Source organism: Nothobranchius furzeri, chromosome 1, assembly GCF_043380555.1.
Source record: "Nothobranchius furzeri strain GRZ-AD chromosome 1, NfurGRZ-RIMD1, whole genome shotgun sequence".
Classification (NCBI taxonomy): Eukaryota; Metazoa; Chordata; class Actinopteri; order Cyprinodontiformes; family Nothobranchiidae; genus Nothobranchius; species Nothobranchius furzeri.
Genome location: NC_091741.1, coordinates 8,660,240 through 8,799,242, shown reverse-complemented (window position 1 = coordinate 8,799,242; position 139,003 = coordinate 8,660,240).

The following is a 139,003-nucleotide window of genomic DNA, read 5'->3' as shown; positions in this document are numbered from 1 at the left end:
TGGAGGCGCTCAGTCAGACCCAGTGTTGACATGTGGCAAGACGCTCCTCGGGGCACGTCTTGCTTGGGCCTCTCTCCTGGAGGCCCTCTGTCAGACCCAGTGTTGACATGTGGCAAGACGCTCCTCGGGGCGCGTCTTGCTTGGGCTTCTCTCCTGGAGGCGCTCAGAAAGACCCAGTGTTGACATGTGACAAGACGCTCCTCGGGGCGCGTCTTGCTTTGGCCTCTCTCCTGGAGGCGCTCAGTCAGACCAAGTGCTGACATGTGGCAAGACGCTCCTCGGGCCGCGTGTTGCTTGGGCTTCTCTCCTGGAGGCCCTCAGTCAGACCCATTGTTGACATGTGGCAAGACGCTCCTCCCGGCGCATCCTGCTTGGGCCTCTCTCCTGGAGGCCCTCAGTAAGACCCATTGTTGACATGTGGCAAGACGCTCCTCGGGGCGCGTCTTGCTTGGGTCTCTCTCCTGGAGGCGCTCAGTCAGAACCATAGGTGACATGTGGCAAGACGCTCCTCGGGGCGTGTCTTGCTTGGGCCTCTCTCCTGGAGGCCCTCTGTCAGACCCAGTGTTGACATGTGGCAAGACGCTCCTCCCGGCGCATCCTGCTTGGGCCTCTTTCCTGGAGGCCCTCAGTAAGACCCATTGTTGACATGTGGCAAGACGCTCCTCGGGGCGCGTCTTGCTTGGGTCTCTCTCCTGGAGGCGCTCAGTCAGAACCATAGGTGACATGTGGCAAGACGCTCCTCGGGGCGTGTCTTGCTTGGGCCTCTCTCCTGGAGGCCCTCTGTCAGACCCAGTGTTGACATGTGGCAAGACGCTCCTCCCGGCGCATCCTGCTTGGGCCTCTCTCCTGGAGGCCCTCAGTAAGACCCATTGTTGACATGTGGCAAGACGCTCCTCGGGGCGCGTCTTGCTTGGGCCTCTCTCCAGAAGGCCCTCAATAAGACCCAGTGTTGACATGTGGCAAGACGCTCCTCGGGGCGCGTCTTGCTTGGGCCTCTCTCCTGGAGGCGCTCAGTCAGACCCAGTGTTGACACGTGGCAAGACGCTCCTCGGGGCGCGTCTTGTTTGGGCCTCTCTCCTGGAGGCGCTCAGTCAGACCGAGTGCTGACATGTGGAAAGACGCTCCTCGGGGCGCGTCTTGCTTGGGCTTCTCTCCTGGAGGCGCTCAGAAAGACCCAGTGTTGACATGTGACAAGACGCTCCTCGGGGCACGTCTTGCTTGGGCCTCTCTCCTGGAGGCGCTCAGTCAGACCCAGTGGTGACATGTGGCAAGACACTCCTCGGGGCGCGTCTTGCTTGGGCCTCTCTCCTGGAGGCCCTCTGTCAGACCCAGTGTTGGCATGTGGCAAGACGCTCCTCAGGGCGCGTCTTGGTTGGGCCTCTCTCCTGGAGGCGCTCAGTCAGACCCAGTGGTGACATGTGGCAAGACGCTCCTCGGGGCGCGTCTTGCTTGGGCCTCTCTCCTGGAGGCGCTCAGTCAGACTGAGTAGTGACATGTGGCCTGACGCTCCTCGGGGCGCGTCTTGCTTGGGCCTCTCTCCTGGAGGCGCTCAGTCAGACCCAGTGTTGACATGTGGCAAGACGCTCCACGGGGCGCGTCTTGCTTGGGCTTCTCTCCTGGAGGCCCTCAGTCAGACCCATTGTTGACATGTGGCAAGACGCTCCTCGGGGCACGTCTTGCTTGGACCTCTCTCCTGGAGGCGCTCAGTTAGACCGAGTAGTGACATGTCGCAAGACGCTCCTCGGGGCGCGTCTTGCTTGGGCCTCTCTCCTGGAGGCGCTCAGTCAGACCGAGTGCTGACATAAGGCAAGATGCTCCTCGGGGCGCATCTTGCTTGGGCCTCTCTCCAGGAGGCGCTCAGTCAGACCCAGTGGTGACATGTGGCAAGACGCTCCTCGGGGCGCATCTTGCTTGGGCCTCTCTCCTGGAGGCGCTCAGTCAGACCGAGTGCTGACATGTGGAAAGACGCTCCTCGGGGCGCGTCTTGCTTGGGCTTCTCTCCTGGAGGCGCTCAGAAAGACCCAGTGTTGACATGTGACAAGACGCTCCTCGGGGCACGTCTTGCTTGGGCCTCTCTCCTGGAGGCGCTCAGTCAGACCCAGTGGTGACATGTGGCAAGACACTCCTCGGGGCGCGTCTTGCTTGGGCCTCTCTCCTGGAGGCCCTCTGTCAGACCCAGTGTTGGCATGTGGCAAGACGCTCCTCAGGGCGCGTCTTGGTTGGGCCTCTCTCCTGGAGGCGCTCAGTCAGACCCAGTGGTGACATGTGGCAAGACGCTCCTCGGGGCGCGTATTGCTTGGGCCTCTCTCCTGGATGCCCTCTGTCAGACCGAGTGTTGACATGTGGCAAGACTCTCCTCGGGGCGCGTCTTGCTTGGGCTTCTCTCATGGAGGCCCTCAGTCAGACCCAGTGTTTACATGTGTCAAGACGCTCCTCGGGGCGTGTCTTGCTTAGGCCTCTCTCCTGGAGGCGCTCAGTCAGACCCAGTGATGACATGTGGCAAGACGCTCCTCGGGGCACGTCTTGCTTGGGCCTCTCTCCTGGAGGCGCTCAAACAGACCGAGTAGTGACATGTGGCAAGACGCTCCTCGGGGCGCGTCTTGCTGGGGCTTCTCTCAAGGAGGCACTCAGTCAGATCCAGTGTTGACATGTGGCAAGACGCTCCTCGGGGCGCGTCTTGCTTGGACCTCTCTCCCTGAGGCGCTCAGTCAGACCGAGTAGTGACATGTGGCAAGACGCTCCTCGGGGCGCGTCTTGCTTGGACCTCTCTCCCTGAGGCGCTCAGTCAGACCCAGTGTTGACATTTGGCAAGACACTCCTCGGGGCGCGTCTTGCTTGGGCCTCTCTCATGGAGGCCCTCTGTCAGACCCAGTGTTGACATGTGTCAAGACGCTCCTCTGGGGGCGTCTTGCTTTGGCCTCTCTCCTGGAGGCACTCAGTCAGACCGAGTGCTGACATGTGTCAAGACGCTCCTCGGGGCGTGTCTTGCTTGGGCCTCTCTCCTGGAGGCGCTCAGTCAGACCCAGTGTTGACATGTGGCAAGACGCTCCTCGGGGCACGTCTTGCTTGGGCCTCTCTCCTGGAGGCCCTCTGTCAGACCCAGTGTTGACATGTGGCAAGACGCTCCTCGGGGCGCGTCTTGCTTGGGCTTCTCTCCTGGAGGCGCTCAGAAAGACCCAGTGTTGACATGTGACAAGACGCTCCTCGGGGCGCGTCTTGCTTTGGCCTCTCTCCTGGAGGCGCTCAGTCAGACCAAGTGCTGACATGTGGCAAGACGCTCCTCGGGCCGCGTGTTGCTTGGGCTTCTCTCCTGGAGGCCCTCAGTCAGACCCATTGTTGACATGTGGCAAGACGCTCCTCCCGGCGCATCCTGCTTGGGCCTCTCTCCTGGAGGCCCTCAGTAAGACCCATTGTTGACATGTGGCAAGACGCTCCTCGGGGCGCGTCTTGCTTGGGTCTCTCTCCTGGAGGCGCTCAGTCAGAACCATAGGTGACATGTGGCAAGACGCTCCTCGGGGCGTGTCTTGCTTGGGCCTCTCTCCTGGAGGCCCTCTGTCAGACCCAGTGTTGACATGTGGCAAGACGCTCCTCCCGGCGCATCCTGCTTGGGCCTCTCTCCTGGAGGCCCTCAGTAAGACCCATTGTTGACATGTGGCAAGACGCTCCTCGGGCCGCGTGTTGCTTGGGCTTCTCTCCTGGAGGCCCTCAGTCAGACCCATTGTTGACATGTGGCAAGACGCTCCTCGGGGCGCGTCTTGCTTGGGTCTCTCTCCTGGAGGCGCTCAGTCAGAACCATAGGTGACATGTGGCAAGACGCTCCTCGGGGCGTGTCTTGCTTGGGCCTCTCTCCTGGAGGCCCTCTGTCAGACCCAGTGTTGACATGTGGCAAGACGCTCCTCCCGGCGCATCCTGCTTGGGCCTCTCTCCTGGAGGCCCTCAGTAAGACCCATTGTTGACATGTGGCAAGACGCTCCTCGGGGCGCGTCTTGCTTGGGCCTCTCTCCAGAAGGCCCTCAATAAGACCCAGTGTTGACATGTGGCAAGACGCTCCTCGGGGCGCGTCTTGCTTGGGCCTCTCTCCTGGAGGCGCTCAGTCAGACCCAGTGTTGACACGTGGCAAGACGCTCCTCGGGGCGCGTCTTGTTTGGGCCTCTCTCCTGGAGGCGCTCAGTCAGACCGAGTGCTGACATGTGGAAAGACGCTCCTCGGGGCGCGTCTTGCTTGGGCTTCTCTCCTGGAGGCGCTCAGAAAGACCCAGTGTTGACATGTGACAAGACGCTCCTCGGGGCACGTCTTGCTTGGGCCTCTCTCCTGGAGGCGCTCAGTCAGACCCAGTGGTGACATGTGGCAAGACACTCCTCGGGGCGCGTCTTGCTTGGGCCTCTCTCCTGGAGGCCCTCTGTCAGACCCAGTGTTGGCATGTGGCAAGACGCTCCTCAGGGCGCGTCTTGGTTGGGCCTCTCTCCTGGAGGCGCTCAGTCAGACCCAGTGGTGACATGTGGCAAGACGCTCCTCGGGGCGCGTCTTGCTTGGGCCTCTCTCCTGGAGGCGCTCAGTCAGACTGAGTAGTGACATGTGGCCTGACGCTCCTCGGGGCGCGTCTTGCTTGGGCCTCTCTCCTGGAGGCGCTCAGTCAGACCCAGTGTTGACATGTGGCAAGACGCTCCACGGGGCACGTCTTGCTTGGGCTTCTCTCCTGGAGGCCCTCAGTCAGACCCATTGTTGACATGTGGCAAGACGCTCCTCGGGGCACGTCTTGCTTGGACCTCTCTCCTGGAGGCGCTCAGTTAGACCGAGTAGTGACATGTCGCAAGACGCTCCTCGGGGCGCGTCTTGCTTGGGCCTCTCTCCTGGAGGCGCTCAGTCAGACCGAGTGCTGACATAAGGCAAGATGCTCCTCGGGGCGCATCTTGCTTGGGCCTCTCTCCAGGAGGCGCTCAGTCAGACCCAGTGGTGACATGTGGCAAGACGCTCCTCGGGGCGCATCTTGCTTGGGCCTCTCTCCTGGAGGCGCTCAGTCAGACCGAGTGCTGACATGTGGAAAGACGCTCCTCGGGGCGCGTCTTGCTTGGGCTTCTCTCCTGGAGGCGCTCAGAAAGACCCAGTGTTGACATGTGACAAGACGCTCCTCGGGGCACGTCTTGCTTGGGCCTCTCTCCTGGAGGCGCTCAGTCAGACCCAGTGGTGACATGTGGCAAGACACTCCTCGGGGCGCGTCTTGCTTGGGCCTCTCTCCTGGAGGCCCTCTGTCAGACCCAGTGTTGGCATGTGGCAAGACGCTCCTCAGGGCGCGTCTTGGTTGGGCCTCTCTCCTGGAGGCGCTCAGTCAGACCCAGTGGTGACATGTGGCAAGACGCTCCTCGGGGCGCGTATTGCTTGGGCCTCTCTCCTGGATGCCCTCTGTCAGACCGAGTGTTGACATGTGGCAAGACTCTCCTCGGGGCGCGTCTTGCTTGGGCTTCTCTCATGGAGGCCCTCAGTCAGACCCAGTGTTTACATGTGTCAAGACGCTCCTCGGGGCGTGTCTTGCTTAGGCCTCTCTCCTGGAGGCGCTCAGTCAGACCCAGTGATGACATGTGGCAAGACGCTCCTCGGGGCACGTCTTGCTTGGGCCTCTCTCCTGGAGGCGCTCAAACAGACCGAGTAGTGACATGTGGCAAGACGCTCCTCGGGGCGCGTCTTGCTGGGGCTTCTCTCAAGGAGGCACTCAGTCAGATCCAGTGTTGACATGTGGCAAGACGCTCCTCGGGGCGCGTCTTGCTTGGACCTCTCTCCCTGAGGCGCTCAGTCAGACCGAGTAGTGACATGTGGCAAGACGCTCCTCGGGGCGCGTCTTGCTTGGACCTCTCTCCCTGAGGCGCTCAGTCAGACCCAGTGTTGACATTTGGCAAGACACTCCTCGGGGCGCGTCTTGCTTGGGCCTCTCTCATGGAGGCCCTCTGTCAGACCCAGTGTTGACATGTGTCAAGACGCTCCTCTGGGGGCGTCTTGCTTTGGCCTCTCTCCTGGAGGCACTCAGTCAGACCGAGTGCTGACATGTGTCAAGACGCTCCTCGGGGCGTGTCTTGCTTGGGCCTCTCTCCTGGAGGCGCTCAGTCAGACCCAGTGTTGACATGTGGCAAGACGCTCCTCGGGGCACGTCTTGCTTGGGCCTCTCTCCTGGAGGCCCTCTGTCAGACCCAGTGTTGACATGTGGCAAGACGCTCCTCGGGGCGCGTCTTGCTTGGGCTTCTCTCCTGGAGGCGCTCAGAAAGACCCAGTGTTGACATGTGACAAGACGCTCCTCGGGGCGCGTCATGCTTTGGCCTCTCTCCTGGAGGCGCTCAGTCAGACCAAGTGCTGACATGTGGCAAGACGCTCCTCGGGCCGCGTGTTGCTTGGGCTTCTCTCCTGGAGGCCCTCAGTCAGACCCATTGTTGACATGTGGCAAGACGCTCCTCCCGGCGCATCCTGCTTGGGCCTCTCTCCTGGAGGCCCTCAGTAAGACCCATTGTTGACATGTGGCAAGACGCTCCTCGGGGCGCGTCTTGCTTGGGTCTCTCTCCTGGAGGCGCTCAGTCAGAACCATAGGTGACATGTGGCAAGACGCTCCTCGGGGCGTGTCTTGCTTGGGCCTCTCTCCTGGAGGCCCTCTGTCAGACCCAGTGTTGACATGTGGCAAGACGCTCCTCCCGGCGCATCCTGCTTGGGCCTCTTTCCTGGAGGCCCTCAGTAAGACCCATTGTTGACATGTGGCAAGACGCTCCTCGGGCCGCGTGTTGCTTGGGCTTCTCTCCTGGAGGCCCTCAGTCAGACCCATTGTTGACATGTGGCAAGACGCTCCTCGGGGCGCGTCTTGCTTGGGTCTCTCTCCTGGAGGCGCTCAGTCAGAACCATAGGTGACATGTGGCAAGACGCTCCTCGGGGCGTGTCTTGCTTGGGCCTCTCTCCTGGAGGCCCTCTGTCAGACCCAGTGTTGACATGTGTCAAGACGCTCCTCCCGGCGCATCCTGCTTGGGCCTCTCTCCTGGAGGCCCTCAGTAAGACCCATTGTTGACATGTGGCAAGACGCTCCTCGGGGCGCGTCTTGCTTGGGCCTCTCTCCAGAAGGCCCTCAATAAGACCCAGTGTTGACATGTGGCAAGACGCTCCTCGGGGCGCGTCTTGCTTGGGCCTCTCTCCTGGAGGCGCTCAGTCAGACCCAGTGTTGACACGTGGCAAGACGCTCCTCGGGGCGCGTCTTGTTTGGGCCTCTCTCCTGGAGGCGCTCAGTCAGACCGAGTGCTGACATGTGGAAAGACGCTCCTCGGGGCGCGTCTTGCTTGGGCTTCTCTCCTGGAGGCGCTCAGAAAGACCCAGTGTTGACATGTGACAAGACGCTCCTCGGGGCACGTCTTGCTTGGGCCTCTCTCCTGGAGGCGCTCAGTCAGACCCAGTGGTGACATGTGGCAAGACACTCCTCGGGGCGCGTCTTGCTTGGGCCTCTCTCCTGGAGGCCCTCTGTCAGACCCAGTGTTGGCATGTGGCAAGACGCTCCTCAGGGCGCGTCTTGGTTGGGCCTCTCTCCTGGAGGCGCTCAGTCAGACCCAGTGGTGACATGTGGCAAGACGCTCCTCGGGGCGCGTATTGCTTGGGCCTCTCTCCTGGATGCCCTCTGTCAGACCGAGTGTTGACATGTGGCAAGACTCTCCTCGGGGCGCGTCTTGCTTGGGCTTCTCTCATGGAGGCCCTCAGTCAGACCCAGTGTTTACATGTGTCAAGACGCTCCTCGGGGCGAGTCTTGCTTAGGCCTCTCTCCTGGAGGCGCTCAGTCAGACCCAGTGATGACATGTGGCAAGACGCTCCTCGGGGCACGTCTTGCTTGGGCCTCTCTCCTGGAGGAGCTCAAACAGACCGAGTAGTGACATGTGGCAAGACGCTCCTCGGGGCGCGTCTTGCTGGGGCTTCTCTCATGGAGGCACTCAGTCAGATCCAGTGTTGACATGTGGCAAGATGCTCCTCGGGGCGCGTCTTGCTTGGACCTCTCTCCCTGAGGCGCTCAGTCAGACCGAGTAGTGACATGTGGCAAGACGCTCCTCGGGGCGCGTCTTGCTTGGACCTCTCTCCCTGAGGCACTCAGTCAGACCCAGTGTTGACATTTGGCAAGACACTCCTCGGGGCGCGTCTTGCTTGGGCCTCTCTCATGGAGGCCCTCTGTCAGACCCAGTGTTGACATGTGTCAAGACGCTCCTCTGGGGGCGTCTTGCTTTGGCCTCTCTCCTGGAGGCACTCAGTCAGACCGAGTGCTGACATGTGTCAAGACGCTCCTCGGGGCGTGTCTTGCTTGGGCCTCTCTCCTGGAGGCGCTCAGTCAGACCCAGTGTTGACATGTGGCAAGACGCTCCTCGGGGCACGTCTTGCTTGGGCCTCTCTCCTGAAGGCGCTCAGTCAGAACCAGAGGTGACATGTGGCAAGACTCTCCTCGGGGCGCGTCTTGCTTGGGCCTCTCTCATGGAGGCCCTCTGTCAGACCCAGTGTTGACATGTGTCAAGACGCTCCTCGGGGCGCGTCTTGCTTTGGCCTCTCTCCTGGAGGCGCTCAGTCAGACCGAGTGCTGACATGTGGCAAGAAGCTCCTCGGGGCGCGTCTTGCTTGGGCTTCTCTCCTGGAGGCCCTCAGTAAGACCCATTGTTGACATGTGGCAAGACGCTCCTCGGGGCGTGGCTTGCTTGGGCCTCTCTCCTGGTGGCGCTCAGTCAGACTGAGTAGTGACATGTGGCCTGACGCTCCTCGGGGCGCGTGTTGCTTGGGCCTCTCTCCTGGAGGCGCTCAGTCAGACCAAGTGGTGACATGTGGCAAGACGCTCCTCGGGGCGCGTCTTGCTTGGGCCTCTCTCCAGAAGGCCCTCAATCAGACCCAGTGTTGACACGTGGCAAGACGCTCCTCGGGGCGCGTCTTGCTTGGGCCTCTCTCCTGGAGGCGCTCAGTCAGAATGAGTAGTGACAAGTGGTCTGACGCTCCTCGGGGTGCGTGTTGCTTGGGCCTCTCTCCTGGAGGCGCTCAGTCAGACCAAGTGGTGACATGTGGCAAGACACTTCTCGGGGCGCGTCTTGCTTGGGCCTCTCTCCTGGAGGCCCTCTGTCAGACCCAGTGTTGACATGTGGCAAGACGCTCCTCGGGGCGCGTCTTGCTTGGGCTTCTCTCCTGGAGGCGCTCAGAAAGACCCAGTGTTGACATGTGACAAGACGCTCCTCGGGGCGCGTCTTGCTTTGGCCTCTCTCCTGGAGGTGCTCAGTCAGACCAAGTGCTGACATGTGGCAAGACGCTCCTCGGGCCGCGTGTTGCTTGGGCTTCTCTCCTGGAGGCCCTCAGTCAGACCCATTGTTGACATGTGGCAAGACGCTCCTCGGGGCACGTCTTGCTTGGGCCTCTCTCCTGAAGGCACTCAGTCAGAACCAGAGGTGACATGTGGCAAGACGCTCCTCGGGGCGCGTCTTGCTTGGGCCTCTCTCCTGGAGGCCCTCTGTCAGACCCAGAGTTGACATGTGGCAAGACTCTCCTCGGGGCGCGTCTTGCTTGGGCCTCTCTCATGGAGGCCCTCTGTCAGACCCAGTGTTGACATGTGTCAAGACGCTCCTCGGGGCGCGTCTTGCTTTGGCCTCTCTCCTGGAGGCGCTCAGTCAGACCGAGTGCTGACATGTGGCAAGAAGCTCCTCGGGGCGTGTCTTGCTTGGGCTTCTCTCCTGGAGGCCCTCAGTAAGACCCATTGTTGACATGTGGCAACACGCTCCTCGGGGCGTGGCTTGCTTGGGCCTCTTTCCTGGAGGCGCTCAGTCAGACTGAGTAGTGACATGTGGCCTGACGCTCCTCGGGGCGCGTGTTGCTTGGGCCTCTCTCCTGGAGGCGCTCAGTCAGACCAAGTGGTGACATGTGGCAAGACGCTCCTCGGGGCGCGTCTTGCTTGGGCCTCTCTCCAGAAGGCCCTCAATCAGACCCAGTGTTGACACGTGGCAAGACGCTCCTCGGGGCGCGTCTTGCTTGGGCCTCTCTCCTGGAGGCGCTCAGTCAGAATGAGTAGTGACAAGTGGTCTGACGCTCCTCGGGGTGCGTGTTGCTTGGGCCTCTCTCCTGGAGGCGCTCAGTCAGACCAAGTGGTGACATGTGGCAAGACACTTCTCGGGGCGCGTCTTGCTTGGGCCTCTCTCCTGGAGGCCCTCTGTCAGACCCAGTGTTGACATGTGGCAAGACGCTCCTCGGGGCGCGTCTTGCTTGGGCTTCTCTCCTGGAGGCGCTCAGAAAGACCCAGTGTTGACATGTGACAAGACGCTCCTCGGGGCGCGTCTTGCTTTGGCCTCTCTCCTGGAGGCGCTCAGTCAGACCAAGTGCTGACATGTGGCAAGACGCTCCTCGGGCCGCGTGTTGCTTGGGCTTCTCTCCTGGAGGCCCTCAGTCAGACCCATTGTTGACATGTGGCAAGACGCTCCTCGGGGCGCGTCTTGCTTGGGTCTCTCTCCTGGAGGCGCTCAGTCAGAACCATAGGTGACATGTGGCAAGACGCTCCTCGGGGCGTGTCTTGCTTGGGCCTCTCTCCTGGAGGCCCTCTGTCAGACCCAGTGTTGACATGTGGCAAGACGCTCCTCCCGGCGCATCTTGCTTGGGCCTCTCTCCTGGAGGCCCTCAGTAAGACCCATTGTTGACATGTGGCAAGACGCTCCTCGGGGCGCGTCTTGCTTGGGCCTCTCTCCAGAAGGCCCTCAATAAGACCCAGTGTTGACATGTGGCAAGACGCTCCACGGGGCGCGTCTTGCTTGGGCCTCTCTCCTGGAGGCGCTCAGTCAGACCCAGTGTTGACATGTGGCAAGACACTCCTCGGGGCGCTTCTTGCTTGGGCCTCTCTCCTGGAGGCGCTCAGTCAGACCCAGTGTTGACATGTGGCAATACGCTCCACGGGGCGCGTCTTGCTTGGGCTTCTCTCCTGGAGGCCCTCAGTCAGACCCATTGTTGACATGTGGCAAGACGCTCCTCGGGGCACGTCTTGCTTGGGCCTCTCTCCTGGAGGCGCTCAGTCAGACCGAGTAGTGCCATGTGGCAAGACGCTCCTCGGGGCGCGTCTTGCTTGGGCCTCTCTCATGGAGGCCCTCTGTCAGACCCAGTGTTGACATGTGGCAAGACGCTCCTCGGGGCGCATCTTGCTTGGGCCTCTCTCCTGGAGGCGCTCAGTCAGAACCAGAGGTGACATGTGGCAAGACGCTCCTCGGGGTGCGTCTTGCTTGGGCCTCTCTCCTGGAGGCCCTCTGTCAGACCCAGTGTTGACATGTGGCAAAACGCTCCTCCGGGCGCATCTTGCTTGGGCCTCTCTCCTGGAGGCCCTCTGTCAGACCCAGTGATGGCATGTGGCAAGACGCTCCTCAGGGCGCGTCTTGGTTGGGCCTCTCTCCTGGAGGCGCTCAGTCAGACCCAGTGGTGACATGTGGCAAGACGCTCCTCGGGGCGCGTATTGCTTGGGCCTCTCTCCTGGATGCCCTCTGTCAGACCGAGTGTTGACATGTGGCAAGACTCTCCTCGGGGCGCGTCTTGCTTGGGCTTCTCTCATGGAGGCCCTCAGTCAGACCCTGTGTTTACATGTGTCAAGACGCTCCTCGGGGCGTGTCTTGCTTAGGCCTCTCTCCTGGAGGCGCTCAGTCAGACCCAGTGTTGACATGTGGCAAGACGCTCCTCGGGGCACGTCTTGCTTGGACCTCTCTCCTGGAGGCGCTCAAACAGACCGAGTAGTGACATGTGGCAAGACGCTCCTCGGGGCGCGTCTTGCTGGGGCTTCTCTCATGGAGGCACTCAGTCAGATCCAGTGTTGACATGTGGCAAGACGCTCCTCGGGGCACGTCTTGCTTGGACCTCTCTCCCTGAGGCGCTCAGTCAGACCGAGTAGTGACATTTGGCAAGACGCTCCTCGGGGCGCGTCTTGCTTGGACCTCTCTCCCTGAGGCGCTCAGTCAGACCCAGTGTTGACATTTGGCAAGACACTCCTCGGGGCGCGTCTTGCTTGGGCCTCTCTCATGGAGGCCCTCTGTCAGACCCAGTGTTGACATGTGTCAAGACGCTCCTCTGGGGGCGTCTTGCTTTGGCCTCTCTCCTGGAGGCACTCAGTCAGACCGAGTGCTGACATGTGTCAAGACGCTCCTCGGGGCGTGTCTTGCTTGGGCCTCTCTCCTGGAGGCGCTCAGTCAGACCCAGTGTTGACATGTGGCAAGACGCTCCTCGGGGCACGTCTTGCTTGGGCCTCTCTCCTGAAGGCGCTCAGTCAGAACCAGAGGTGACATGTGGCAAGACGCTCCTCGGGGCGCGTCTTGCTTGGGCCTATCTCATGGAGGCCCTCTGTCAGACCCAGTGCTGACATGTGTCAAGACGCTCCTCGGGGCGCGTCTTGCTTTGGCCTCTCTCCTGGAGGCGCTCAGTCAGACCGAGTGCTGACATGTGGCAAGAAGCTCCTCGGGGCGCGTCTTGCTTGGGCTTCTCTCCTGGAGGCCCTCAGTAAGACCCATTGTTGACATGTGGCAAGACGCTCCTCGGGGCGTGGCTTGCTTGGGCCTCTCTCCTGGAGGCGCTCAGTCAGACTGAGTAGTGACATGTGGCCTGACGCTCCTTGGGGCGCGTGTTGCTTGGGCCTCTCTCCTGGAGGCGCTCAGTCAGACCAAGTGGTGACATGTGGCAAGACGCTCCTCGGGGCGCGTCTTGCTTGGGCCTCTCTCCAGAAGGCCCTCAATCAGACCCAGTGTTGACACGTGGCAAGACGCTCCTCGGGGAGCGTCTTGCTTGGGCCTCTCTCCTGGAGGCGCTCAGTCAGAATGAGTAGTGACATGTGGTCTGACGCTCCTCGGGGTGCGTGTTGCTTGGGCCTCTCTCCTGGAGGCGCTCAGTCAGACCAAGTGGTGACATGTGGCAAGACACTTCTCGGGGCGCGTCTTGCTTGGGCCTCTCTCCTGGAGGCCCTCTGTCAGACCCAGTGTTGACATGTGGCAAGACGCTCCTCGGGGCGCGTCTTGCTTGGGCTTCTCTCCTGGAGGCGCTCAGAAAGACCCAGTGTTGACATGTGACAAGACGCTCCTCGGGGCGCGTCTTGCTTTGGCCTCTCTCCTGGAGGCGCTCAGTCAGACCAAGTGCTGACATGTGGCAAGACGCTCCTCGGGCCGCGTGTTGCTTGGGCTTCTCTCCTGGAGGCCCTCAGTCCGACCCATTGTTGACATGTGGCAAGACGCTCCTCGGGGCGCGTCTTGCTTGGGTCTCTCTCCTGGAGGCGCTCAGTCAGAACCATAGGTGACATGTGGCAAGACGCTCCTCGGGGCGTGTCTTGCTTGGGCCTCTCTCCTGGAGGCCCTCTGTCAGACCCAGTGTTGACATGTGGCAAGACGCTCCTCCCGGCGCATCTTGCTTGGGCCTCTCTCCTGGAGGCCCTCAGTAAGACCCATTGTTGACATGTGGCAAGACGCTCCTCGGGGCGCGTCTTGCTTGGGCCTCTCTCCAGAAGGCCCTCAATAAGACCCAGTGTTGACATGTGGCAAGACGCTCCACGGGGCGCGTCTTGCTTGGGCCTCTCTCCTGGAGGCGCTCAGTCAGACCCAGTGTTGACATGTGGCAATACGCTCCACGGGGCGCGTCTTGCTTGGGCTTCTCTCCTGGAGGCCCTCAGTCAGACCCATTGTTGACATGTGGCAAGACGCTCCTCGGGGCACGTCTTGCTTGGGCCTCTCTCCTGGAGGCGCTCAGTCAGACCGAGTAGTGCCATGTGGCAAGACGCTCCTCGGGGCGCGTCTTGCTTGGACCTCTCTCCTGGAGGCGCTCAGTTAGACCGAGTAGTGACATGTCGCAAGACGCTCCTCGGGGCGCGTCTTGCTTGGGCCTCTCTCATGGAGGCCCTCTGTCAGACCCAGTGTTGACATGTGGCAAGACGCTCCTCGGGGCGCATCTTGCTTGGGCCTCTCTCCTGGAGGCGCTCAGTCAGAACCAGAGGTGACATGTGGCAAGACGCTCCTCGGGGTGCGTCTTGCTTGGGCCTCTCTCCTGGAGGCCCTCTGTCAGACCCAGTGTTGACATGTGGCAAAACGCTCCTCCGGGCTGCATTTTGCTTGGGCCACTCTCCTGGAGGCCCTCTGTCAGACCCAGTGATGGCATGTGGCAAGACGCTCCTCAGGGCGCGTCTTGGTTGGGCCTCTCTCCTGGAGGCGCTCAGTCAGACCCAGTGGTGACATGTGGCAAGACGCTCCTCGGGGCGCGTATTGCTTGGGCCTCTCTCCTGGATGCCCTCTGTCAGACCGAGTGTTGACATGTGGCAAGACTCTCCTCGGGGCGCGTCTTGCTTGGGCTTCTCTCATGGAGGCCCTCAGTCAGACCCTGTGTTTACATGTGTCAAGACGCTCCTCGGGGCGTGTCTTGCTTAGGCCTCTCTCCTGGAGGCGCTCAGTCAGACCCAGTGTTGACATGTGGCAAGACGCTCCTCGGGGCACGTCTTGCTTGGACCTCTCTCCTGGAGGCGCTCAAACAGACCGAGTAGTGACATGTGGCAAGACGCTCCTCGGGGCGCGTCTTGCTGGGGCTTCTCTCATGGAGGCACTCAGTCAGATCCAGTGTTGACATGTGGCAAGACGCTCCTCGGGGCACGTCTTGCTTGGACCTCTCTCCCTGAGGCGCTCAGTCAGACCGAGTAGTGACATTTGGCAAGACGCTCCTCGGGGCGCGTCTTGCTTGGACCTCTCTCCCTGAGGCGCTCAGTCAGACCCAGTGTTGACATTTGGCAAGACACTCCTCGGGGCGCGTCTTGCTTGGGCCTCTCTCATGGAGGCCCTCTGTCAGACCCAGTGTTGACATGTGTCAAGACGCTCCTCTGGGGGCGTCTTGCTTTGGCCTCTCTCCTGGAGGCACTCAGTCAGACCGAGTGCTGACATGTGTCAAGACGCTCCTCGGGGCGTGTCTTGCTTGGGCCTCTCTCCTGGAGGCGCTCAGTCAGACCCAGTGTTGACATGTGGCAAGACGCTCCTCGGGGCACGTCTTGCTTGGGCCTCTCTCCTGAAGGCGCTCAGTCAGAACCAGAGGTGACATGTGGCAAGACGCTCCTCGGGGCGCGTCTTGCTTGGGCCTCTCTCCTGGAGGCCCTCTGTCAGACCCAGAGTTGACATGTGGCAAGACACTCCTCGGGGCGCGTCTTGCTTGGGCCTATCTCATGGAGGCCCTCTGTCAGACCCAGTGCTGACATGTGTCAAGACGCTCCTCGGGGCGCGTCTTGCTTTGGCCTCTCTCCTGGAGGCGCTCAGTCAGACCGAGTGCTGACATGTGGCAAGAAGCTCCTCGGGGCGCGTCTTGCTTGGGCTTCTCTCCTGGAGGCCCTCAGTAAGACCCATTGTTGACATGTGGCAAGACGCTCCTCGGGGCGTGGCTTGCTTGGGCCTCTCTCCTGGAGGCGCTCAGTCAGACTGAGTAGTGACATGTGGCCTGACGCTCCTTGGGGCGCGTGTTGCTTGGGCCTCTCTCCTGGAGGCGCTCAGTCAGACCAAGTGGTGACATGTGGCAAGACGCTCCTCGGGGCGCGTCTTGCTTGGGCCTCTCTCCAGAAGGCCCTCAATCAGACCCAGTGTTGACACGTGGCAAGACGCTCCTCGGGGAGCGTCTTGCTTGGGCCTCTCTCCTGGAGGCGCTCAGTCAGAATGAGTAGTGACATGTGGTCTGACGCTCCTCGGGGTGCGTGTTGCTTGGGCCTCTCTCCTGGAGGCGCTCAGTCAGACCAAGTGGTGACATGTGGCAAGACACTTCTCGGGGCGCGTCTTGCTTGGGCCTCTCTCCTGGAGGCCCTCTGTCAGACCCAGTGTTGACATGTGGCAAGACGCTCCTCGGGGCGCGTCTTGCTTGGGCTTCTCTCCTGGAGGCGCTCAGAAAGACCCAGTGTTGACATGTGACAAGACGCTCCTCGGGGCGCGTCTTGCTTTGGCCTCTCTCCTGGAGGCGCTCAGTCAGACCAAGTGCTGACATGTGGCAAGACGCTCCTCGGGCCGCGTGTTGCTTGGGCTTCTCTCCTGGAGGCCCTCAGTCAGACCCATTGTTGACATGTGGCAAGACGCTCCTCGGGGCGCGTCTTGCTTGGGTCTCTCTCCTGGAGGCGCTCAGTCAGAACCATAGGTGACATGTGGCAAGACGCTCCTCGGGGCGTGTCTTGCTTGGGCCTCTCTCCTGGAGGCCCTCTGTCAGACCCAGTGTTGACATGTGGCAAGACGCTCCTCCCGGCGCATCTTGCTTGGGCCTCTCTCCTGGAGGCCCTCAGTAAGACCCATTGTTGACATGTGGCAAGACGCTCCTCGGGGCGCGTCTTGCTTGGGCCTCTCTCCAGAAGGCCCTCAATAAGACCCAGTGTTGACATGTGGCAAGACGCTCCACGGGGCGCGTCTTGCTTGGGCCTCTCTCCTGGAGGCGCTCAGTCAGACCCAGTGTTGACATGTGGCAAGACGCTCCTCGGGGCGCTTCTTGCTTGGGCCTCTCTCCTGGAGGCGCTCAGTCAGACCCAGTGTTGACATGTGGCAATACGCTCCACGGGGCGCGTCTTGCTTGGGCTTCTCTCCTGGAGGCCCTCAGTCAGACCCATTGTTGACATGTGGCAAGACGCTCCTCGGGGCACGTCTTGCTTGGGCCTCTCTCCTGGAGGCGCTCAGTCAGACCGAGTAGTGCCATGTGGCAAGACGCTCCTCGGGGCGCGTCTTGCTTGGACCTCTCTCCTGGAGGCGCTCAGTTAGACCGAGTAGTGACATGTCGCAAGACGCTCCTCGGGGCGCGTCTTGCTTGGGCCTCTCTCATGGAGGCCCTCTGTCAGACCCAGTGTTGACATGTGGCAAGACGCTCCTCGGGGCGCATCTTGCTTGGGCCTCTCTCCTGGAGGCGCTCAGTCAGAACCAGAGGTGACATGTGGCAAGACGCTCCTCGGGGTGCGTCTTGCTTGGGCCTCTCTCCTGGAGGCCCTCTGTCAGACCCAGTGTTGACATGTGGCAAAACGCTCCTCCGGGCGCATCTTGCTTGGGCCTCTCTCCTGGAGGCCCTCTGTCGGACCCAGTGATGGCATGTGGCAAGACGCTCCTCAGGGCGCGTCTTGGTTGGGCCTCTCTCCTGGAGGCGCTCAGTCAGACCCAGTGGTGACATGTGGCAAGACGCTCCTCGGGGCGCGTATTGCTTGGGCCTCTCTCCTGGATGCCCTCTGTCAGACCGAGTGTTGACATGTGGCAAGACTCTCCTCGGGGCGCGTCTTGCTTGGGCTTCTCTCATGGAGGCCCTCAGTCAGACCCTGTGTTTACATGTGTCAAGACGCTCCTCGGGGCGTGTCTTGCTTAGGCCTCTCTCCTGGAGGCGCTCAGTCAGACCCAGTGTTGACATGTGGCAAGACGCTCCTCGGGGCACGTCTTGCTTGGACCTCTCTCCTGGAGGCGCTCAAACAGACCGAGTAGTGACATGTGGCAAGACGCTCCTCGGGGCGCGTCTTGCTGGGGCTTCTCTCATGGAGGCACTCAGTCAGATCCAGTGTTGACATGTGGCAAGACGCTCCTCGGGGCACGTCTTGCTTGGACCTCTCTCCCTGAGGCGCTCAGTCAGACCGAGTAGTGACATTTGGCAAGACGCTCCTCGGGGCGCGTCTTGCTTGGACCTCTCTCCCTGTGGCGCTCAGTCAGACCCAGTGTTGACATTTGGCAAGACACTCCTCGGGGCACGTCTTGCTTGGGCCTCTCTCATGGAGGCCCTCTGTCAGACCCAGTGTTGACATGTGTCAAGACGCTCCTCTGGGGGCGTCTTGCTTTGGCCTCTCTCCTGGAGGCACTCAGTCAGACCGAGTGCTGACATGTGTCAAGACGCTCCTCGGGGCGTGTCTTGCTTGGGCCTCTCTCCTGGAGGCGCTCAGTCAGACCCAGTGTTGACATGTGGCAAGACGCTCCTCGGGGCACGTCTTGCTTGGGCCTCTCTCCTGAAGGCGCTCAGTCAGAACCAGAGGTGACATGTGGCAAGACGCTCCTCGGGGCGCGTCTTGCTTGGGCCTCTCTCCTGGAGGCCCTCTGTCAGACCCAGAGTTGACATGTGGCAAGACACTCCTCGGGGCGCGTCTTGCTTGGGCCTATCTCATGGAGGCCCTCTGTCAGACCCAGTGCTGACATGTGTCAAGACGCTCCTCGGGGCGCGTCTTGCTTTGGCCTCTCTCCTGGAGGCGCTCAGTCAGACCGAGTGCTGACATGTGGCAAGAAGCTCCTCGGGGCGCGTCTTGCTTGGGCTTCTCTCCTGGAGGCCCTCAGTAAGACCCATTGTTGACATGTGGCAAGACGCTCCTCGGGGCGTGGCTTGCTTGGGCCTCTCTCCTGGAGGCGCTCAGTCAGACTGAGTAGTGACATGTGGCCTGACGCTCCTTGGGGCGCGTGTTGCTTGGGCCTCTCTCCTGGAGGCGCTCAGTCAGACCAAGTGGTGACATGTGGCAAGACGCTCCTCGGGGCGCGTCTTGCTTGGGCCTCTCTCCAGAAGGCCCTCAATCAGACCCAGTGTTGACACGTGGCAAGACGCTCCTCGGGGAGCGTCTTGCTTGGGCCTCTCTCCTGGAGGCGCTCAGTCAGAATGAGTAGTGACATGTGGTCTGACGCTCCTCGGGGTGCGTGTTGCTTGGGCCTCTCTCCTGGAGGCGCTCAGTCAGACCAAGTGGTGACATGTGGCAAGACACTTCTCGGGGCGCGTCTTGCTTGGGCCTCTCTCCTGGAGGCCCTCTGTCAGACCCAGTGTTGACATGTGGCAAGACACTCCTCGGGGCGCGTCTTGCTTGGGCCTCTCTCATGGAGGCCCTCTGTCAGACCCAGTGTTGACATGTGTCAAGACGCTCCTCGGGGTGCGTCTTGCTTTGGCCTCTCTCCTGGAGGCGCTCAGTTAGACCGAGTGCTGACATGTGGCAAGACGCTCCTCGGGCCGCGTGTTGCTTGGGCTTCTCTCCTGGAGGCCCTCAGTCAGACCCATTGTTGACATGTGGCAAGACGCTCCTCGGGGCGCGTCTTGCTTGGGCCTCTCTCCTGGAGGCGCTCAGTCAGACCGAGTGCTGACATGTGGCAAGACGCTCCTCGGGGCGCGTCTTGCTTGGGCTTCTCTCCTGGAGGCGCTCAGAAAGACCCAGTGTTGACATGTGACAAGACGCTCCTCGGGGCGCGTCTTGCTTTGGCCTCTCTCCTGGAGGCGCTCAGTCAGACCAAGTGCTGACATGTGGCAAGACGCTCCTCGGGCCGCGTGTTGCTTGGGCTTCTCTCCTGGAGGCCCTCGGTCAGACCCATTGTTGACATGTGGCAAGACGCTCCTCGGGGCGCGTCTTGCTTGGGTCTCTCTCCTGGAGGCGCTCAGTCAGAACCATAGGTGACATGTGGCAAGACGCTCCTCGGGGCGTGTCTTGCTTGGGCCTCTCTCCTGGAGGCCCTCTGTCAGACCCAGTGTTGACATGTGGCAAGACGCTCCTCCCGGCGCATCTTGCTTGGGCCTCTCTCCTGGAGGCCCTCAGTAAGACCCATTGTTGACAAGTGGCAAGACGCTCCTCGGGGCGCGTCTTGCTTGGGCCTCTCTCCAGAAGGCCCTCAATAAGACCCAGTGTTGACATGTGGCAAGACGCTCCACGGGGCGCGTCTTGCTTGGGCCTCTCTCCTGGAGGCGCTCAGTCAGACCCAGTGTTGACATGTGGCAAGACGCTCCTCGGGGCGCGTCTTGCTTGGGCCTCTCTCCTGGAGGCGCTCAGTCAGACCCAGTGTTGACATGTGGCAAGACGCTCCACGGGGCGCGTCTTGCTTGGGCTTCTCTCCTGGAGGCCCTCAGTCAGACCCATTGTTGACATGTGGCAAGACGCTCCTCGGGGCACGTCTTGCTTGGGCCTCTCTCCTGGAGGCGCTCAGTCAGACCGAGTAGTGACATCTGGCAAGACGCTCCTCGGGGCGCGTCTTGCTTGGACCTCTCTCCTGGAGGCGCTCAGTTAGACCGAGTAGTGACATGTCGCAAGACGCTCCTCGGGGCGCGTCTTGCTTGGGCCTCTCTCATGGAGGCGCTCAGTCAGAACCAGAGGTGACATGTGGCAAGACGCTCCTCGGGATGCGTCTTGCTTGGGCCTCTCTCCTGGAGGCCCTCTGTCAGACCCAGTGTTGACATGTGGCAAAACGCTCCTCCGGGCGCATCTTGCTTGGGCCTCTCTCCTGGAGGCCCTCTGTCAGACCCAGTGTTGGCATGTGGCAAGACGCTCCTCAGGGCGCGTCTTGGTTGGGCCTCTCTCCTGGAGGCGCTCAGTCAGACCCAGTGGTGACATGTGGCAAGACGCTCCTCGGGGCGCGTATTGCTTGGGCCTCTCTCCTGGATGCCCTCTGTCAGACCGAGTGTTGACATGTGGCAAGACTCTCCTCGGGGCGCGTCTTGCTTGGGCTTCTCTCATGGAGGCCCTCAGTCAGACCCAGTGTTTACATGTGTCAAGACGCTCCTCGGGGTGTGTCTTGCTTAGGCCTCTCTCCTGGAGGCGCTCAGTCAGACCCAGTGTTGACATGTGGCAAGACGCTCCTCGGGGCACGTCTTGCTTGGGCCTCTCTCCTGGAGGCGCTCAAACAGACCGAGTAGTGACATGTGGCAAGACGCTCCTCGGGGCGCGTCTTGCTGGGGCTTCTCTCATGGAGGCACTCAGTCAGATCCAGTGTTGACATGTGGCAAGACGCTCCTCGGGCCGCGTGTTGCTTGGGCTTCTCTCCTGGAGGCCCTCAGTCAGACCCATTGTTGACATGTGGCAAGACGCTCCTCGGGGCGCGTCTTGCTTGGGTCTCTCTCCTGGAGGCGCTCAGTCAGAACCATAGGTGACATGTGGCAAGACGCTCCTCGGGGCGTGTCTTGCTTGGGCCTCTCTCCTGGAGGCCCTCTGTCAGACCCAGTGTTGACATGTGGCAAGACGCTCCTCCCGGCGCATCTTGCTTGGGCCTCTCTCCTGGAGGCCCTCAGTAAGACCCATTGTTGACATGTGGCAAGACGCTCCTCGGGGCGCGTCTTGCTTGGGCCTCTCTCCAGAAGGCCCTCATTAAGACCCAGTGTTGACATGTGGCAAGACGCTCCACGGGGCGCGTCTTGCTTGGGCCTCTCTCCTGGAGGCGCTCAGTCAGACCCAGTGTTGACATGTGGCAAGACGCTCCTCGGGGCGCGTCTTGCTTGGGCCTCTCTCCTGGAGGCGCTCAGTCAGACCCAGTGTTGACATGTGGCAAGACGCTCCACGGGGCGCGTCTTGCTTGGGCTTCTCTCCTGGAGGCCCTCAGTCAGACCCATTGTTGACATGTGGCAAGACGCTCCTCGGGGCACGTCTTGCTTGGGCCTCTCTCCTGGAGGCGCTCAGTCAGACCGAGTAGTGACATCTGGCAAGACGCTCCTCGGGGCGCGTCTTGCTTGGACCTCTCTCCTGGAGGCGCTCAGTTAGACCGAGTAGTGACATGTCGCAAGATGCTCCTCGGGGCGTGTCTTGCTTGGGCCTCTCTCCTGGAGGCCCTCTGTCAGACCCAGTGTTGACATGTGGCAAGACGCTCCTCGGGGCGCATCTTGCTTGGGCCTCTCTCCTGGAGGCGCTCAGTCAGACCCAGTGTTGACATGTGGCAAGACGCTCCTCCGGGCGCATCTTGCTTGGGCCTCTCTCCTGGAGGCCCTCTGTCAGACCCAGTGTTGACATGTGGCAAAACGCTCCTACGGGCGCATCTTGCTTGGGTCTCTCTCCTGGAGGCCCTCTGTCAGACCCAGTGTTGGCATGTGGCAAGACGCTCCTCAGGGCGCGTCTTGGTTGGGTCTCTCTCCTGGAGGCGCTCAGTCAGACCCAGTGGTGACATGTGGCAAGACGCTCCTCGGGGCGCGTATTGCTTGGGCCTCTCTCCTGGATGCCCTCTGTCAGACCGAGTGTTGACATGTGGCAAGACTCTCCTCGGGGCGCGTCTTGCTTGAGCTTCTCTCATGGAGGCCCTCAGTCAGACCCAGTGTTTACATGTGTCAAGACGCTCCTCGGGGTGTGTCTTGCTTAGGCCTCTCTCCTGGAGGCGCTCAAACAGACCGAGTAGTGACATGTGGCAAGACGCTCCTCGGGGCGCGTCTTGCTGGGGCTTCTCTCATGGAGGCACTCAGTCAGATCCAGTGTTGACATGTGGCAAGACGCTCCTCGGGGCGCGTCTTGCTTGGACCTCTCTCCCTGAGGCGCTCAGTCAGACCGAGTAGTGACATGTGGCAAGACGCTCCTCGGGGCGCGTCTTGCTTGGACCTCTCTCCCTGAGGCGCTCAGTCAGACCCAGTGTTGACATTTGGCAAGACACTCCTCGGGGCGCGTCTTGCTTGGGCCTCTCTCATGGAGGCCCTCTGTCAGACCCAGTGTTGACATGTGTCAAGACGCTCCTCTGGGGGCGTCTTGCTTTGGCCTCTCTCCTGGAGGCACTCAGTCAGACCGAGTGCTGACATGTGTCAAGACGCTCCTCGGGGCGTGTCTTGCTTGAGCCTCTCTCCTGGAGGCGCTCAGTCAGACCCAGTGTTGACATGTGGCAAGACGCTCCTCGGGGCACGTCTTGCTTGGGCCTCTCTCCTGAAGGCGCTCAGTCAGAACCAGAGGTGACATGTGGCAAGACGCTCCTCGGGGCGCGTCTTGCTTGGGCCTTTATCCTGGAGGCCCTCTGTCAGACCCAGAGTTGACATGTGGCAAGACACTCCTCGGGGCGCGTCTTGCTTGGGCCTCTCTCATGGAGGCCCTCTGTAAGACCCAGTGTTGACATGTGTCAAGACGCTCCTCGGGGCGCGTCTTGCTTTGGCCTCTCTCCTGGAGGCGCTCAGTCAGACCGAGTGCTGACATGTTGCAAGAAGCTCCTCGGGGCGCGTCTTGCTTGGGCTTCTCTCCTGGAGGCCCTCAGTAAGACCCATTGTTGACATGTGGCAAGACGCTCCTCGGGGCGTGGCTTGCTTGGGCCTCTCTCCTGGAGGCGCTCAGTCAGACTGAGTAGTGACATGTGGCCTGACGCTCCTCGGGGCGCGTGTTGCTTGGGCCTCTCTCCTGGAGGCGCTCAGTCAGACCAAGTGGTGACATGTGGCAAGACGCTCCTCGGGGCGCGTCTTGCTTGGGCCTCTCTCCAGAAGGCCCTCAATCAGACCCAGTGTTGTCACGTGGCAAGACGCTCCTCGGGGCGCGTCTTGCTTGGGCCTCTCTCCTGGAGGCGCTCAGTCAGAATGAGTAGTGACATGTGGTCTGACGCTCCTCGGGGTGCGTGTTGCTTGGGCCTCTCTCCTGGAGGCGCTCAGTCAGACCAAGTGGTGACATGTGGCAAGACACTTCTCGGGGCGCGTCTTGCTTGGGCCTCTCTCCTGGAGGCCCTCTGTCAGACCCAGTGTTGACATGTGGCAAGACACTCCTCGGGGCGCGTCTTGCTTGGGCCTCTCTCATGGAGGCCCTCTGTCAGACCCAGTGTTGACATGTGTCAAGACGCTCCTCGGGGTGCGTCTTGCTTTGGCCTCTCTCCTGGAGGCGCTCAGTTAGACCGAGTGCTGACATGTGGCAAGACGCTCCTCGGGCCGCGTGTTGCTTGGGCTTCTCTCCTGGAGGCGCTCAGTCAGACCAAGTGCTGACATGTGGCAAGACACTCCTCGGGCCGCGTGTTGCTTGGGCTTCTCTCCTGGAGGCCCTCAGTCAGACCCATTGTTGACATGTGGCAAGACGCTCCTCGGGGCGCGTCTTGCTTGGGTCTCTCTCCTGGAGGCGCTCAGTCAGAACCAGAGGTGACATGTGGCAAGACGCTCCTCGGGGCGTGTCTTGCTTGGGCCTCTCTCCTGGAGGCCCTCTGTCAGACCCAGTGTTGACATGTGGCAAGACGCTCCTCCCGGCGCATCTTGCTTGGGCCTCTCTCCTGGAGGCCCTCAGTAAGACCCATTGTTGACATGTGGCAAGACGCTCCTCGGGACGCGTCTTGCTTGGGCCTCTCTCCAGAAGGCCCTCAATAAGACCCAGTGTTGACATGTGGCAAGACGCTCCACGGGGCGCGTCTTGCTTGGGCCTCTCTCCTGGAGGCGCTCAGTCAGACCCAGTGTTGACATGTGGCAAGACGCTCCTCGGGGCGCGTCTTGCTTGGGCCTCTCTCCTGGAGGCGCTCTGTCAGACCCAGTGTTGACATGTGGCAAGACGCTCCACATGGCGCATCTTGCTTGGGCTTCTCTCCTGGAGGCCCTCAGTCAGACCCATTGTTGACATGTGGCAAGACGCTCCTCGGGGCACGTCTTGCTTGGGCCTCTCTCCTGGAGGCGCTCAGTCAGACCGAGTAGAGACATGTGGCAAGACGCTCCTCGGGGCACGTCTTGCTTGGACCTCTCTCCTGGAGGCGCTCAGTCAGACCGAGTAGTGACATGTGGCAAGACGCTCCTCGGGGCGCGTCTTGCTTGGGCCTCTCTCATGGAGGCCCTCTGTCAGACCCAGTGTTGACATGTGGCAAGACGCTCCTCGGGGCGCATCTTGCTTGGGCCTCTCTCCTGGAGGCGCTCAGTCAGAACCAGAGGTGACATGTGGCAAGACGCTCCTCGGGGTGCGTCTTGCTTGGGCCTCTCTCCTGGAGGCCCTCTGTCAGACCCAGTGTTGACATGTGGCAAAACGCTCCTCCGGGCGCATCTTGCTTGGGCCTCTCTCCTGGAGGCCCTCAGTAAGACCCATTGTTGACATGTGGCAAGACGCTCCTCGGGGCGCATCTTGCTTGGGCCTCTCTCCTGGAGGCGCTCAGTTAGACCGAGTAGTGACATGTCGCAAGACGCTCCTCGGGGCGCGTCTTGCTTGGGCCTCTCTCCTGGAGGCGCTCAATCAGAACCAGAAGTGACATGTGGCAAGACGCTCCTCGGGGTGCGTCTTGCTTGGGCCTCTCTCCTGGAGGCCCTCTGTCAGACCCAGTGTTGACATGTGGCAAAACGCTCCTCCGGGCGCATCTTGCTTGGGCCTCTCTCCTGGAGGCCCTCTGTCAGACCCAGTGTTGGCATGTGGCAAGACGCTCCTCAGGGCGCGTCTTGGTTGGGCCTCTCTCCTGGAGGCGCTCAGTCAGACCCAGTGGTGACATGTGGCAAGACGCTCCTCGGGGCGCGTATTGCTTGGGCCTCTCTCCTGGATGCCCTCTGTCAGACCGAGTGTTGACATGTGGCAAGACTCTCCTCGGGGCGCGTCTTGCTTGGGCTTCTCTCATGGAGGCCCTCAGTCAGACCCAGTGTTTACATGTGTCAAGACGCTCCTCGGGGAGTGTCTTGCTTAGGCCTCTCTCCTGGAGGCGCTCAGTCAGACCCAGTGTTGACATGTGGCAAGACGCTCCTCGGGGCACGTCTTGCTTGGGCCTCTCTCCTGGAGGCGCTCAAACAGACCGAGTAGTGACATGTGGCAAGACGCTCCTCGGGGCGCGTCTTGCTGGGGCTTCTCTCATGGAGGCACTCAGTCAGATCCAGTGTCGACATGTGGCAAGACGCTCCTCGGGGCGCGTCTTGCTTGGACCTCTCTCCCTGAGGCGCTCAGTCAGACCGAGTAGTGACATGTGGCAAGACGCTCCTCGGGGCGCGTCTTGCTTGGACCTCTCTCCCTGAGGCGCTCAGTCAGACCCAGTGTTGACATTTGGCAAGACACTCCTCGGGGCGCGTCTTGCTTGGGCCTCTCTCATGGAGGCCCTCTGTCAGACCCAGTGTTGACATGTGTCAAGACGCTCCTCTGGGGGCGTCTTGCTTTGGCCTCTCTCCTGGAGGCACTCAGTCAGACCGAGTGCTGACATGTGTCAAGACGCTCCTCGGGGCGTGTCTTGCTTGGGCCTCTCTCCTGGAGGCGCTCAGTCAGACCCAGTGTTGACATGTGGCAAGACGCTCCTCGGGGCACGTCTTGCTTGGGCCTCTCTCCTGAAGGCGCTCAGTCAGAACCAGAGGTGACATGTGGCAAGACGCTCCTCGGGGCGCGTCTTGCTTGGGCCTCTCTCCTGGAGGCCCTCTGTCAGACCCAGAGTTGACATGTGGCAAGACACTCCTCGGGGCGCGTCTTGCTTGGGCCTCTGTCATGGAGGCCCTCTGTAAGACCCAGTGTTGACATGTGTCAAGACTCTCCTCGGGGCGCGTCTTGCTTTGGCCTCTCTCCTGGAGGCGCTCAGTCAGACCGAGTGCTGACATGTTGCAAGAAGCTCCTTGGGGCGCGTCTTGCTTGGGCTTCTCTCCTGGAGGCCCTCAGTAAGACCCATTGTTGACATGTGGCAAGACGCTCCTCGGGGCGTGGCTTGCTTGGGCCTCTCTCCTGGAGGCGCTCAGTCAGACTGAGTAGTGACATGTGGCCTGACGCTCCTCGGGGCGCGTGTTGCTTGGGCCTCTCTCCTGGAGGCGCTCAGTCAGACCAAGTGGTTACATGTGGCAAGACGCTCCTCGGGGCGCGTCTTGCTTGGGCCTCTCTCCAGAAGGCCCTCAATCAGACCCAGTGTTGACACGTGGCAAGACGCTCCTCGGGGCGCGTCTTGCTTGGGCCTCTCTCCTGGAGGCGCTCAGTCAGAATGAGTAGTGACATGTGGTCTGACGCTCCTCGGGGTGCGTGTTGCTTGGGCCTCTCTCCTGGAGACGCTCAGTCAGACCAAGTGGTGACATGTGGCAAGACACTTCTCGGGGCGCGTCTTGCTTGGGCCTCTCTCCTGGAGGCCCTCTGTCAGACCCAGTGTTGACATGTGGCAAGACACTCCTCGGGGCGCGTCTTGCTTGGGCCTCTCTCATGGAGGCCCTCTGTGAGACCCAGTGTTGACATGTGTCAAGACGCTCCTCGGGGTGCGTCTTGCTTTGGCCTCTCTCCTGGAGGCGCTCAGTTAGACCGAGTGCTGACATGTGGCAAGACGCTCCTCGGGCCGCGTGTTGCTTGGGCTTCTCTCCTGGAGGCCCTCAGTCAGACCCATTGTTGACATGTGGCAAGACGCTCCTCGGGGCGCGTCTTGCTTGGGTCTCTCTCCTGGAGGCGCTCAGTCAGAACCAGAGGTGACATGTGGCAAGACGCTCCTCGGGGCGTGTCTTGCTTGGGCCTCTCTCCTGGAGGCCCTCTGTCAGACCCAGTGTTGACATGTGGCAAGACGCTCCTCCCGGCGCATCTTGCTTGGGCCTCTCTCCTGGAGGCCCTCAGTAAGACCCATTGTTGACATGTGGCAAGACGCTCCTCGGGGCGCGTCTTGCTTGGGCCTCTCTCCAGAAGGCCCTCAATAAGACCCAGTGTTGACATGTGGCAAGACGCTCCACGGGGCGCGTCTTGCTTGGGCCTCTCTCCTGGAGGCGCTCAGTCAGACCCAGTGTTGACATGTGGCAGGACGCTCCTCGGGGCGCATCTTGCTTGGGCCTCTCTCCAGAAGGCCCTCAATCAGACCCAGTGTTGACATGTGGCAAGACGCTCCTCGGGGGCGCGTCTTGCTTGGGCCTCTCTCATGGAGGCGCTCAGTCAGACTGAGTAGTGACATGTGGCCTGACGCTCCTCGGGGCGCGTCTTGCTTGGGCCTCTCTCCTGGAGGCGCTCAGTCAGACCCAGTGTTGACATGTGGCAAGACGCTCCACGGGGCGCATCTTGTTTGGGCTTCTCTCCTGGAGGCCCTCAGTCAGACCCATTGTTGACATGTGGCAAGACGCTCCTCGGGGCACGTCTTGCTTGGGCCTCTCTCCTGGAGGCGCTCAGTCAGACCGAGTAGTGACATGTGGCAAGACGCTCCTCCCGGCGCATCTTGCTTGGGCCTCTCTCCTGGAGGCCCTCAGTAAGACCCATTGTTGACATGTGGCAAGACGCTCCTCGGGGCGCATCTTGCTTGGGCCTCTCTCCAGAAGGCCCTCAATCAGACCCAGTGTTGACATGTGGCAAGACGCTCCTCGCGGGCGCGTCTTGCTTGGGCCTCTCTCCTGGAGGCGCTCAGTCAGACTGAGTAGTGACATGTGGCCTGACGCTCCTCGGGGCGCGTCTTGCTTGGGCCTCTCTCCTGGAGGCGCTCAGTCAGACCCAGTGTTGACATGTGGCAAGACGCTCCACGGGGCGCATCTTGTTTGGGCTTCTCTCCTGGAGGCCCTCAGTCAGACCCATTGTTGACATGTGGCAAGACGCTCCTCGCGGCACGTCTTGCTTGGGCCTCTCTCCTGGAGGCGCTCAGTCAGACCGAGTAGTGACATGTGGCAAGACGCTCCTCGGGGCGTGTCTTGCTTAGGCCTCTCTCCTGGAGGCGCTCAGTCAGACCCAGTGTTGACATGTGGCAAGACGCTCCTCGGGACACGTCTTGCTTGGGCCTCTCTCCTGGAGGCGCTCAAACAGACCGAGTAGTGACTTGTGGCAAGACGCTCCTCGGGGCGCGTCTTGCTGGGGCTTCTCTCATGGAGGCACTCAGTCAGATCCAGTGTTGACATGTGGCAAGACGCTCCTCGGGGCGCGTCTTGCTTGGACCTCTCTCCCTGAGGCGCTCAGTCAGACCGAGTAGTGACATGTGGCAAGACGCTCCTCGGGGCGCGTCTTGCTTGGACCTCTCTCCCTTAGGCGCTCAGTCAGACCCAGTGTTGACATTTGGCAAGACACTCCTCGGGGCGTGTCTTGCTTGGGCCTCTCTCATGGAGGCTCTCTGTCAGACCCAGTGTTGACATGTGTCAAGACGCTCCTCTGGGGGCGTCTTGCTTTGGCCTCTCTCCTGGAGGCACTCAGTCAGACCGAGTGCTGACATGTGTCAAGACGCTCCTCGGGGCGTGTCTTGCTTGGGCCTCTCTCCTGGAGGCGCTCAGTCAGACCCAGTGTTGACATGTGGCAAGACGCTCCTCGGGGCACGTCTTGCTTGGGCCTCTCTCCTGAAGGCGCTCAGTCAGAACCAGAGGTGACATGTGGCAAGACGCTCCTTGGGGCGCGTCTTGCTTGGGCCTCTCTCCTGGAGGCCCTCTGTCAGACCCAGAGTTGACATGTGGCAAGACACTCCTCGGGGCGCGTCTTGCTTGGGCCTCTCTCATGGAGGCCCTCTGTCAGACCCAGTGTTGACATGTGTCAAGACGCTCCTCGGGGCGCGTCTTGCTTGGGCCTCTCTCCTGGAGGCGCTCAGTCAGACCGAGTGCTGACATGTGGCAAGAAGCTCCTCGGGGCGCGTCTTGCTTGGGCTTCTCTCCTGGAGGCCCTCAGTAAGACCCATTGTTGACATGTGGCAAGACGCTCCTCGGGGCGTGGCTTGCTTGGGCCTCTCTCCTGGAGGCGCTCAGTCAGACTGAGTAGTGACATGTGGCCTGACGCTCCTCGGGGCGCGTGTTGCTTGGGCCTCTCTCCTGGAGGCGCTCAGTCAGACCAAGTGGTGACATGTGGCAAGACGCTCCTCGGGGCGCGTCTTGCTTGGGCCTCTCTCCAGAAGGCCCTCAATCAGACCCAGTGTTGACACGTGGCAAGACGCTCCTCGGGGCGCGTCTTGCTTGGGCCTCTCTCCTGGAGGCGCTCAGTCAGAATGAGTAGTGACATGTGGTCTGACGCTCCTCGGGGTGCGTGTTGCTTGGGCCTCTCTCCTGGAGGCGCTCAGTCAGACCAAGTGGTGACATGTGGCAAGACACTTCTCGGGGCGCGTCTTGCTTGGGCCTCTCTCCTGGAGGCCCTCTGTCAGACCCAGTGTTGACATGTGGCAAGACACTCCTCGGGGCGCGTCTTGCTTGGGCCTCTCTCATGGAGGCCCTCTGTCAGACCCAGTGTTGACATGTGTCAAGACGCTCCTCGGGGTGCGTCTTGCTTTGGCCTCTCTCCTGGAGGCGCTCAGTTAGACCGAGTGCTGACATGTGGCAAGACGCTCCTCGGGCCGCGTGTTGCTTGGGCTTCTCTCCTGGAGGCGCTCAGTCAGACCAAGTGCTGACATGTGGCAAGACGCTCCTCGGGCCGCGTGTTGCTTGGGCTTCTCTCCTGGAGGCCCTCAGTCAGACCCATTGTTGACATGTGGCAAGACGCTCCTCGGGGCGCGTCTTGCTTGGGTCTCTCTCCTGGAGGCGCTCAGTCAGAACCATAGGTGACATGTGGCAAGACGCTCCTCGGGGCGTGTCTTGCTTGGGCCTCTCTCCTGGAGGCCCTCTGTCAGACCCAGTGTTGACATGTGGCAAGACGCTCCTCCCGGCGCATCTTGCTTGGGCCTCTCTCCTGGAGGCCCTCAGTAAGACCCATTGTTTACATGTGGCAAGACGCTCCTCGGGGCGCGTCTTGCTTGGGCTTCTCTCCTGGAGGCCCTCAGTCAGACCCATTGTTGACATGTGGCAAGACGCTCCTCGGGGCACGTCTTGCTTGGGCCTCTCTCCTGGAGGCGCTCAGTCAGACCCAGTGGTGACATGTGGCAAGACGCTCCTCGGGGCGCGTATTGCTTGGGCCTCTCTCCTGGATGCCCTCTGTCAGACCGAGTGTTGACATGTGGCAAGACTCTCCTCGGGGCGCGTCTTGCTTGGGCTTCTCTCATGGAGGCCCTCAGTCAGACCCAGTGTTGACATGTGGCAAGACGCTCCTCGGGGCACGTCTTGCTTGGGCCTCTCTCCTGGAGGCGCTCAAACAGACCGAGTAGTGACATGTGGCAAGACGCTCCTCGGGGCGCGTCTTGCTGGGGCTTCTCTCATGGAGGCACTCAGTCAGATCCAGTGTTGACATGTGGCAAGACGCTCCTCGGGGCGCGTCTTGCTTGGACCTCTCTCCCTGAGGCGCTCAGTCAGACCGAGTAGTGACATGTGGCAAGACGCTCCTCGGGGCGCGTCTTGCTTGGACCTCTCTCCCTGAGGCGCTCAGTCAGACCCAGTGTTGACATTTTGCAAGACACTCCTCGGGGCGCGTCTTGCTTGGGCCTCTCTCATGGTGGCCCTCTGTCAGACCCAGTGTTGACATGTGTCAGGACACTCCTCTAGGGGCATCTTGCTTTGGCCTCTCTCCTGGAGGCGCTCAGTCAGACCCAGTGTTGACATGTGGCAAGACGCTCCTCGGTGCACGTCTTGCTTGGGCCTCTCTCCTGAAGGCGCTCAGTCAGAACCAGAGGTGACATGTGGCAAGACGCTCCTCGGGGCGCGTCTTGCTTGGGCCTCTCTCCTGGAGGCCCTCTGTCAGACCCAGAGTTGACATGTGGCAAGACACTCCTCTGGGCGCGTCTTGCTTGGGCCTCTCTCATGGAGGCCCTCTGTAAGACCCAGTGTTGACATGTGTCAAGACGCTCCTCGGGGCGCGTCTTGCTTTGGCCTCTCTCCTGGAGGCGCTCAGTCAGACCGAGTGCTGACATGTTGCAAGAAGCACCTCGGGGCGCGTCTTGCTTGGGCTTCTCTCCTGGAGGCCCTCAGTAAGACCCATTGTTGACATGTGGCAAGACGCTCCTCGGGGCGTGGCTTGCTTGGGCCTCTCTCCTGGAGGCGCTCAGTCAGACTGAGTAGTGACATGTGGCCTGACGCTCCTCGGGGTGCGTGTTGCTTGGGCCTCTCTCCTGGAGGCGCTCAGTCAGACCAAGTGTTGACATGTGGCAAGACGCTCCTCGGGGCACGTCTTGCTTGGGCCTCTCTCCTGGAGGCGCTCAAACAGACCCAGTGTTGACATTTGGCAAGACACTCCTCGGGGCGTGTCTTGCTTGGGCCTCTCTCATGGAGGCCCTCTGTCAGACCCAGTGTTGACATGTGTCAAGACGCTCCTCTGGGGGCGTCTTGCTTTGGCCTCTCTCCTGGAGGCACTCAGTCAGACCGAGTGCTGACATGTGTCAAGACGCTCCTCGGGGCGTGTCTTGCTTGGGCCTCTCTCCTTGAGGCGCTCAGTCAGACCCAGTGTTGACATGTGGCAAGACGCTCCTCGGGGCACGTCTTGCTTGGGCCTCTCTCCTGAAGGTGCTCAGTCAGAACCAGAGGTGACATGTGGCAAGACGCTCCTCGGGGCGCGTCTTGCTTGGGCCTCTCTCCTGGAGGCCCTCTGTCAGACCCAGAGTTGACATGTGGCAAGACACTCCTCGGGGCGCTTCTTGCTTGGGCCTCTCTCATGGACGCCCTCTGTAAGACCCAGTGTTGACATGTGTCAAGACGCTCCTCGGGGCGCGTCTTGCTTTGGCCTCTCTCCTGGAGGCGCTCAGTCAGACCGAGTGCTGACATGTTGCAAGAAGCTCCTCGGGGCGCGTCTTGCTTGGGCCTCTCTCCTGGAGGCCCTCTGTCAGACCCAGTGTTGTTATGTGGCAAGACGCTCCTCCCGGCGCATCTTGCTTGGGCCTCTCTCCTGGAGGCCCTCTGTCAGACCCAGAGTTGACATGTGGCAAGACACTCCTCGGGGCGCGTCTTGCTTGGGCCTCTCTCATGGAGGCCCTCTGTCAGACCCAGTGTTGACATGTGTCAAGACGCTCCTCGGGGCGCGTCTTGCTTTGGCCTCTCTCCTGGAGGCGCTCAGTCAGACCGAGTGCTGACATGTGGCAAGAAGCTCCTCGGGGCGCGTCTTGCTTGGGCTTCTCTCCTGGAGGCCCTCAGTAAGACCCATTGTTGACATGTGGCCAGACGCTCCTCGGGGCGTGGCTTGCTTGGGCCTCTCTCCTGGAGGCGCTCAGTCAGACTGAGTAGTGACATGTGGCCTGACGCTCCTCGGGGCGTGTGTTGCTTGGGCCTCTCTCCTGGAGGCGCTCAGTCAGACCAAGTGGTGACATGTGGCAAGACGCTCCTCGGGGCGCGTCTTGCTTGGGCCTCTCTCCAGAAGGCCCTCAATCAGACCCAGTGTTGACACGTGGCAAGACGCTCCTCGGGGCGCGTCTTGCTTGGGCCTCTCTCCTGGAGGCGCTCAGTCAGAATGAGTAGTGACATGTGGTCTGACGCTCCTCGGGGTGCGTGTTGCTTGGGCCTCTCTCCTGGAGGCGCTCAGTCAGACCAAGTGGTGACATGTGGCAAGACACTTCTCGGGGCGCGTCTTGCTTGGGCCTCTCTCCTGGAGGCCCTCTGTCAGACCCAGTGTTGACATGTGGCAAGACACTCCTCGGGGCGCGTCTTGCTTGGGCCTCTCTCATGGAGGCCCTCTGTCAGACCCAGTGTTGACATGTGTCAAGACGCTCCTCGGGGTGCGTCTTGCTTTGGCTTCTCTCCTGGAGGCGCTCAGTTAGACCGAGTGCTGACATGTGGCAAGACGCTCCTCGGGCCGCGTGTTGCTTGGGCTTCTCTCCTGGAGGCGCTCAGTCAGACCAAGTGCTGACATGTGGCAAGACGCTCCTCGGGCCGCCTGTTGCTTGGGCTTCTCTCCTGGAGGCCCTCAGTCAGACCCATTGTTGACATGTGGCAAGACGCTCCTCGGGGCGCGTCTTGCTTGGGTCTCTCTCCTGGAGGCGCTCAGTCAGAACCAGAGGTGACATGTGGCAAGACGCTCCTCGGGGCGTGTCTTGCTTGGGCCTCTCTCCTGGAGGCCCTCTGTCAGACCCAGTGTTGACATGTGGCAAGACGCTTCTCCCGGCGCATCTTGCTTGGGCCTCTCTCCTGGAGGCCCTCAGTAAGACCCATTGTTGACATGTGGCAAGACGCTCCTCGGGGCGTGTCTTGCTTGGGCCTCTCTCCAGAAGGCCCTCAATAAGACCCAGTGTTGACATGTGGCAAGACGCTCCACGGGGCGCGTCTTGCTTGGGCCTCTCTCCTGGAGGCGCTCAGTCAGACCCAGTGTTGACATGTGGCAAGACGCTCCTCGGGGCGCGTCTTGCTTGGGCCTCTCTCCTGGAGGCGCTCAGTCAGACCCAGTGTTGACATGTGGCAAGACGCTCCACGGGGCGCGTCTTGCTTGGGCTTCTCTCCTGGAGGCCCTCAGTCAGACCCATTGTTGACATGTGGCAAGACGCTCCTCGGGGCACGTCTTGCTTGGGCCTCTCTCCTGGAGGCGCTCAGTCAGACCGAGTAGTGACATGTGGCAAGACGCTCCTCGGGGCGCGTCTTGCTTGGACCTCTCTCCTGGAGGCGCTCAGTTAGACCGAGTGTTGACATGTCGCAAGACGCTCCTCGGGGCGCGTCTTGCTTGGGCCTCTCTCATGGAGGCCCTCTGTCAGACCCAGTGTTGACATGTGGCAAGACGCTCCTCGGGGCGCATCTTGCTTGGGCCTCTCTCCTGGAGGCGCTCAGTCAGAACCAGAGGTGACATGTGGCAAGACGCTCCTCGGGGTGCGTCTTGCTTGGGCCTCTCTCCTGGAGGCCCTCTGTCAGACCCAGTGTTGACATGTGGCAAAACGCTCCTCCGGGCGCATCTTGCTTGGGCCTCTCTCCTGGAGGCCCTCAGTAAGACCCATTGTTGACATGTGGCAAGACGCTCCTCGGGGCGCATCTTGCTTGGGCCTCTCTCCAGAAGGCCCTCAATCAGACCCAGTGTTGACATGTGGCAAGACGCTCCTCGGGGGCGCGTCTTGCTTGGGCCTCTCTCCTGGAGGCGCTCAGTCAGACTGAGTAGTGACTTGTGGCCTGACGCTCCTCGGGGCACGTCTTGCTTGGGCCTCTCTCCAGGAGGCGCTCAGTCAGACCCAGTGGTGACATGTGGCAAGACGCTCCTCGGGGCGCATCTTGCTTGGGCCTCTCTCCTGGAGGCGCTCAGTCAGACCCAGTGTTGACACGTGGCAAGACGCTCCTCGGGGCACGTCTTGCTTGGGCCTCTCTCCTGGAGCCGCTCAGTCAGACCCAGTGTTGACATGTGGCAAGACACTCCTCGGGGCGCGTCTTGCTTGGGCCCCTCTCATGGAGGCCCTCTGTCAGACCCAGTGTTGACATGTGTCAAGACGCTCCTCGGGGCGCGTCTTGCTTTGGCCTCTCTCCTGGAGGCGCTCAGTCAGACCGGGTGCTGACATGTGGCAAGAAGCTCCTCGGGGCGCGTGTTGCTTGGGCTTCTCTCCTGGAGGCCCTCAGTAAGACCCATTGTTGACATGTGGCAAGACGCTCCTCGGGGCGCGTCTTGCTTGGGCATCTCTCCTGGAGGCGCTCAGTCAGACCGAGTGCTGACATGTGTAAAGACGCTCCTCTGGGCGCGTCTTGCTTGGGCTTCTCTCCTGGAGGCTTTCAGAAAGACCCAGTGTTGACATGTGACAAGACGCTCCTCGGGGCGCGTCTTGCTTGGGCCTCTCTCCTGGAGGCGCTCAGTCAGACCCAGTGGTGACATGTGGCAAGACACTCCTCGGGGCGCGTCTTGCTTGGGCCTCTCTCCTGGAGGCCCTCGGTCAGACCCAGTGATGGCATGTGGCAAGACGCTCCTCAGGGCGCGTCTTGGTTGGGCCTCGCTCCTGGAGGCGCTCAGTCAGACCCAGTGGTGACATGTGGCAAGACGCTCCTCGGGGCGCGTATTGCTTGGGCCTCTCTCCTGGATGCCCTCTGTCAGACCGAGTGTTGACATGTGGCAAGACTCTCCTCGGGGCGCGTCTTGCTTGGGCTTCTCTCATGGAGGCACTCAGTCAGACCCAGTGTTGACATGTGTCAAGACGCTCCTCGGGGCGTGTCTTGCTTGGGCCTCTCTCCTGGAGGCGCTCAGTCAGACCCAGTGTTGACATGTGGCAAGACGCTCCTCGGGGCGCGTCTTGCTTGGGCCTCTCTCCTGGAGGCGCTCAAACAGACCGAGTAGTGACATGTGGCAAGACGCTCCTCGGGGCGCGTCTTGCTTGGACCTCTCTCCCTGAGGCGCTCAGTCAGACCCAGTGTTGACATTTGGCAAGACACTCCTCGGGGCACGTCTTGCTTGGGCCTCTCTCATGGAGGCCCTCTGTCAGACCCAGTGTTGACATGTGTCAAGACGCTCCTCGGGGGGCGTCTTGCTTTGGCCTCTCTCCTGGAGGCGCTCAGTCAGACCGAGTGCTGACATTTGGCAAGAAGCTCCTCGGGGCGCGTCTTGCTTGGGCTTCTCTCCTGGAGGCCCTCAGTAAGAACCATTGTTGACATGTGGCAAGACGCTCCTCGGGGCGCGTCTTGCTTGGGCCTCTCTCCAGAAGGCCCTCAATCAGACCCAGTGTTGACACGTGGCAAGACGCTCCTCGGGGCGCGTCTTGCTTGGGCCTCTCTCCTGGAGGCACTCAGTCAGAATGAGTAGAGACATGTGGCCTGACGCTCCTCGGGGCGCGTGTTGCTTGGGCCTCTCTCCTGGAGGCGCTCTGTCAGACCAAGTGGTGACATGTGGCAAGACACTCCTCGGGGCGCTTCTTGCTTGGGCCTCTCTCCTGGAGGCCCTCTGTCAGACCCAGTGTTGACATGTGGCAAGACACTCCTCGGGGCGCGTCTTGCTTGGGCCTCTCTCATGGAGGCCCTCTGTCAGACCCAGTGTTGACATGTGTGAGGACGCTCCTCGGGACGCGTCTTGCTTTGGCCTCTTTCCTGGAGGCGCTCAGTCAGACCGAGTGCTGACATGTGGCAAGAAGCTCCTCGGGGCGCGTCTTGCTTGGGCTTCTCTCCTGGAGGACCTCAGTAAGACCCATTGTTGACATGTGGCAAGACGCTCCTCGGGGCGCGTCTTGCTTGGGCATCTTTCCTGGAGGAGCTCAGTCAGACTGAGTATTGACATGTAGCCTGACGCTCCTCGGGGCGCGTGTTGCTTGGGCCTCTCTCCTGGAGGCGCTCAGTCAGACCAAGTGGTGACATGTGGCAAGACACTCCTCGGGGCGCATCTTGCTTGGGCGTCTCTCATGGAGGCCCTCTGTCAGACCCAGTGTTGACATGTGTCAAGACGCTCCTCGGGGCGCGTCTTGCTTTGGCCTCTCTCCTGGAGGCGCTCAGTCAGACCGAGTGCTGACATGTGGCAAGACGCTCCTCGGGCCGCGTGTTGCTTGGGCTTCTCTCCTGGAGGCCCTCAGTCAGACCCATTGTTGACATGTGGCAAGACGCTCCTCGGGGCGCGTCTTGCTTGGGCCTCTCTCCTGGAGGCGCTCAGTCAGACCGAGTGCTGACATGTGGCAAGACGCTCCTCGGGGCACGTCTTGCTTGGGCTTCTCTCCTGGAGGCGCTCAGAAAGACCCAGTGTTGACATGTGTCAAGACGCTCCTCGGGGCGCGTCTTGCTTTGGCATCTCTCCTGGAGGCGCTCAGTCAGACCGGGTGCTGACATGTGGCAAGAAGCTCCTCGGGGCGCGTGTTGCTTGGGCTTCTCTCCTGGAGGCCCTCAGTAAGACCCATTGTTGACATGTGGCAAGACGCTCCTCGGGGCGCGTCTTGCTTGGGCCTCTCTCCAGAAGGCCCTCAATCAGACCCAGTGTTGACACGTGGCAAGACGCTCCTCGGGGCGCGTCTTGCTTGGGCCTCTCTCCTGGAGGCGCTCAGTCAGACCGAGTGCTGACATGTGGCAAGACGCTCCTCGGGGCACGTCTTGCTTGGGCTTCTCTCCTGGAGGCGCTCAGAAAGACCCAGTGTTGACATGTGACAAGACGCTCCTCGGGGCACGTCTTGCTTGGGCCTCTCTCCTGGAGGCGCTCAGTCAGAACCAGAGGTGACATGTGGCAAGACGTTCCTCGGGGCGCGTCTTGCTTGGGCCTCTCTCCTGGAGAACCTCTGTCATACCCAGTGTTGACATGTGGCAAGACGCTCCTCCGGGCGCATCTTGCTTGGGCCTCTCTCCTGGAGGCCCTCAGTCAGACCCATTGTTGACATGTGGCAAGACGCTCCTCGGGGCGCGTCTTGCTTGGGCCTCTCTCCTGGAGGCGCTCAGTCAGACCGAGTGCTGACATAAGGCAAGACGCTCCTCGGGGCGCGTCTTGCTGGGGCCTCTCTCCTGGAGGTGCTCAATCAGACCCAGTGGTGACACGTGGAAAGACGCTCCTCGGGGCGCGTCTTGCTTGGGCCTCTCTCCTGGAGGCGCTCAGTCAGACCCAGTGTTGACACGTGGCAAGACGCTCCTCGGGGCGCGTCTTGCTTGGGCCTCTCTCCTGGAGGCGCTCAGTCAGACTCAGTGTTGGCATGTGGCAAGACACTCCTCGGGGCGCGTCTTGGTTGGGCCTCTCTCCTGGAGGCGCTCATTCAGACCCAGTGGTGACATGTGGCAACTCATTCAGACCCAGTGGTGACATGTGGCAAGACGCTCCTCGGGGCGCTCATTGCTTGGGCCTCTCTCCTGAATGCCCTCTGTCAGACCGAGTGTTGACATGTGGCAAGACTCTCCTCGGGGCGCGTCTTGCTTGGGCTTCTCTCATGGAGGCCCTCAGTCCGACCCAGTGTTGACATGTGTCAAGACGCTCCTCGGGGCGTGTCTTGCTTGGGCCTCTCTCCTGGAGGCGCTCAGTCAGACCCAGTGTTGACATGTGGCAAGACGCTCCTCTGGGCGCGTCTTGCTTGGGCTTCTCTCCTGGAGGCCCTCAGTCAGACCCATTGTTGACATGTGGCAAGACGCTCCTCGGGGCACGTCTTGCTTGGGCCTCTCTCCTGGAGGCGCTCAGTCAGACCGAGTAGTGACATGTGGCAAGACGCTCCTCGGGGCGCGTCTTGCTTGGACTTCCCTCCTGGAGGCGCTCAGTCAGACCGAGTAGTGACATTTGGAAAGACGCTCCTCGGGGCGCGTCTTGCTTGGGCCTCTCTCCTGGAGGCGCTCAGTCAGACCGAGTGCTGATATAAGGCAAGACGCTCCTCGGGGCGCGTCTTGCTTGGGCCTCTCTCCTAGAGGCGCTCAGTCAGACCCAGTGTTGACACGTGGCAAGACGCTCCTCGGGGCGCGTCTTGCTTGGGCCTCTCTCATGGAGGCCCTCTGTCAGACCCAGTGTTGACATGTGTCAAGACGCTCCTCGGGGCGCGTCTTGCTTTGGCCTCTCTCCTGGAGGCGCTCAGTCAGACCGAGTGCTGACATGTGGCAAGAAGCTCCTCGGGGCGCGTGTTGCTTGGGCTTCTCTCCTGGAGGCCCTCAGTAAGACCCATTGTTGACATGTGGCAAGACGCTCCTCGGGGCGCGTCTAGCTTGGGCCTCTCTCCAGAAGGCCCTCAATCAGACCCAGTGTTGACACGTGGCAAGACGCTCCTCGGGGCGCGTCTTGCTTGGGCCTCTCTCCTGGAGGCGCTCTGTCAGACTGAGTAGTGACATGTGGCCTGACGCTCCTTTGGGCGCGTCTTGCTTGGGCCTCTCTCCTGGAGGCGCTCAGTCAGACCGAGTGCTGACATGTGGAAAGACGCTCCTCGGGGCGCGTCTTACTTGGGCCTCTCTCCTGGAGGCCGTCTGTCAGACCCAGTGTTGACATGTGGCAAGACGCTCCTCCGGGCGCATCTTGCTTGGGCCTCTCTCCTGGAGGCCCTCAGTCAGACCCAATGTTGACATGTGGCAAGACGCTCCTCAGGGCGCGCCTTGCTTGGGCCTTTCTCCTGGAGGCGCTCAGTCAGACCGAGTGCTGACATGTGGCAAGACGCTCCTCGGGGCGCGTCTTGCTTGGGCCTCTCTCCTGGAGGCGCTCAGTCAGACCCAGTGGTGACATGTGGCAAGACACTCCTCGGGGCGTGTCTTGCTTGGGCCTCTCTCCTGGAGGCGCTCAGTCAGAACCAGAGGTGACATGTGGCAAGACGCTCCTCGGGGCGTGTCTTGCTTGGGCCTCTCTCCTGGAGGCCCTCTGTCAGACCCAGTGTTGACATGTGGCAAGACGCTCCTCCGGGCGCATCATGCTTGGGCCTCTCTCCTGGAGGCCCTCAGTAAGACCCATTGTTGACATGTGGCAAGACGATCCTCGGGGCGCGTCTTGCTTGGGCCTCTCTCCAGAAGGCCCATAATAAGACCCAGTGTTGACATGTGGCAAGACACTCCTCGGGGCGCGTCTTGCTTGGGCCTCTCTCATGGAGGCCCTCTGTCAGACCCAGTGTTGACATGTGTCAAGACGCTCCTCGGGGCGCGTCTTGCTTGGGCCTCTCTCCTGGAGGCGCTCAGTCAGACCGAGTGCTGACATGTGGCAAGAAGCTCCTCGGGGCGCGTCTTGCTTGGGCTTCTCTCCTGGAGGCCCTCAGTAAGACCCATTGTTGACATGTGGCAAGACGCTCCTCGGGGCGTGGCTTGCTTGGGCCTCTCTCCTGGAGGCGCTCAGTCAGACTGAGTAGTGACATGTGGCCTGACGCTCCTCGGGGCGCGTGTTGCTTGGGCCTCTCTCCTGGAGGCGCTCAGTCAGACCAAGTGGTGACATGTGGCAAGACGCTCCTCGGGGCGCGTCTTGCTTGGGCCTCTCTCCAGAAGGCCCTCAATCAGACCCAGTGTTGACACGTGGCAAGACGCTCCTCGGGGCGCGTCTTGCTTGGGCCTCTCTCCTGGAGGCGCTCAGTCAGAATGAGTAGTGACATGTGGTCTGACGCTCCTCGGGGTGCGTGTTGCTTGGGCCTCTCTCCTGGAGGCGCTCAGTCAGACCAAGTGGTGACATGTGGCAAGACACTTCTCGGGGCGCGTCTTGCTTGGGCCTCTCTCCTGGAGGCCCTCTGTCAGACCCAGTGTTGACATGTGGCAAGACACTCCTCGGGGCGCGTCTTGCTTGGGCCTCTCTCATGGAGGCCCTCTGTCAGACCCAGTGTTGACATGTGTCAAGACGCTCCTCGGGGTGCGTCTTGCTTTGGCCTCTCTCCTGGAGGCGCTCAGTTAGACCGAGTGCTGACATGTGGCAAGACGCTCCTCGGGCCGCGTGTTGCTTGGGCTTCTCTCCTGGAGGCGCTCAGTCAGACCAAGTGCTGACATGTGGCAAGACGCTCCTCGGGCCGCGTGTTGCTTGGGCTTCTCTCCTGGAGGCCCTCAGTCAGACCCATTGTTGACATGTGGCAAGACGCTCCTCGGGGCGCGTCTTGCTTGGGTCTCTCTCCTGGAGGCGCTCAGTCAGAACCATAGGTGACATGTGGCAAGACGCTCCTCGGGGCGTGTCTTGCTTGGGCCTCTCTCCTGGAGGCCCTCTGTCAGACCCAGTGTTGACATGTGGCAAGACGCTCCTCCCGGCGCATCTTGCTTGGGCCTCTCTCCTGGAGGCCCTCAGTAAGACCCATTGTTTACATGTGGCAAGACGCTCCTCGGGGCGCGTCTTGCTTGGGCTTCTCTCCTGGAGGCCCTCAGTCAGACCCATTGTTGACATGTGGCAAGACGCTCCTCGGGGCACGTCTTGCTTGGGCCTCTCTCCTGGAGGCGCTCAGTCAGACCCAGTGGTGACATGTGGCAAGACGCTCCTCGGGGCGCGTATTGCTTGGGCCTCTCTCCTGGATGCCCTCTGTCAGACCGAGTGTTGACATGTGGCAAGACTCTCCTCGGGGCGCGTCTTGCTTGGGCTTCTCTCATGGAGGCCCTCAGTCAGACCCAGTGTTGACATGTGGCAAGACGCTCCTCGGGGCACGTCTTGCTTGGGCCTCTCTCCTGGAGGCGCTCAAACAGACCGAGTAGTGACATGTGGCAAGACGCTCCTCGGGGCGCGTCTTGCTGGGGCTTCTCTCATGGAGGCACTCAGTCAGATCCAGTGTTGACATGTGGCAAGACGCTCCTCGGGGCGCGTCTTGCTTGGACCTCTCTCCCTGAGGCGCTCAGTCAGACCGAGTAGTGACATGTGGCAAGACGCTCCTCGGGGCGCGTCTTGCTTGGACCTCTCTCCCTGAGGCGCTCAGTCAGACCCAGTGTTGACATTTTGCAAGACACTCCTCGGGGCGCGTCTTGCTTGGGCCTCTCTCATGGTGGCCCTCTGTCAGACCCAGTGTTGACATGTGTCAGGACACTCCTCTAGGGGCATCTTGCTTTGGCCTCTCTCCTGGAGGCGCTCAGTCAGACCCAGTGTTGACATGTGGCAAGACGCTCCTCGGTGCACGTCTTGCTTGGGCCTCTCTCCTGAAGGCGCTCAGTCAGAACCAGAGGTGACATGTGGCAAGACGCTCCTCGGGGCGCGTCTTGCTTGGGCCTCTCTCCTGGAGGCCCTCTGTCAGACCCAGAGTTGACATGTGGCAAGACACTCCTCTGGGCGCGTCTTGCTTGGGCCTCTCTCATGGAGGCCCTCTGTAAGACCCAGTGTTGACATGTGTCAAGACGCTCCTCGGGGCGCGTCTTGCTTTGGCCTCTCTCCTGGAGGCGCTCAGTCAGACCGAGTGCTGACATGTTGCAAGAAGCACCTCGGGGCGCGTCTTGCTTGGGCTTCTCTCCTGGAGGCCCTCAGTAAGACCCATTGTTGACATGTGGCAAGACGCTCCTCGGGGCGTGGCTTGCTTGGGCCTCTCTCCTGGAGGCGCTCAGTCAGACTGAGTAGTGACATGTGGCCTGACGCTCCTCGGGGTGCGTGTTGCTTGGGCCTCTCTCCTGGAGGCGCTCAGTCAGACCAAGTGTTGACATGTGGCAAGACGCTCCTCGGGGCACGTCTTGCTTGGGCCTCTCTCCTGGAGGCGCTCAAACAGACCCAGTGTTGACATTTGGCAAGACACTCCTCGGGGCGTGTCTTGCTTGGGCCTCTCTCATGGAGGCCCTCTGTCAGACCCAGTGTTGACATGTGTCAAGACGCTCCTCTGGGGGCGTCTTGCTTTGGCCTCTCTCCTGGAGGCACTCAGTCAGACCGAGTGCTGACATGTGTCAAGACGCTCCTCGGGGCGTGTCTTGCTTGGGCCTCTCTCCTTGAGGCGCTCAGTCAGACCCAGTGTTGACATGTGGCAAGACGCTCCTCGGGGCACGTCTTGCTTGGGCCTCTCTCCTGAAGGTGCTCAGTCAGAACCAGAGGTGACATGTGGCAAGACGCTCCTCGGGGCGCGTCTTGCTTGGGCCTCTCTCCTGGAGGCCCTCTGTCAGACCCAGAGTTGACATGTGGCAAGACACTCCTCGGGGCGCTTCTTGCTTGGGCCTCTCTCATGGACGCCCTCTGTAAGACCCAGTGTTGACATGTGTCAAGACGCTCCTCGGGGCGCGTCTTGCTTTGGCCTCTCTCCTGGAGGCGCTCAGTCAGACCGAGTGCTGACATGTTGCAAGAAGCTCCTCGGGGCGCGTCTTGCTTGGGCCTCTCTCCTGGAGGCCCTCTGTCAGACCCAGTGTTGTTATGTGGCAAGACGCTCCTCCCGGCGCATCTTGCTTGGGCCTCTCTCCTGGAGGCCCTCTGTCAGACCCAGAGTTGACATGTGGCAAGACACTCCTCGGGGCGCGTCTTGCTTGGGCCTCTCTCATGGAGGCCCTCTGTCAGACCCAGTGTTGACATGTGTCAAGACGCTCCTCGGGGCGCGTCTTGCTTTGGCCTCTCTCCTGGAGGCGCTCAGTCAGACCGAGTGCTGACATGTGGCAAGAAGCTCCTCGGGGCGCGTCTTGCTTGGGCTTCTCTCCTGGAGGCCCTCAGTAAGACCCATTGTTGACATGTGGCCAGACGCTCCTCGGGGCGTGGCTTGCTTGGGCCTCTCTCCTGGAGGCGCTCAGTCAGACTGAGTAGTGACATGTGGCCTGACGCTCCTCGGGGCGTGTGTTGCTTGGGCCTCTCTCCTGGAGGCGCTCAGTCAGACCAAGTGGTGACATGTGGCAAGACGCTCCTCGGGGCGCGTCTTGCTTGGGCCTCTCTCCAGAAGGCCCTCAATCAGACCCAGTGTTGACACGTGGCAAGACGCTCCTCGGGGCGCGTCTTGCTTGGGCCTCTCTCCTGGAGGCGCTCAGTCAGAATGAGTAGTGACATGTGGTCTGACGCTCCTCGGGGTGCGTGTTGCTTGGGCCTCTCTCCTGGAGGCGCTCAGTCAGACCAAGTGGTGACATGTGGCAAGACACTTCTCGGGGCGCGTCTTGCTTGGGCCTCTCTCCTGGAGGCCCTCTGTCAGACCCAGTGTTGACATGTGGCAAGACACTCCTCGGGGCGCGTCTTGCTTGGGCCTCTCTCATGGAGGCCCTCTGTCAGACCCAGTGTTGACATGTGTCAAGACGCTCCTCGGGGTGCGTCTTGCTTTGGCTTCTCTCCTGGAGGCGCTCAGTTAGACCGAGTGCTGACATGTGGCAAGACGCTCCTCGGGCCGCGTGTTGCTTGGGCTTCTCTCCTGGAGGCGCTCAGTCAGACCAAGTGCTGACATGTGGCAAGACGCTCCTCGGGCCGCCTGTTGCTTGGGCTTCTCTCCTGGAGGCCCTCAGTCAGACCCATTGTTGACATGTGGCAAGACGCTCCTCGGGGCGCGTCTTGCTTGGGTCTCTCTCCTGGAGGCGCTCAGTCAGAACCAGAGGTGACATGTGGCAAGACGCTCCTCGGGGCGTGTCTTGCTTGGGCCTCTCTCCTGGAGGCCCTCTGTCAGACCCAGTGTTGACATGTGGCAAGACGCTTCTCCCGGCGCATCTTGCTTGGGCCTCTCTCCTGGAGGCCCTCAGTAAGACCCATTGTTGACATGTGGCAAGACGCTCCTCGGGGCGTGTCTTGCTTGGGCCTCTCTCCAGAAGGCCCTCAATAAGACCCAGTGTTGACATGTGGCAAGACGCTCCACGGGGCGCGTCTTGCTTGGGCCTCTCTCCTGGAGGCGCTCAGTCAGACCCAGTGTTGACATGTGGCAAGACGCTCCTCGGGGCGCGTCTTGCTTGGGCCTCTCTCCTGGAGGCGCTCAGTCAGACCCAGTGTTGACATGTGGCAAGACGCTCCACGGGGCGCGTCTTGCTTGGGCTTCTCTCCTGGAGGCCCTCAGTCAGACCCATTGTTGACATGTGGCAAGACGCTCCTCGGGGCACGTCTTGCTTGGGCCTCTCTCCTGGAGGCGCTCAGTCAGACCGAGTAGTGACATGTGGCAAGACGCTCCTCGGGGCGCGTCTTGCTTGGACCTCTCTCCTGGAGGCGCTCAGTTAGACCGAGTGTTGACATGTCGCAAGACGCTCCTCGGGGCGCGTCTTGCTTGGGCCTCTCTCATGGAGGCCCTCTGTCAGACCCAGTGTTGACATGTGGCAAGACGCTCCTCGGGGCGCATCTTGCTTGGGCCTCTCTCCTGGAGGCGCTCAGTCAGAACCAGAGGTGACATGTGGCAAGACGCTCCTCGGGGTGCGTCTTGCTTGGGCCTCTCTCCTGGAGGCCCTCTGTCAGACCCAGTGTTGACATGTGGCAAAACGCTCCTCCGGGCGCATCTTGCTTGGGCCTCTCTCCTGGAGGCCCTCAGTAAGACCCATTGTTGACATGTGGCAAGACGCTCCTCGGGGCGCATCTTGCTTGGGCCTCTCTCCAGAAGGCCCTCAATCAGACCCAGTGTTGACATGTGGCAAGACGCTCCTCGGGGGCGCGTCTTGCTTGGGCCTCTCTCCTGGAGGCGCTCAGTCAGACTGAGTAGTGACTTGTGGCCTGACGCTCCTCGGGGCACGTCTTGCTTGGGCCTCTCTCCAGGAGGCGCTCAGTCAGACCCAGTGGTGACATGTGGCAAGACGCTCCTCGGGGCGCATCTTGCTTGGGCCTCTCTCCTGGAGGCGCTCAGTCAGACCCAGTGTTGACACGTGGCAAGACGCTCCTCGGGGCACGTCTTGCTTGGGCCTCTCTCCTGGAGCCGCTCAGTCAGACCCAGTGTTGACATGTGGCAAGACACTCCTCGGGGCGCGTCTTGCTTGGGCCCCTCTCATGGAGGCCCTCTGTCAGACCCAGTGTTGACATGTGTCAAGACGCTCCTCGGGGCGCGTCTTGCTTTGGCCTCTCTCCTGGAGGCGCTCAGTCAGACCGGGTGCTGACATGTGGCAAGAAGCTCCTCGGGGCGCGTGTTGCTTGGGCTTCTCTCCTGGAGGCCCTCAGTAAGACCCATTGTTGACATGTGGCAAGACGCTCCTCGGGGCGCGTCTTGCTTGGGCATCTCTCCTGGAGGCGCTCAGTCAGACCGAGTGCTGACATGTGTAAAGACGCTCCTCTGGGCGCGTCTTGCTTGGGCTTCTCTCCTGGAGGCTTTCAGAAAGACCCAGTGTTGACATGTGACAAGACGCTCCTCGGGGCGCGTCTTGCTTGGGCCTCTCTCCTGGAGGCGCTCAGTCAGACCCAGTGGTGACATGTGGCAAGACACTCCTCGGGGCGCGTCTTGCTTGGGCCTCTCTCCTGGAGGCCCTCGGTCAGACCCAGTGATGGCATGTGGCAAGACGCTCCTCAGGGCGCGTCTTGGTTGGGCCTCGCTCCTGGAGGCGCTCAGTCAGACCCAGTGGTGACATGTGGCAAGACGCTCCTCGGGGCGCGTATTGCTTGGGCCTCTCTCCTGGATGCCCTCTGTCAGACCGAGTGTTGACATGTGGCAAGACTCTCCTCGGGGCGCGTCTTGCTTGGGCTTCTCTCATGGAGGCACTCAGTCAGACCCAGTGTTGACATGTGTCAAGACGCTCCTCGGGGCGTGTCTTGCTTGGGCCTCTCTCCTGGAGGCGCTCAGTCAGACCCAGTGTTGACATGTGGCAAGACGCTCCTCGGGGCGCGTCTTGCTTGGGCCTCTCTCCTGGAGGCGCTCAAACAGACCGAGTAGTGACATGTGGCAAGACGCTCCTCGGGGCGCGTCTTGCTTGGACCTCTCTCCCTGAGGCGCTCAGTCAGACCCAGTGTTGACATTTGGCAAGACACTCCTCGGGGCACGTCTTGCTTGGGCCTCTCTCATGGAGGCCCTCTGTCAGACCCAGTGTTGACATGTGTCAAGACGCTCCTCGGGGGGCGTCTTGCTTTGGCCTCTCTCCTGGAGGCGCTCAGTCAGACCGAGTGCTGACATTTGGCAAGAAGCTCCTCGGGGCGCGTCTTGCTTGGGCTTCTCTCCTGGAGGCCCTCAGTAAGAACCATTGTTGACATGTGGCAAGACGCTCCTCGGGGCGCGTCTTGCTTGGGCCTCTCTCCAGAAGGCCCTCAATCAGACCCAGTGTTGACACGTGGCAAGACGCTCCTCGGGGCGCGTCTTGCTTGGGCCTCTCTCCTGGAGGCACTCAGTCAGAATGAGTAGAGACATGTGGCCTGACGCTCCTCGGGGCGCGTGTTGCTTGGGCCTCTCTCCTGGAGGCGCTCTGTCAGACCAAGTGGTGACATGTGGCAAGACACTCCTCGGGGCGCTTCTTGCTTGGGCCTCTCTCCTGGAGGCCCTCTGTCAGACCCAGTGTTGACATGTGGCAAGACACTCCTCGGGGCGCGTCTTGCTTGGGCCTCTCTCATGGAGGCCCTCTGTCAGACCCAGTGTTGACATGTGTGAGGACGCTCCTCGGGACGCGTCTTGCTTTGGCCTCTTTCCTGGAGGCGCTCAGTCAGACCGAGTGCTGACATGTGGCAAGAAGCTCCTCGGGGCGCGTCTTGCTTGGGCTTCTCTCCTGGAGGACCTCAGTAAGACCCATTGTTGACATGTGGCAAGACGCTCCTCGGGGCGCGTCTTGCTTGGGCATCTTTCCTGGAGGAGCTCAGTCAGACTGAGTATTGACATGTAGCCTGACGCTCCTCGGGGCGCGTGTTGCTTGGGCCTCTCTCCTGGAGGCGCTCAGTCAGACCAAGTGGTGACATGTGGCAAGACACTCCTCGGGGCGCATCTTGCTTGGGCGTCTCTCATGGAGGCCCTCTGTCAGACCCAGTGTTGACATGTGTCAAGACGCTCCTCGGGGCGCGTCTTGCTTTGGCCTCTCTCCTGGAGGCGCTCAGTCAGACCGAGTGCTGACATGTGGCAAGACGCTCCTCGGGCCGCGTGTTGCTTGGGCTTCTCTCCTGGAGGCCCTCAGTCAGACCCATTGTTGACATGTGGCAAGACGCTCCTCGGGGCGCGTCTTGCTTGGGCCTCTCTCCTGGAGGCGCTCAGTCAGACCGAGTGCTGACATGTGGCAAGACGCTCCTCGGGGCACGTCTTGCTTGGGCTTCTCTCCTGGAGGCGCTCAGAAAGACCCAGTGTTGACATGTGTCAAGACGCTCCTCGGGGCGCGTCTTGCTTTGGCATCTCTCCTGGAGGCGCTCAGTCAGACCGGGTGCTGACATGTGGCAAGAAGCTCCTCGGGGCGCGTGTTGCTTGGGCTTCTCTCCTGGAGGCCCTCAGTAAGACCCATTGTTGACATGTGGCAAGACGCTCCTCGGGGCGCGTCTTGCTTGGGCCTCTCTCCAGAAGGCCCTCAATCAGACCCAGTGTTGACACGTGGCAAGACGCTCCTCGGGGCGCGTCTTGCTTGGGCCTCTCTCCTGGAGGCGCTCAGTCAGACCGAGTGCTGACATGTGGCAAGACGCTCCTCGGGGCACGTCTTGCTTGGGCTTCTCTCCTGGAGGCGCTCAGAAAGACCCAGTGTTGACATGTGACAAGACGCTCCTCGGGGCACGTCTTGCTTGGGCCTCTCTCCTGGAGGCGCTCAGTCAGAACCAGAGGTGACATGTGGCAAGACGTTCCTCGGGGCGCGTCTTGCTTGGGCCTCTCTCCTGGAGAACCTCTGTCATACCCAGTGTTGACATGTGGCAAGACGCTCCTCCGGGCGCATCTTGCTTGGGCCTCTCTCCTGGAGGCCCTCAGTCAGACCCATTGTTGACATGTGGCAAGACGCTCCTCGGGGCGCGTCTTGCTTGGGCCTCTCTCCTGGAGGCGCTCAGTCAGACCGAGTGCTGACATAAGGCAAGACGCTCCTCGGGGCGCGTCTTGCTGGGGCCTCTCTCCTGGAGGTGCTCAATCAGACCCAGTGGTGACACGTGGAAAGACGCTCCTCGGGGCGCGTCTTGCTTGGGCCTCTCTCCTGGAGGCGCTCAGTCAGACCCAGTGTTGACACGTGGCAAGACGCTCCTCGGGGCGCGTCTTGCTTGGGCCTCTCTCCTGGAGGCGCTCAGTCAGACTCAGTGTTGGCATGTGGCAAGACACTCCTCGGGGCGCGTCTTGGTTGGGCCTCTCTCCTGGAGGCGCTCATTCAGACCCAGTGGTGACATGTGGCAACTCATTCAGACCCAGTGGTGACATGTGGCAAGACGCTCCTCGGGGCGCTCATTGCTTGGGCCTCTCTCCTGAATGCCCTCTGTCAGACCGAGTGTTGACATGTGGCAAGACTCTCCTCGGGGCGCGTCTTGCTTGGGCTTCTCTCATGGAGGCCCTCAGTCCGACCCAGTGTTGACATGTGTCAAGACGCTCCTCGGGGCGTGTCTTGCTTGGGCCTCTCTCCTGGAGGCGCTCAGTCAGACCCAGTGTTGACATGTGGCAAGACGCTCCTCTGGGCGCGTCTTGCTTGGGCTTCTCTCCTGGAGGCCCTCAGTCAGACCCATTGTTGACATGTGGCAAGACGCTCCTCGGGGCACGTCTTGCTTGGGCCTCTCTCCTGGAGGCGCTCAGTCAGACCGAGTAGTGACATGTGGCAAGACGCTCCTCGGGGCGCGTCTTGCTTGGACTTCCCTCCTGGAGGCGCTCAGTCAGACCGAGTAGTGACATTTGGAAAGACGCTCCTCGGGGCGCGTCTTGCTTGGGCCTCTCTCCTGGAGGCGCTCAGTCAGACCGAGTGCTGATATAAGGCAAGACGCTCCTCGGGGCGCGTCTTGCTTGGGCCTCTCTCCTAGAGGCGCTCAGTCAGACCCAGTAGTGACATGTGGCAAGATGCTCCTCGGGGCGCATCTTGCTTGGGCCTCTCTCCTGGAGGCGCTCAGTCAGACCCAGTGTTGACACGTGGCAAGACGCTCCTCGGGGCGCGTCTTGCTTGGGCCTCTCTCATGGAGGCCCTCTGTCAGACCCAGTGTTGACATGTGTCAAGACGCTCCTCGGGGCGCGTCTTGCTTTGGCCTCTCTCCTGGAGGCGCTCAGTCAGACCGAGTGCTGACATGTGGCAAGAAGCTCCTCGGGGCGCGTGTTGCTTGGGCTTCTCTCCTGGAGGCCCTCAGTAAGACCCATTGTTGACATGTGGCAAGACGCTCCTCGGGGCGCGTCTAGCTTGGGCCTCTCTCCAGAAGGCCCTCAATCAGACCCAGTGTTGACACGTGGCAAGACGCTCCTCGGGGCGCGTCTTGCTTGGGCCTCTCTCCTGGAGGCGCTCTGTCAGACTGAGTAGTGACATGTGGCCTGACGCTCCTTTGGGCGCGTCTTGCTTGGGCCTCTCTCCTGGAGGCGCTCAGTCAGACCGAGTGCTGACATGTGGAAAGACGCTCCTCGGGGCGCGTCTTACTTGGGCCTCTCTCCTGGAGGCCGTCTGTCAGACCCAGTGTTGACATGTGGCAAGACGCTCCTCCGGGCGCATCTTGCTTGGGCCTCTCTCCTGGAGGCCCTCAGTCAGACCCAATGTTGACATGTGGCAAGACGCTCCTCAGGGCGCGCCTTGCTTGGGCCTTTCTCCTGGAGGCGCTCAGTCAGACCGAGTGCTGACATGTGGCAAGACGCTCCTCGGGGCGCGTCTTGCTTGGGCCTCTCTCCTGGAGGCGCTCAGTCAGACCCAGTGGTGACATGTGGCAAGACACTCCTCGGGGCGTGTCTTGCTTGGGCCTCTCTCCTGGAGGCGCTCAGTCAGAACCAGAGGTGACATGTGGCAAGACGCTCCTCGGGGCGTGTCTTGCTTGGGCCTCTCTCCTGGAGGCCCTCTGTCAGACCCAGTGTTGACATGTGGCAAGACGCTCCTCCGGGCGCATCATGCTTGGGCCTCTCTCCTGGAGGCCCTCAGTAAGACCCATTGTTGACATGTGGCAAGACGATCCTCGGGGCGCGTCTTGCTTGGGCCTCTCTCCAGAAGGCCCATAATAAGACCCAGTGTTGACATGTGGCAAGACGCTCCACGGGGCGCGTCTTGCTTGGGCTTCTCTCCTGGAGGCCCTCAGTCAGACCCATTGTTGACATGTGGCAAGACGCTCCTCGGGGCGCGTCTTGCTTGGGCCTCTCTCCTTGAGGCGCTCAGTCAGACCCAGTGTTGACATGTGGCAAGACGCTCCACGGGGCGCGTCTTGCTTGGGCTTCTCTCCTGGAGGCCCTCAGTCAGACCCATTGTTGACATGTGGCAAGACGCTCCTCGGGGCACGTCTTGCTTGGGCCTCTCTCCTGGAGGCGCTCAGTCAGACCGAGTAGTGACATGTGGCAAGACGCTCCTCGGGGCGCGTCTTGCTTGGACCTCTCTCATGGAGGCCCTCTGTCAGACCCAGTGTTGACATGTGTCAAGACGCTCCTCGGGGCGCGTCTTGCTTTGGCCTCTCTCCTGGAGGCGCTCAGTCAGACCGGGTGCTGACATGTGGCAAGAAGCTCCTCGGGGCGCGTGTTGCATGGGCTTCTCTCCTGGAGGCCCTCAGTAAGACCCATTGTTGACATGTGGCAAGACGCTCCTCGGGGCGCGTCTTGCTTGGGCCTCTCTCCAGAAGGCCCTCAATCAGACCCAGTGTTGACACGTGGCAAGACGCTCCTCGGGGCGCGTCTTGCTTGGGCCTCTCTCCTGGAGGCGCTCAGTCAGACTGAGTAGTGACATGTGGCCTGATGCTCCTCGGGGCGCGTCTTGCTTGGGCCTCTCTCCTGGAAGCGCACAGTCAGACCGAGTGTTGACATGTGGCAAGACTCTCCTCGGGGCGCGTCTTGCTTGGGCTTCTCTCATGGAGGCCCTCAGTTAGACCCAGTGTTGACATGTGTCAAGACGCTCCTCGGGGCGTGTCTTGCTTGGGCCTCTCTCCTGGAGGCGCTCAGTCAGACCCAGTGTTGACATGTGGCAAGACGCTCCTCGGGGCGCGTCTTGCTTGGGCCTCTCTCCTGGAGGCGCTAAAACAGACCGAGTAGTGACATGTGGCAAGACGCTCCTCGGGGCGCGTCTTGCTGGGGCGTCTCTCATGGAGGCACTCAGTCAGATCCAGGGTTGACATGTGGCAAGACGCTCCTTGGGGCGCATCTTGCTTGGACCTCTCTCCCTGAGGCGCTCAGTCAGACCGAGTAGTGACATGTGGCAAGACGCTCCTCGGGGCGCGTCTTGTTTGGACCTCTCTCCCTGAGGCGCTCAGTCAGACCCATTGTTGACATTTGGCAAGACACTCCTCGGGGCGCGTCTTGCTTGGGCCTCTCTCATGGAGGCCCTCTGTCAGACCCAGTGTTGACATGTGGCCTGACTCTCCTCGAGGCGCGTGTTGCTTGGGCCTCTCTCCTGGAGGCGCTCAGTCAGACCAAGTGGTGACATGTGGCAAGACACTCCTCGGGGCGCGTCTTGCTTGGGCCTCTCTCCTGGAGGCCCTCTGTCAGACCCAGTGTTGACATGTGGCAAGACACTCCTCGGGGCGCGTCTTGCTTGGGCCTCTCTCATGGAGGCCCTCTGTCAGACCCAGTGTTGACATGTGTGAGGACGCTCCTCGGGGTGCGTCTTGCTTTGGCCTCTCTCCTGGAGGCGCTCAGTCAGACCGAGTGCTGACATGTGGCAAGAAGATCCTCGGGGCGCGTCTTGCTTGGGCTTCTCTCCTGGAGGCCCTCAGTAAGACCCATTGTTGACATGTGGCAAGACGCTCCTCGGGGCGCGTCTTGCTTGGGCATCTCTCCTGGAGGCGCTCGGTCAGACTGAGTAGTGACATGTGGCCTGACGCTCCTCGGGGCGCGTGTTGCTTGGGCCTCTCTCCTGGAGGCGCTCAGTCAGACCAAGTGGTGACATGTGGCAAGACACTTCTCGGGGCGCGTCTTGCTTGGGCCTCTCTCCTGGAGGCCCTCTGTCAGACCCAGTGTTGACATGTGGCAAGACACTCCTCGGGGCGCATCTTGCTTGGGCCTCTCTCATGGAGGCCCTCTGTCAGACCCAGTGTTGACATGTGTCAAGACGCTCCTCGGGGCGCGTCTTGCTTTGGCCTCTCTCCTGGAGGCGCTCAGTCAGACCGAGTGCTGACATGTGGCAAGACGCTCCTCGGGCCGCGTGTTGCTTGGGCTTCTCTCCTGGAGGCCCTCAGTCAAACCCATTGTTGACATGTGGCAAGACGCTCCTCGGGGCGCGTCTTGCTTGGGCCTCTCTCCTGGAGGCGCTCAGACAGACCCAGTGTTGACACGTGGCAAGACGCTCCTCGGGGCGCGTCTTGCTTGGGCCTCTCTCCTGGAGGCGCTCAGTCAGACTCAGTGTTGGCATGTGGCAAGACACTCCTCGGGGCGCGTCTTGGTTGGGCCTCTCTCCTGGAGGCGCTCATTCAGACCCAGTGGTGACATGTGGCAAGACGCTCCTCGGGGCGCTCATTGCTTGGGCCTCTCTCCTGAATGCCCTCTGTCAGACCGAGTGTTGACATGTGGCAAGACTCTCCTCGGGGCGCGTCTTGCTTGGGCTTCTCTCATGGAGGCCCTCAGTCCGACCCAGTGTTGACATGTGTCAAGACGCTCCTCGGGGCGTGTCTTGCTTGGGCCTCTCTCCTGGAGGCGCTCAGTCAGACCCAGTGTTGACATGTGGCAAGACGCTCCTCTGGGCGCGTCTTGCTTGGGCTTCTCTCCTGGAGGCCCTCAGTCAGACCCATTGTTGACATGTGGCAAGACGCTCCTCGGGGCACGTCTTGCTTGGGCCTCTCTCCTGGAGGCGCTCAGTCAGACCGAGTAGTGACATGTGGCAAGACGCTCCTCGGGGCGCGTCTTGCTTGGACTTCCCTCCTGGAGGCGCTCAGTCAGACCGAGTAGTGACATTTGGAAAGACGCTCCTCGGGGCGCGTCTTGCTTGGACTTCCCTCCTGGAGGCGCTCAGTCAGACCGAGTAGTGACATTTGGCAAGACGCTCCTCGGGGCGCGTCTTGCTTGGGCCTCTCTCCTGGAGGCGCTCAGTCAGACCGAGTGCTTACAAAAAGGCAAGACGCTCCTCGGGGCGCGTCTTGCTGGGGCCTCTCTCCTGGAGGTGCTCAATCAGACCCAGTGGTGACACGTGGCAAGGCGCTCCTCTGGGCGCGTCTTGCTTGGGCCTCTCTCCTGGAGGAGCTCAGTCAGACCCAGTGGTGACACGTGGCAAGACGCTCCTTGAGGCGCATCTTGCTTGGGCCTCTCTCCTGGAGGCGCTAAGTCAGACCCAGTGCTGACACGTGGCAAGACGCTCCTCGGGGCGCGTCTTGCTTGGGCCTCTCTCCTGGAGGCGCTCAGTCAGACAAAGTGTTGACATGTGGCAAGACACTCCTCGGGGCGTGTCTTGATTGGGCTTCTCTCATGGAGGCCCTCAGTAAGACCCATTGTTGACATGTGGAAAGAAGCTCCTCGGGGCGCGTCTTGCTTTGGCTTCTCTCCTGGAGGCCCTCAGTCAGACCCATTGTTGACATGTGGCAAGACGCTCCTCGGGGAGCGTATTGCTTGGGCCTCTCTCCTGGATGCCCTCTGTCAGACCCAGTGTTGACATGTGGCAAGACTCTCCTCGGGGCGCGTCTTGCTTGGGCTTCTCTCATGGAGGCCCTCAGTCAGACCCAGTGTTGACATGTGTCAAGACGCTCCTCGGGGCGTGTCTTGCTTGGGCTTCTCTCCTGGAGGCCCTCAGTCAGACCCATTGTTGACATGTGGCAAGACGCTCCTCGGGGCACGTCTTGCTTGGGCCTCTCTCCTAGAGGCGCTCAGTCAGACCGAGTAGTGATATGTGGCAAGACGCTCCTCGGGGCGCGTCTTGCTGGGGCCTCTCTCCTGGAGGCGCTCAGTCAGACCGAGTAGTGACATGTGATAAGACGCTCCTCGGGGTGCGTCTTGCTTGGGCCTCTCTCCTGGAGGCGCTCAATTAGACCCAGTGTTGACATGTGGCAAGACGCTCCTCGGGGCGCGTCTTGCTTGGGCTTCTCTCCTGGAGGCCGTCAGTCAGACCCATTGTTGACATGTGGCAAGAAGCTCCTCGGGGCGCTTCTTGCTTGGGCCTCTCTCCTGGAGGCGCTCAGTCAGACCGAGTGCTGACATGTGGCAAGACGCTCCTTGGGGCGCGTCTTGCTGGGGCCTCTCTCCTGGAGGCGCTCAGTCAGACCCAGTGTTGACATGTGGCCTGACGCTCCTCGGGGCGCGTCTTGCTTGGGCTTCTCTCCTGGAGGCCCTCAGTCAGACCCATTGTTGACATGTGGCAAGACGCTCCTCGGGGCATGTCTTGCTTGGGCCTCTCTCCTGGAGGCGCTCAGTCAGACCGAGTAGTGACATGTCGCAAGACGCTCCTCGGGGCGCGTCTTGCTTGGGCCTCTCTCCTGGAGGCGCTCAGTCAGACCGAGTGCTGGCATAAGGCAAGACGCTCCTCGGGGCGCGTCTTGCTTGGGCCTCTCTCCTGGAGGCGCTGAGTCAGACCCAGTGGTGACATGTGGCAAGACGCTCCTCGGGGCGCATCTTGCTTGGGCCTCTCTCCTGGAGGCGCTCAGTCAGACCCAGTGTTGACACGTGGCAAGACGCTCCTCGGGGCGCGTCTTGCTTGGGCCTCTCTCATGGAGGCCCTCTGTCAGACCCAGTGTTGACATGTGTCAAGACGCTCCTCGGGGCGCGTCTTGCTTTGGCCTCTCTCCTGGAGGCGCTCAGTCAGACCGAGTGCTGACATGTGGCAAGAAGCTCCTCGGGGCGCGTGTTGCTTGGGCTTCTCTCCTGGAGGCCCTCAATCAGACCCAGTGTTGACACGTGGCAAGACGCTCCTTGGCGGCGCGTCTTGCTTGGGCCTCTCTCCTGGAGGCGCTCAGTCAGACTGAGTAGTGACATGTGGCCTGACGCTCCTCGGGGCGCGTGTTGCTTGGGCCTCTCTCCTGGAGGCGCTCAGTCAGACCCATTGTGGACATGTTGCAAGACGCTCCTTTGGGCGCGTCTTGCTTGGGCCTCTCTCCTGGATGCCGTCTGTCAGACCCAGTGTTGACATGTGGCAAGACGCTCCTCCGGGCGCATCTTGCTTGGGCCTCTCTCCTGGAGGCCCTCAGTCAGACCCATTGTTGACATGTGGCAAGACGCTCCTCAGGGCGCGTCTTGCTTGGGCCTTTCTCCTGGAGGCGCTCAGTCAGACCGTGTGCGGACATGTGGCTAGACGCTCCTCGGGGCGCGTCTTGCTTGGGCCTCTCTCCTGGAGGCGTTCAGTCAGACTGAGTAGTGACATGTGGCCTGACGCTCCCCGGGGCGCGTCTTGCTTGGGCCTCTCTCCTGGAGGCGCTCAGTCAGAACCAGAGGTGACATGTGGCAAGACGCTCCTCGGGGCGCGTCTTGCTTGGGCCTCTCTCCTGGAGGCCCTCTGTCAGACCCAGTGTTGACATGTGGCAAGACGCTCCTCCGGGCGCATCTTGCTTGGGCCTCTCTCCTGGAGGCCCTCAGTCAGACACATTGTTGACATGTGGCAAGACGCTCCTCGGGGCGCGTCTTGCTTGGGCCTCTCTCCTGGAGGCGCTCAGTCAGACCCAGTGTTGACATGTGGCAAGACGCTCCTCGGGGCGCGTCTTGCTTGGGCCTCTCTCCTGGAGGCGCTCAGTCAGACCCAGTGTTGACATGTGGCAAGACGCTCCTCGGGGAGCGTTTTGCTTGGGCCTCTCTCCTGGAGGCGCTCAGTCAGACCCATTGTTGGCATGTGGCAAGACACTCCTCGGGGCGCGTCTTGGTTGGGCCTCTCTCCTGGAGGCGCTCATTCAGACCCATTGTTGACATGTGGCAAGACGCTCCTCGTGGCGCGTATTGCTTCAGCCTCTCTCCTGAATGCCCTCTGTCAGACCGAGTGTTGACATGTGGCAAGACTCTCCTCGGGGCGCGTCTTGCTTGGGCTTCTCTCATGGGGGCCCTCAGTCCGACCCAGTGTTGACATGTTTCAAGACGCTCCTCGGGGCGTGTCTTGCTTGGGCCTCTCTCCTGGAGGCGCTCAGTCAGACCCAGTGTTGACACGTGGCAAGACGCTCCTCGGGGCGCGTCTTGCTTGGGCCTCTCTCCTGGAGGCGCTCAGTCAGACCCAGTGTTGGCATGTGGCAAGACACTCCTCGGGGTGCGTCTTGGTTGGGCCTCTCTCCTGGAGGCGCTCATTCAGACCCAGTGGTGACATGTGGCAAGACGCTCCTCGGGGTACGTCTTGCTTGGGCCTCTCTCCTGGAGGCGCTCAGTCAGACCGAGTAGTGACATGTGGCAAGACGCTCCTCGGGGCGCGTCTTGCTGGGGCCTCTCTACTGGAGGTGCTCAATCAGACCCAGTGGCGACACGTGGCAAGACGCTCCTCTGGGCGCGTCTTGCTTGGGCCTCTCTCCTGGAGGAGCTCAGTCAGACCCAGTGGTGACATGTGGCAAGACACTCCTCGGGGCGCATCTTGCTTGGGCCTCTCTCCTGGAGGCGCTAAGTCAGACCCAGTGTTGACACGTGGCAAGACGCTCCTCGGGGCGTGTCTTGCTTGGGCCTCTCTCCTGGAGGTGCTCAGTCAGACAGTGTTGACATGTAGCAAGACACTCCTCGGGGCGCGTCTTGCTTGGGCTTCTCTCATGGAGGCCCTCAGTAAGACCCATTGTTGACATGTGGAAAGAAGCTCCTCGGGGCGCGTATTGCTTGGGCCTCTCTCCTGGATGCCCTCTGTCAGACCCAGTGTTGACATGTGGCAAGACTCTCCTCAGGGCACGTCTTGCTTGGACCTCTCTCCTGGAGGCGCTCAGTCAGTCCGAGTAGTGACATGTGGCAAGACGCTTCTCGGGGCGCGTCTTGCTTGGGCCTCTCTCCTGGAGGAGCTCAATTAGACCCAGTGTTGACATGTGGCAAGACGCTCCTCGGGGCGCGTCTTGCTTGGGCTTCTCTCCTGGAGGCCCTCAGTCAGACCCAGTGTTGACACGTGGCAAGACGCTCCTCGGGGCGCGTCTTGCTTGGGCCTCTCTCCTGGAGGCGCTCAGTCAGACCCAGTGTTGGCAAGTGGCAAGACACTCCTCGGGGCGCGTCTTGGTTGGGCCTCTCTCCTGGAGGCGCTCATTCAGACCCAGTGGTGACATGTGGCAAAACGCTCCTCGGGGCGCGTATTGCTTCGGCCTCTCTCCTGAATGCCCTCTGTCAGACCGAGTGTTGACATGTGGCAAGACTCTCCTCGGGGCGCGTCTTGCTTGGGCTTCTCTCATGGAGGCCCTCAGTCCGACCCAGTGTTGACATGTGTCAAGACGCTCCTCGGGGCGTGTCTTGCTTGGGCCTCTCTCCTGGAGGCGCTCAGTCAGACCCAGTGTTGACATGTGGCAAGACGCTCCTCTGGGTGCGTCTTGCTTTGGCTTCTCTCCTGGAGGCCCTCAGTCAGACCCATTGTTGACATGTGGCAAGACGCTCCTCGGGGCACGTCTTGCTTGGGCCTCTCTCCTGGAGGCGCTCAGTCAGACCGAGTAGTGACATGTGGCAAGACGCTTCTTGGGGCGCGTCTTGCTGGGGCCTCTCTACTGGAGGTGCTCAATCAGACCCAGTGGTGACACGTGGCAAGACGCTCCTCTGGGCGCGTCTTGCTTGGGCCTCTCTCCTGGAGGAGCTCAGTCAGACCCAGTGGTGACACGTGGCAAGACGCTCCCTGGGGCGCATCTTGCTTGGGCCTCTCTCCTGGAGGCGCTAAGTCAGACCCAGTGTTGACACGTGGCAAGACGCTCCTCGGGGCGCGTCTTGCTTGGGCCTCTCTCCTGGAGGTGCTCAGTCAGACACAGTGTTGACATGTGGCAAGACACTCCTCGGGGCGCGTCTTGCTTGGGTTTCTCTCATGGAGGCCCTCAGTAAGACCCATTGTTGACATGTGGAAAGAAGCTCCTCGGGGCGCGTATTGCTTGGGCCTCTCTCCTGGATGCCCTCTGTCAGACCCAGTGTTGACATGTGGCAAGACTCTCCTCGGGGCGTGTCTTGCTTGGGCCTCTCTCCTGGAGGCGCTCAGTCAGACCCAGTGTTGACATGTGGCAAGACGCTCCTCTGGGCGCGTCTTGCTTGGGCTTCTCTCCTGGAGGCCCTCAGTCAGACCCATTGTTGACATGTGGCAAGACGCTCCTCGGGGCACGTCTTGCTTGGGCCTCTCTCCTGGAGGCGCTCAGTCAGACCGAGTAGTGACATGTGGCAAGACGCTCCTCGGGGCGCGTCTTGCTGGGGCCTCTCTACTGGAGGTGCTCAATCAGACCCAGTGGCGACACGTGGCAAGACGCTCCTCTGGGCGCGTCTTGCTTGGGCCTCTCTCCTGGAGGAGCTCAGTCAGACCCAGTGGTGACATGTGGCAAGACACTCCTCGGGGCGCATCTTGCTTGGGCCTCTCTCCTGGAGGCGCTAAGTCAGACCCAGTGTTGACACGTGGCAAGACGCTCCTCGGGGCGTGTCTTGCTTGGGCCTCTCTCCTGGAGGTGCTCAGTCAGACAGTGTTGACATGTGGCAAGACACTCCTCGGGGCGCGTCTTGCTTGGGCTTCTCTCATGGAGGCCCTCAGTAAGACCCATTGTTGACATGTGGAAAGAAGCTCCTCGGGGCGCGTATTGCTTGGGCCTCTCTCCTGGATGCCCTCTGTCAGACCCAGTGTTGACATGTGGCAAGACTCTCCTCAGGGCACGTCTTGCTTGGACCTCTCTCCTGGAGGCGCTCAGTCAGTCCGAGTAGTGACATGTGGCAAGACGCTTCTCGGGGCGCGTCTTGCTTGGGCCTCTCTCCTGGAGGCGCTCAATTAGACCCAGTGTTGACATGTGGCAAGACGCTCCTCGGGGCGCGTCTTGCTTGGGCTTCTCTCCTGGAGGCCCTCAGTCAGACCCAGTGTTGACACGTGGCAAGACGCTCCTCGGGGCGCGTCTTGCTTGGGCCTCTCTCCTGGAGGCGCTCAGTCAGACCCAGTGTTGGCAAGTGGCAAGACACTCCTCGGGGCGCGTCTTGGTTGGGCCTCTCTCCTGGAGGCGCTCATTCAGACCCAGTGGTGACATGTGGCAAAACGCTCCTCGGGGCGCGTATTGCTTCGGCCTCTCTCCTGAATGCCCTCTGTCAGACCGAGTGTTGACATGTGGCAAGACTCTCCTCGGGGCGCGTCTTGCTTGGGCTTCTCTCATGGAGGCCCTCAGTCCGACCCAGTGTTGACATGTGTCAAGACGCTCCTCGGGGCGTGTCTTGCTTGGGCCTCTCTCCTGGAGGCGCTCAGTCAGACCCAGTGTTGACATGTGGCAAGACGCTCCTCTGGGTGCGTCTTGCTTTGGCTTCTCTCCTGGAGGCCCTCAGTCAGACCCATTGTTGACATGTGGCAAGACGCTCCTCGGGGCACGTCTTGCTTGGGCCTCTCTCCTGGAGGCGCTCAGTCAGACCGAGTAGTGACATGTGGCAAGACGCTTCTTGGGGCGCGTCTTGCTGGGGCCTCTCTACTGGAGGTGCTCAATCAGACCCAGTGGTGACACGTGGCAAGACGCTCCTCTGGGCGCGTCTTGCTTGGGCCTCTCTCCTGGAGGAGCTCAGTCAGACCCAGTGGTGACACGTGGCAAGACGCTCCCTGGGGCGCATCTTGCTTGGGCCTCTCTCCTGGAGGCGCTAAGTCAGACCCAGTGTTGACACGTGGCAAGACGCTCCTCGGGGCGCGTCTTGCTTGGGCCTCTCTCCTGGAGGTGCTCAGTCAGACACAGTGTTGACATGTGGCAAGACACTCCTCGGGGCGCGTCTTGCTTGGGTTTCTCTCATGGAGGCCCTCAGTAAGACCCATTGTTGACATGTGGAAAGAAGCTCCTCGGGGCGCGTATTGCTTGGGCCTCTCTCCTGGATGCCCTCTGTCAGACCCAGTGTTGACATGTGGCAAGACTCTCCTCGGGGCACGTCTTGCTTGGACCTCTCTCCTGGTGGCGCTCAGTCAGACCCAGAGGTGACATGTGGCAAGACGCTTCTCGGGGCGCGTCTTGCTTGGGCCTCTCTCCTGGAGGCGCGCAATTAGACCCAGTGTTGACATGTGGCAAGACGCTCCTCGGGGCGCGTCTTGCTTGGGCTTCTCTCCTGGAGGCCCTCAGTCAGACACATTGTTGACATGTGGCAAGACGCTCCTCGGGGCGCGTCTTTGCTGGGGCCTCTCTCCTGGAGGCGCTCAGTCAGACCCAGTGTTGACATGTGTCAAGACGCTCCTCGGGCGTTTCTTGCTTGCGCCTCTCTCCTGGTGGCGCTCAGTCAGACCCAGAGGTGACATGTGGCAAGACGCTCCTCAGGCCTCTCTCCTGGAGGCGCTCAGTCAGACCCAGTGTTGACATGTGGCAAGACCGTCCTCGGGGCGCTTCTTGCTTGGGCCTCTCTCCTGGAGGTGCTCAGTCAGACCCAGTGGTGACACGTGGCAAGACGCTCCTCTGGGCGCGTCTTGCTTGGGCCTCTCTCCTGGAGGAGCTCAGTCAAACCCAGTGGTGACACGTGGCAAGACGCTCCTCGGGGCGCATCTTGCTTGGGCCTCTCTCCTGGAGGCGCTAAGTCAGACCCATTGTTGACATGTGGCAAGACGCTCCTCGGGGCGCGTCTTTGCTGGGGCCTCTCTCCTGGAGGCGCTCAGTCAGACCCATTGTTGACATGTGGCAAGACGCTCCTCGGGGCGCGTCTTTGCTGGGGCCTCTCTCCTGGAGGCGCTCAGTCAGACCCAGTGTTGACATGTGTCAAGACGCTCCTCGGGCGTTTCTTGCTTGCGCCTCTCTCCTGGTGGCGCTCAGTCAGACCCAGAGGTGACATGTGGCAAGACGCTCCTCAGGCCTCTCTCCTGGAGGCGCTCAGTCAGACCCAGTGTTGACATGTGGCAAGACCGTCCTCGGGGCGCTTCTTGCTTGGGCCTCTCTCCTGGAGGTGCTCAGTCAGACCCAGTGGTGACACGTGGCAAGACGCTCCTCTGGGCGCGTCTTGCTTGGGCCTCTCTCCTGGAGGAGCTCAGTCAAACCCAGTGGTGACACGTGGCAAGACGCTCCTCGGGGCGCATCTTGCTTGGGCCTCTCTCCTGGAGGCGCTAAGTCAGACCCAGTGTTGACACGTGGCAAGACGCTCCTCGGGGCGCGTCTTGCTTGGGCCTCTCTCCTGGAGGTGCTCAGTCAGACACAGTGCTGACATGTGGCAAGACGCTCCTCGGGCCGCGTGTTGCTTGGGCTTCTCTCCTGGAGGCCCTCAGTCAGACCCATTGTTGACATGTGGCAAGACGCTCCTCGGGGCGCGTCTTGCTTGGGCCTCTCTCCTGGAGGCGCTCAGTCAGACCGAGTGCTGACATGTGGCAAGACGCTCCTCGGGGCACGTCTTGCATGGGCTTCTCTCCTGGAGGCGCTCAGAAAGACCCAGTGTTGACATGTGACAAGACGCTCCTCGGGGCACGTCTTGCTTGGGCCTCTCTCCTGGAGGCGCTCAGTCAGAACAAGAGGTGACATGTGGCAAGACGCTCTTCGGGGCACGTCTTGCTTGGGCCTCTCTCCTGGAGGCCCTCTGTCATACCCAGTGTTGACATGTGGCAAGACGCTCCTCCGGGCGCATCTTGCTTGGGCCTCTCTCCTGGAGGCCCTCAGTCAGACCCATTGTTGACATGGGGCAAGACGCTCCTCGGGGCGCGTCTTGCATGGGCCTCTCTCCTGGAGGCGCTCAGTCAGACCGAGTGCTTACATAAGGCAAGACGCTCCTCGGGGCGCGTCTTGCTGGGGCCTCTCTCCTGGAGGTGCTCAATCAGACCCAGTGGTGACACGTGGAAAGACGCTCCTCGGGGCGCGTCCTGCTTGGGCCTCTCTCCTGGAGGCGCTCAGTCAGACCCAGTGTTGACACGTGGCAAGACGCTCCTCGGGGCGCGTCTTGCTTGGGCCTCTCTCCTGGAGGGGCTCAGTCAGACTCAGTGTTGGCATGTGGCAAGACACTCCTCGGGGCGCGTCTTGGTTGGGCCTCTCTCCTGGAGGCGCTCATTCAGACCCAGTGGTGACATGTGGCAAGACGCTCCTCGGGGCGCGTCTTGCTTGGGCTTCTCTCATGGAGGCCCTCAGTCCGACCCAGTGTTGACATGTGTCAAGACGCTCCTCGGGGCGTGTCTTGCTTGGGCCTCTCTCCTGGAGGCGCTCAGTCAGACCCAGTGTTGACATGTGGCAAGACGCTCCTCTGGGCGCGTCTTGCTTGGGCTTCTCTCCTGGAGGCCCTCAGTCAGACCCATTGTTGACATGTGGCAAGACGCTCCTCGGGGCACGTCTTGCTTGGGCCTCTCTCCTGGAGGCGCTCAGTCAGACCGAGTAGTGACATGTGGCAAGACGCTCCTCGGGGCGCGTCTTGCTTGGACTTCCCTCCTGGAGGCGCTCAGTCAGACCGAGTAGTGACATTTGGCAAGACGCTCCTCGGGGCGCGTCTTGCTTGGGCCTCTCTCCTGGAGGCGCTCAGTCAGACCGAGTGCTGACATAAGGCAAGACGCTCCTCGGGGCGCGTCTTGCTGGGACCTCTCTCCTGGAGGTGCTCAATCAGACCCAGTGGTGACACGTGGCAAGACGCTCCTCTGGGCGCGTCTTGCTTGGGCCTCTCTCCTGGAGGAGCTCAGTCAGACCCAGTGGTGACACGTGGCAAGACGCTCCTCGAGGCGCATCTTGCTTGGGCCTCTCTCCTGGAGGCGCTAAGTCAGACCCAGTGCTGACACGTGGCAAGACGCTCCTCGGGGCGTGTCTTGCTTGGGCCTCTCTCCTGGAGGCGCTCAGTCAGACACAGTGTTGACATGTGGCAAGACACTCCTCGGGGCGCGTCTTGCTTGGGCTTCTCTCATGGAGGCCCTCAGTAAGACCCATTGTTGACATTTGGAAAGAAGCTCCTCGGGGCGCGTCTTGCTTTGGCTTCTCTCCTGGAGGCCCTCAGTCAGACCCATTGTTGACATGTGGCAAGACGCTCCTCGGGGCGCGTATTGCTTGGGCCTCTCTCCTGGATGCCCTCTGTCAGACCCAGAGTTGACATGTGGCAAGACTCTCCTCGGGGCGCGTCTTGCTTGGGCTTCTCTCATGGAGGCCCTCAGTCAGACCCAGTGTTGACATGTGTCAAGACGCTCCTCGGGGCGTGTCTTGCTTGGGCCTCTCTCCTGGAGGCGCTCAGTCAGACCGAGTGCTGACATGTGGCAAGACGCTCCTCGGGGCACGTCTTGCTTGGGCCTCTCTCCTGGAGGCGCTCAGTCAGACCGAGTAGTGACATGTGGCAAGACGCTCCTCGGGGCGCGTCTTGCTGGGGACTCTCTCCTGGAGGCGCTCAGTCAAACCCTGTGTTGACATGTGGCAAGACGCTCCTCGGGGCGCGTGTTGCTTGGGCCTCTCTCCTGGAGGCGCTCAATTAGACCCAGTGTTGACATGTGGCAAGACGCTCCTCGGGGCGCTTCTTGCTTGGGCATCTCTCCTGGAGGCGCTCAGTCAGACTGAGTGCTGACATGTGGCAAGACGCTCCTTGGGGCGCGTCTTGCTGGGGCCTCTCTCCTGGAGGCGCTCAGTCAGGCCCAGTGTTTACATGTGGCCTGACGCTCCTCGGGGCGCGTCTTGCTTGGGCTTCTCTCCTGGAGGACCTCAGTCAGACCCATTGTTGACATGTGGCAAGACGCTCCTCGGGGCACGTCTTGCTTGGGCCTCTCTCCTGGAGGCGCTCAGTCAGACCGAGTAGTGACATGTGGCAAGACGCTCCTCGGGGTGCGTTTTGCTTGGACCTCTCTCCTGGAGGCGCTCAGTTAGACCGAGTAGTGACATGTCGCAAGACGCTCCTCGGGGCGCGTCTTGCTTGGGCCTCTCTCCTGGAGGCGCTCAGTCAGACCGAGTGCTGATATAAGGCAAGACGCTCCTCGGGGCGCGTCTTGCTTGGGCCTCTCTCCTAGAGGCGCTCAGTCAGACCCAGTGGTGACATGTGGCAAGACGCTCCTCGGGGCGCATCTTGCTTGGGCCTCTCTCCTGGAGGCGCTCAGTCAGACCCAGTGTTGACACGTGGCAAGACGCTCCTCGGGGCGCGTCTTGCTTGGGCCTCTCTCATGGAGGCCCTCTGTCAGACCCAGTGTTGACATGTGTCAAGACACTCCTCGGGGAGCGTCTTGCTTTGGCCTCTCTCCTGGAGGCGCTCAGTCAGACCGAGTGCTGACATGTGGCAAGAAGCTCCTCGGGGCGCGTGTTGCTTGGGCTTCTCTCCTGGAGGCCCTCAGTAAGACCCATTTCTGACATGTGGCAAGACGCTCCTCGGGGCGCGTCTAGCTTGGGCCTCTCTCCAGAAGGCCCTCAATCAGACCCAGTGTTGACACGTGGCAAGACGCTCCTCGGGGCGCGTCTTGCTTGGGCCTCTCTCCTGGAGGCGCTCAGTCAGACTGAGTAGTGACATGTGGCCTGACGCTCCTTTGGGCGCGTCTTGCTTGGGCCTCTCTCCTGGAGGCGCTCAGTCAGACCGAGTGCTGACATGTGGAAAGACGCTCCTCGGGGCGTGTCTTACTTGGGCCTCTCTCCTGGAGGCCGTCTGTCAGACCCAGTGTTGACATGTGGCAAGACGCTCCTCCGGGCGCATCTTGCTTGGGCCTCTCTCCTGGAGGCCCTCAGTCAGACCCAATGTTGACATGTGGCAAGACGCTCCTCAGGGCGCGCCTTGCTTGGGCCTTTCTCCTGGAGGCGCTCAGTCAGACCGAGTGCTGACATGTGGCAAGACGCTCCTCGGGGCGCGTCTTGCTTGGGCCTCTCTCCTGGAGGCGCTCAGTCAGACCCAGTGGTGACATGTGGCAAGACACTCCTCGGGGCGTGTCTTGCTTGGGCCTCTCTCCTGGAGGCGCTCAGTCAGAACCAGTGTTGACATGTGGCAAGACGCTCCTCCGGGCGCATCATGCTTGGGCCTCTCTCCTGGAGGCCCTCAGTAAGACCCATTGTTGACATGTGGCAAGACGATCCTCGGGGCGCGTCTTGCTTGGGCTTCTCTCCTGGAGGCCCTCAGTCAGACCCATTGTTGACATGTGGCAAGACGCTCCTCGGGGCGCGTCTTGCTTGGGCCTCTCTCCTTGAGGCGCTCAGTCAGACCCAGTGTTGACATGTGGCAAGACTCTCCACGGGGCGCGTCTTGCTTGGGCTTCTCTCCTGGAGGCCCTCAGTCAGACCCAGTGTTGACATGTGGCAAGACGCTCCTCGGGGCGCGTCTTGCTTGGACCTCTCTCATGGAGGCCCTCTGTCAGACCCAGTGTTGACATGTGTCAAGACGCTCCTCGGGGCGCGTCTTGCTTTGGCCTCTCTCCTGGAGGCGCTCAGTCAGACCGGGTGCTGACATGTGGCAAGAAGCTCCTCGGGGTGCGTGTTGCTTGGGCTTCTCTCCTGGAGGCCCTCAGTAAGACCCATTGTTGACATGTGGCAAGACGCTCCTCGGGGCGCGTCTTGCTTGGGCCTCTCTCCAGAAGGCCCTCAATCAGACCCAGTGTTGACACGTGGCAAGACGCTCCTCGGGGCGCGTCTTGCTTGGGCCTCTCTCCTGGAGGCGCTCAGTCAGACTGAGTAGTGACATGTGGCCTGATGCTCCTCGGGGCGCGTCTTGCTTGGGCCTCTCTCCTGGAGGCGCACAGTCAGACCGAGTGTTGACATGTGGCAAGACTCTCCTCGGGGCGCGTCTTGCTTGGGCTTCTATCATGGAGGCCCTCAGTCAGACCCAGTGTTGACATGTGTCAAGACGCTCCTCGGGGCGTGTCTTGCTTGGGCCTCTCTCCTGGAGGCGCTCAGTCAGACCCAGTGTTGACATGTGGCAAGACACTCCTCGGGGCGCGTCTTGCTTGGGCCTCTCTCCTGGAGGCGCTCAGTCAGACTGAGTAGTGACATGTGGCCTGACGCTCCTCGGGGCGCGTGTTGCTTGGGCCTCTCTCCTGGAGGCGCTCAGTCAGACCCATTGTGGACATGTTGCAAGACGCTCCTTTGGGCGCGTCTTGCTTGGGCCTCTCTCCTGGAGGCGCTCAGTCAGACCAAGTGCTGACATGTGGAAAGACGCTCCTCGGGGCTCGTCTTGCTTGGGCCTCTCTCCTGGATGCCGTCTGTCAGACCCAGTGTTGACATGTGGCAAGACGCTCCTCCGGGCGCATCTTGCTTGGGCCTCTCTCCTGGAGGCCCTCAGTCAGACCCATTGTTGACATGTGGCAAGACGCTCCTCAGGGCGCGTCTTGCTTGGGCCTTTCTCCTGGAGGCGCTCAGTCAGACCGAGTGCGGACATGTGGCTAGACGCTCCTCGGGGCGCGTCTTGCTTGGGCCTCTCTCCTGGAGGCGTTCAGTCAGACTGAGTAGTGACATGTGGCCTGACGCTCCCCGGGGCGCGTCTTGCTTGGGCCTCACTCCTGGAGGCGCTCAGTCAGAACCAGAGGTGACATGTGGCAAGACGCTCCTCGGGGCGCGTCTTGCTTGGGCCTCTCTCCTGGAGGCCCTCTGTCAGACCCAGTGTTGACATGTGGCAAGACGCTCCTCCGGGCGCATCTTGCTTGGGCCTCTCTCCTGGAGGCCCTCAGTCAGACACATTGTTGACATGTGGCAAGACGCTCCTCGGGGCGCGTCTTGCTTGGGCCTCTCTCCTGGAGGCGCTCAGTCAGACCCAGTGTTGGCATGTGGCAAGACACTCCTCGGGGCGCGTCTTGGTTGGGCCTCTCTCCTGGAGGCGCTCATTCAGACCCATTGTTGACATGTGGCAATACGCTCCTCGTGGCGCGTATTGCTTCAGCCTCTCTCCTGAATGCCCTCTGTCAGACCGAGTGTTGACATGTGGCAAGACTCTCCTCGGGGCGCGTCTTGCTTGGGCTTCTCTCATGGAGGCCCTCAGTCCGACCCAGTGTTGACATGTGTCAAGACGCTCCTCGGGGCGTGTCTTGCTTGGGCCTCTCTCCTGGAGGCACTCAGTCAGACCCAGTGTTGACATGTGGCAAGACGCTCCTCTGGGCGCGTCTTGCTTGGGCTTCTCTCCTGGAGGCCCTCAGTCAGACCCATTGTTGACATGTGGCAAGACGCTCCTCGGGGCACGTCTTGCTTGGGCCTCTCTCCTGGAGGCGCTCAGTCAGACCGAGTAGTGACATGTGGCAAGACGCTCCTCGGGGCGCGTCTTGCTGGGGCCTCTCTACTGGAGGTGCTCAATCAGACCCAGTGGTGACACGTGGCAAGACGCTCCTCTGGGCGCGTTTTGCTTGGGCCTTTCTCCTGGAGGAGCTCAGTCAGACCCAGTGGTGACATGTGGCAAGACACTCCTCGGGGCGCATCTTGCTTTTGCCTCTCTCCTGGAGGCGCTAAGTCAGACCCAGTGTTGACACGTGGCAAGACGCTCCTCGGGGCGCGTCTTGCTTGGGCCTCTCTCCTGGAGGTGCTCAGTCAGACACAGTGTTGACATGTGGCAAGACACTCCTCGGGGCGCGTCTTGCTTGGGCTTCTCTCATGGAGGCCCTCAGTAAGACCCATTGTTGACATGTGGAAAGAAGCTCCTCGGGGCGCGTATTGCTTGGGCCTCTCTCCTGGATGCCCCTTGTCAGACCCAGTGTTGACATGTGGCAAGACTCTCCTCAGGGCACGTCTTGCTTGGACCTCTCTCCTGGAGGCGCTCAGTCAGTCCGAGTAGTGACATGTGGCAAGACGCTTCTCGGGGCGCGTCTTGCTTGGGCCTCTCTCCTGGAGGCGCTCAATTAGACCCAGTGTTGACATGTGGCAAGACGCTCCTCGGGGCGCGTCTTGCTTGGGCTTCTCTCCTGGAGGCCCTCAGTCAGACCCAGTGTTGACACGTGGCAAGACGCTCCTCGGGGCGCGTCTTGCTTGGGCCTCTCTCCTGGAGGCGCTCAGTCAGACCCAGTGTTGGCATGTGGCAAGACACTCCTCGGGGCGCGTCTTGGTTGGGCCTCTCTCCTGGAGGCGCTCATTCAGACCCAGTGGTGACATGTGGCAAGACGCTCCTCGGGGCGCATATTGCTTCGGCCTCTCTCCTGAATGCCCTCTGTCAGACCGAGTGTTGACATGTGGCAAGACTCTCCTCGGGGCGCGTCTTGCTTGGGCTTCTCTCATGGAGGCCCTCAGTCCGACCCATTGTTGACATGTGTCAAGACGCTCCTCGGGGCGTGTCTTGCTTGGGCCTCTCTCCTGGAGGCGCTCAGTCAGACCCAGTGTTGACATGTGGCAAGACGCTCCTCTGGGTGCGTCTTGCTTTGGCTTCTCTCCTGGAGGCCCTCAGTCAGACCCATTGTTGACATGTGGCAAGACGCTCCTCGGGGCACGTCTTGCTTGGGCCTCTCTCCTGGAGGCGCTCAGTCAGACCGAGTAGTGACATGTGGCAAGACGCTCCTTGGGGCGCGTCTTGCTGGGGCCTCTCTACTGGAGGTGCTCAATCAGACCCAGTGGTGACACGTGGCAAGACGCTCCTCTGGGCGCGTCTTGCTTGGGCCTCTCTCCTGGAGGAGCTCAGTCAGACCCAGTGGTGACACGTGGCAAGACGCTCCCTGGGGCGCATCTTGCTTGGGCCTCTCTCCTGGAGGCGCTAAGTCAGACCCAGTGTTGACACGTGGCAAGACGCTCCTCGGGGCGCGTCTTGCTTGGGCCTCTCTCCTGGAGGCGCTCAGTCAGACCGAGTGCTGACATAAGGCAAGACACTCCTCGGGGCGCGTCTTGCTGGGGCCTCTCTCCTGGAGGTGCTCAATCAGACCCAGTGGTGACACGTGGCAAGACGCTCCTCTGGGCGCGTCTTGCTTGGGCCTCTCTCCTGGAGGAGCTCAGTCAGACCCAGTGGTGACACGTTGCAAGACGCTCCTCGAGGCGCATCTTGCTTGGGCCTCTCTCCTGGAGGCGCTAAGTCAGACCCAGTGCTGACACGTGGCAAGACGCTCCTCGGGGCGTGTCTTGCTTGGGCCTCTCTCCTGGAGGCGCTCAGTCAGACACAGTGTTGACATGTGGCAAGACACTCCTCGGGGCGCGTCTTGCTTGGGCTTCTCTCATGGAGGCCCTCAGTAAGACCCATTGTTGACATTTGGAAAGAAGCTCCTCGGGGCGCGTCTTGCTTTGGCTTCTCTCCTGGAGGCCCTCAGTCAGACCCATTGTTGACATGTGGCAAGACGCTCCTCGGGGCGCGTATTGCTTGGGCCTCTCTCCTGGATGCCCTCTGTCAGACCCAGAGTTGACATGTGGCAAGACTCTCCTCGGGGCGCGTCTTGCTTGGGCTTCTCTCATGGAGGCCCTCAGTCAGACCCAGTGTTGACATGTGTCAAGACGCTCCTCGGGGCGTGTCTTGCTTGGGCCTCTCTCCTGGAGGCGCTCAGTCAGACCGAGTGCTGACATGTGGCAAGACGCTCCTCGGGGCACGTCTTGCTTGGGCCTCTCTCCTGGAGGCGCTCAGTCAGACCGAGTAGTGACATGTGGCAAGACGCTCCTCGGGGCGCGTCTTGCTGGGGACTCTCTCCTGGAGGCGCTCAGTCAAACCCTGTGTTGACATGTGGCAAGACGCTCCTCGGGGCGCGTGTTGCTTGGGCCTCTCTCCTGGAGGCGCTCAATTAGACCCAGTGTTGACATGTGGCAAGACGCTCCTCGGGGCGCTTCTTGCTTGGGCATCTCTCCTGGAGGCGCTCAGTCAGACTGAGTGCTGACATGTGGCAAGACGCTCCTTGGGGCGCGTCTTGCTGGGGCCTCTCTCCTGGAGGCGCTCAGTCAGGCCCAGTGTTTACATGTGGCCTGACGCTCCTCGGGGCGCGTCTTGCTTGGGCTTCTCTCCTGGAGGACCTCAGTCAGACCCATTGTTGACATGTGGCAAGACGCTCCTCGGGGCACGTCTTGCTTGGGCCTCTCTCCTGGAGGCGCTCAGTCAGACCGAGTAGTGACATGTGGCAAGACGCTCCTCGGGGTGTGTTTTGCTTGGACCTCTCTCCTGGAGGCGCTCAGTTAGACCGAGTAGTGACATGTCGCAAGACGCTCCTCGGGGCGCGTCTTGCTTGGGCCTCTCTCCTGGAGGCGCTCAGTCAGACCGAGTGCTGATATAAGGCAAGACGCTCCTCGGGGCGCGTCTTGCTTGGGCCTCTCTCCTAGAGGCGCTCAGTCAGACCCAGTGGTGACATGTGGCAAGACGCTCCTCGGGGCGCATCTTGCTTGGGCCTCTCTCCTGGAGGCGCTCAGTCAGACCCAGTGTTGACACGTGGCAAGACGCTCCTCGGGGCGCGTCTTGCTTGGGCCTCTCTCATGGAGGCCCTCTGTCAGACCCAGTGTTGACATGTGTCAAGACACTCCTCGGGGAGCGTCTTGCTTTGGCCTCTCTCCTGGAGGCGCTCAGTCAGACCGAGTGCTGACATGTGGCAAGAAGCTCCTCGGGGCGCGTGTTGCTTGGGCTTCTCTCCTGGAGGCCCTCAGTAAGACCCATTTCTGACATGTGGCAAGACGCTCCTCGGGGCGCGTCTAGCTTGGGCCTCTCTCCAGAAGGCCCTCAATCAGACCCAGTGTTGACACGTGGCAAGACGCTCCTCGGGGCGCGTCTTGCTTGGGCCTCTCTCCTGGAGGCGCTCAGTCAGACTGAGTAGTGACATGTGGCCTGACGCTCCTTTGGGCGCGTCTTGCTTGGGCCTCTCTCCTGGAGGCGCTCAGTCAGACCGAGTGCTGACATGTGGAAAGACGCTCCTCGGGGCGTGTCTTACTTGGGCCTCTCTCCTGGAGGCCGTCTGTCAGACCCAGTGTTGACATGTGGCAAGACGCTCCTCCGGGCGCATCTTGCTTGGGCCTCTCTCCTGGAGGCCCTCAGTCAGACCCAATGTTGACATGTGGCAAGACGCTCCTCAGGGCGCGCCTTGCTTGGGCCTTTCTCCTGGAGGCGCTCAGTCAGACCGAGTGCTGACATGTGGCAAGACGCTCCTCGGGGCGCGTCTTGCTTGGGCCTCTCTCCTGGAGGCGCTCAGTCAGACCCAGTGGTGACATGTGGCAAGACACTCCTCGGGGCGTGTCTTGCTTGGGCCTCTCTCCTGGAGGCGCTCAGTCAGAACCAGTGTTGACATGTGGCAAGACGCTCCTCCGGGCGCATCATGCTTGGGCCTCTCTCCTGGAGGCCCTCAGTAAGACCCATTGTTGACATGTGGCAAGACGATCCTCGGGGCGCGTCTTGCTTGGGCTTCTCTCCTGGAGGCCCTCAGTCAGACCCATTGTTGACATGTGGCAAGACGCTCCTCGGGGCGCGTCTTGCTTGGGCCTCTCTCCTTGAGGCGCTCAGTCAGACCCAGTGTTGACATGTGGCAAGACGCTCCACGGGGCGCGTCTTGCTTGGGCTTCTCTCCTGGAGGCCCTCAGTCAGACCCAGTGTTGACATGTGGCAAGACGCTCCTCGGGGCGCGTCTTGCTTGGACCTCTCTCATGGAGGCCCTCTGTCAGACCCAGTGTTGACATGTGTCAAGACGCTCCTCGGGGCGCGTCTTGCTTTGGCCTCTCTCCTGGAGGCGCTCAGTCAGACCGGGTGCTGACATGTGGCAAGAAGCTCCTCGGGGTGCGTGTTGCTTGGGCTTCTCTCCTGGAGGCCCTCAGTAAGACCCATTGTTGACATGTGGCAAGACGCTCCTCGGGGCGCGTCTTGCTTGGGCCTCTCTCCAGAAGGCCCTCAATCAGACCCAGTGTTGACACGTGGCAAGACGCTCCTCGGGGCGCGTCTTGCTTGGGCCTCTCTCCTGGAGGCGCTCAGTCAGACTGAGTAGTGACATGTGGCCTGATGCTCCTCGGGGCGCGTCTTGCTTGGGCCTCTCTCCTGGAGGCGCACAGTCAGACCGAGTGTTGACATGTGGCAAGACTCTCCTCGGGGCGCGTCTTGCTTGGGCTTCTATCATGGAGGCCCTCAGTCAGACCCAGTGTTGACATGTGTCAAGACGCTCCTCGGGGCGTGTCTTGCTTGGGCCTCTCTCCTGGAGGCGCTCAGTCAGACCCAGTGTTGACATGTGGCAAGACACTCCTCGGGGCGCGTCTTGCTTGGGCCTCTCTCCTGGAGGCGCTCAGTCAGACTGAGTAGTGACATGTGGCCTGACGCTCCTCGGGGCGCGTGTTGCTTGGGCCTCTCTCCTGGAGGCGCTCAGTCAGACCCATTGTGGACATGTTGCAAGACGCTCCTTTGGGCGCGTCTTGCTTGGGCCTCTCTCCTGGAGGCGCTCAGTCAGACCGAGTGCTGACATGTGGAAAGACGCTCCTCGGGGCTCGTCTTGCTTGGGCCTCTCTCCTGGATGCCGTCTGTCAGACCCAGTGTTGACATGTGGCAAGACGCTCCTCCGGGCGCATCTTGCTTGGGCCTCTCTCCTGGAGGCCCTCAGTCAGACCCATTGTTGACATGTGGCAAGACGCTCCTCAGGGCGCGTCTTGCTTGGGCCTTTCTCCTGGAGGCGCTCAGTCAGACCGAGTGCGGACATGTGGCTAGACGCTCCTCGGGGCGCGTCTTGCTTGGGCCTCTCTCCTGGAGGCGTTCAGTCAGACTGAGTAGTGACATGTGGCCTGACGCTCCCCGGGGCGCGTCTTGCTTGGGCCTCACTCCTGGAGGCGCTCAGTCAGAACCAGTGCTGACATGTGGCAAGACGCTCCTCGGGGCGCGTCTTGCTTGGGCATCTCTCCTTGAGGCGCTCAGTCAGACTGAGTAGTGACATGTGGCCTGACGCTCCTCGGGGCGCGTGTTGCTTGGGCCTCTCTCCTGGAGGCGCTCAGTCAGACCAAGTGGTGACATGTGGCAAGACACTTCTCGGGGCGCGTCTTGCTTGGGCCTCTCTCCTGGAGGCCCTCTGTCAGACCCAGTGTTGACATGTGGCAAAACACTCCTCGGGGCGCATCTTGCTTGGGCCTCTCTCATGGAGGCCCTCTGTCAGACCCAGTGTTGACATGTGTCAAGACACTCCTCGGGGCGCGTCTTGCTTTGGCCTCTCTCCTGGAGGCGCTCAGTCAGACCGAGTGCTGACATGTGGCAAGACGCTCCTCGGGCCGCGTGTTGCTTGGGCTTCTCTCCTGGAGGCCCTCAGTCAAACCCATTGTTGACCTGTGGCAAGACGCTCCTCGGGGCGCGTCTTGCTTGGGCCTCTCTCCTGGAGGCGCTCAGTCAGACCCAGTGTTGACACGTGGCAAGACGCTCCTCGGGGCGCGTCTTGCTTGGGCCTCTCTCCTGGAGGCGCTCAGTCAGACTCAGTGTTGGCATGTGGCAAGACACTCCTCGGGGCGCGTCTTGGTTGGGCCTCTCTCCTGGAGGCGCTCATTCAGACCCAGTGGTGACATGTGGCAAGACGCTCCTCGGGGCGCTCATTGCTCGGGCCTCTCTCCTGAATGCCCTCTGTCAGACCGAGTGTTGACATGTGTCAAGACGCTCCTCGGGGCGTGTCTTGCTTGGGCCTCTCTCCTGGAGGCGCTCAGTCAGACCCAGTGTTGACATGTGGCAAGACGCTCCTCTGGGCGCGTCTTGCTTGGGCTTCACTCCTGGAGGCCCTCAGTCAGACCCATTGTTGACATGTGGCAAGACGCTCCTCGGGGCACGTCTTGCTTGGGCCTCTCTCCTGGAGGCGCTCAGTCAGACCGAATAGTGACATGTGGCAAGACGCTCCTCGGGGCGCGTCTTGCTTGGACTTCCCTCCTGGAGGCGCTCAGTCAGACCGAGTAGTGACATTTGGCAAGACGCTCCTCGGGGCGCGTCTTGCTTGGGCCTCTCTCCTGGAGGCGCTCAGTCAGACCGAGTGCTGACATAAGGCAAGACGCTCCTCGGGGCGCGTCTTGCTGGGGCCTCTCTCCTGGAGGTGCTCAATCAGACCCAGTGGTGACACTTGGCAAGGTGCTCCTCTGGGCGCGTCTTGCTTGGGCCTCTCTCCTGGAGGAGCTCAGTCAGACCCAGTGGTGACACGTGGCAAGACGCTCCTTGAGGCGCATCTTGCTTGGGCCTCTCTCCTGGAGGCGCTAAGTCAGACCCAGTGCTGACACGTGGCAAGACGCTCCTCGGGGCGCGTCTTGCTTGGGCCTCTCTCCTGGAGGCGCTCAGTCAGACAAAGTGTTGACATGTGGCAAGACACTCCTCGGGGCGCGTCTTGATTGGGCTTCTCTCATGGAGGCCCTCAGTAAGACCCATTGTTGACATGTGGAAAGAAGCTCCTCGGGGCGCGTCTTGCTTTGGCTTCTCTCCTGGAGGCCCTCAGTCAGACCCATTGTTGACATGTGGCAAGACGCTCCTCGGGGCGCGTATTGCTTGGGCCTCTCTCCTGGATGCCCTCTGTCAGACCCAGTGTTGACATGTGGCAAGACTCTCTTCGGGGCGCGTCTTGCTTGGGCTTCTCTCATGGAGGCCCTCAGTCAGACCCAGTGTTGACATGTGTCAAGACGCTCCTCGGGGCGTGTCTTGCTTGGGCTTCTCTCCTGGAGGCCCTCAGTCAGACCCATTGTTGACATGTGGCAAGACGCTCCTCGGGGCACGTCTTGCTTGGGCCTCTCTCCTAGAGGCGCTCAGTCAGACCGAGTAGTGATATGTGGCAAGACGCTCCTCGGGGCGCGTCTTGCTGGGGCCTCTCTCCTGGAGGCGCTCAGTCAAACCCAGTGTTGACATGTGGCAAGACGCTCCTCGGGGCGCGTGTTGCTTGGACCTCTCTCCTGGAGGCGCTCAGTCAGACCGAGTAGTGACATGTGGCAAGACGCTCCTCGGGGTGCGTCTTGCTTGGGCCTCTCTCCTGGAGGCGCTCAATTAGACCCAGTGTTGACATGTGGCAAGACGCTCCTCGGGGCGCGTCTTGCTTGGGCTTCTCTCCTGGAGGCCGTCAGTCAGACCCATTGTTGACATGTGGCAAGAAGCTCCTCGGGGCGCTTCTTGCTTGGGCCTCTCTCCTGGAGGCGCTCAGTCAGACCGAGTGCTGACATGTGGCAAGACGCTCCTTGGGGCGCGTCTTGCTGGGGCCTCTCTCCTGGAGGCGCTCAGTCAGACCCAGTGTTGACATGTGGCCTGACGCTCCTCGGGGCGCGTCTTGCTTGGGCTTCTCTCCTGGAGGCCCTCAGTCAGACCCATTGTTGACATGTGGCAAGACGCTCCTCGGGGCATGTCTTGCTTGGGCCTCTCTCCTGGAGGCGCTCAGTCAGACCGAGTAGTGACATGTCGCAAGACGCTCCTCGGGGCGCGTCTTGCTTGGGCCTCTCTCCTGGAGGCGCTCAGTCAGACCGAGTGCTGGCATAAGGCAAGACGCTCCTCGGGGCGCGTCTTGCTTGGGCCTCTCTCCTGGAGGCGCTCAGTCAGACCCAGTGGTGACATGTGGCAAGACGCTCCTCGGGGCGCATCTTGCTTGGGCCTCTCTCCTGGAGGCGCTCAGTCAGACCCAGTGTTGACACGTGGCAAGACGCTCCTCGGGGCGCGTCTTGCTTGGGCCTCTCTCATGGAGGCCCTCTGTCACACCCAGTGTTGACATGTGTCAAGACGCTCCTCGGGGCGCGTCTTGCTTTGGCCTCTCTCCTGGAGGCGCTCAGTCAGACCGAGTGCTGACATGTGGCAAGAAGCTCCTCGGGGCGCGTGTTGCTTGGGCTTCTCTCCTGGAGGCCCTCAGTAAGACCCATTGTTGACATGTGGCAAGACGCTCCTCGGGGCGTGTCTAGCTTGGGCGTCTCTCCAGAAGGCCCTCAATCAGACCCAGTGTTGACACGTGGCAAGACGCTCCTCGGGGCGCGTCTTGCTTGGGCCTCTCTCCTGGAGGCGCTCAGTCAGACTGAGTAGTGACATGTGGCCTGACGCTCCTCGGGGCGCGTGTTGCTTGGGCCTCTCTCCTGGAGGCGCTCAGTCAGACCCATTGTTGACATGTTGCAAGACGCTCCTTTGGGCGCGTCTTGCTTGGGCCTCTCTCCTGGAGGCGCTCAGTCAGACCGAGTGCTGACATGTGGAAAGACGCTCCTCGGGGCGCGTCTTGCTTGGGCCTCTCTCCTGGAGGCCGTCTGTCAGACCCAGTGTTGACATGTGGCAAGACGCTCCTCCGGGCGCATCTTGCTTGGGCCTCTCTCCTGGAGGCCCTCAGTCAGACCCATTGTTGACATGTGGCAAGACGCTCCTCAGGGCGCGTCTTGCTTGGGCCTTTCTCCTGGAGGCGCTCAGTCAGACCGAGTGCGGACATGTGGCTAGACGCTCCTCGGGGCGCGTCTTGCTTGGGCCTCTCTCCTGGAGGCGTTCAGTCAGACTGAGTAGTGACATGTGGCCTGACGCTCCCCGGGGCGCGTCTTGCTTGGGCCTCTCTCCTGGAGGCGCTCAGTCAGAACCAGAAGTGACATGTGGCAAGACGCTCCTCGGGGCGCGTCTTGCTTGGGCCTCTCTCCTGGAGGCCCTCTGTCAGACCCAGTGTTGACATGTGGCAAGACGCTCCTCCGGGCGCATCTTGCTTGGGCCTCTCTCCTGGAGGCCCTCAGTCAGACACATTGTTGACATGTGGCAAGACGCTCCTCGGGGCGCGTCTTGCTTGGGCCTCTCTCCTGGAGGCGCTCAGTCAGACCCAGTGTTGACATGTGGCAAGACGCTCCTCGGGGCGCGTCTTGCTTGGGCCTCTCTCCTGGAGGCGCTCAGTCAGACCCAGTGTTGACATGTGGCAAGACGCTCCTCGGGGAGCGTTTTGCTTGGGCCTCTCTCCTGGAGGCGCTCAGTCAGACCCAGTGTTGGCATGTGGCAAGACACTCCTCGGGGCGCGTCTTGGTTGGGCCTCTCTCCTGGAGGCGCTCATTCAGACCCATTGTTGACATGTGGCAAGACGCTCCTCGTGGCGCGTATTGCTTCAGCCTCTCTCCTGAATGCCCTCTGTCAGACCGAGTGTTGACATGTGGCAAGACTCTCCTCGGGGCGCGTCTTGCTTGGGCTTCTCTCATGGGGGCCTTCAGTCCGACCCAGTGTTGACATGTGTCAAGACGCTCCTCGGGGCGTGTCTTGCTTGGGCCTCTCTCCTGGAGGCGCTCAGTCAGACCCAGTGTTGACACGTGGCAAGACGCTCCTCGGGGCGCGTCTTGCTTGGGCCTCTCTCCTGGAGGCGCTCAGTCAGACCCAGTGTTGGCATGTGGCAAGACACTCCTCGGGGTGCGTCTTGGTTCGGCCTCTCTCCTGGAGGCGCTCATTCAGACCCAGTGGTGACATGTGGCAAGACGCTCCTCGGGGCGCGTATTGCTTCGGCCTCTCTCCTGAATGCCGTCTGTCAGACCGAGTGTTGACATGTGGCAAGACTCTCCTCGGGGCGCGTCTTGCTTGGGCTTCTCTCATGGAGGCCCTCAGTCCGACCCAGTGTTGACATGTGTCAAGACGCTCCTCGGGGCGTGTCTTGCTTGGGCCTCTCTCCTGGAGGCGCTCAGTCAGACCCAGTGTTGACATGTGGCAAGACGCTCCTCTGGGCGCGTCTTGCTTGGGCTTCTCTCCTGGAGGCCCTCAGTCAGACCCATTGTTGACATGTGGCAAGACGCTCCTCGGGGCACGTCTTGCTTGGGCCTCTCTCCTGGAGGCGCTCAGTCAGACCGAGTAGTGACATATGGCAAGACGCTCCTCGGGGCGCGTCTTGCTGGGGCCTCTCTACTGGAGGTGCTCAATCAGACCCAGTGGTGACACGTGGCAAGACGCTCCTCTGGGCGCGTCTTGCTTGGGCCTCTCTCCTGGAGGAGCTCAGTCAGACCCAGTGGTGACATGTGGCAAGACACTCCTCGGGGCGCATCTTGCTTTTGCCTCTCTCCTGGAGGCGCTAAGTCAGACCCAGTGTTGACACGTGGCAAGACGCTCCTCGGGGCGCGTCTTGCTTGGGCCTCTCTCCTGGAGGTGCTCAGTCAGACACAGTGTTGACATGTGGCAAGACACTCCTCGGGGCGCGTCTTGCTTGGGCTTCTCTCATGGAGGCCCTCAATCAGACCCAGTGTTGACACGTGGCAAGACGCTCCTCGGGGCGCATCTTGCTTGGGCCTCTCTCCTGGAGGCGCTAAGTCAGACCCAGTGTTGACACGTGGCAAGACGCTCCTCGGGGCGCGTCTTGCTTGGGCCTCTCTCCTGGAGGTGCTCAGTCAGACACAGTGTTGACATGTGGCAAGACACTCCTCGGGGCGCGTCTTGCTTGGGCTTCTCTCATGGAGGCCCTCAGTAAGACCCATTGTTGACATGTGGAAAGAAGCTCCTCGGGGCGCGTATTGCTTGGGCCTCTCTCCTGGATGCCCTCTGTCAGACCCAGTGTTGACATGTGGCAAGACTCTCCTCAGGGCACGTCTTGCTTGGACCTCTCTCCTGGAGGCGCTCAGTCAGTCCGAGTAGTGACATGTGGCAAGACGCTTCTCGGGGCGCGTCTTGCTTGGGCCTCTCTCCTGGAGGCGCTCAATTAGACCCAGTGTTGACATGTGGCAAGACGCTCCTCGGGGCGCGTCTTGCTTGGGCCTCTCTCCTGGAGGCGCTCAGTCAGACCCAGTGTTGGCATGTGGCAAGACACTCCTCGGGGCGCGTCTTGGTTGGGCCTCTCACCTGGAGGCGCTCATTCAGACCCAGTGGTGACATGTGGCAAGACGCTCCTCGGGGCGCGTATTGCTTCGGCCTCTCTCCTGAATGCCCTCTGTCAGACCGAGTGTTGACATGTGGCAAGACTCTCCTCGGGGCGCGTCTTGCTTGGGCTTCTCTCATGGAGGCCCTCAGTCCGACCCAGTGTTGACATGTGTCAAGACGCTCCTCGGGGCGTGTCTTGCTTGGGCCTCTCTCCTGGAGGCGCTCAGTCAGACCCAGTGTTGACATGTGGCAAGACGCTCCTCTGGGTGCGTCTTGCTTTTGCTTCTCTCCTGGAGGCCCTCAGTCAGACCCATTGTTGACATGTGGCAAGACGCTCCTCGGGGCACGTCTTGCTTGGGCCTCTCTCCTGGAGGCGCTCAGTCAGACCGAGTAGTGACATGTGGCAAGACGCTCCTCGGGGCGCGTCTTGCTGGGGCCTCTCTACTGGAGGTGCTCAATCAGACCCAGTGGTGACACGTGGCAAGACGCTCCTCTGGGCGCGTCTTGCTTGGGCCTCTCTCCTGGAAGAGCTCAGTCAGACCCAGTGGTGACACGTGGCAAGACGCTCCTCGGGGCGCGTCTTGCTTGGGCCTCTCTCCTGGAGGTGCTCAGTCAGACACAGTGTTGACATGTGGAAAGACACTCCTCGGGGCGCGTCTTGCTTGGGTTTCTCTCATGGAGGCCCTCAGTAAGACCCATTGTTGACATGTGGAAAGAAGCTCCTCGGGGCGCGTATTGCTTGGGCCTCTCTCCTGGATGCCCTCTGTCAGACCCAGTGTTGACATGTGGCAAGACTCTCCTCGGGGCACGTCTTGCTTGGACCTCTCTCCTGGAGGCGCTCAGTCAGTCCGAGTAGTGACATGTGGCAAGACGCTTCTCGGGGCGCGTCTTGCTTGGGCCTCTCTCCTGGAGGCGCTCAGTCAGACCGAGTGCTGGCATAAGGCAAGACGCTCCTCGGGGCGCGTCTTGCTTGGGCCTCTCTCCTGGAGGCGCTCAGTCAGACCCAGTGGTGACATGTGGCAAGACGCTCCTCGGGGCGCATCTTGCTTGGGCCTCTCTCCTGGAGGCGCTCAGTCAGACCCAGTGTTGACACGTGGCAAGACGCTCCTCGGGGCGCGTCTTGCTTGGGCCTCTCTCATGGAGGCCCTCTGTCACACCCAGTGTTGACATGTGTCAAGACGCTCCTCGGGGCGCGTCTTGCTTTGGCCTCTCTCCTGGAGGCGCTCAGTCAGACCGAGTGCTGACATGTGGCAAGAAGCTCCTCGGGGCGCGTGTTGCTTGGGCTTCTCTCCTGGAGTCCCTCAGTAAGACCCATTGTTGACATGTGGCAAGACGCTCCTCGGGGCGCGTCTAGCTTGGGCGTCTCTCCAGAAGGCCCTCAATCAGACCCAGTGTTGACACGTGGCAAGACGCTCCTCGGGGCGCGTCTTGCTTGGGCCTCTCTCCTGGAGGCGCTCAGTCAGACTGAGTAGTGACATGTGGCCTGACGCTCCTCGGGGCGCGTGTTGCTTGGGCCTCTCTCCTGGAGGCGCTCAGTCAGACCCATTGTTGACATGTTGCAAGACGCTCCTTTGGGCGCGTCTTGCTTGGGCCTCTCTCCTGGAGGCGCTCAGTCAGACCGAGTGCTGACATGTGGAAAGACGCTCCTCGGGGCGCGTCTTGCTTGGGCCTCTCTCCTGGAGGCCGTCTGTCAGACCCAGTGTTGACATGTGGCAAGACGCTCCTCCGGGCGCATCTTGCTTGGGCCTCTCTCCTGGAGGCCCTCAGTCAGACCCATTGTTGACATGTGGCAAGACGCTCCTCAGGGCGCGTCTTGCTTGGGCCTTTCTCCTGGAGGCGCTCAGTCAGACCGAGTGCGGACATGTGGCTAGACGCTCCTCGGGGCGCGTCTTGCTTGGGCCTCTCTCCTGGAGGCGTTCAGTCAGACTGAGTAGTGACATGTGGCCTGACGCTCCCCGGGGCGCGTCTTGCTTGGGCCTCTCTCCTGGAGGCGCTCAGTCAGAACCAGAAGTGACATGTGGCAAGACGCTCCTCGGGGCGCGTCTTGCTTGGGCCTCTCTCCTGGAGGCCCTCTGTCAGACCCAGTGTTGACATGTGGCAAGACGCTCCTCCGGGCGCATCTTGCTTGGGCCTCTCTCCTGGAGGCCCTCAGTCAGACACATTGTTGACATGTGGCAAGACGCTCCTCGGGGCGCGTCTTGCTTGGGCCTCTCTCCTGGAGGCGCTCAGTCAGACCCAGTGTTGACATGTGGCAAGACGCTCCTCGGGGCGCGTCTTGCTTGGGCCTCTCTCCTGGAGGCGCTCAGTCAGACCCAGTGTTGACATGTGGCAAGACGCTCCTCGGGGAGCGTTTTGCTTGGGCCTCTCTCCTGGAGGCGCTCAGTCAGACCCAGTGTTGGCATGTGGCAAGACACTCCTCGGGGCGCGTCTTGGTTGGGCCTCTCTCCTGGAGGCGCTCATTCAGACCCATTGTTGACATGTGGCAAGACGCTCCTCGTGGCGCGTATTGCTTCAGCCTCTCTCCTGAATGCCCTCTGTCAGACCGAGTGTTGACATGTGGCAAGACTCTCCTCGGGGCGCGTCTTGCTTGGGCTTCTCTCATGGGGGCCTTCAGTCCGACCCATTGTTGACATGTGGAAAGAAGCTCCTCGGGGCGCGTATTGCTTGGGCCTCTCTCCTGGAGGCGCTCAGTCAGACCCAGTGTTGACATGTGGCAAGACTCTCCTCAGGGCACGTCTTGCTTGGACCTCTCTCCTGGAGGCGCTCAGTCAGTCCGAGTAGTGACATGTGGCAAGACGCTTCTCGGGGCGCGTCTTGCTTGGGCCTCTCTCCTGGAGGCGCTCAATTAGACCCAGTGTTGACATGTGGCAAGACGCTCCTCGGGGCGCGTCTTGCTTGGGCCTCTCTCCTGGAGGCGCTCAGTCAGACCCAGTGTTGGCATGTGGCAAGACACTCCTCGGGGCGCGTCTTGGTTGGGCCTCTCACCTGGAGGCGCTCATTCAGACCCAGTGGTGACATGTGGCAAGACGCTCCTCGGGGCGCGTATTGCTTCGGCCTCTCTCCTGAATGCCCTCTGTCAGACCGAGTGTTGACATGTGGCAAGACTCTCCTCGGGGCGCGTCTTGCTTGGGCTTCTCTCATGGAGGCCCTCAGTCCGACCCAGTGTTGACATGTGTCAAGACGCTCCTCGGGGCGTGTCTTGCTTGGGCCTCTCTCCTGGAGGCGCTCAGTCAGACCCAGTGTTGACATGTGGCAAGACGCTCCTCTGGGTGCGTCTTGCTTTTGCTTCTCTCCTGGAGGCCCTCAGTCAGACCCATTGTTGACATGTGGCAAGACGCTCCTCGGGGCACGTCTTGCTTGGGCCTCTCTCCTGGAGGCGCTCAGTCAGACCGAGTAGTGACATGTGGCAAGACGCTCCTCGGGGCGCGTCTTGCTGGGGCCTCTCTACTGGAGGTGCTCAATCAGACCCAGTGGTGACACGTGGCAAGACGCTCCTCTGGGCGCGTCTTGCTTGGGCCTCTCTCCTGGAGGAGCTCAGTCAGACCCAGTGGTGACACGTGGCAAGACGCTCCTCGGGGCGCGTCTTGCTTGGGCCTCTCTCCTGGAGGTGCTCAGTCAAACACAGTGTTGACATGTGGAAAGACACTCCTCGGGGCGCGTCTTGCTTGGGTTTCTCTCATGGAGGCCCTCAGTAAGACCCATTGTTGACATGTGGAAAGAAGCTCCTCGGGGCGCGTATTGCTTGGGCCTCTCTCCTGGATGCCCTCTGTCAGACCCAGTGTTGACATGTGGCAAGACTCTCCTCGGGGCACGTCTTGCTTGGACCTCTCTCCTGGAGGCGCTCAGTCAGTCCGAGTAGTGACATGTGGCAAGACGCTTCTCGGGGCGCGTCTTGCTTGGGCCTCTCTCCTGGAGGCGCGCAATTAGACCCAGTGTTTACATGTGGCAAGACGCTCCTCGGGGCGCGTCTTGCTTGGGCTTCTCTCCTGGAGGCCCTCAGTCAGACCCATTGTTGACATGTGGCAAGACGCTCCTCGGGGCGCGTCTTTGCTGGGGCCTCTCTCCTGGAGGCGCTCAGTCAGACCCAGTGTTGACATGTGTCAAGACGCTCCTCGGGCGTTTCTTGCTTGCGCCTCTCTCCTGGTGGCGCTCAGTCAGACCCAGAGGTGACATGTGGCAAGACGCTCCTCAGGCCTCTCTCCTGGAGGCGCTCAGTCAGACCCAGTGTTGACATGTGGCAAGACCGTCCTCGGGGCGCTTCTTGCTTGGGCCTCTCTCCTGGAGGTGCTCAGTCAGACCCAGTGGTGACACGTGGCAAGACGCTCCTCTGGGCGCGTCTTGCTTGGGCCTCTCTCCTGGAGGAGCTCAGTCAAACCCAGTGGTGACACGTGGCAAGACGCTCCTCGGGGCGCATCTTGCTTGGGCCTCTCTCCTGGAGGCGCTAAGTCAGACCCAGTGTTGACACGTGGCAAGACGCTCCTCGGGGCGCGTCTTGCTTGGGCCTCTCTCCTGGAGGTGCTCAGTCAGACACAGTGTTGACATGTGGCAAGACACTCCTCGGGGCCCGTCTTGCTTGGGCTTCTCTCATGGAGGCCCTCAGTAAGACCCATTGTTGACATGTGGAAAGAAGCTCCTCGGGGCGCGTATTGCTCGGGCCTCTCTCCTGGATGCCCTCTGTCAGACCCAGTGTTGACATGTGGCAAGACTCTCCTCGGGGCACGTCTTGCTTGGACCTCTCTCCTGGAGGCGCTCAGTCAGTCCGAGTAGTGACATGTGGCAAGACGCTTCTCGGGGCGCGTCTTGCTTGGGCCTCTCTCCTGGAGGTGCTCAATTTGACCCAGTGTTGACATGTGGCAAGACGCTCCTCGGGGCGCGTCTTGCTTGGGCTTCTCTCCTGGAGGCCCTCAGTCAGACCCATTGTTGACATGTGGCAAGACGCTCCTCGGGGCGCGTCTTTGCTGGGGCCTCTCTCCTGGAGGCGCTCAGTCAGACCCAGTGTTGACATGTGTCAAGACGCTCCTCGGGCGTTTCTTGCTTGCGCCTCTCTCCTGGTGGCGCTCAGTCAGACCCAGAGGTGACATGTGGCAAGATGCTCCTCGGCCTCTCTCTTGGAGGCGCTCAGTCAGACCCAGTGTTGACATGTGGCAAGACCCTCCTCGGGGCGCTTCTTGCTTGGGCCTCTCTCCTGGAGGTGCTCAGTCAGACCCAGTGTTGACATGTGGCAAGACGCTCCTCGGGGCGCGTCTTGCTGGGGCTTCTCTCATGGAGGCACTCAGTCAGACCCAGTGTTGACATGTGGCAAGATGCTCGTCGGGGCACGTCTTGCTTGGGCCTCTCTCCTGGAGGCGTTCAGTCAGACCCAGAGGAGACATGTGTCAAGACGCTCCTCGGGGCGCGTCTTGCTTGGCCCTCTCTCCTGGAGGCGCTCAGTCAGACCCAGTGTTTAACTGTGGCAAGACGCTCCTCGGGGCGCGTCTTGCTTGGGCCTCTCTCCTGAGGCGCTCAGTCAGACCCAGTGTTGACACGTGGCAAGACGCTCCTCGGGGCGCGTCTTGCTTGGGCCTCTCTCCTGGAGGCGCTCAGTCAGACCCAGTGTTGGCATGTGGCAAGACACTCCTCGGGGCGCGTCTTGGTTGGGCCTCTCTCCTGGAGGCGCTCATTCAGACCCAGTGGTGACATGTGGCAAGACGCTCCTTGGGGCGCGTATTGCTTGGGCCTCTCTCCTGAATGCCCTCTGTCAGACCGAGTGTTGACATGTGGCAAGACGCTTCTCTGGGCGCGTCTTGCTTGGGCTTCTCTCCTGGAGGCCCTCAGTCAGACCCATTGTTGACATGTGGCAAGACGCTCCTCGGGGCACGTCTTGCTTGGGCCTCTCTCCTGGAGGCGCTCAGTCAGACCGAGTAGTGAAATGTGGCAAGACGCTCCTCGGGGCGCGTCTTGCTTGGACCTCCCTCCTGGAGGCGCTCAGTCAGACCGAGTAGTGACATTTGGCAAGACGCTCCTCGGGGCGCGTCTTGCTTGGACCTCGGTCCTGGAGGTGCTCAGTTAGACCGAGTAGTGACATGTGGCAAGACGCTCCTCGGGGCGCGTCTTGCTGGGGCCTCTCTCCTGGAGGTGCTCAATCAGACCCAGTGGTGACACGTGGCAAGACGCTCCTCTGGGTGCGTCTTGCTTGGGCCTCTCTCCTGGAGGCGCTCATTCAGACCCAGTGGTGACATGTGGCAAGACGCTCCTCGGGGCGGGTATTGCTTGGGCCTCTCTCCTGAATACCCTCTGTCAGACCCAGTGTTGACATGTGTCAAGACGCTCCTCGGGGCGCGTCTTGCTTAGGCCTCTCTCCTGGAGGCGCTCAGTCCGCCCGAGTGCTGACATATGCCCCGGAGGCACTCAGTCAGACCGAGTACTGACATGTGGCAAGACGCTCCTCGGGGCGCGTCTTGCTTGGGCCTCTCTCCAGAAGGACCTCAATCAGACCCAGTGTTGACACGTGGCAAGACGCTCCTCGAGGCGCGTCTTGCCTTATGTCAGCACTCGGTCTGACTGAGAGCCTCCATTAGAGAGGCCAAAGCAAGACGCGCCCCGAGGAGTGTCTTGCCACATGTCAACAATGGGTCTGACTGAGGGCCTCCAGGAGAGAAGCCCAAGCAAGACGCGCCCAGAGGAGCGTCTTGCCACATGTCAACACTGGGTCGGACTGAGGAACACCATGAGAGAAGCCCAAGCAAGACGCGCCCCGAGGACAGTCTTGCCACATGTCAACACTCGGTCTGACAGAGGGCATTCAGGAGAGAGGCCCAAGCAATATGCGCCCCAAGGAGCGTCTTGCCACATGTCACCACTGGGTCTGAATGAGCGCCTCCAGGAGAGAGGCCCAACCAAGACGCGCCCCGAGGAGTGTCTTGCCACATGCCAACACTGGGTCTGACTGAGCGCCTCCAGGAGAGAGGCCCAAGCAAGATGCGCCCCGAGGAGCGTCTTGCCACGTGTCAACACTGGGTCTGACTGAGCGCCTCCAGGAGAGAGGCCCAAGCAAGACGCGCCCCGAGGAGCGTCTTGCCACATGTGAACACTGGGTCTGACTGAGCGCCTCCGGGAGAGAGGCCCAAGCAAGAAGCGCCCCGAGGAGCGTCTTGCCACATGTCAACACTGGGTCTGACTGAGCGCCTCCAGGAGAGAGGCCCGAGGAGCGTCTTGCCACATGTCACCTCTGGGTCTGACTGAGCGCCTCCAGGAGAGAGGCGCAAGCAAGAAACGCCCGAGGAGCATCTTGACACATGTCAACACTGGGTCTGACTGAGCGCCTCCAGGAGAGAGGCTCCAGCAAGACGCGCCCCGCGAGAGTCTTGCCACATGTCAGCACTCGGTCTGACTGAGCGCCTCCAGGAGAGAGGCACAAGCAAGAAGCGCCCCGAGGAGCGTCTTGCCACATGTCAACAATGGGTCTGACTGAGGGCCTCCAGGAGAGAAGCCCAAGCAAGACGCGCCCCGAGGAGCGTCTTGCCACATGTCACTACTCGGTCTGACTGAGCGCCTCCAGGAGAGAGGTCCAAGCAAGACGCGCCCCGAGGAGAGTCTTGCCACATGTCAACACTGGGTCTGACAGAGGGCATCCAGGAGAGATGACCAAGCAATACGCGCCCCGAGGAGCGTCTTGCCACATGTCAACAATGGGTCTGACTGAGGGCCTCCAGGAGAGAAGCCAAAGCAAGACGCGCCCCGAGGAGCTTCTTTCCACATGTCAACAATGGGTCTTACTGAGGGCCTCCATGAGAGAAGCCCAAGCAAGACGCGCCCCGAGGAGTGTCTTGCCACATGTCAACACTGTGTCTGACTGAGCGCCTCCAGGAGAGAGCCCCAAGCAAGACGCGCCCCGAGGAGCGTCTTGCCACGTGTCAACACTGGGTCTGACTTAGCGCCTCCAGGAGAGAGGCCCAAGCAAGATGCGCCCCGAGGAGCGTCTTGCTACGTGTCACCACTGGGTCTGACTGAGCTCCTCCAGGAGAGAGGCCCAAGCAAGACGCGCCCAGAGGAGCGTCTTGCCACGTGTCACCACTGGGTCTGATTGAGCACCTCCAGGAGAGAGGCCCCAGCAAGATGCGCCCCGAGGAGCGTCTTGCCTTATTTCAGCACTCGGTCTGACTGAGCGCCTCCAGGAGAGAGGCCCAAGCAAGACGCGCCCCGAGGAGCGTCTTGCCACATGTCACTACTCGGTCTAACTGAGCGCCTCCAGGAGAGAGGTCCAAGCAAGACGCGCCCCGAGGAGCGTCTTGCCAAATGTCACTACTCGGTCTGACTGAGCGCCTCCAGGAGGGAGGTCCAAGCAAGACGCGCCCCGAGGAGCGTCTTGCCACATGTCACTACTCGGTCTGACTGAGCGCCTCCAGGAGAGAGGCCCAAGCAAGACGTGCCCCGAGGAGCGTCTTGCCACATGTCAACAATGGGTCTGACTGAGGGCCTCCAGGAGAGAAGCCCAAGCAAGACGCGCCCAGAGGAGAGTCTTGCCACTTGTCAACACTCGGTCTGACAGAAGGCATTCAGGAGAGAGGTCCAAGCAATACGCGCCCCGAGGAGCGTCTTGCCACATGTCACCACTGGGTCTGAATGAGCGCCTCCAGGAGAGAGGCCCAACCAAGACGCGCCCCGAGGAGTGTCTTGCCACATGCCAACACTGGGTCTGACTGAGCGCCTCCAGGAGAGAGGCCCAAGCAAGACGCGCCCCGAGGAGCGTCTTGTCACATGTCAACACTGGGTCTGTCTGAGCGCCTCCAGGAGAGAAGCCCAAGCAAGACGCGCCCCGAGGAGCGTCTTGCCACATGTCAACAATGGGTCTGACTGAGGGCCTCCAGGAGAGAAGCCCAAGCAAGACGCGCCCCGAGGAGCGTCTTGACACATGTCAACACTGGGTCTGACAGAGGGCCTCCAGGAGAGAGGCCCAAGCAAGACGCTCCCCGAGGAGTGTCTTGCCACATGTCACCACTGGGTCTGACTGAGCGCCTCCAGGAGAGAGGCCCAAGCAAGACGCGCCCCGAGGAGCGTCAGGCCACATGTCACTACTCAGTCTGACTGAGCGCCTCCAGGAGAGAGGCCCAAGCAAGACGCGCCCCGAGGAGCGTTTTGCCACATGTCAGCACTGGGTCTGACTGAGCGCCTCCAGGAGAGAGGCCCCAGCAAGACGCGCCCCGAGGAGAGTCTTGCCACATGTCAACACTCGGTCTGACAGAGGGCATTCAGGAGAGAGGTCGAAGTAATACGCGCCCCGAGGAGCGTCTTGCCACATGTCACCACTGGGTCTGACTGAGCGCCTCCAGGAGAGAGGCCCAAGCAAGACGTGCCCAGACGAGCATCTTGCCACATGTCAACACTGGGTCTGACTGAGTGCCTCCATGAGAGAAGCCCCAGCAAGACGCGCCCCGAGGAGCGTCTTGCCACATTTCAACACTGGGTCTGACTGAGCACCTCCGGGAGAGAGGCCCAAGCAAGAAGCGCCCCGAGGAGCGTCTTGCCACATGTCAACACTGGGTCTGACTCAGCGCCTCCAGGAGAGAGGCCCGAGGAGCGTCTTGCCACATGTCACCTCTGGGTCTGACTGAGCGCCTCCAGGAGAGAGGCGCAAGCAAGACGCGCCCCGAGGAGAGTCTTGACACATGTCAGCACTCGGTCTGACTGAGCGCCTCCAGGAGAGAGGCACAAGCAAGAAGCGCCCCGAGGAGCGTCTTGCCACATGTCAACAATGGGTCTGACTGAGGGCCTCCAGGAGAGAAGCCCAAGCAAGACGCGCCCCGAGGAGCGTCTTGCCACATGTCACTACTCGGTCTGACGTAGCGCCTCCAGGAGAGAGGTCCAAGCAAGACGCGCCCCGAGGAGAGTCTTGACACATGTCAACACTGGGTCTGACAGAGGGCATCCAGGAGAGATGCCCAAGCAATACGCGCCCCGAGGAGCGTCTTGCCACATGTCAACAATGGGTCTGACTGAGGGCCTCCAGGAGAGAAGCCAAAGCAAGACGCGCCCCGAGGAGCTTCTTTCCACATGTCAACAATGGGTCTTACTGAGGGCCTCCATGAGAGAAGCCCAAGCAAGACGCGCCCCGAGGAGTGTCTTGCCACATGTCAACACTGTGTCTGACTGAGCGCCTCCAGGAGAGAGGCCCAAGCAAGACGCGCCCCGAGGAGCGTCTTGCCATGTGTCAACACTGGGTCTGACTTAGCGCCTCCAGGAGAGAGGCCCAAGCAAGATGCGCCCCGAGGAGCGTCTTGCCACGTGTCACCACTGGGTCTGACTGAGCTCCTCCAGGAGAGAGGCCCAAGCAAGACGCGCCCAGAGGAGCGTCTTGCCACGTGTCACCACTGGGTCTGATTTAGCACCTCCAGGAGAGAGGCCCCAGCAAGACGCGCCCCGAGGAGCGTCTTGCCTTATTTCAGCACTCGGTCTGACTGAGCGCCTCCAGGAGAGAGGCCCAAGCAAGACGCGCCCCGAGGAGCGTCTTGCCACATGTCACTACTCGGTCAAACTGAGCGCCTCCAGGAGAGAGGTCCAAGCAAGACGCGCCCCGAGGAGCGTCTTGCCAAATGTCACTACTCGGTCTGACTGAGGTCCTCCAGGAGGGAGGTCCAAGCAAGACGCGCCCCGAGGAGCGTCTTGCCACATGTCACTACTCGGTCTGACTGAGCGCCTCCAGGAGAGAGGCCCAAGCAAGACGTGCCCCTAGGAGCGTCTTGCCACATGTCAACAATGGGTCTGACTGAGGGCCTCCAGGAGAGAAGCCCAAGCAAGACGCGCCCAGAAGAGCGTCTTGCCACATGTCAACACGGGTTTGACTGAGCGCCTCCAGGAGAGAGGCCCAAGCAAGACACGCCCCGAGGAGCGTCTTGACACATGTCAACACTGGGTCGGACTGAGGACCTCCATGAGAGAAGCCCAAGCAAGACGCGCCCCGAGGAGAGTCTTGCCAAATGTCAACACTCGGTCTGACAGAGGGCATTCAGGAGAGAGGCCGAAGCAATACGCGCCCCGAGGAGCGTCTTGCCACATGTCACCACTGGGTCTGAATGAGTGCCTCCAGGAGAGAGGCCCAACCAAGACGCGCCCCGAGGAGTGTCTTGCCACATGCCAACACTGGGTCTGACTGAGCGCCTCCAGGAGAGAGGCCCAAGCAAGACGCGCCCCGAGGAGCGTCTTGCCACGTGTCAACACTGGGTCTGACTGAGCGCCTCCAGGAGAGAGGCCCAAGCAAGACGCGCCCCGAGGAGCGTCTTGCCACATGTCAACACTGGGTCTGACTGAGCGCCTCCAGGAGAGAGGCACAAGCAAGACGCACCCCGAGGAGCGTCTTGCCACATGTCAGCACTGGGTCTGACTGAGCGCCTCCAGGAGAGAGGCCCCAGCAAGACGCGCCCCGAGGAGCGTCTTGCCTTATGTCAGCACTCGGTCTGACTGAGCGCCTCCAGGAGAGAGGCCCAAGCAAGACGCGCCCCGAGGAGTGTCTTGCCACATGTCAACAATTGGTCTGACTGAGGGCCTCCAGGACAGAAACCCATGCAAGACGCGCCCCGAGGAGCGTCTTGACACATGTCAACACTGGGTCTGACAGAGGGCCTCCAGGAGAGAGGCCCAAGCAAGACGCGCCCCGAGGAGTGTCTTGCCACATGTCACCACTGGGTCTGACTGAGCGCCTCCAGGAAAGAGGCCCAAGCAAGACGCGCCCCGAGGAGCGTCAGGCCACATGTCACTACTCAGTCTGACTGAGCGCATCCAGGAGAGAGGCCCAAGCAAGACGCGCCCCGAGGAGCGTCTTGCCACATGTCAGCACTGGGTCTGACTGAGCCCCTCCAGGAGAGAGGCCCCAGCAAGACGCGCCCCGAGGAGAGTCTTGCCACATGTCAACACTCGGTCTGACAGAGGGCATTCAGGAGAGAGGTCCAAGCAATACGCGCCCCGAGGAGCGTCTTGCCACATGTCACCACTGGGTCTGAATGAGCGCCTCCAGGAGAGAGGCCCAACCAAGACGCACCCCGAGGAGTGTCTTGCCACATGCCAACACTGGGTCTGACTGAGCGCCTCCAGGAGAGAGGCCCAAGCAAGACGCGCCCCGAGGAGCGTCTTGTCACATGTCAACACTGGGTCTGTCTGAGCGCCTCCAGGGGAGAAGCCCAAGCAAGACGCGCCCCGAGGAGCATCTTGCCACATGTCAACAATGGGTCTGACTGAGGGCCTCCAGGAGAGAAGCCCAAGCAAGACGCGCCCCGAGGAGCGTCTTGCCACATGTCAACACTGGGTCTGACAGAGGGCCTCCAGGAGAGAGGCCCAAGCAAGACGCGCCCCGAGGAGTGTCTTGCCACATGTCACCACTGGGTCTGACTGAGCTCCTCCAGGAGAGAGGCCCAAGCAAGACGCGCCCCGAGGAGCGTCAGGCCACATGTCACTACTCAGTCTGACTGAGCGCCTCCAGGAGAGAGGCCCAAGCAAGACGCGCCCCGAGGAGCGTCTTGCCACATGTCAGCACTGGGTCTGACTGAGCGCCTCCAGGAGAGAGGCCCCAGCAAGACGCGCCCCGAGGAGAGTCTTGCCACATGTCAACACTCGGTCTGACAGAGGGCATTCAGGAGAGAGGTCCAAGCAATACGCGCCCCGAGGAGCGTCTTGCCACATGTCACCACTGGGACTGAATGAGCGCCTCCAGGAGAGAGGCCCAACCAAGACGCGCCCCGAGGAGTGTCTTGCCACATGTCAACACTGGGTCTGCCTGAGCGCCTCCAGGAGAGAGGCCCAAGCAAGACGCGCCCCGAGGAGCGTCTTGCCACGTGTCAACACTGGGTCTGACTGAGCGCCTCCAGGAGATAGGCCCAAGCAAGACGCGCCCCGAGGAGCGTCTTGCCACATGTGAACACTGGGTCTGACTGAGCGCCTCCAGGAGAGAGGCCCAAGCAAGACGCGCCCGGAGGAGCGTCTTGCAACATGTCAGCACTCGGTCTGACTGAGCGCCTCCAGGAGAGAGGCCCAAGCAAGACGCGCCCCGAGGAGCGTCTTGACACATGTCTCCTCTGGGTCTGACTGAGCGCCTCCAGGAGAGAGGCCCAAGCAAGACGTGCCCCGACGAGCATCTTGCCACATGTCAACACTGGGTCTGACTCAGTGCCTCCATGAGAGAAGCCCCAGCAAGACGCGCCCCGAGGAGTGTCTTGCCACATGTCAACACTGGGTCTGACTGAGCACTTCCAGGAGAGAGGCCCAAGAAAGAAGCGCCCCGAGGAGCGTCTTGCCACATGTCAACACTGGGTCTGACTGAGCGCCTCCAGGAGAGAGGCCCGAGGAGCGTCTTGCCACATGTCACCTCTGGGTCTGACTGAGCGCCTCCAGGATAGAGGCGCAAGCAAGAAACGCCCGAGGAGCGTCTTGACACATGTCAACACTGGGTCTGACAGAGCGCCTCCAGGAGAGAGGCCCCAGCAAGACGCGCCCCGAGGAGCGTCTTGCCACATGTCAGCACTCGGTCTGACTTAGCGCCTCCAGGAGAGAGGCCCAAGCAAGACGCGCCCCGAGGAGTGTCTTGCCACATGTCACTACTCGGTCTGACTGAGCGCCTCCAGGAGAGAGGTCCAAGCAAGACGCGCCCCGAGGAGAGTCTTGCCACATGTCAACACTGGGTCTGACAGAGGGCATCCAGGAGAGGCCCAAGCAATACGCGCCCCGAGGAGCGTCTTGCCACATGTCAAGAATGGGTCTGACTGAGGGGCTCCAGGAGAGAAGCCAAAGCAAGACGCGCCCCGAGGAGCTTCTTCCCACATGTCAACAATGGGTCTTACTGAGGGCCTCCATGAGAGAAGCCCAAGCAAGACGCGCCCCGAGGAGCGTCTTGCCAAATGTTACTACTCGGTCTGACTGAGCGCCTCCAGGAGGGAGGTCCAAGCAAGACGCGCCCCGAGGAGCGTCTTGCCAAATGTCACTACTCGGTCTGACTGAGCGCCTCCAGGAGAGAGGCCCAAGCAAGACGTGCCCCGAGGAGCGTCTTGCCACATGTCAACACTGGGTCTGACTGAGCGCCTCCAGTAGAGAGGCCCAAGCAAGACACGGCCCGAGGAGCGTCTTGACACATGTCAACACTGGGTCGGACTGAGGGCCTCCATGAGAGAAGCCCAAGCAAGACGCGCCCCGAGGATAGTCTTGCCACATGTCAACACTCGGTCTGACAGAGGGCATTCAGGAGAGAGGCCGAAGCAATACGCGCCCCGAGGAGCGTCTTGCCACATGTCACCACTGGGTCTGAATGAGCGCCTCCAGGAGAGAGGCCCAACCAAGACGCGCCCCGAGGAGTGTCTTGCCACATGCCAACACTGAGTCTGACTGAGCGCCTCCAGGAGAGAGGCCCAAGCAAGACGCACCCCGAGGAGCGTCTTGCCACGTGTCAACACTGGGTCTGACTGAGCGCCTCCAGGAGAGAGGCCCAAGCAAGACACGCCCCGAGGAGCGTCTTTCCACGTGTCACCACTGGGTCTGACTGAGCGCCTCCAGGAGAGAGGCCCAAGCAAGACGCGCCCCGAGGAGCGTCTTGCCACATGTCAACACTGGGTCTGACTGAGCGCCTCCAGGAGAGAGGCCGAAGCAAGACGCGCCCCGAGGAGCGTCTTGCCACATGTCAACACTGGGTCTGACTGATCGCCTCCAGGAGAGAGGCCCAAGCAAGACGCGCCCCGAGGAGCGTCTTGCCACATGTCAGCACTGGGTCTGACTGAGCGCCTCCAGGAGAGGGGCCCCAGCAAGACGCGCCCCGAGGAGCGTCTTGCCTTATGTCAGCACTCGGTCTGACTGAGCGCCTCCAGGAGAGAGGCCCAAGCAAGACGCGCCCCGAGGAGCGTCTTGCCACATGTCAACAATGGGTCTGACTGAGGGCCTCCAGGAGAGAAGCCCAAGCAAGACGCGCCCCGAGGAGCGTCTTGACACATGTCAACACTGGGTCTGACAGAAGGCCTCCAGGAGAGAGGCCCAAGCAAGACGCGCCCCGAGGAGTGTCTTGCCACATGTCACCACTGGGTCTGACTGAGCGCCTCCAGGAGAGAGGCCCAAGCAAGACGCGCTCCGAGGAGCGTCTTGCCACATGTCACTACTCGGTCTGACTGAGCGCCTCCAGGAGAGAGGCCCAAGCAAGACGTGCCCCGAGGAGCGTCTTGCCACATGTCAACAATGGGTCTGACTGAGGGTCTCCAGGAGAGAAGCCCAAGCAAGACGCGCCCAGAGGAGCGTCTTGCCACATGTCAACACTGGGTCTGACTGACCGCCTCCAGTAGAGAGGCCCAAGCAAGACACGCCCCGAGGAGCGTCTTGACACGTGTCAGCACTGGGGGTGACTGAGCGCCTCCAGGAGAGAGGCCCAAGCAAGACGCGCCCCGAGGAGCGTCTTTCCACGTGTCACCACTGGGTTTGACTGAGCGCCTCAAGGAGAGAGGCCCAAGCAAGACGCGCCCCGAGGAGCGTCTTGCCACATGTCAACACTGGGTCTGACTGAGCGCCTCCAGGAGAGAGGCCCAAGCAAGACGCGCCCCGAGGAGCGTCTTGCCACATGTCAGCACTGGGTCTGACTGAGCGCCTCCAGGAGAGAGGCCCAAGCAAGACGCGCCCCGAGGAGCGTCTTGCCACATGTCAACAATGGGACTGACTGAGGGCCTCCAGGAGAGAGGCCCAAGCAAGATGCGCCCCGAGGAGCGTCTTGCCACATGTCACCTCTGGTTCTGACTGAGCGCCTCCAGGAGAGAGGCCCAAGCAAGACGTGCCCCGAGGAGCCTCTTGTCACATGTCAACACTGGGTCTGTCTGAGCGCCTCCAGGAGAGAAGCCCAAGCAAGACGCGCCCCGAGGAGCGTCTTGCCACATGTCAACAATGGGTCTGACTGAGGGCCTCCAGGAGAGAAGCCCAAGCAAGACGCGCCCCGAGGAGCGTCTTGACACATGTCAACACTGGGTCTGACAGAGGGCCTCCAGGAGAGAGGCCCAAGCAAGACGCGCCCCGAGGAGCGTCTTGCCACATGTGAACACTGGGTCTGACTGAGCGCCTCCAGGAGAGAGGCCCAAGCAAGACGCGCCCGGAGGAGCGTCTTGCAACATGTCAGCACTCGGTCTGACTGAGCGCCTCCAGGAGAGAGGCCCAAGCAAGACGCGCCCCGAGGAGCGTCTTGACACATGTCTCCTCTGGGTCTGACTGAGCGCCTCCAGGAGAGAGGCCCAAGCAAGACGTGCCCCGACGAGCATCTTGCCACATGTCAACACTGGGTCTGACTGAGTGCCTCCATGAGAGAAGCCCCAGCAAGACGCGCCCCGAGGAGTGTCTTGCCACATGTCAACACTGGGTCTGACTGAGCACTTCCAGGAGAGAGGCCCAAGCAAGAAGCGCCCCGAGGAGCGTCTTGCCACATGTCAACACTGGGTCTGACTGAGCGCCTCCAGGAGAGAGGCCCGAGGAGCGTCTTGCCACATGTCACCTCTGGGTCTGACTGAGCGCCTCCAGGATAGAGGCACAAGCAAGAAACGCCCGAGGAGCGTCTTGACACATGTCAACACTGGGTCTGACAGAGCGCCTCCAGGAGAGAGGCCCCAGCAAGACGCACCCCGAGGAGCGTCTTGCCACATGTCAGCACTCGGTCTGACTTAGCGCCTCCAGGAGAGAGGCCCAAGCAAGACGCGCCCCGAGGAGTGTCTTGCCACATGTCACTACTCGGTCTGACTGAGCGCCTCCAGGAGAGAGGTCCAAGCAAGACGCGCCCCGAGGAGAGTCTTGCCACATGTCAACACTGGGTCTGACAGAGGGCATCCAGGAGAGGCCCAAGCAATACGCGCCCCGAGGAGCGTCTTGCCACATGTCAAGAATGGGTCTGACTGAGGGGCTCCAGGAGAGAAGCCAAAGCAAGACGCGCCCCGAGGAGCTTCTTCCCACATGTCAACAATGGGTCTTACTGAGGGCCTCCATGAGAGAAGCCCAAGCAAGACGCGCCCCGAGGAGCGTCTTGCCACATGTCACTACTCGGTCTGACTGAGCGCCTCCAGGAGAGAGGCCCAAGCAAGACGTGCCCCGAGGAGCGTCTTGCCACATGTCAACAATGGGTCTGACTGAGGGTCTCCAGGAGAGAAGCCCAAGCAAGACGCGCCCAGAGGAGCGTCTTGCCACATGTCAACACTGGGTCTGACTGAGCGCCTCCAGTAGAGAGGCCCAAGCAAGACACGCCCCGAGGAGCGTCTTGACACATGTCAACACTGGGTCGGACTGAGGGCCTCCATGAGAGAAGCCCAAGCAAGACGCGCCCCGAGGAGAGTCTTGCCACATGTCAACACTCGGTCTGACAGAGGGCATTCAGGAGAGAGGCCGAAGCAATACGCGCCCCGAGGAGCGTCTTGCCACATGTCACCACTGGGTCTGAATGAGCGCCTCCAGGAGAGAGGCCCAACCAAGACGCGCCCCGAGGAGTGTCTTGCCACATGCCAACACTGGTTCTGACTGAGCGCCTCCAGGAGAGAGGCCCAAGCAAGACGCACCCCGAGGAGCGTCTTGCCACGTGTCAACACTGGGTCTGACTGAGCGCCTCCAGGAGAGAGGCCCAAGCAAGACGCGCCCCGAGGAGCGTCTTTCCACGTGTCACCACTGGGTCTGACTGAGCGCCTCCAGGAGAGAGGCCCAAGCAAGACGCGCCCCGAGGAGCGTCTTGCCACATGTCACTACTCGGTCAAACTGAGCGCCTCCAGGAGAGAGGTCCAAGCAAGACGCGCCCCGAGGAGCGTCTTGCCACATGTCACTACTCGGTCTGACTGAGCGCCTCCAGGAGAGAGGCCCAAGCAAGACGTGCCCCTAGGAGCGTCTTGCCACATGTCAACAATGGGTCTGACTGAGGGCCTCCAGGAGAGAAGCCCAAGCAAGACGCGCCCAGAGGAGCGTCTTGCCACATGTCAACACGGGTTTGACTGAGCGCCTCCAGGAGAGAGGCCCAAGCAAGACACGCCCCGAGGAGCGTCTTTACACATGTCAACACTGGGTCGGACTGAGGACCTCCATGAGAGAAGCCCAAGCAAGACGCGCCCCGAGGAGAGTCTTGCCAAATGTCAACACTCGGTCTGACAGAGGGCATTCAGGAGAGAGGCCGAAGCAATACGCGCCCCGAGGAGCGTCTTGCCACATGTCACCACTGGGTCTGAATGAGCGCCTCCAGGAGAGAGGCCCAACCAAGACGCGCCCCGAGGAGTGTCTTGCCACATGCCAACACTGGGTCTGACTGAGCGCCTCCAGGAGAGAGGCCCAAGCAAGACGCGCCCCGAGGAGCGTCTTGCCACGTGTCAACACTGGGTCTGACTGAGCGCCTCCAGGAGAGAGGCCCAAGCAAGACGCGCCCCGAGGAGCGTCTTGCCACATGTCAACACTGGGTCTGACTGAGCGCCTCCAGGAGAGAGGCACAAGCAAGACGCACCCCGAGGAGCGTCTTGCCACATGTCAGCACTGGGTCTGACTGAGCGCCTCCAGGAGAGAGGCCCCAGCAAGACGCGCCCCGAAGAGCGTCTTGCCTTATGTCAGCACTCGGTCTGACTGAGCGCCTCCAGGAGAGGGGCCCAAGCAAGACGCGCCCCGAGGAGCGTCTTGCCACATGTCAACAATTGGTCTGACTGAGGGCCTCCAGGAGAGAAGCCCAAGCAAGACGCGCCCCGAGGAGCGTCTTGACACATGTCAACACTGGGTCTGACAGAGGGCCTCCAGGAGAGAGGCCCAAGCAAGACGCGCCCCGAGGAGTGTCTTGCCACATGTCACCACTGGGTCTGACTGAGCGCCTCCAGGAAAGAGGCCCAAGCAAGACGCGCCCCGAGGAGCGTCAGGCCACATGTCACTACTCAGTCTGACTGAGCGCATCCAGGAGAGAGGCCCAAGCAAGACGCGCCCCGAGGAGCGTCTTGCCACATGTCAGCACTGGGTCTGACTGAGCCCCTCCAGGAGAGAGGCCCCAGCAAGACGCGCCCCGAGGAGAGTCTTGCCACATGTCAACACTCGGTCTGACAGAGGGCATTCAGGAGAGAGGTCCAAGCAATACGCGCCCCGAGGAGCGTCTTGCCACATGTCACCACTGGGTCTGAATGAGCGCCTCCAGGAGAGAGGCCCAACCAAGACGCACCCCGAGGAGTGTCTTGCCACATGCCAACACTGGGTCTGACTGAGCGCCTCCAGGAGAGAGGCCCAAGCAAGACACGCCCCGAGGAGCGTCTTGTCACATGTCAACACTGGGTCTGTCTGAGCGCCTCCAGGGGAGAAGCCCAAGCAAGACGCGCCCCGAGGAGCGTCTTGCCACATGTCAACAATGGGTCTGACTGAGGGCCTCCAGGAGAGAAGCCCAAGCAAGACGCGCCCCGAGGAGCGTCTTGCCACATGTCAACACTGGGTCTGACAGAGGGCCTCCAGGAGAGAGGCCCAAGCAAGACGCGCCCCGAGGAGTGTCTTGCCACATGTCACCACTGGGTCTGACTGAGCTCCTCCAGGAGAGAGGCCCAAGCAAGACGCGCCCCGAGGAGCGTCAGGCCACATGTCACTACTCAGTCTGACTGAGCGCCTCCAGGAGAGAGGCCCAAGCAAGACGCGCCCCGAGGAGCGTCTTGCCACATGTCAGCACTGGGTCTGACTGAGCGCCTCCAGGAGAGAGGCCCCAGCAAGACGCGCCCCGAGGAGAGTCTTGCCACATGTCAACACTCGGTCTGACAGAGGGCATTCAGGAGAGAGGTCCAAGCAATACGCGCCCCGAGGAGCGTCTTGCCACATGTCACCACTGGGACTGAATGAGCGCCTCCAGGAGAGAGGCCCAACCAAGACGCGCCCCGAGGAGTGTCTTGCCACATGCCAACACTGGGTCTGCCTGAGCGCCTCCAGGAGAGAGGCCGAAGCAATACGCGCCCCGAGGAGCGTCTTGCCACGTGTCAACACTGGGTCTGACTGAGCGCCTCCAGGAGAGAGGCCCAAGCAAGACGCGCCCCGAGGAGCGTCTTGCCACATGTGAACACTGGGTCTGACTGAGCGCCTCCAGGAGAGAGGCCCAAGCAAGACGCGCCCGGAGGAGCGTCTTGCAACATGTCAGCACTCGGTCTGACTGAGCGCCTCCAGGAGAGAGGCCCAAGCAAGACGCGCCCCGAGGAGCGTCTTGACACATGTCTCCTCTGGGTCTGACTGAGCGCCTCCAGGAGAGAGGCCCAAGCAAGACGTGCCCCGACGAGCATCTTGCCACATGTCAACACTGGGTCTGACTCAGTGCCTCCATGAGAGAAGCCCCAGCAAGACGCGCCCCGAGGAGTGTCTTGCCACATGTCAACACTGGGTCTGACTGAGCACTTCCAGGAGAGAGGCCCAAGCAAGAAGCGCCCCGAGGAGCGTCTTGCCACATGTCAACACTGGGTCTGACTGAGCGCCTCCAGGAGAGAGGCCTGAGGAGCGTCTTGCCACATGTCACCTCTGGGTCTGACTGAGCGCCTCCAGGATAGAGGCGCAAGCAAGAAATGCCCGAGGAGCGTCTTGACACATGTCAACACTGGGTCTGACAGAGCTCCTCCAGGAGAGAGGCCCAAGCAAGACGCGCCCCGAGGAGTGTCTTGCCACATGTCACTACTCGGTCTGACTGAGCGCCTCCAGGAGAGAGGTCCAAGCAAGACGCGCCCCGAGGAGAGTCTTGCCACATGTCAACACTGGGTCTGACAGAGGGCATCCAGGAGAGGCCCAAGCAATACGCGCCCCGAGGAGCGTCTTGCCACATGTCAAGAATGGGTCTGACTGAGGGGCTCCAGGAGAGAAGCCAAAGCAAAACGCGCCCCGAGGAGCTTCTTCCCACATGTCAACAATGGGTCTTACTGAGGGCCTCCATGAGAGAAGCCCAAGCAAGACGCGCTACGAGGAGCGTCTTGCCAAATGTTACTACTCGGTCTGACTGAGCGCCTCCAGGAGGGAGGTCCAAGCAAGACGCGCCCCGAGGAGCGTCTTGCCACATGTCACTACTCGGTCTGACTAGGCGCCTCCAGGAGAGAGGCCCAAGCAAGACGTGCCCCGAGGAGCGTCTTGCCACATGTCAACACTGGGTCTGACTGAGCGCCTCCAGTAGAGAGGCCCAAGCAAGACACGGCCCGAGGAGCGTCTTGACACATGTCAACACTGGGTCGGACTGAGGGCCTCCATGAGAGAAGCTCAAGCAAGACGCGCCCCGAGGAGAGTCTTGCCACATGTCAACACTCGGTCTGACAGAGGGCATTCAGGAGAGAGGCCGAAGCAATACGCGCCCCGAGGAGCGTCTTGCCACATGTCACCACTGGGTCTGAATGAGCGCCTCCAGGAGAGAGGCCCAACCAAGACGCGCCCCGAGGAGTGTCTTGCCACATGCCAACACTGAGTCTGACTGAGCGCCTCCAGGAGAGAGGCCCAAGCAAGACGCACCCCGAGGAGCGTCTTGCCACGTGTCAACACTGGGTCTGACTGAGCGCCTCCAGGAGAGAGGCCCAAGCAAGACGCGCCCCGAGGAGCGTCTTTCCACGTGTCACCACTGGGTCTGACTGAGCGCCTCCAGGAGAGAGGCCCAAGCAAGACGCGCCCCGAGGAGCGTCTTGCCACATGTCAACACTGGGTCTGACTGAGCGCCTCCAGGAGAGAGGCCGAAGCAAGACGCGCCCCGAGGAGCGTCTTGCCACATGTCAACACTGGGTCTGACTGATCGCCTCCAGGAGAGAGGCCCAAGCAAGACGCGCCCCGAGGAGCGTCTTGCCACATGTCAGCACTGGGTCTGACTGAGCGCCTCCAGGAGAGGGGCCCCAGCAAGACGCGCCCCGAGGAGCGTCTTGCCTTATGTCAGCACTCGGTCTGACTGAGCGCCTCCAGGAGAGAGGCCCAAGCAAGACGCGCCCCGAGGAGCGTCTTGCCACATGTCAACAATGGGTCTGACTGAGGGCCTCCAGGAGAGAAGCCCAAGCAAGACGCGCCCCGAGGAGCGTCTTGACACATGTCAACACTGGGTCTGACAGAAGGCCTCCAGGAGAGAGGCCCAAGCAAGACGCGCCCCGAGGAGTGTCTTGCCACATGTCACCACTGGGTCTGACTGAGCGCCTCCAGGAGAGAGGCCCAAGCAAGACGCGCTCCGAGGAGCGTCTTGCCACATGTCACTACTCGGTCTGACTGAGCGCCTCCAGGAGAGAGGCCCAAGCAAGACGTGCCCCGAGGAGCGTCTTGCCACATGTCAACAATGGGTCTGACTGAGGGTCTCCAGGAGAGAAGCCCAAGCAAGACGCGCCCAGAGGAGCGTCTTGCCACATGTCAACACTGGGTCTGACAGAGGGCCTCCAGGAGAGAGGCCCAAGCAAGACGCGCCCCGAGGAGTGTCTTGCCACATGTCACCACTGGGTCTGACTGAGCGCCTCCAGGAGAGAGGCCCCAGCAAGACGCGCCCCGAGGAGAGTCTTGCCACATGTCAACACTCGGTCTGACAGAGGGCATTCAGGAGAGAGGTCCAAGCAATACGCGCCCCGAGGAGCGTCTTGCCACATGTCACCACTGGGACTGAATGAGCGCCTCCAGGAGAGAGGCCCAACCAAGACGCGCCCCGAGGAGTGTCTTGCCACATGCCAACACTGGGTCTGCCTGAGCGCCTCCAGGAGAGAGGCCCAAGCAAGACGCGCCCCGAGGAGCGTCTTGCCACGTGTCAACACTGGGTCTGACTGAGCGCCTCCAGGAGATAGGCCCAAGCAAGACGCGCCCCGAGGAGCGTCTTGCCACATGTGAACACTGGGTCTGACTGAGCGCCTCCAGGAGAGAGGCCCAAGCAAGACGCGCCCGGAGGAGCGTCTTGCAACATGTCAGCACTCGGTCTGACTGAGCGCCTCCAGGAGAGAGGCCCAAGCAAGACGCGCCCCGAGGAGCGTCTTGACACATGTCTCCTCTGGGTCTGACTGAGCGCCTCCAGGAGAGAGGCCCAAGCAAGACGTGCCCCGACGAGCATCTTGCCACATGTCAACACTGGGTCTGACTCAGTGCCTCCATGAGAGAAGCCCCAGCAAGACGCGCCCCGAGGAGTGTCTTGCCACATGTCAACACTGGGTCTGACTGAGCACTTCCAGGAGAGAGGCCCAAGCAAGAAGCGCCCCGAGGAGCGTCTTGCCACATGTCAACACTGGGTCTGACTGAGCGCCTCCAGGAGAGAGGCCCGAGGAGCGTCTTGCCACATGTCACCTCTGGGTCTGACTGAGCGCCTCCAGGACAGAGGCGCAAGCAAGAAACGCCCGAGGAGCGTCTTGACACATGTCAACACTGGGTCTGACAGAGCGCCTCCAGGAGAGAGGCCCCAGCAAGACGCGCCCCGAGGAGCGTCTTGCCACATGTCAGCACTCGGTCTGACTTAGCGCCTCCAGGAGAGAGGCCCAAGCAAGACGCGCCCCGAGGAGTGTCTTGCCACATGTCACTACTCGGTCTGACTGAGCGCCTCCAGGAGAGAGGTCCAAGCAAGACGCGCCCCGAGGAGAGTCTTGCCACGTGTCAACACTGGGTCTGACAGAGGGCATCCAGGAGAGGCCCAAGCAATACGCGCCCCGAGGAGCGTCTTGCCACATGTCAAGAATGGGTCTGACTGAGGGGCTCCAGGAGAGAAGCCAAAGCAAGACGCGCCCCGAGGAGCTTCTTCCCACATGTCAACAATGGGTCTTACTGAGGGCCTCCATGAGAGAAGCCCAAGCAAGACGCGCCCCGAGGAGCGTCTTGCCAAATGTTACTACTCGGTCTGACTGAGCGCCTCCAGGAGGGAGGTCCAAGCAAGACGCGCCCCGAGGAGCGTCTTGCCACATGTCACTACTCGGTCTGACTGAGTGCCTCCAGGAGAGAGGCCCAAGCAAGACGTGCCCCGAGGAGCGTCTTGCCACATGTCAACACTGGGTCTGACTGAGCGCCTCCAGTAGAGAGGCCCAAGCAAGACACGGCCCGAGGAGCGTCTTGACACATGTCAACACTGGGTCGGACTGAGGGCCTCCATGAGAGAAGCTCAAGCAAGACGCGCCCCGAGGAGAGTCTTGCCACATGTCAACACTCGGTCTGACAGAGGGCATTCAGGAGAGAGGCCGAAGCAATACGCGCCCCGAGGAGCGTCTTGCCACATGTCACCACTGGGTCTGAATGAGCGCCTCCAGGAGAGAGGCCCAACCAAGACGCGCCCCGAGGAGTGTCTTGCCACATGCCAACACTGAGTCTGACTGAGCGCCTCCAGGAGAGAGGCCCAAGCAAGACGCACCCCGAGGAGCGTCTTGCCACGTGTCAACACTGGGTCTGACTGAGCGCCTCCAGGAGAGAGGCCCAAGCAAGACGCGCCCCGAGGAGCGTCTTTCCACGTGTCACCACTGGGTCTGACTGAGCGCCTCCAGGAGAGAGGCCCAAGCAAGACGCGCCGCGAGGAGCGTCTTGCCACATGTCAACACTGGGTCTGACTGAGCGCCTCCAGGAGAGAGGCTGAAGCAAGACGCGCCCCGAGGAGCGTCTTGCCACATGTCAACACTGGGTCTGACTGATCGCCTCCAGGAGAGAGGCCCAAGCAAGACGCGCCCCGAGGAGCGTCTTGCCACATGTCAGCACTGGGTCTGACTGAGCGCCTCCAGGAGAGGTGCCCCTGCAAGACGCGCCCCGAGGAGCGTCTTGCCTTATGTCAGCACTCGGTCTGACTGAGCGCCTCCAGGAGAGAGGCCCAAGCAAGACGAGCCCCGAGGAGCGTCTTGCCACATGTCAACAATGGGTCTGACTGAGGGCCTCCAGGAGAGAAGCCCAAGCAAGACGCGCCCCGAGGAGCGTCTTGACACATGTCAACACTGGGTCCGACAGAAGGCCTCCAGGAGAGAGGCCCAAGCAAGACGCGCCCCGAGGAGTGTCTTGCCACATGTCACCACTGGGTCTGACTGAGCGCCTCCAGGAGAGAGGCCCAAGCAAGACGCGCTCCGAGGAGCGTCTTGCCACATGTCACTACTCGGTCTGACTGAGCGCCTCCAGGAGAGAGGCCCAAGCAAGACGTGCCCCGAGGAGCGTCTTGCCACATGTCAACAATGGGTCTGACTGAGGGTCTCCAGGAGAGAAGCCCGAGCAAGACGCGCCCAGAGGAGCGTCTTGCCACATGTCAACACTGGGTCTGACTGACCGCCTCCAGTAGAGAGGCCCAAGCAAGACACGCCCCGAGGAGCGTCTTGACACATGTCAACACTGGGTCGGACTGAGGGCCTCCATGAGAGAAGCCCAAGCAAGACGCGCCCCGAGGAGAGTCTTGCCACATGTCAACACTCGGTCTGACAGAGGGCATTCAGGAGAGAGGCCGAGCAATACGCGCCCCGAGGAGCGTCTTGCCACATGTCACCACTGGGTCTGACTGAGCACCTCCAGGAGAGAGGCCCAACCAAGACGCGCCCCGAGGAGTGTCTTGCCACATGCCAACACTGGGTCTGACTGAGCGCCTCCAGGAGAGAGGCCCAAGCAAGACGCGCCCCGAGGAGCGTCTTGCCACGTGTCAACACTGGGTCTGACTGAGCGCCTCCAGGAGAGAGGCCCAAGCAAGACGCGCCCCCAGGAGCGTCTTTCCACGTGTCACCACTGGGTTTGACTGAGCGCCTCCAGGAGAGAGGCCCAAGCAAGACGCGCCCCGAGGAGCGTCTTGCCACATGTCAACACTGGGTCTGACTGAGCGCCTCCAGGAGAGAGGCCCAAGCAAGACGCGCCCCGAGGAGCGTCTTGCCACATGTCAACACTGGGTCTGACTGAGCGCCTCCAGGAGAGAGGCCCAAGCAAGACGTGCCCCGAGGAGCGTCTTGCCACATGTCAGCACTGGGTCTGACTGAGCGCCTCCAGGAGAGAGGCCCAAGCAAGACGCGCCCCGAGGAGCGTCTTTCCACGTGTCACCACTGGGTTTGACTGAGCGCCTCCAGGAGAGAGGCCCAAGCAAGACGCGCCCCGAGGAGCATCTTGCCACATGTCAACACTGGGTCTGACTGAGCGCCTCCAGGAGAGAGGCCCAAGCAAGACGCGCCCCGAGGAGCGTCTTGCCACATGTCAGCACTGGGTCTGACTGAGCGCCTCCAGGAGAGAGGCCCAAGCAAGACGCGCCCCGAGGAGCGTCTTGCCACATGTCAACAATGGGACTGACTGAGGGCCTCCAGGAGAGAGGCCCAAGCAAGATGCGCCCCGAGGAGCGTCTTGCCACATGTCACCTCTGGTTCTGACTGAGCGCCTCCAGGAGAGAGGCCCAAGCAAGACGTGCCCCGAGGAGCCTCTTGTCACATGTCAACACTGGGTCTGTCTGAGCGCCTCCTGGAGAGAAGCCCAAGCAAGACGCGCCCCGAGGAGCGTCTTGCCACATGTCAACAATGGGTCTGACTGAGGGCCTCCAGGAGAGAAGCCCAAGCAAGACGCGCCCCGAGGAGCGTCTTGACACATGTCAACACTGGGTCTGACAGAGGGCCTCCAGGAGAGAGGCCCAAGCAAGACGCGCCCCGAGGAGCGTCTTGCCACATGTGAACACTGGGTCTGACTGAGCTCCTCCAGGAGAGAGGCCCAAGCAAGACGCGCCCGGAGGAGCGTCTTGCAACATGTCAGCACTCGGTCTGACTGAGCGCCTCCAGGAGAGAGGCCCAAGCAAGACGCGCCCCGAGGAGCGTCTTGACACATGTCTCCTCTGGGTCTGACTGAGCGCCTCCAGGAGAGAGGCCCAAGCAAGACGTGCCCCGACGAGCATCTTGCCACATGTCAACACTGGGTCTGACTGAGTGCCTCCATGAGAGAAGCCCCAGCAAGACGCGCCCCGAGGAGTGTCTTGCCACATGTCAACACTGGGTCTGACTGAGCACTTCCAGGAGAGAGGCCCAAGCAAGAAGCGCCCCGAGGAGCGTCTTGCCACATGTCAACACTGGGTCTGACTGAGCGCCTCCAGGAGAGAGGCCCGAGGAGCATCTTGCCACATGTCACCTCTGGGTCTGACTGAGCGCCTCCAGGATAGAGGCACAAGCAAGAAACGCCCGAGGAGCGTCTTGACACATGTCAACACTGGGTCTGACAGAGCGCCTCCAGGAGAGAGGCCCCAGCAAGACGCACCCCGAGGAGCGTCTTGCCACACGTCAGCACTCGGTCTGACTTAGCGCCTCCAGGAGAGAGGCCCAAGCAAGACGCGCCCCGAGGAGTGTCTTGCCACATGTCACTACTCGGTCTGACTGAGCGCCTCCAGGAGAGAGGTCCAAGCAAGACGCGCCCCGAGGAGAGTCTTGCCACATGTCAACACTGGGTCTGACAGAGGGCATCCAGGAGAGGCCCAAGCAATACGCGCCCCGAGGAGCGTCTTGCCACATGTCAAGAATGGGTCTGACTGAGGGGCTCCAGGAGAGAAGCCAAAGCAAGACGCGCCCCGAGGAGCTTCTTCCCACATGTCAACAATGGGTCTTACTGAGGGCCTCCATGAGAGAAGCCCAAGCAAGACGCGCCCCGAGGAGCGTCTTGCCAAATGTTACTACTCGGTCTGACTGAGCGCCTCCAGGAGGGAGGTCCAAGCAAGACGCGCCCCGAGGAGCGTCTTGCCACATGTCACTACTCGGTCTGACTGAGCGCCTCCAGGAGAGAGGCCCAAGCAAGACGTGCCCCGAGGAGCGTCTTGCCACATGTCAACAATGGGTCTGACTGAGGGTCTCCAGTAGAGAGGCCCAAGCAAGACACGCCCCGAGGAGCGTCTTGACACATGTCAACACTGGGTTGGACTGAGGGCCTCCATGAGAGAAGCCCAAGCAAGACGCGCCCCGAGGAGAGTCTTGCCACATGTCAACACTCGGTCTGACAGAGGGCATTCAGGAGAGAGGCCGAGCAATACGCGCCCCGAGGAGCGTCTTGCCACATGTCACCACTGGGTCTGACTGAGCACCTCCAGGAGAGAGGCCCAACCAAGACGCGCCCCGAGGAGTGTCTTGCCACATGCCAACACTGGGTCTGACTGAGCGCCTCCAGGAGAGAGGCCCAAGCAAGACGCGCCCCGAGGAGCGTCTTGCCACGTGTCAACACTGGGTCTGACTGAGCGCCTCCAGGAGAGAGGCCCAAGCAAGACGCGCCCCGAGGAGCGTCTTTCCACGTGTCACCACTGGGTTTGACTGAGCGCCTCCAGGAGAGAGGCCCAAGCAAGACGCGCCCCGAGGAGCGTCTTGCCACATGTCAACACTGGGTCTGACTGAGCGCCTCCAGGAGAGAGGCCCAAGCAAGACGCGCCCCGAGGAGCGTCTTGCCACATGTCAACACTGGGTCTGACTGAGCGCCTCCAGGAGAGAGGCCCAAGCAAGACGTGCCCCGAGGAGCGTCTTGCCACATGTCAGCACTGGGTCTGACTGAGCGCCTCCAGGAGAGAGGCCCAAGCAAGACGCGCCCCGAGGAGCGTCTTTCCACGTGTCACCACTGGGTTTGACTGAGCGCCTCCAGGAGAGAGGCCCAAGCAAGACGCGCCCCGAGGAGCGTCTTGCCACATGTCAACACTGGGTCTGACTGAGCGCCTCCAGGAGAGAGGCCCAAGCAAGACGCGCCCCGAGGAGCGTCTTGCCACATGTCAGCACTGGGTCTGACTGAGCGCCTCCAGGAGAGAGGCCCAAGCAAGACGCGCCCCGAGGAGCGTCTTGCCACATGTCAACAATGGGACTGACTGAGGGCCTCCAGGAGAGAGGCCCAAGCAAGATGCGCCCCGAGGAGCGTCTTGCCACATGTCACCTCTGGTTCTGACTGAGCGCCTCCAGGAGAGAGGCCCAAGCAAGACGTGCCCCGAGGAGCCTCTTGTCACATGTCAACACTGGGTCTGTCTGAGCGCCTCCTGGAGAGAAGCCCAAGCAAGACGCGCCCCGAGGAGCGTCTTGCCACATGTCAACACTGGGTCTGACAGAGGGCCTCCAGGAGAGAGGCCCAAGCAAGACGCGCCCCGAGGAGCGTCTTGCCACATGTGAACACTGGGTCTGACTGAGCTCCTCCAGGAGAGAGGCCCAAGCAAGACGCGCCCGGAGGAGCGTCTTGCAACATGTCAGCACTCGGTCTGACTGAGCGCCTCCAGGAGAGAGGCCCAAGCAAGACGCGCCCCGAGGAGCGTCTTGACACATGTCTCCTCTGGGTCTGACTGAGCGCCTCCAGGAGAGAGGCCCAAGCAAGACGTGCCCCGACGAGCATCTTGCCACATGTCAACACTGGGTCTGACTGAGTGCCTCCATGAGAGAAGCCCCAGCAAGACGCGCCCCGAGGAGTGTCTTGCCACATGTCAACACTGGGTCTGACTGAGCACTTCCAGGAGAGAGGCCCAAGCAAGAAGCGCCCCGAGGAGCGTCTTGCCACATGTCAACACTGGGTCTGACTGAGCGCCTCCAGGAGAGAGGCCCGAGGAGCGTCTTGCCACATGTCACCTCTGGGTCTGACTGAGCGCCTCCAGGATAGAGGCACAAGCAAGAAACGCCCGAGGAGCGTCTTGACACATGTCAACACTGGGTCTGACAGAGCGCCTCCAGGAGAGAGGCCCCAGCAAGACGCACCCCGAGGAGCGTCTTGCCACATGTCAGCACTCGGTCTGACTTAGCGCCTCCAGGAGAGAGGCCCAAGCAAGACGCGCCCCGAGGAGTGTCTTGCCACATGTCACTACTCGGTCTGACTGAGCGCCTCCAGGAGAGAGGTCCAAGCAAGACGCGCCCCGAGGAGAGTCTTGCCACATGTCAACACTGGGTCTGACAGAGGGCATCCAGGAGAGGCCCAAGCAATACGCGCCCCGAGGAGCGTCTTGCCACATGTCAAGAATGGGTCTGACTGAGGGGCTCCAGGAGAGAAGCCAAAGCAAGACGCGCCCCGAGGAGCTTCTTCCCACATGTCAACAATGGGTCTTACTGAGGGCCTCCATGAGAGAAGCCCAAGCAAGACGCGCCCCGAGGAGCGTCTTGCCAAATGTTACTACTCGGTCTGACTGAGCGCCTCCAGGAGGGAGGTCTAAGCAAGAAGCGCCCCGAGGAGCGTCTTGCCACATGTCACTACTCGGTCTGACTGAGCGCCTCCAGGAGAGAGGCCCAAGCAAGACGTGCCCCGAGGAGCGTCTTGCCACATGTCAACAATGGGTCTGACTGAGGGTCTCCAGGAGAGAAGCCCAAGCAAGACGCGCCCAGAGGAGCGTCTTGCCACATGTCAACACTGGGTCTGACTGAGCGCCTCCAGTAGAGAGGCCCAAGCAAGACACGCCCCGAGGAGCGTCTTGACACATGTCAACACTGGGTCGGACTGAGGGCCTCCATGAGAGAAGCCCAAGCAAGACGCGCCCCGAGGAGAGTCTTGCCACATGTCAACACTCGGTCTGACAGAGGGCATTCAGGAGAGAGGCCGAAGCAATACGCGCCCCGAGGAGCGTCTTGCCACATGTCACCACTGGGTCTGAATGAGCGCCTCCAGGAGAGAGGCCCAACCAAGACGCGCCCCGAGGAGTGTCTTGCCACATGCCAACACTGGGTCTGACTGAGCGCCTCCAGGAGAGAGGCCCAAGCAAGACGCACCCCGAGGAGCGTCTTGCCACGTGTCAACACTGGGTCTGACTGAGCGCCTCCAGGAGAGAGGCCCAAGCAAGACGCGCCCCGAGGAGCGTCTTTCCACGTGTCACCACTGGGTCTGACTGAGCGCCTCCAGGAGAGAGGCCCAAGCAAGACGCGCCCCGAGGAGCGTCTTGCCACATGTCAACACTGGGTCTGACTGAGCGCCTCCAGGAGAGAGGCCGAAGCAAGACGCGCCCCGAGGAGCGTCTTGCCACATGTCAACACTGGGTCTGACTGAGCGCCTCCAGGAGAGAGGCCCAAGCAAGACGCGCCCCGAGGAGCGTCTTGCCACATGTCAGCACTGGGTCTGACTGAGCGCCTCCAGGAGAGGGGCCCCAGCAAGACGCGCCCCGAGGAGCGTCTTGCCTTATGTCAGCACTCGGTCTGACTGAACGCCTCCAGGAGAGAGGCCCAAGCAAGACGCGCCCCGAGGAGCGTCTTGCCACATGTCAACAATGGGTCTGACTGAGGGCCTCCAGGAGAGAAGCCCAAGCAAGACGCGCCCCGAGGAACGTCTTGACACATGTCAACACTGGGTCTGACAGAAGGCCTCCAGGAGAGAGGCCCAAGCAAGACGCGCCCCGAGGAGTGTCTTGCCACATGTCACCACTGGGTCTGACTGAGCGCCTCCAGGAGAGAGGCCCAAGCAAGACGTGCCCCGAGGAGCGTCTTGCCACATGTCAACAATGGGTCTGACTGAGGGTCTCCAGGAGAGAAGCCCAAGCAAGACGCGCCCAGAGGAGCGTCTTGCCACATGTCAACACTGGGTCTGACTGACCGCCTCCAGTAGAGAGGCCCAAGCAAGACACGCCCCGAGGAGCGTCTTGACACATGTCAACACTGGGTCGGACTGAGGGCCTCCATGAGAGAAGCCCAAGCAAGACGCGCCCCGAGGAGAGTCTTGCCACATGTCAACACTCGGTCTGACAGAGGGCATTCAGGAGAGAGGCCGAAGCAATACGCGCCCCGAGGAGCGTCTTGCCACATGTCACCACTGGGTCTGACTGAGCGCCTCCAGGAGAGAGGCCCAACCAAGACGCGCCCCGAGGAGTGTCTTGCCACATGCCAACACTGGGTCTGACTGAGCGCCTCCAGGAGAGAGGCCCAAGCAAGACGCGCCCCGAGGAGCGTCTTGCCACGTGTCAACACTGGGTCTGACTGAGCGCCTCCAGGAGAGAGGCCCAAGCAAGATGCGCCCCGAGGAGCGTCTTTCCACGTGTCACCACTGGGTTTGACTGAGCGCCTCCAGGAGAGAGGCCCAAGCAAGACGCGCCCCGAGGAGCGTCTTGCCACATGTCAACACTGGGTCTGACTGAGCGCCTCCAGGAGAGAGGCCCAAGCAAGACGCGCCCCGAGGAGCGTCTTGCCACATGTCAGCACTGGGTCTGACTGAGCGCCTCCAGGAGAGAGGCCCCAGCAAGACGCGCCCCGAGGAGCGTCTTGCCTTATGTCAGCACTCGGTCTGACTGAGCGCCTCCAGGAGAGAGGCCCAAGCAAGACGCGCCCCGAGGAGCGTCTTGCCACATGTCAACAATGGGACTGACTGAGGGCCTCCAGGAGAGAGGCCCAAGCAAGATGCGCCCGGAGGAGCGTCTTGCCACATGTCAACACTGGGTCTGACAGAGGGCCTCCAGTAGAGAGGCCCAAGCAAGACGTGCCCCGAGGAGCCTCTTGTCACATGTCAACACTGGGTCTGTCTGAGCGCCTCCAGGAGAGAAGCCCAAGCAAGACGCGCCCCGAGGAGCGTCTTGCCACATGTCAACAATGGGTCTGACTGAGGGCCTCCAGGAGAGAAGCCCAAGCAAGACGCGCCCCGAGGAGCGTCTTGACACATGTCAACACTGGGTCTGACAGAGGGCCTCCAGGAGAGAGGCCCAAGCAAGACGCGCCCCGAGGAGTGTCTTGCCACATGTCACCAATGGGTCTGACTGAGCGCCTCCAGGAGAGAGGCCCAAGCAAGACGCGCCCCGAGGAGCGTCAGGCCACATGTCACTACTCAGTCTGACTGAGCGCCTCCAGGAGAGAGGCCCAAGCAAGACGCGCCCCGAGGAGCGTCTTGCCACATGTTAGCACTGGGTCTGACTGAGCGTCTCCAGGAGAGAGGCCCCAGCAAGACGCGCCCCGAGGAACGTCTTGCCTTATGTCAGCACTCGGTCTGACTGAGCACCTCCAGGAGAAAGGCCCAAGCAAGACGCGCCCTGAGGAGCATCTTGCCACATGTCAACAATGGGTCTGACTGAGGGCCTCCAGGAGAGAGGCCCAAGCAAGACGCGCCCCGAGGAGCGTCTTGCCACATGTCACCTCTGGTTCTGACTGAGCGCCTCCAGGAGAGAGGCCCAAGCAAGACGCGCCCCGAGGAGCGTCTTGTCACATGTCAACACTGGGTCTTTCTGAGCGCCTCCAGGAGAGAAGCCCAAGCAAGACGCGCCCCGAGGAGCGTCTTGCCACATGTCACCATTTGGTATGACTGAGCGCCTCCAGGAGAGAGGCCCAAGCAACACGCGCCCCGAGGAGCGTCAGGCCACATGTCACTACTCAGTCTGACTGAGCGCCTCCAGGAGAGAGGCCCAAGCAAGACGCGCCCCGAGGAGCGTCTTGCCACATGTCAACAATGGGTCTTACTGAGGGCCTCCGGGAGAGAAGCCCAAGCAAGACGCGCCCCGAGGAGCTTCTTGCCACATGTCAGCACTCGATCTGACTGAGCGCCTCCAGGAGAGAGGCCAAAGCAAGACGCGCCCCGAGGAGCGTCTTGACACATGTCAACACTGGGTCTGACAGAGGGCCTCCATGAGAGAGGCCCAAGCAAGACGCGCCCCGAGGAGCGTCTTGCCACATGTCAACAATGGGTCTTACTGAGGGCCTCCAGGAGAGAAGCCCAAGCAAGACGCGCCCCGAGGAGCGTCTTGACACATGTCAACACTGGGTCTGACGGAGGGCCTCCAGGAGAGAGGCCCAAGCAAGACGCGCCCCGAGGAGTGTCTTGCCACATGTCACCACTGGGTCTGACTAAGCGCCTGCAGGAGAGAGGCCCAAGCAAGACGCGCCCCGAGGAGCGTCAGGCCACATGTCACTACTCAGTCTGACTGAGCGCCTCCAGGAGAGAGGCCCAAGCAAGACGCGCCCCGAGGAGCGTCTTGCCACATGTCAGCACTGGGTCTGACTGAGCGCCTCCAGGAGAGAGGCCCAAGCAAGACGCGGCCCGAGGAGCGTCTTGCCACATGTCAACAATGGGTCTGACTGAGGGCCTCCAGGAGAGAGGCCCAAGCAAGATGCGCCCGGAGGAGCGTCTTGCCACATGTCAACATTGGGTCTGACAGAGGGCCTGCAGGAGAGAGGCCCAAGCAAGACGCGCCCCGAGGAGCGTCTTGCCATATGTCACCTCTGGTTCTGACTGAGCGCCTCCAGGAGAGAGGCCCAAGCAAGACGCGCCCCGAGGAGCGTCTTGTCACATGTCAACACTGGGTCTTTCTGAGCGCCTCCAGGAGAGAAGCCCAAGCAAGACGCGCCCCGAGGAGCGTCTTGCCACATGTCAGCACTCGGTCTGACTGAGCGCCTCCAGGAGAGAGGCCCAAGCAAGACGCGCCCCGAGGAGCGTCTTGCCACATGTCAACAATGGGTCTGACTGAGGGCCTCCAGGAGAGAAGCCCAAGCAACACGCGGCCCGAGGAGCGTCTTGCCACATGTCAGCACTCGGTCTGACTGAGCGCCTCCAGGAGAGAGGCCCAAGCAAGACGCGCCCCGAGGAGCGTCTTGCCACATGCCAACAATGGGTCTGACTGAGGGCCTCCAGGAGAGAAGCCCAAGCAAGACGCGCCCCGAGGAGCGTCTTGACACATGTCAACACTGGGTCTGACAGAGGGCCTCCAGGAGAGAGGCCCAAGCAAGACACGCCCCGCGGAGTGTCTTGCCACATGTCACCACTTGCTCTGACTGAGCGCCTCCAGGAGAGAGGCCCAAGCAACAAGCGCCCCGAGGAGCGTCTTGCCACATGTCAACAATGGGTCTTACTGAGGGCCTTCAGGAGAGAAGCCCAAGCAAGACGCGCCCCGATGAGCTTCTTGCCACATGTCAGCACTCGGTCTGACTGAGCGCCTCCAGGAGAGAGGCCAAAACAAGACGCGCCCCAAGGAGTGTCTTGCCAGATGTCAACACTGGGTCTGACAGAGGGCCTCCAGGAGAGAGGCCCAAGCAAGACGCGCCCCGAGGATTGTCTTGCCACATGTCACCACTTGGTCTGACTGAGCGCCTCCAGGAGAGAGGCCCAAGCAACACGCGCCCCGAGGAGCGTCAGGCCACATGTCACTACTCAGTCTGACTGAGCGCCTCCAGGAGAGAGGCCCAAGCAAGACGCGCCCCGAGGAGCGTCTTGCCACATGTCAACAATGGGTCTGACTGAGGGCCTCCAGGAGAGAGGCCCAAGCAAGATGCGCCCGGAGGAGCGTCTTGCCACATGTCAACACTGGGTCTGACTGAGCGCCTCCAGGAGAGAGGCCCAAGCAAGACGCGCCCCGAGGAGCGTCTTGCCACATGTCACCTCTGGTTCTGACTGAGCGCCTCCAGGAGAGAGGCCCCAGCAAGACGCGCCCCGAGGAGCGTCTTGCCTTATGTCAGCACTCGGTCTGACTGAGCGCCTCCAGGAGAGAGGCCCAAGCAAGACGCGCCCCGAGGAGCGTCTTGCCACATGTCAACAATGGGACTGACTGAGGGCCTCCAGGAGAGAGGCCCAAGCAAGATGCGCCCGGAGGAGCGTCTTGCCACATGTCAACACTGGGTCTGACAGAGGGCCTCCAGGAGAGAGGCCCAAGCAAGAGGCGCCCGGAGGAGCGTCTTGCCACATGTCAACACTGGGTCTGTCTGAGCGCCTCCAGGAGAGAAGCCCAAGCAAGACGCGCCCCGAGGAGCGTCTTGCCACATGTCAACAATGGGTCTGACTGAGGGCCTCCAGGAGAGAAGCCCAAGCAAGACGCGCCCCGAGGAGCGTCTTGACACATGTCAACACTGGGTCTGACAGAGGGCCTCCAGGAGAGAGGCCCAAGCAAGACGCGCCCCGAGGAGCGTCTTGCCACATGTCAACAATGGGTCTGACTGAGGGCCTCCAGGAGAGAAGCCCAAGCAACACGCGGCCCGAGGAGCGTCTTGCCACATGTCAGCACTCGGTCTGACTGAGCGCCTCCAGGAGAGAGGCCCAAGCAAGACGCGCCCCGAGGAGCGTCTTGCCACATGCCAACAATGGGTCTGACTGAGGGCCTCCAGGAGAGAAGCCCAAGCAAGACGCGCCCCGAGGAGCGTCTTGACACATGTCAACACTGGGTCTGACAGAGGGCCTCCAGGAGAGAGGCCCAAGCAAGACACGCCCCGCGGAGTGTCTTGCCACATGTCACCACTTGCTCTGACTGAGCGCCTCCAGGAGAGAGGCCCAAGCAACAAGCGCCCCGAGGAGCGTCTTGCCACATGTCAACAATGGGTCTTACTGAGGGCCTTCAGGAGAGAAGCCCAAGCAAGACGCGCCCCGATGAGCTTCTTGCCACATGTCAGCACTCGGTCTGACTGAGCGCCTCCAGGAGAGAGGCCAAAACAAGACGCGCCCCAAGGAGTGTCTTGCCAGATGTCAACACTGGGTCTGACAGAGGGCCTCCAGGAGAGAGGCCCAAGCAAGACGCGCCCCGAGGATTGTCTTGCCACATGTCACCACTTGGTCTGACTGAGCGCCTCCAGGAGAGAGGCCCAAGCAACACGCGCCCCGAGGAGCGTCAGGCCACATGTCACTACTCAGTCTGACTGAGCGCCTCCAGGAGAGAGGCCCAAGCAAGACGCGCCCCGAGGAGCGTCTTGCCACATGTCAACAATGGGTCTGACTGAGGGCCTCCAGGAGAGAGGCCCAAGCAAGATGCGCCCGGAGGAGCGTCTTGCCACATGTCAACACTGGGTCTGACTGAGCGCCTCCAGGAGAGAGGCCCAAGCAAGACGCGCCCCGAGGAGCGTCTTGCCACATGTCACCTCTGGTTCTGACTGAGCGCCTCCAGGAGAGAGGCCCCAGCAAGACGCGCCCCGAGGAGCGTCTTGCCTTATGTCAGCACTCGGTCTGACTGAGCGCCTCCAGGAGAGAGGCCCAAGCAAGACGCGCCCCGAGGAGCGTCTTGCCACATGTCAACAATGGGACTGACTGAGGGCCTCCAGGAGAGAGGCCCAAGCAAGATGCGCCCGGAGGAGCGTCTTGCCACATGTCAACACTGGGTCTGACAGAGGGCCTCCAGGAGAGAGGCCCAAGCAAGAGGCGCCCGGAGGAGCGTCTTGCCACATGTCAACACTGGGTCTGTCTGAGCGCCTCCAGGAGAGAAGCCCAAGCAAGACGCGCCCCGAGGAGCGTCTTGCCACATGTCAACAATGGGTCTGACTGAGGGCCTCCAGGAGAGAAGCCCAAGCAAGACGCGCCCCGAGGAGCGTCTTGACACATGTCAACACTGGGTCTGACAGAGGGCCTCCAGGAGAGAGGCCCAAGCAAGACGCGCCCCGAGGAGCGTCTTGCCACATGTCACCAATGGGTCTGACTGAGCGCCTCCAGGAGAGAGGCCCAAGCAAGACGCGCCCCGAGGAGCGTCAGGCCACATGTCACTACTCAGTCTGACTGAGCGCCTCCAGGAGAGAGGCCCAAGCAAGACGCGCCCCGAGGAGCGTCTTGCCACATGTTAGCACTGGGTCTGACTGAGCGCCTCCAGGAGAGAGGCCCCAGCAAGACGCGCCCCGAGGAGCGTCTTGCCTTATGTCAGCACTCGGTCTGACTGAGCGCCTCCAGGAGAAAGGCCCAAGCAAGACGCGCCCTGAGGAGCATCTTGCCACATGTCAACAATGGGTCTGACTGAGGGCCTCCAGGAGAGAGGCCCAAGCAAGACGCGCCCCGAGGAGCGTCTTGCCACATGTCACCTCTGGTTCTGACTGAGCGCCTCCAGGAGAGAGGCCCAAGCAAGACGCGCCCCGAGGAGCGTCTTGTCACATGTCAACACTGGGTCTTTCTGAGCGCCTCCAGGAGAGAAGCCCAAGCAACACGCGCCCCGAGGAGCGTCAGGCCACATGTAACTACTCAGTCTGACTGAGCGCCTCCAGGAGAGAGGCCCAAGCAAGACGCGCCCCGAGGAGCGTCTTGCCACATGTCAACAATGGGTCTTACTGAGGGCCTCCGGGAGAGAAGCCCAAGCAAGACGCGCCCCGAGGAGCTTCTTGCCACATGTCAGCACTCGATCTGACTGAGCGCCTCCAGGAGAGAGGCCAAAGCAAGACGCGCCCCGAGGAGCGTCTTGACACATGTCAACACTGGGTCTGACAGAGGGCCTCCATGAGAGAGGCCCAAGCAAGACGCGCCCCGAGGAGCGTCTTGCCACATGTCAACAATGGGTCTTACTGAGGGCCTCCAGGAGAGAAGCCCAAGCAAGACGCGCCCCGAGGAGCGTCTTGACACATGTCAACACTGGGTCTGACAGAGGGCCTCCAGGAGAGAGGCCCAAGCAAGACGCACCCCGAGGAGTGTCTTGCCACATGTCACCAATGGGTCTGACTAAGCGCCTGCAGGAGAGAGGCCCAAGCAAGACGCGCCCCGAGGAGCGTCAGGCCACATGTCACTACTCAGTCTGACTGAGCGCCTCCAGGAGAGAGGCCCAAGCAAGACGCGCCCCGAGGAGCGTCTTGCCACATGTCAGCACTGGGTCTGACTGAGCGCCTCCAGGAGAGAGGCCCAAGCAAGACGCGGCCCGAGGAGCGTCTTGCCACATGTCAACAATGGGTCTGACTGAGGGCCTCCAGGAGAGAGGCCCAAGCAAGATGCGCCCGGAGGAGCGTCTTGCCACATGTCAACACTGGGTCTGACAGAGGGCCTGCAGGAGAGAGGCCCAAGCAAGATGCGCCCCGAGGAGCGTCTTGCCACATGTCACCTCTGGTTCTGACTGAGCGCCTCCAGGAGAGAGGCCCAAGCAAGACGCGCCCCGAGGAGCGTCTTGTCACATGTCAACACTGGGTCTTTCTGAGCGCCTCCAGGAGAGAAGCCCAAGCAAGACGCGCCCCGAGGAGCGTCTTGCCACATGTCAGCACTCGGTCTGACTGAGCGCCTCCAGGAGAGAGGCCCAAGCAAGACGCGCCCCGAGGAGCGTCTTGCCACATGTCAACAATGGGTCTGACTGAGGGCCTCCAGGAGAGAAGCCCAAGCAACACGCGGCCCGAGGAGCGTCTTGCCACATGTCAGCACTCGGTCTGACTGAGCGCCTCCAGGAGAGAGGCCCAAGCAAGACGCGCCCCGAGGAGCGTCTTGCCACATGCCAACAATGGGTCTGACTGAGGGCCTCCAGGAGAGAAGCCCAAGCAAGACGCGCCCCGAGGAGCGTCTTGACACATGTCAACACTGGGTCTGACAGAGGGCCTCCAGGAGAGAGGCCCAAGCAACAAGCGCCCCGAGGAGCGTCAGGCCACATGTCACTACTCAGTCTGACTGAGCGCCTCCAGGAGAGAGGCCCAAGCAAGACGTGCCCCGAGGAGCGTCTTGCCACATGTCAACAATGGGTCTTACTGAGGGCCTTCAGGAGAGAAGCCCAAGCAAGACGCGCCCCGATGAGCTTCTTGCCACATGTCAGCACTCGGTCTGACTGAGCGCCTCCAGGAGAGAGGCCAAAACAAGACGCGCCCCAAGGAGTGTCTTGCCACATGTCAACACTGGGTCTGACAGAGGGCCTCCAGGAGAGAGGCCCAAGCAAGACGCGCCCCGAGGATTGTCTTGCCACATGTCACCACTTGGTCTGACTGAGCGCCTCCAGGAGAGAGGCCCAAGCAACACGCGCCCCGAGGAGCGTCAGGCCACATGTCACTACTCAGTCTGACTGAGCGCCTCCAGGAGAGAGGCCCAAGCAAGACGCGCCCCGAGGAGCGTCTTGCCACATGTCAACAATGGGTCTGACTGAGGGCCTCCAGGAGAGAGGCCCAAGCAAGATGCGCCCGGAGGAGCGTCTTGCCACATGTCAACACTGGGTCTGACAGAGGGCCTCCAGGAGAGAGGCCCAAGCAAGACGCGCCCCGAGGAGCGTCTTGCCACATGTCACCTCTGGTTCTGACTGAGCGCCTCCAGGAGAGAGGCCCAAGCAAGACGTGCCCCGAGGAGCCTCTTGTCACATGTCAACACTGGGTCTGTCTGAGCGCCTCCAGGAGAGAAGCCCAAGCAAGACGTGCCCCGAGGAGCGTCTTGCCACATGTCAACACTGGGTCTGACTGAGCGCCTCCAGTAGAGAGGCCCAAGCAAGACACGCCCCGAGGAGCGTCTTGACACATGTCAACACTGGGTCGGACTGAGGGCCTCCATGAGAGAAGCCCAAGCAAGACGCGCCCCGAGGAGAGTCTTGCCACATGTCAACACTCGGTCTGACAGAGGGCATTCAGGAGAGAGGCCGAAGCAATACGCGCCCCGAGGAGCGTCTTGCCACATGTCACCACTGGGTCTGAATGAGCGCCTCCAGGAGAGAGGCCCAACCAAGACGCGCCCCGAGGAGTGTCTTGCCACATGCCAACACTGGGTCTGACTGAGCGCCTCCAGGAGAGAGGCCCAAGCAAGACGCGCCCCGAGGAGAGTCTTGCCACGTGTCAACACTGGGTCTGACTGAGCGCCTCCAGGAGAGAGGCCCAAGCAAGACGCGCCCCGAGGAGCGTCTTTCCACATGTCAACACTGGGTCTGACTGAGTGCCTCCAGGAGAGAGGCCCACGCAAGACGTGCCCCGAGGAGCGTCTTGCCTTATGTCAGCACTCGGTCTGACTGAGCGCCTCCAGGAGAGAGGCCCAAGCAAGACGCGCCCCGAGGAGCGTCTTGCCACATGTCAACAATGGGTCTGACTGAGGGCCTCCAGGAGAGAAGCCCAAGCAAGACGCGCCCCGAGGAGCGTCTTGACACATGTCAACACTGGGTCTGACAGAGGGCCTCCAGGAGAGAGGCCCAAGCAAGATGCGTCCCGAGGAGTGTCTTGCCACATGTCACCACTGGGTCTGACTGAGCGCCTCCAGGAGAGAGGCCCAAGCAAGACGCGCCCCGAGGAGCGTCTTGCCACATGTCACTACTCGGTCTGACTGAGCGCCTCCAGGAGAGAGGCCCAAGCAAGACGTGCCCCGAGGAGCGTCTTGCCACATGTCAACAATGGGTCTGACTGAGGGTCTCCAGGAGAGAAGCTCAAGCAAGACGCGCCCAGAGGAGCGTCTTGCCACATGTCAACACTGGGTCTGACTGAGCGCCTCCAGTAGAGAGGCCCAAGCAAGACATGCCCCGAGGAGCGTCTTGACACATGTCAAAACTCGGTCGGACTGAGGGGCCTCCATGAGAGAAGCCCAAGCAAGACGCGCCCCGAGGAGAGTCTTGCCACATGTCAACACTCGGTCTGACAGAGGGCATTCAGGAGAGAGGCCGAAGCAATACGCGCCCCGAGGAGCGTCTTGCCACATGTCACCACTGGGTCTGAATGAGCGCCTCCAGTAGAGAGGCCCAACCAAGATGCGCCCCGAGGAGTGTCTTGCCACATGCCAACACTGGGTCTGACTGAGCGCCTCCAGGAGAGAGGCCGAAGCAAGACGCGCCCCGAGGAGCGTCTTGCCACGTGTCAACACTGGGTCTGACTGAGCGCCTCCAGGAGAGAGGCCCAAGCAAGACACGCCCCGAGGAGCGTCTTTCCACGTGTCACCACTGGGTCTGACTGAGCGCCTCCAGGAGAGAGGCTCAAGCAAGACGCGCCCCGAGGAGCGTCTTGCCACATGTCAACACTGGGTCTGACTGAGCGCCTCCAGGAGAGAGGCCCAAGCAAGACGCGCCCCGAGGAGCGTCTTGCCACATGTCAACACTGGGTCTGACTGAGCGCCTCCAGGAGAGAGGCCCAAGCAAGACGCGCCCCGAGGAGCGTCTTGCCACATGTCAACACTGGGTCTGACAGAGGGCCTCCAGGAGAGAGGCCCAAGCAAGACGCGCCCCGAGGAGCGTCTTGCCACATGTCACCTCTGGTTCTGACTGAGCGCCTCCAGGAGAGAGGCCCAAGCAAGACGTGCCCCGAGGAGCCTCTTGTCACATGTCAACACTGGGTCTGTCTGAGCGCCTCCAGGAGAGAAGCCCAAGCAAGACGCGCCCCGAGGAGCGTCTTGCCACATGTCAACAATGGGTCTGACTGAGGGCCTCCAGGAGAGACGACCAAGCAAGATGCGCCCCGAGGAGCGTCTTGACACATGTCAACACTGGGTCTGACAGAGGGCCTCCAGGAGAGAGGCCCAAGCAAGACGCGCCCCGAGGAGCGTCTTGCCACATGTCACCACTGGGTCTGACTGAGCGCCTCCAGGAGAGAGGCCCAAGCAAGACGCGCCCCGAGGAGCGTCAGGCCACATGTCACTACTCAGTCTGACTGAGCGCCTCCAGGAGAGAGGCCCAAGCAAGACGCGCCCCGAGGAGCGTCTTGCCACATGTTAGCACTGGGTCTGACTGAGCGCCTCCAGGAGAGAGGCCCCAGCAAGACGCGCCCCGAGGAGCGTCTTGCCTTATGTCAGCACTCGGTCTGACTGAGCGCCTCCAGGAGAAAGGCCCAAGCAAGACGCGCCCTGAGGAGCATATTGCCACATGTCAACAATGGGTCTGACTGAGGGCCTCCAGGAGAGAGGCCCAAGCAAGACGCGCCCCGAGGAGCGTCTTGCCACATGTCACCTCTGGTTCTGACTGAGCGCCTCCAGGAGAGAGGCCCAAGCAAGACGCGCCCCGAGGAGCGTCTTGTCACATGTCAACACTGGGTCTTTCTGAGCGCCTCCAGGAGAGAAGCCCAAGCAAGACGCGCCCCGAGGAGCGTCTTGCCACATGTCACCATTTGGTCTGACTGAGCGCCTCCAGGAGAGAGGCCCAAGCAACACGCGGCCCGAGGAGCGTCAGGCCACATGTCACTACTCAGTCTGACTGAGCGCCTCCAGGAGAGAGGCCCAAGCAAGACGCGCCCCGAGGAGCGTCTTGCCACATGTCAACAATGGGTCTTACTGAGGGCCTCCAGGAGAGAAGCCCAAGCAAGACGCGCCCCGAGGTGCTTCTTGCCACATGTCAGCACTCGATCTGACTGAGCGCCTCCAGGAGAGAGGCCAAAGCAATACGCGCCCCGAGAAGCGTCTTGACACATGTCAACACTGGGTCTGACAGAGGGCCTCCATGAGAGAGGCCCAAGCAAGACGCGCCCCGAGGAGCGTCTTGCCACATGTCAACAATGGGTCTTACTGAGGGCCTCCAGGAGAGAAGCCCAAGCAAGACGCGCCCCAAGGAGCGTCTTGACACATGTCAACACTGGGTCTGACAGAGGGCCTCCAGGAGAGAGGCCCAAGCAATACGCGCCCCGAGGAGTGTCTTGCCACATGTCACCACTGGGTCTGACTAAGCTCCTCCAGGAGAGAGGCCCAAGCAAGACGCGCCCCGAGGAGCGTCAGGCCACATGTCACTACTCAGTCTGACTGAGCGCCTCCAGGAGAGAGGCCCAAGCAAGACGCGCCCCGAGGAGCGTCTTGCCACATGTCAGCACTGGGTCTGACTGAGCGCCTCCAGGAGAGAGGCCCAAGCAAGACGCGCCCCGAGGAGCGTCTTGCCACATGTCAACAATGGGTCTGACTGAGGGCCTCCAGGAGAGAGGCCCAAGCAAGATGCGCCCGGAGGAGCGTCTTGCCACATGTCAACACTGGGTCTGACAGAGGGCCTCCAGGAGAGAGGCCCAAGCAAGACGCGCCCCGAGGAGCGTCTTGCCACATGTCACCTCTGGTTCTGACTGAGCGCCTCCAGGAGAGAGGCCCAAGCAAGACGCGCCCCGAGGAGCGTCTTGTCACATGTCAACACTGGGTCTTTCTGAGCGCCTCCAGGAGAGAAGCCCAAGCAAGACGCGCCCCGAGGAGCGTCTTAACACATGTCAGCACTCGGTCTGACTGAGCGCCTCCAGGAGAGAGGCCCAAGCAAGACGCACCCCGAGGAGCGTCTTGCCACATGTCAACAATGGGTCTGACTGAGGGCCTCCAGGAGAGAAGCCCAAGCAACACGCGGCCCGAGGAGCGTCTTGCCACATGTCAGCACTCGGTCTGACTGAGCGCCTCCAGGAGAGAGGCCCAAGCAAGACGCGCCCCGAGGAGCGTCTTGCCACATGCCAACAATGGGTCTGACTGAGGGCCTCCAGGAGAGAAGCCCAAGCAAGACGCGCCCCGATGAGCTTCTTGACACATGTCAGCACTCGGTCTGACTGAGCGCCTCCAGGAGAGAGGCCAAAACAAGACGCGCCCCAAGGAGTGTCTTGCCACATGTCAACACTGGGTCTGACAGAGGGCCTCCAGGAGAGAGGCCCAAGCAAGACGCGCCCCGAGGATTGTCTTGCCACATGTCACCACTTGGTCTGACTGAGCGCCTCCAGGAGAGAGGCCCAAGCAACACGCGCCCCGAGGAGCGTCAGGCCACATGTCACTACTCAGTCTGACTGAGCGCCTCCAGGAGAGAGGCCCAAGCAAGACGCGCCCCGAGGAGCGTCTTGCCACATGTCAACAATGGGTCTGACTGAGGGCCTCCAGGAGAGAGGCCCAAGCAAGATGCGCCCGGAGGAGCGTCTTGCCACATGTCAACACTGGGTCTGACAGAGGGCCTCCAAGAGAGAGGCCCAAGCAAGACGCGCCCCGAGGAGCGTCTTGCCACATGTCACCTCTGGTTCTGACTGAGCGCCTCCAGGAGAGAGGCCCAAGCAAGACGTGTCCCGAGGAGCCTCTTGTCACATGTCAACACTGGGTCTGTCTGAGCGCCTCCAGGAGAGAAGCCCAAGCAAGACGTGCCCCGAGGAGCGTCTTGCCACATGTCAACAATGGGTCTGACTGAGGGCCTCCAGGAGAGAAGCCCAAGCAAGACGCGCCCCGAGGAGCGTCTTGACACATGTCAACACTGGGTCTGACAGAGGGCCTCCAGGAGAGTGGCCCAAGCAAGACGCGTCCCGAGGAGTGTCTTGCCACATGTCACCACTGGGTCTGACTGAGCGCCTCCAGGAGAGAGGCCCAAGCAAGACGCGCCCCGAGGAGCGTCTTGCCACATGTCACTACTCGGTCTGACTGAGCGCCTCCAGGAGAGAGGCCCAAGCAAGACGTGCCCCGAGGAGAGTCTTGCCACATGTCAACAATGGGTCTGACTGAGGGTCTCCAGGAGAGAAGCCCAAGCAAGACGCGCCCAGAGGAGCGTCTTGCCACATGTCAACACTGGGTCTGACTGAGCGCCTCCAGTAGAGAGGCCCAAGCAAGACACGCCCCGAGGAGCGTCTTGACACATGTCAACACTGGGTCAGACTGAGGGCCTCCATGAGAGAAGCCCAAGCAAGACGCGCCCCGAGGAGAGTCTTGCCACATGTCAACACTCGGTCTGACAGAGGGCATTCAGGAGAGAGGCCGAAGCAATACGCGCCCCGAGGAGCGTCTTGCCACATGTCACCACTGGGTCTGAATGAGCGCCTCCAGGAGAGAGGCCCAACCAAGACGCGCCCCGAGGAGTGTCTTGCCACATGCCAACACTGGGTCTGACTGAGCGCCTCCAGGAGAGAGGCCCAAGCAAGACGCGCCCCGAGGAGAGTCTTGCCACGTGTCAACACTGGGTCTGACTGAGCGCCTCCAGGAGAGAGGCCCAAGCAAGACGCGCCCCGAGGAGCGTCTTTCCACATGTCAACACTGGGTCTGACTGAGCGCCTCCAGGAGAGAGGCCCAAGCAAGACGCGCCCCGAGGAGTGTCTTGCCACATGTCAGCACTGGGTCTGACTGAGCGCCTCCAGGAGAGAGGCCCCAGCAAGACGCGCCCCGAGGAGCGTCTTGCCTTATGTCAGCACTCGGTCTGACTGAGCGCCTCCAGGAGAGAGGCCCAAGCAAGACGCGCCCCGAGGAGCGTCTTGCCACATGTCAACAATGGGTCTGACTGAGGGCCTCCAGGAGAGAAGCCCAAGCAAGACGCGCCCCGAGGAGCGTCTTGACACATGTCAACACTGGGTCTGACAGAGGGCCTCCAGGAGAGAGGCCCAAGCAAGATGCGTCCCGAGGAGTGTCTTGCCACATGTCACCACTGGGTCTGACTGAGCGCCTCCAGGAGAGAGGCCCAAGCAAGACGCGCCCCGAGGAGCGTCTTGCCACATGTCACTACTCGGTCTGACTGAGCGCCTCCAGGAGAGAGGCCCAAGCAAGACGTGCCCCGAGGAGCGTCTTGCCACATGTCAACAATGGGTCTGACTGAGGGTCTCCAGGAGAGAAGCTCAAGCAAGACGCGCCCAGAGGAGCGTCTTGCCACATGTCAACACTGGGTCTGACTGAGCGCCTCCAGTAGAGAGGCCCAAGCAAGACACGCCCCGAGGAGCGTCTTGACACATGTCAAAACTCGGTCGGACTGAGGGCCTCCATGAGAGAAGCCCAAGCAAGACGCGCCCCGAGGAGAGTCTTGCCACATGTCAACACTCGGTCTGACAGAGGGCATTCAGGAGAGAGGCCGAAGCAATACGCGCCCCGAGGAGCGTCTTGCCACATGTCACCACTGGGTCTGAATGAGCGCCTCCAGGAGAGAGGCCCAACCAAGACGCGCCCCGAGGAGCGTCTTGCCACATGTCAACACTGGGTCTGACTGAGCGCCTCCAGGAGAGAGGCCCAAGCAAGACGCGCCCCGAGGAGCGTCTTGCCACATGTCAACACTGGGTCTGACTGAGCGCCTCCAGGAGAGAGGCCCAAGCAAGACGCGCCCCGAGGAGCGTCTTGCCACATGTCAACACTGGGTCTGACAGAGGGCCTCCAGGAGAGAGGCCCAAGCAAGACGCGCCCCGAGGAGCGTCTTGCCACATGTCACCTCTGGTTCTGACTGAGCGCCTCCAGGAGAGAGGCCCAAGCAAGACGTGCCCCGAGGAGCCTCCTGTCACATGTCAACACTGGGTCTGTCTGAGCGCCTCCAGGAGAGAAGCCCAAGCAAGACGCGCCCCGAGGAGCGTCTTGCCACATGTCAACAATGGGTCTGACTGAGGGCCTCCAGGAGAGAAGACAAAGCAAGACACGCCCCGAGGAGCGTCTTGACACATGTCAACACTGGGTCTGACAGAGGGCCTCCAGGAGAGAGGCCCAAGCAAGACGCGCCCCGAGGAGCATCTTGCCACATGTCACCACTGGGTCTGACTGAGCGCCTCCAGGAGAGAGGCCCAAGCAAGACGCGCCCCGAGGAGCGTCAGGCCACATGTCACTACTCAGTCTGACTGAGCGCCTCCAGGAGAGAGGCCCAAGCAAGACGCGCCCCGAGGAGCGTCTTGCCACATGTTAGCACTGGGTCTGACTGAGCGCCTCCAGGAGAGAGGCCCCAGCAAGACGCGCCCCGAGGAGCGTCTTGCCTTATGTCAGCACTCGGTCTGACTGAGCGCCTCCAGGAGAAAGGCCCAAGCAAGACGCGCCCTGAGGAGCATATTGCCACATGTCAACAATGGGTCTGACTGAGGGCCTCCAGGAGAGAGGCCCAAGCAAGACGCGCCCCGAGGAGCGTCTTGCCACATGTCACCTCTGGTTCTGACTGAGCGCCTCCAGGAGAGAGGCCCAAGCAAGACGCGCCCCGAGGAGCGTCTTGTCACATGTCAACACTGGGTCTTTCTGAGCGCCTCCAGGAGAGAAGCCCAAGCAAGACGCGCCCCGAGGAGCGTCTTGCCACATGTCACCATTTGGTCTGACTGAGCGCCTCCAGGAGAGAGGCCCAAGCAACACGCGGCCCGAGGAGCGTCAGGCCACATGTCACTACTCAGTCTGACTGAGCGCCTCCAGGAGAGAGGCCCAAGCAAGACGCGCCCCGAGGAGCGTCTTGCCACATGTCAACAATGGGTCTTACTGAGGGCCTCCAGGAGAGAAGCCCAAGCAAGACGCGCCCCGAGGTGCTTCTTGCCACATGTCAGCACTCGATCTGACTGAGCGCCTCCAGGAGAGAGGCCAAAGCAATACGCGCCCCGAGGAGCGTCTTGACACATGTCAACACTGGGTCTGACAGAGGGCCTCCATGAGAGAGGCCCAAGCAAGACGCGCCCCGAGGAGCGTCTTGCCACATGTCAACAATGGGTCTTACTGAGGGCCTCCAGGAGAGAAGCCCAAGCAAGACGCGCCCCAAGGAGCGTCTTGACACATGTCAACACTGGGTCTGACAGAGGGCCTCCAGGAGAGAGGCCCAAGCAATACGCGCCCCGAGGAGTGTCTTGCCACATGTCACCACTGGGTCTGACTAAGCGCCTCCAGGAGAGAGGCCCAAGCAAGACGCGCCCCGAGGAGCGTCAGGCCACATGTCACTACTCAGTCTGACTGAGCGCCTCCAGGAGAGAGGCCCAAGCAAGACGCACCCCGAGGAGCGTCTTGCCACATGTCAGCACTGGGTCTGACTGAGCGCCTCGAGGAGAAAGGCCCCAGCAATACGCGCCCCGAGGAGCGTCAGGCCACATGTCACTACTCAGTCTGACTGAGCGCCTCCAGGAGAGAGGCCCAAGCAAGACGCGCCCCGAGGAGCGTCTTGCCACATGTCAGCACTGGGTCTGACTGAGCGCCTCCAGGAGAGAGGCCCAAGCAAGACGCGCCCCGAGGAGCGTCTTGCCACATGTCAACAATGGGTCTGACTGAGGGCCTCCAGGAGAGAGGCCCAAGCAAGATGCGCCCGGAGGAGCGTCTTGCCACATGTCAACACTGGGTCTGACAGAGGGCCTCCAGGAGAGAGGCCCAAGCAAGACGCGCCCCGAGGAGCGTCTTGCCACATGTCACCTCTGGTTCTGACTGAGCGCCTCCAGGAGAGAGGCCCAAGCAAAACGCGCCCCGAGGAGCGTCTTGTCACATGTCAACACTGGGTCTTTCTGAGCGCCTCCAGGAGAGAAGCCCAAGCAAGACGCGCCCCGAGGAGCGTCTTAACACATGTCAGCACTCGGTCTGACTGAGCGCCTCCAGGAGAGAGGCCCAAGCAAGACGCGCCCCGAGGAGCGTCTTGCCACATGCCAACAATGGGTCTGACTGAGGGCCTCCAGGAGAGAAGCCCAAGCAAGACGCGCCCCGAGGAGCGTCTTGACACATGTCAACACTGGGTCTGACAGAGGGCCTCCAGGAGAGAGGCCCAAGCAAGACGCGCCCCGAGGAGTGTCTTGCCACATGTCACCACTTGGTCTGACTGAGCGCCTCCAGGAGAGAGGCCCAAGCAACAAGCGCCCCGAGGAGCGTCAGGCCACATGTCACTACTCAGTCTGACTGAGCGCCTCCAGGAGAGAGGCCCAAGCAAGACGCGCCCCGAGGAGCGTCTTGCCACATGTCAACAATGGGTCTTACTGAGGGCCTCCAGGAGAGAAGCCCAAGCAAGACGCGCCCCGAGGAGCGTCTTAACACATGTCAGCACTCGGTCTGACTGAGCGCCTCCAGGAGAGAGGCCCAAGCAAGACGCACCCCGAGGAGCGTCTTGCCACATGTCAACAATGGGTCTGACTGAGGGCCTCCAGGAGAGAAGCCCAAGCAACACGCGGCCCGAGGAGCGTCTTGCCACATGTCAGCACTCGGTCTGACTGAGCGCCTCCAGGAGAGAGGCCCAAGCAAGACGCGCCCCGAGGAGCGTCTTGCCACATGCCAACAATGGGTCTGACTGAGGGCCTCCAGGAGAGAAGCCCAAGCAAGACGCGCCCCGATGAGCTTCTTGACACATGTCAGCACTCGGTCTGACTGAGCGCCTCCAGGAGAGAGGCCAAAACAAGACGCGCCCCAAGGAGTGTCTTGCCACATGTCAACACTGGGTCTGACAGAGGGCCTCCAGGAGAGAGGCCCAAGCAAGACGCGCCCCGAGGATTGTCTTGCCACATGTCACCACTTGGTCTGACTGAGCGCCTCCAGGAGAGAGGCCCAAGCAACACGCGCCCCGAGGAGCGTCAGGCCACATGTCACTACTCAGTCTGACTGAGCGCCTCCAGGAGAGAGGCCCAAGCAAGACGCGCCCCGAGGAGCGTCTTGCCACATGTCAACAATGGGTCTGACTGAGGGCCTCCAGGAGAGAGGCCCAAGCAAGATGCGCCCGGAGGAGCGTCTTGCCACATGTCAACACTGGGTCTGACAGAGGGCCTCCAAGAGAGAGGCCCAAGCAAGACGCGCCCCGAGGAGCGTCTTGCCACATGTCACCTCTGGTTCTGACTGAGCGCCTCCAGGAGAGAGGCCCAAGCAAGACGTGTCCCGAGGAGCCTCTTGTCACATGTCAACACTGGGTCTGTCTGAGCGCCTCCAGGAGAGAAGCCCAAGCAAGACGTGCCCCGAGGAGCGTCTTGCCACATGTCAACAATGGGTCTGACTGAGGGCCTCCAGGAGAGAAGCCCAAGCAAGACGCGCCCCGAGGAGCGTCTTGACACATGTCAACACTGGGTCTGACAGAGGGCCTCCAGGAGAGAGGCCCAAGCAAGACGCGTCCCGAGGAGTGTCTTGCCACATGTCACCACTGGGTCTGACTGAGCGCCTCCAGGAGAGAGGCCCAAGCAAGACGCGCCCCGAGGAGCGTCTTGCCACATGTCACTACTCGGTCTGACTGAGCGCCTCCAGGAGAGAGGCCCAAGCAAGACGTGCCCCGAGGAGAGTCTTGCCACATGTCAACAATGGGTCTGACTGAGGGTCTCCAGGAGAGAAGCCCAAGCAAGACGCGCCCAGAGGAGCGTCTTGCCACATGTCAACACTGGGTCTGACTGAGCGCCTCCAGTAGAGAGGCCCAAGCAAGACACGCCCCGAGGAGCGTCTTGACACATGTCAACACTGGGTCAGACTGAGGGCCTCCATGAGAGAAGCCCAAGCAAGACGCGCCCCGAGGAGAGTCTTGCCACATGTCAACACTCGGTCTGACAGAGGGCATTCAGGAGAGAGGCCGAAGCAATACGCGCCCCGAGGAGCGTCTTGCCACATGTCACCACTGGGTCTGAATGAGCGCCTCCAGGAGAGAGGCCCAACCAAGACGCGCCCCGAGGAGTGTCTTGCCACATGCCAACACTGGGTCTGACTGAGCGCCTCCAGGAGAGAGGCCCAAGCAAGACGCGCCCCGAGGAGAGTCTTGCCACGTGTCAACACTGGGTCTGACTGAGCGCCTCCAGGAGAGAGGCCCAAGCAAGACGCGCCCCGAGGAGCGTCTTTCCACATGTCAACACTGGGTCTGACTGAGCGCCTCCAGGAGAGAGGCCCAAGCAAGACGCGCCCCGAGGAGTGTCTTGCCACATGTCAGCACTGGGTCTGACTGAGCGCCTCCAGGAGAGAGGCCCCAGCAAGACGCGCCCCGAGGAGCGTCTTGCCTTATGTCAGCACTCGGTCTGACTGAGCGCCTCCAGGAGAGAGGCCCAAGCAAGACGCGCCCCGAGGAGCGTCTTGCCACATGTCAACAATGGGTCTGACTGAGGGCCTCCAGGAGAGAAGCCCAAGCAAGACGCGCCCCGAGGAGCGTCTTGACACATGTCAACACTGGGTCTGACAGAGGGCCTCCAGGAGAGAGGCCCAAGCAAGATGCGTCCCGAGGAGTGTCTTGCCACATGTCACCACTGGGTCTGACTGAGCGCCTCCAGGAGAGAGGCCCAAGCAAGACGCGCCCCGAGGAGCGTCTTGCCACATGTCACTACTCGGTCTGACTGAGCGCCTCCAGGAGAGAGGCCCAAGCAAGACGTGCCCCGAGGAGCGTCTTGCCACATGTCAACAATGGGTCTGACTGAGGGTCTCCAGGAGAGAAGCTCAAGCAAGACGCGCCCAGAGGAGCGTCTTGCCACATGTCAACACTGGGTCTGACTGAGCGCCTCCAGTAGAGAGGCCCAAGCAAGACACGCCCCGAGGAGCGTCTTGACACATGTCAAAACTCGGTCGGACTGAGGGCCTCCATGAGAGAAGCCCAAGCAAGACGCGCCCCGAGGAGAGTCTTGCCACATGTCAACACTCGGTCTGACAGAGGGCATTCAGGAGAGAGGCCGAAGCAATACGCGCCCCGAGGAGCGTCTTGCCACATGTCACCACTGGGTCTGAATGAGCGCCTCCAGGAGAGAGGCCCAACCAAGACGCGCCCCGAGGAGCGTCTTGCCACATGTCAACACTGGGTCTGACTGAGCGCCTCCAGGAGAGAGGCCCAAGCAAGACGCGCCCCGAGGAGCGTCTTGCCACATGTCAACACTGGGTCTGACTGAGCGCCTCCAGGAGAGAGGCCCAAGCAAGACGCGCCCCGAGGAGCGTCTTGCCACATGTCAACACTGGGTCTGACAGAGGGCCTCCAGGAGAGAGGCCCAAGCAAGACGCGCCCCGAGGAGCGTCTTGCCACATGTCACCTCTGGTTCTGACTGAGCGCCTCCAGGAGAGAGGCCCAAGCAAGACGTGCCCCGAGGAGCCTCCTGTCACATGTCAACACTGGGTCTGTCTGAGCGCCTCCAGGAGAGAAGCCCAAGCAAGACGCGCCCCGAGGAGCGTCTTGCCACATGTCAACAATGGGTCTGACTGAGGGCCTCCAGGAGAGAAGACCAAGCAAGACACGCCCCGAGGAGCGTCTTGACACATGTCAACACTGGGTCTGACAGAGGGCCTCCAGGAGAGAGGCCCAAGCAAGACGCGCCCCGAGGAGCATCTTGCCACATGTCACCACTGGGTCTGACTGAGCGCCTCCAGGAGAGAGGCCCAAGCAAGACGCGCCCCGAGGAGCGTCAGGCCACATGTCACTACTCAGTCTGACTGAGCGCCTCCAGGAGAGAGGCCCAAGCAAGACGCGCCCCGAGGAGCGTCTTGCCACATGTTAGCACTGGGTCTGACTGAGCGCCTCCAGGAGAGAGGCCCCAGCAAGACGCGCCCCGAGGAGCGTCTTGCCTTATGTCAGCACTCGGTCTGACTGAGCGCCTCCAGGAGAAAGGCCCAAGCAAGACGCGCCCTGAGGAGCATATTGCCACATGTCAACAATGGGTCTGACTGAGGGCCTCCAGGAGAGAGGCCCAAGCAAGACGCGCCCCGAGGAGCGTCTTGCCACATGTCACCTCTGGTTCTGACTGAGCGCCTCCAGGAGAGAGGCCCAAGCAAGACGCGCCCCGAGGAGCGTCTTGTCACATGTCAACACTGGGTCTTTCTGAGCGCCTCCAGGAGAGAAGCCCAAGCAAGACGCGCCCCGAGGAGCGTCTTGCCACATGTCACCATTTGGTCTGACTGAGCGCCTCCAGGAGAGAGGCCCAAGCAACACGCGGCCCGAGGAGCGTCAGGCCACATGTCACTACTCAGTCTGACTGAGCGCCTCCAGGAGAGAGGCCCAAGCAAGACGCGCCCCGAGGAGCGTCTTGCCACATGTCAACAATGGGTCTTACTGAGGGCCTCCAGGAGAGAAGCCCAAGCAAGACGCGCCCCGAGGTGCTTCTTGCCACATGTCAGCACTCGATCTGACTGAGCGCCTCCAGGAGAGAGGCCAAAGCAATACGCGCCCCGAGGAGCGTCTTGACACATGTCAACACTGGGTCTGACAGAGGGCCTCCATGAGAGAGGCCCAAGCAAGACGCGCCCCGAGGAGCGTCTTGCCACATGTCAACAATGGGTCTTACTGAGGGCCTCCAGGAGAGAAGCCCAAGCAAGACGCGCCCCAAGGAGCGTCTTGACACATGTCAACACTGGGTCTGACAGAGGGCCTCCAGGAGAGAGGCCCAAGCAATACGCGCCCCGAGGAGTGTCTTGCCACATGTCACCACTGGGTCTGACTAAGCGCCTCCAGGAGAGAGGCCCAAGCAAGACGCGCCCCGAGGAGCGTCAGGCCACATGTCACTACTCAGTCTGACTGAGCGCCTCCAGGAGAGAGGCCCAAGCAAGACGCACCCCGAGGAGCGTCTTGCCACATGTCAGCACTGGGTCTGACTGAGCGCCTCGAGGAGAAAGGCCCCAGCAATACGCGCCCCGAGGAGCGTCAGGCCACATGTCACTACTCAGTCTGACTGAGCGCCTCCAGGAGAGAGGCCCAAGCAAGACGCGCCCCGAGGAGCGTCTTGCCACATGTCAGCACTGGGTCTGACTGAGCGCCTCCAGGAGAGAGGCCCAAGCAAGACGCGCCCCGAGGAGCGTCTTGCCACATGTCAACAATGGGTCTGACTGAGGGCCTCCAGGAGAGAGGCCCAAGCAAGATGCGCCCGGAGGAGCGTCTTGCCACATGTCAACACTGGGTCTGACAGAGGGCCTCCAGGAGAGAGGCCCAAGCAAGACGCGCCCCGAGGAGCGTCTTGCCACATGTCACCTCTGGTTCTGACTGAGCGCCTCCAGGAGAGAGGCCCAAGCAAAACGCGCCCCGAGGAGCGTCTTGTCACATGTCAACACTGGGTCTTTCTGAGCGCCTCCAGGAGAGAAGCCCAAGCAAGACGCGCCCCGAGGAGCGTCTTAACACATGTCAGCACTCGGTCTGACTGAGCGCCTCCAGGAGGGAGGCCCAAGCAAGACGCGCCCCGAGGAGCGTCTTGCCACATGCCAACAATGGGTCTGACTGAGGGCCTCCAGGAGAGAAGCCCAAGCAAGACGCGCCCCGAGGAGCGTCTTGACACATGTCAACACTGGGTCTGACAGAGGGCCTCCAGGAGAGAGGCCCAAGCAAGACGCGCCCCGAGGAGTGTCTTGCCACATGTCACCACTTGGTCTGACTGAGCGCCTCCAGGAGAGAGGCCCAAGCAACAAGCGCCCCGAGGAGCGTCAGGCCACATGTCACTACTCAGTCTGACTGAGCGCCTCCAGGAGAGAGGCCCAAGCAAGACGCGCCCCGAGGAGCGTCTTGACACATGTCAACACTGGGTCTGACAGAGGGCCTCCATGAGAGAGGCCCAAGCAAGACGCGCCCCGAGGAGTGTCTTGCCACATGTCAACACTGGGTCACACAGAGGGCCTCCAGGAGAGAGGCCCAAGCAAGACGCGCCCCGAGGATTGTCTTGCCACATGTCACCACTTGGTCTGACTGAGCGCCTCCATGAGAGAGGCCAAAGCAACACGCGCCCCGAGGAGCGTCAGGCCACATGTCACTACTCAGTCTGACTGAGCGCCTCCAGGAGAGAGGCCCAAGCAAGACGCGCCCCGAGGAGCGTCTTGCCACGTGTCGACACTGGGTCTGATTTAGGGCCTTCTGGAGAGAGGCCCAAGCAAGACGCGCCCCGAGGAGCGTCTTGCCACATGTCAACAATGGTTCTTACTGAGGGCCTCCGGGAGAGAAGCCCAAGCAAGACGCGCCCCGAGGAGCTTCTTGCCACATGTCAGCAGGCTGTCTGACTGAGTGCCTCCAGGAGAGAGGCCAAAGCAAGACGCCCCCCGAGGAGCGTCTTGACACATGTCAACACTGGGTCTGACAGAGGGCCTCCATGAGAGAGGCCCAAGCAAGACGCGCCCCGAGGAGTGTCTTGCCAAATGTCACCTCTGGTTCTGACTGAGCGCCTCCAGGAGAGAGGCCCAAGCAAGACGCGCCCCGAGGAGCGTCTTGTCACATGTCAACACTGGGTCTTTCTGAGCGCCTCCAGGAGAGAAGCCCAAGCAAGACGCGCCCCGAGGAGCGTCTTAACACATGTCAGCACTCGGTCTGACTGAGCGCCTCCAGGAGAGAGGCCCAAGCAAGACGCGCCCCGAGGAGCGTCTTGCCACATGCCAACAATGGGTCTGACTGAGGGCCTCCAGGAGAGAAGCCCAAGCAAGACGCGCCCCGAGGAGCGTCTTGACACATGTCAACACTGGGTCTGACAGAGGGCCTCCAGGAGAGAGGCCCAAGCAAGACGCGCCCCGAGGAGTGTCTTGCCACATGTCACCACTTGGTCTGACTGAGCGCCTCCAGGAGAGAGGCCCAAGCAACAAGCGCCCCGAGGAGCGTCAGGCCACATGTCACTACTCAGTCTGACTGAGCGCCTCCAGGAGAGAGGCCCAAGCAAGACGCGCCCCGAGGAGCGTCTTGCCACATGTCAACAATGGGTCTTACTGAGGGCCTCCAGGAGAGAAGCCCAAGCAAGACGCGCCCCGAGGAGCTTCTTGCCACATGTCAGCACTCGGTCTGACTGAGTGCCTCCAGGAGAGAGGCCAAAGCAAGACGCGCCCCGAGGAGCGTCTTGACACATGTCAACACTGGGTCTGACAGAGGGCCTCCATGAGAGAGGCCCAAGCAAGACGCGCCCCGAGGAGTGTCTTGCCACATGTCAACACTGGGTCTGACAGAGGGCCTCCAGGAGAGAGGCCCAAGCAAGACGCGCCCCGAGGATTGTCTTGCCACATGTCACCACTTGGTCTGACTGAGCGCCTCCATGAGAGAGGCCCAAGCAACACGCGCCCCGAGGAGCGTCAGGCCACATGTCACTACTCAGTCTGACTGAGCGCCTCCAGGAGAGAGGCCCAAGCAAGACGCGCCCCGAGGAGCGTCTTGCCACGTGTCGACACTGGGTCTGATTTAGGGCCTTCTGGAGAGAGGCCCAAGCAAGACGCGCCCCGAGGAGCGTCTTGCCACATGTCAACAATGGTTCTTACTGAGGGCCTCCGGGAGAGAAGCCCAAGCAAGACGCGCCCCGAGGAGCTTCTTGCCACATGTCAGCAGGCGGTCTGACTGAGTGCCTCCAGGAGAGAGGCCAAAGCAAGACGCCCCCCGAGGAGCGTCTTGACACATGTCAACACTGGGTCTGACAGAGGGCCTCCATGAGAGAGGCCCAAGCAAGACGCGCCCCGAGGAGTGTCTTGCCAAATGTCAACACTGGGTCTGACTGAGCGCCTCAGGGAGAGAGGTCCAAGCAAGACGCGCCCCGAGGAGCGTCTTGCCACATGTCAACACTGGGTCTGACTGAGTGCCTCCATGAGAGAAGCCCCAGCAAGACGCGCCCCGAGCAGCGTCTTGCCACATGTCACTACTCGGTCTGTTTGAGCGCCTCCAGGAGAGAGGCCCAAGCAAGACGTGCCCCGAGGAGCGTCTTGCCACATGTCAACATTGGGTCTGACTGAGGGCCTCCAGGAGAGAAGCCCAAGCAAGACGCGCCCCGAGGAGCGTCTTGCCACATGTCAACACTGGGTCTGACTGAGCTCCTCCAGGAGAGAGGCCCAAGCAAGACACGCCCCGAGGAGCGTCTTGACACATGTCAACACTGGGTCTGACTGAGGGCCTCCATGAGAGAAGCCCAAGCAAGACGCGCCCCGAGGAGAGTCTTGCCACATGTCAACACTCGGTCTGACAGAGGGCATCCAGGAGAGAGGCCCAAGCAATACGCGCCCCGAGGAGCGTCTTGCCATTTAAACCCACAACCTAGCACTGAGGACAGAGGGACTTCATTTAAATTAGTACTTAATGGAAACGATACATAATGAAACATAAGAGCCATGTCATACATTCAGCCTAGGAATAGTAGCATTGTGCACTATTAAAAATATACACATCAATTGCTCGAATCCCATTGTTGCAAAGTAAAACTCTAATAAAACTCTAGTCTGACATCAACAGAGAAGACTTAGTGTATGTACTACAAATACAGCATTAGGATTTCGAGTGGACCGTGCACCTTGTGAACCATCAGAGGTTTATGACGCAACATATCTTCCAGTTGCTATTAGACAAGTTATAATTCTCGACCATTTTTCGGAACTGGTTTCTTGGGTCCGTGAGTAAATGCCAAATGAGATGATAGTCCTTAAGTAAGTTCCTGGTGATCCCATGTCACGCTCTTGCCCATCAGCCGGTGAACGCTGAGACGGAACTCGATGAGAGCGATGTATTTTTTAAGTGCTCCGAAAGTAGTTCTAACAAGTGTGCAATTCACTTCGTGAGTAAACCGCAGCTGCAGCTGATTCAAACAGTCGAGCCAACTTTCTACATCACAATATTCGTTTTGTAGTTAGTCGAGTTACCTTTTGTGTGGCGCATGCACGGGTCATTAGCGTCCAGCTCCCAGCTTAGAGAGTCCTGTATTGACACAGACGTCAATACATCTCGATGTCATGCAACACACAAAGTCTGTCGCATACAGGTGGGTTAACACATGTACGATACCTTTTGTGTGGCGCATGCACGGGTCATTAGCGTCCAGCTCCCGGCTTATAGAGAGTCCTGTATTGACACAGACGTCAATACATCTCGATGTCATGCAACACACAAAGTCTGTCGCATACAGGTGGGTTAACACACATGTACGATGTGTGCAATGGCGCGCCCGTTTACAATGGGACACGACGATGATCATTGTTAACCAAACTCTTGTTTCTCACGACAGGTGGTAGCGTTGTCTCCTGCACCTGGTCTTCGTGCACAGAGGGTGTTGTAATGTGCTCGTCATAGTCGCGATCGTTGTCACTCGAATCCGTTGTTCTCACGACAGGTGGTAGCGTTGTCTCCTGCATGTTGTCTTCGCGTGCGGCAAGCGTTGTGCTGTGCTCGTTATAATGGTTGTCTTCGTACAAAGGGGGTGTTGAATACTCCTTCGCGAGTAGTCTAGGAGGTGGTGTGATGGGACGTATCTCAGAGGCGTTATGTGAGCGTACCACCATGGCCTGAGCAACTGCGACTACTGAGAGTACACCCAGTACAGACAGCGAGATCATTTTTTTTCTTGGGTGTTGTAAGGGCGCAAGGGCCTGTGTGTGTGTGTGTGTGTGTGTGTGTGTGTTGTGTGTGTGTGTGTGTGTGTGTGTGTGTGTGTGTGTGTGTGTGTGTGTGTGTGTGTGTGTGTGTGTGTGTGTGTGTGTGTGTGTGTGTGTGTGAAACAAATAAAGATAAATATAGCTAGTGCGGCCACGAGCGGTCGTGCAGGGTAGAGGCTGCGCGAAATTGCCTCTAAAACAAGCGCGTGCCCACGCCCGATCCGTGGAAGCACGTAGAACTAGCAAACGTACTAGCAGAAATCAACGATCGCACACGGGTCATTGAGTGTGTACAGGGTTCGTCTGCGTGTGTGGCATTGGGCAATCTAGCGGCAACCGAGTGGCCTGAAGGCGGAACCGGCCAACCCGTCGCCCTCACCATCGTTGTGCTTCGAGATGAACTATTGCTAAAGATGATCATCCTCGTCAACCACGGCGCTACCAGAGGTACCACGACATGTGCCTTAAAAGCGTTCTCGTTTGGGTCAGCGCCACCAGAATTGAATCGGCAAGTCAGCGGATATTACACAACTCGTAACGAAGACCCTCTCCGCGACCTCGCGGCCAGTGTGCGCAGTGTACAGCAAATGACAAACGATGTTGCGAGCGATATATCGGAAAAACTTTGCACTGACGCGACGGTCGCCACTGCAGGTTGTGTGAGTCTCGCGCAAAGTGCCATATCAAACCTGCGCAAGCTGGTGACAAGCAACTTCACCAGATCCGTAGATTCTGCATACGCTTGGATACGAATGAAAGTATCGAGAGATAACACCGACACGAGTTGCGCGACGGCGCTGGCTGCAGTCGCTACAACACTGGATTTAATAATCAACGTAATTGTGATCGTAATGGCGTATCGAGTGTGCACCAGAAACTAAAACCAGTTCTACAGAAAACTGGCATGAGGGTCGCGGTCTAACGTTATGTTGGTGTCTCGCATCGACCGTCGACGGCCGTTTGCCAGCGGCTGAAAATGGCACAGTTGACGAAATGGAAACGCCGACCGTCGATAGTGCACTCTCGCAAGTTCCAACCGCACCATCTCAGGAGACAGACCACAGAGTCATATTAGCGGAGGGTAGATAGAAAATGCGCAAACCGCCACAACCGCCCATATACATACTATACGAGTTCAACATAGAGTGGAGTAAGAAGTTACTACCGATTGTATTTCCAACGTGCAAGCAGCTGGTGTGTGACGCTCGACTATACACGTCTTGGCCTACCACGAGTACATGAGCCCACAAGATCCTAAGCGAAGTCGAAGCCGTTGTGTCTACCCAACGCAAATTCAGCACAGCCGTGCGCGCTAAGACAAGTCCCTCTAGACTGCTGGAAACTTTGGAAACGTGGAAGGCTGGCGTGTACGCGCTTTCTACACATCTCAACGGTATGATTGCGATACTCTCTGCCGCACAACAACTAATGGTCATGTGTTCAGAAGGTCTTATCAGGTCTGACATGACCGGTTGTCAATCGACGTCGAGCGTGCACTCACACACGGATATCCTGGCGTACAGTAAAGCGACAGCGACGTCTACGCTCACGTTGATCGCCGATGTTTCGAAGGGCAATCGAGTGTGTTGGCTGACGAAAGCTATGGTGACCGACGGTCGCGTCGACTACAATGTGCCTCATTGCGACTGGAGAGGCGTATGTGATCCTTTGCAAATCGACAACACCACCGCGGTCAAGTGCGAAGTCACGGTCGGCGGCGTGTTGTCCTTACTGTGCCCCATACAATGTGACGGTCCGTGTCACGGACCGGTGTGTTACGACCCGACTAACGAAACGTACCAGGTGATAACATTGCATCTGCCCATTACAGCGGAGCGAGCGTTTCGCCACACTCCCAAACCAAGGTTAATAGTTGTAGCGCACGCCCTTTCGGACCTCGGTGCACGCGAAACACTGGCGTAAAATCACAACATCACGCTCGAGACAGCTCAAGCGTT